Raw genomic sequence first — 140,906 nt, 5'->3', positions numbered from 1 at the left:
ACCAGCCAAGGCAACATAGGGAGATCCCATATCTCCAAAAAAAAAAAAAAAAAAAGCCAGGTACGGTGGCATGCACCTGCTGTCCCAGCCACTGGGGAGGCTAACAAGGGAGGATCACTTGAGCCTGGGAGGTTGAGGCTGCAGTGAGCTGTGATCGTGCCACTGCACTCCAGCCTGGGGGACAGAGCAAGACCCTACCAGAAAAAAAAAAAAAAAAAAATCTGTTCTCTTTATGAAGACAATGCTCTTGGCCAGGAGGGTCTTCTGGGGGGAATGAGAGGGAGAACAACCGAGTGCACAGCCCTTCAGAAGTGCTATGGGGTTTCCATTAACCTCTGCCGCAGGCTAGGGGTGGCAGGAGCTTACTGTGCCACATCAGGAAGCTGAGCCTGTGGTAGCATATCTGCCCCTCCTCCCTTTCACCAGTTCATGCTCTGGGCTTCTGGGGAACCAAATGATTTCACCCTGCAGGCCAGGACTCAGCAGAAAGTTCCAGAATGCCCTCAGGCCTGTGTCTGCCTCTGTCCCTTTTTTGATCTGACTCCCACGTGTAGCTTTGGGGAAATCTTGCTAATATACATTCATTCATTATTTAAAGGTTGCCGCTGTTCTTCAGGAAGGTTAAGCATGATTAAAAGATGGGATTTTTCCACAGGGCACAGCAGAAAAGCTAGGGCTCCCACATTTTTAAGCTGTTTTGGCCAAGCCTTGTTGCATAATTCAAAGTCTGTGATTTACTTAGATTTAATTAGCCAAAGGAGCAGCAGCTGCAGGTTCATTAGTTAGTATTTATTAAGCGCCCTCAGAGGGCTTTTTAGGCACTTAAGAGTGAAGTGGAGGATGGGTTTCGGACTTGCAAATTTCTTACACTTAAGTAGGAGGGGATTACAGATAGCTTCAGGAGGTAGGCATTTTTGTTCCTCAAAGAGAGCAAAGGGGTGGCATCAAAAGGCCTGAGCTCGTAGGGCAAATCCTACAAAGGGCCACAAGTCAGAGAGATGTCAGTCCCTCACAGGGTTATAGTGACAATTAGTGAGATAACAAGGTGGAGGCTGGTGGTGAATAAGAAGCTACACAGATGAGAGGTATCAGCCAGAGCAGGGAAGGGAAGTGACTGCTAACCTGAATTTCAAGAACTGGGAGAGGTGGGGAGGTCAGGCTCCTGAATTGGTGGGCCCAGTGCAAGAGGACAATGCAGTGTCCCATCATGAATTCCACGACGGTGACAGCAGAGCATTAAGCCATGTGGAGAGCCCCCACTGAGAGCAGGGCCCTGTGCCACTGCCCTGGCGGTGGATGACGGAGACCCCAGGGTTAAGGGGCTTTTGTGGTGCCTCTCAAATCTCACCCAGAGAGTGACTATCCTTGGCCTGTACTCCATCAACAGGAGGGAGGGAGGGAGCCGGCTCTGTGCATTTTGCAGGGGCAGGGACCGTTGGAGCAGGCCATTGGAGGAAGGAGTCTGGTGGCCCCAGGGCAAGTGGCCCCTGCACGCCTTCCAGCTCTGGGCGCAGAGTCTGCCTGCAGAGGCGCCTCTTCACAAGCAGGTCACGCTCTAGGCTTCCAGCTGCTAACCACAGGGGCTGTCCAGCTTGGGGGCATTTCCTCCCTCTGCTCCTGGCTTCCGCCCCAGTCCCATTCAGCTGATCATTCTCCGCTGGGCTAGAAAATCCAAAAATAGAAGAAAGCTACACTTTTTACCCCCTTGAGCCTCTTGTATCAAATGACACAGTCACTTTGCCTCAAACTTTTCATCAAAGCAGCCTTTGTAAGGTCCTGGGGCAGAAAGCAGGCCTTGGAAGACAGCCACCAGGAAGCCATGCAGAAAGTGCTGAGCAGGGGGACCCTTGGTGGAGGAGGTGGGGAGGGCAGGGTTTCAGGAGCTTCCCTCTGCCCCAGAAAGAGCCAGTGACAGACACTTGCTACCATGGGGCAGCTCTTCTCTGAGCACCAGCTCTAGCTTCAGGTCTTGGAAGTGCAAGAGCAGCAAATAGTGTGGCTGCACAGACCACCCATTGGCAGGGTTCAACAACCAGACCACAGAGCTCAGTCAGTGATTAAGGAGCAATGATTGATCAATCAAATAAACAGAAGGAGTGTAACAGACGATCTGAGAAAGGCTCTGTGAGCTAAAGCATTCTGTGACGGCTTCTTGAAAAGGAAGCTCACCCTTGCCGAACACCTAGGATGTATTGTACCCTGTCCAACACTCTCATGTCATCTATTTTATCCCATAGCCCTCCATGAAGGAGCACTGGTACGCACTAGATTAATCTGCCCAGGCTGCTCTAACAAAATACCACAGACTGGGTGGCTTCAGCAACAGATGCTCATTTGTCCACAGTTCTGGAAGTTGAAAGTCCAAGATCAAGGTGTTGGCAGGTTTGGTTTCCTCTGAGGCCTCTCTCGGCTTGCAGATGGCTGCTGCCTTCTCACTGCATCCCCACGTGGTCTTCCTCTCTGTGTGCATCCCTGGTGTCTCTCTGAATGTCCAAATTTCCTCTTCCAAGGACACCAGTCAGATTGGATTAAGCCCTCATTTTAACGCCATGACTTCTTTTTTTGATTTCAATAGTTTTTGGGGTACAGGTGGTTTTTGATTACATGGATAAGTTCTATAGTGGTGATCTCTGAGATTTTGGTGCACCCATCACCCGAGCAGTGTACACTGTACCCAGTATGTAGTCTAAAGCCCCTATCTCCAGATGAGGTCACATTCTGAGGTATCGGGGGTTAGGACTTCAACACGTGAATTTTGAGGGGAGATAATTCAGCCCATGCCGCCCACTTTGCAGATGAGAAATCAGACTCCGAGAGGTTCAGGAATTGCCCAAGCTTGCTCAGCCAGGAGGTACCAGAGACCAAGTGTGGCAAGGAGCTGAAAGATGATTGGAAGAAAACAAAGAACCGTGCTGCGTCTCATTCATTTAGGTTTGTGAACAAAGGTTCCAAGCTGGTTTGATAACATGGGAAGAGAACTGCTACTCCATTTCAGATGGCATTGTGTGGCCCCCTGTATATCTCTCTAGATATGTGTAGCTGGGGTAGTGGCTCCAGAGTTTTTCTGCTTATGAATCTACCCTTTTATTCTAACTGTTCCCATGTTTCTTTTTTGTTTGTTTTGTTCTGTTTTTTTGAGACAGGGTCTTGCTCTGTCACCGGTGCTGGAGTGCAGTGGCGCAATCTCAGCTCACTGCAGCCTTGCCCTCCTGTGTTCCCACACTTCCCTCACCAAGCGCTAAGGAGGAAAATGTCTTTGAGAAGGGACAGATGTAAGGCCTCACTCACTGGCCCACCTGACCCACACACCTGCCATTTCATGAGTGGCAGCAGATCTATACTCAAAGGCCTCGGTAACTCCCTCTGGATCCCACCCCATGTCCTCTCCTAGGTCCCCTAAGACGGGAGAGTCAGTCTGTAACTGGCAGCCTGGGGTCTTCCCTCTTCAATGTGCTATGCCTGGCTCTTTTTCTGAAGACCAGGTTGGTATGTCCACTCTGAGACAGGAGTAGGTATAAGAAAGAAGAGGGAGGTGGTGGGGTAAGAGAGAAACCCTATACAGTTCACTCTGGCTGACTTTCACTTCTGAGCAATCTCCATAGCCTCACATACACAAAGCCCATAATATTTGAGCTAGCCTGAGTGGGTTCCAAGAAAACAATGATTGGAAGACTCTGGAAGCACAGTAGTTGGTAGAAAGCTCACCTGCTCTCAGGTATCAGGCCAACTTCAAAAGAACTCCAGATGACTGCCCTTAAGCAAACTCTATGCACTGTGGGAGAATCCTTGTTCTCAAAACAGATCAGTTAGGAGACTGAGCATGGTGGCTCATGCCTGTAATCCCAGTACTTCGGGAGGCCAAGGCGGGCAGATCACTTGAGATCAGGAGTTCAAGACCAGCCTGACCAACATGGCAAAACCTCATCTCTACTAAAAATACAAAAATTGGCCTGGCATGGTGGCATGCGCCTGTAATCCCAGCTACTCGGGAGGCTGAGGCAAGAGAATTGTTTGAACCCAGTAGGTGGAGGTTGCAGTGAGCCGAGATCGTGCCACTGCACTCCAGCCTGGGTGACAGAGCAAGACTCCATCTCAAAAACAAAAACAAACAAACAAACAAACAAACAAACAAAAACAGATCAATTAGGGCCAGGGTCAGAAGCTCAGATGCCAGGAGGGCCCAGGTGGGCCAGATAAAAGTGGGAAGCTGGCCAGGCATAGCTGACTGGAAAGGAAGAACCCGTAAAGCAGGAAGCCTCTACTCCTTTTTCCCTCCTTCCCATCTTCACCATGTGGAGATACATGCCCCATGTCCAACTCAAGGGCAGCCAGAAATCCAGACTTTTATGTGATACCTGCTGATTTTCAAATGTTGGTTCAATTTTCTTTAGCCACTATACAGACCTAACAAAAGTCCATGGGGCCAACAGCTCACAATCTCTGAACTCGAAGTGTTATTTCCTTTATGATAAAGTCTCTGTTTCACTCAGAGACACGCTGGGGGATTTCGTTAAACAGAAGACACTCCTAGTACAAAAATAGAATGTGATTCACTCTCTAACAATGTTTAAGCACAGAAGCCGCAGTAAGGGATGCTTCTTCCCTTCACAAATTGCCTCACCTTGAGGTGTTTCAAGAGACAGATCTCTTAATGCATTTCAAATCAGGTTAGAGTGGCAAAAATCTAATTTTCATACAACTTCTTGAAGAAAGATGGCAATTTCACTAAAGCCTGGATCAAGATTAAGGAAGGCATGAAACAGATGCCTGGGAGCAGGAAAATGAGGCGGGAGAGGGTGGCGGGGTGGAGGGTGAAAAGAAGGTGAAGCTGCATGCCCAGGCTCAGTGTTTGCAAAGAGGCTGGCAACCGCGGTGTGAAGCCAGTCAGACAAAGAGCAGTGGGGCCTGGGGACCCGAGTGAGCAGAGAGGGGAGGAGAAGGAGGGAGCATCATTGGTTTCCATGGTGACAAAGGAACAGGGATGGGAAGAAAGAGTGAGGGGGATGTCAGAGAAGAGCTATGTTGTGCTGCTGCCTATAACAAAGTCTTCTTTACCCGGACACCCTTGTCTATGATTTCTTGGCCCCTCTGATACTTCCCCCATCCTGATTCTCTGCTCATTCCTGGCATGAATAAATTACTATGAAATTAAGGACATTTAGATCCTAAACATGGATGTGATGGATGAATGGGTACCTACTTACTGAGCCTCTGTCTCCAAAAGGCCTCTTGGATTCAAAATATTTTCTCCAACGTGCCTCCATAAAGCCCATGATTCCACCATTAGGGCAACATTGCTTATACTAAGGCTTTGCTCGTGTTCAATGATAAACCCTCATTAAGAGGGGGAATATCTGGGCTATCAATTTCTAGGGTCTCATAAGGAATTGATTTATCATATGTAACGACATGTATGTAACGATAAGTATTTAACGGGATCCCGGCTTCAGCCTAAGAATGTCCACTACTAGGGCTCAGGCCTACCTAGATATGCATGATAAACTGGTGGGGCAGACCCTAGACAGGACAGTTCATAGGATGATTCCAGTAACATCTGCTGCGTGTGTCCGGCATTTATTTCCCCTTGATTTTCTTTTGGGCCACTCCCTCTTCCTCAATGTTAGTCCATGAGGTTCAGGTTAACTGACGTCTAGTCAAGGGGTAGGCCCAGGACCCAGATCTGGCCAACCAGGGTATTCCATCTTCTGGCCAAAAGGACTGGTTAATATGTGGACACATGACCCAAGCCTCACCAATGAGTTTCAAACCTGGATGTTTTGCCGAAACTCTTGGAAAGATGAGCTCTTATTCCATTGGCTACTAAGCTGGTAGACTATGTGTCCAGAGATGCTGTTGGTCATCTTGTTCCACTTGGGGAAAGCCTACCTGAGAATAAAATCGATATGGAGAAAAGCGGAGCCAAGATATGGGAAGACAGATGGAGAAGGAGGGAGAGAGAAAGTGATTTCTTGATGACATGATTTGGGTCCCTGGATCGACCTGAGATAAGAGCTATCCCTAGACCTTTCAGCTTCCATTTTTGCTGTTAACTGATTTGAATTGGGTTTCTCTCACTCACAACCAAGAATTCTGAATCCTGCAAGGGCTTTCTCGTTATATGAGTTGGCACCTCGGCTCAGCAACAGCTAACATAGGAGATACCATGGCATCTGTGCCCAGCCTGTTCTATAAAGAAAGATGTATTCATGAACCTAACCAAGGGAGTCTGAGGGAGATGTAGAGAAGCAGAGCCGTTGGAACATATGTAAGCACGTGTGCCCGTCTGCAGGGAAGGGAGCCATTTCCCCACTTCTTGAGAGAAAACAGCCCTCCTCTAGCACCACGAAGGGCTTGATGATGGTGCCAAAGGAAGTGGCAGCAGGGCCTGGCTGAGAGGGGGTGCCCAGCGGGAAACTCCACAGACACAGCATATGCTGTGCGCTGCCAACATACAGAGCACTGCACTCGCAGGATGGTCCATGAAAGGTCTGGAAGCAGCCCAGGTGTCAATCAACCAGTGGGTAGGTAAATAAAATGTGGGATATCCATACAATATTTGGCAATAAAAAGGGATGAATTACTGATTCCTGCTATAACATGGATGAGCCTTGAATATATTATGCTAAGAAGCTAGTCACAAAGAGCCACATGTATGATTTCATTTACATGGAATGTCCAGAATAGGCAAGTCTATAGACAGAAAGTAGATTCATGGTTGCCTAGGGCTCGAGGAACAGAGGGATTTGGCAGTGACAACTAAAAGGTACAGGGTTTCTTTTGGGGTAAAGAGATGTTCCAAAATTGATTGTGCTAGTGGTTGGTTGTTCAGCTCTATGAACACAGTAAAAACCACTGAAGAATCATATACTTTAGAGGGTGAATTGCATGGTACGTGAATTATCTCAATAAAATTGTTACCAAAAAAAAAAACCAAGGTTCTTGAGATACCTGCCCAGTTTGTGTGTGATGGGGGTGAGGGTCAGGGATTGGCCTCCAGAAGGCAAGGGCATATCACATAGCTGCTGTCACTCTGGGAGGCAGTACTGCCCTCAGACCTGGACAAGAGGGACCTTGCTCTGGGCATGCACTTTAAGAGGCCTCTACTCTGGCTCTCCTCCAGCCTGACTCTTCTCTGTGGGGTAAGGAGTCTCCAGGACCCAGGGGCTGTCTCCACCCATGCTCACACCTCCTTCCTCTTTCCTAGACCATATTCTGGGTATACAGGACCCTGGAATTACTTGCCCAAAAGGCCTCAGATCTGTCTCTAGAAACTGCAGGCCATGGCCAGGCACAGTGGCTCATACCTTTAATCCCACCAATTTGGGAGACCGAGGCGGGCAGATCACCAGAGGTCAGGAGTTCGAGACCAGCCCGGCCAACATGGTGAAACCCCTCCGGGAGTGGTGGTGGGCCACTGTAGTCCCAGCTACTTGGGAGGCTGAGGCCAGATAATTGCTTGAACCCGGGAGGTGGAGGTTGCAGTGAGCCGAGATTGTGCCACTGCACTCCAGCCTGGGTGACAAGAGCGAGACTCTGTCACCAAAAAAAAAAAAAAAAAAGAAAACTGTAGGCCATAAAAGGTGTGATTGGAACTTGGATATGGAGTCTGGAATGCCCGTATCAGACTCCCCAAAGATTAAGGCAGAGCTCAGTGTGACAGGAGGAGGGCAGGCCATGGGCTGTGAGCTGCAGGCTCCGGGGTCAGGGATGGGGAAGGCCTGCAGCCAGCTGTCCCCACAACCACAATGTTTCAGCATGGCTATCTCAGGACAATGAGATTCTAATTCAAACTTGACCTTCCAGGTCATTATGAAGATTTGTCAAGATAGGGGGCTACAGCATTTGACAGTTTGCTATTAACAGATTATAGTTAAACATATGTCAACACAAGGTTTGTGGATCTCCTTTAGTCCTCTTGTCCTAGGTCCCCACAAATGTTAGGCACTGACTTGCTGGGAGGTGCTGTATTTAAGAGAGAAATCTATCAGAGCTTTTCTTCATAGCAAATCGTGGTGTGGGGTTTTCTCAGGTTGCATTTACGGATTTGGGAAACGTAATTCATAGACTCCTTGCTCCAGGCTTAAAAAAAAAATAGCTAACACATGGCTGCCTGCAACCTTGAAGTTTAATGATTTCTTTCAATGACATCTTCTCAGCTGAGCCCAAGGATTGAGGCGTGTGCTGAGGCTGGAGACTAGGGTAGTTCTATGAGCCATGCATGCTAGGGAATTCCATGTCAGTCTGGCTGTCTTTAGTTTATTTTTTTAAGGTATAATGTAATAGAGTCCATTTGGCAGGGAATTCCAGCAGAAGCGTATGAGAAACATCTCAAAGCAGGGCTGGGGGCAGGCCAGAGTATCCGTTCATCCTTCTTCTACATCTATCCTGAGTGTCCCCAAACCCCCCTGGTTAGGCAGCTGTGCAATGCCAAAAGGTGTCCAGCTGCAGGGACATGTGGGAGCTGAAATCCAGCCCACCCTCCCCTGGCCAAGCTACGCCCCTTGGCACTGGGCTGCATCAGTTGAGAAGAAGGGGAGCTTTTTTCTTAGTACAAAGGTGTCCTGTCCTCCCCACCCCATGGGCTCATGGTGCTGCATCTGCCCAAAAGAGGGTCTTTTTCTAAGGACACAAAGGCACCATGAATGAGCGTGCCCTGGCTGGTGAGGAGAGGGAAGCTAGCAAAGGAGGCCAGTGCTGTGTCTGGGTCCAACAGGACTCTCACTCTCCCTGGCCTTGGCTGACCCCACAATGCTCCCCTCCACTCTGATGGGTCTGTTGCAGACACCACCCTGCCCTTGAGAGGCACCCCATGGAGGAATGAGAAGTAGGTTCTTTCAAGAGCTCAAATCAGGTTGAACCAAAAAGAGAAGGAAGGCTCTGAGAGAAGAGTTTCGGTCTGGAGAGACAGCTGGCGGGCGTGGGGTTCAGATCAGTTTTACTTTTGCCTCCTCCCAAGAAAGGCCCTGAAGAAAGAAGGTCACCCCTCAGGGAGGTCAGCCCTCAGGAGAGCACCTTCCCTCCTGCAAATAAACCTTCAGAACTTGCAGGAACCCCTCACCCCATCGCCTTTCTTTCCTTTGCTCACTAATCCAGGAATGGGCCAGTACAAACTAAGAGGCAGGCACTCTTAAGGATATGAAGATTTTCCAAAGGATACGTATTTTGGTGTGGATCATTTAAAGAGACTCACGGGACCAAATCCTCAACTTCTGCTTGGCTGTCTTATACAGGTGACCTGTCTGAGCACATGCCAGTGGATGCTGCTGCTGTGGTTCTCCCTCCTGCCTCCCCTTTCTCCCATTTCCCCCCAAAAAGGGCATACCTCTTACCCATCCCACATCTTACCATGGTGCATTGACCAGGGAAAATGTCCAGTGCAGTGAAGGGAGAATCTAAATCCTGGTATCCATGCTGAGAAAATGAGCAGGAGCAACTCTAATGACCGAACAAATCAACTAGCTTTCAATTCCCTGCCTTTACTCAAAGTGAAGGAGAATCAATTCTAGCTGTCAGCTGATAGATTTTTAATGATCGGCCCATATGATTTTTGGCATATAACTCGAAAGGAATTTATACAGTTGAATGACACTGCTATCACCAAAGTCCTTGCATTCCTTTGTCCTTATGTGAAAAAGGTTTCTGAGCTGAGCATCAATTTTTAAAAAAGAAAAACAGGAATAGAATTAATGCTGAACTCTGACCCTTTCTAGCAATAACGATTATTCACCCATGAATATAGGAACTAACTGGGATGAGGAAGGAAGCTTCATTTCCTTAAAAGATGCATTTCAAATTAATTATTCTTTATGCTTTCTTGTTACCTATTACAATTTGTAAAGCATTTGTTTTGATTGTGTACTAGTCATCCTGGTACAAATGAAGACAAAATGTTCTTTAATACTGAGTATATGGTCACAGAAAAATTTAAAAGTAAATTCATCTTATACATATAGTTTTGTTGGGAAGAAGTATGATAGAGTGAAGGGTGATACATAAAAGACTTTGAACCGTAAAAATATATTCTGCTAAAATTCTGTACGGGAAGTAGAAGAGAAATATAAGTTCAAGGAGAAAAAAAGAAATGAAATTTGTTCAAATTGTTCATGTATTTTTAAAAGGGATGATGGTTGTATCCAATCACAATAGCATTACATTTAGAAACATTTTTCGGAGTACTGTGACAGTTTTATTTTAAAATGTCAAATATTTGCAATACACCAGAAAGTAGACTCTATATAACTATTTAAACTTATGAAAACAATTTAAATGTTTGCACCTAAAAATGTGCAAGGGGTACACAGATTTTCAAAATTCTTTTAGGAGTCTGCAAGGAAAATGTTTAGAGAACCAGGGTCACGGAGCTGGCGCTTCCCTGCAAGGGGAGTGTACTTAGACGTAAAACCAAGGGCTCTGGGGATGGGAGGGCACCCTCAAAGTTAGGGGGTAAACTCTCACTGGGGCTGGGTTGGTGGCAAAGGAGCCAAGGCGCTCCCTCTTCATCCTAGCAATACTTTCCTCTGGTCTTTTGTTTTCTTGTTTTATTTTCAGCGTTCCTCTAAAATCCCATTCTCTCCACTACAGATGCTCTGCCAGGTCAGGGTGCGTTCTGTTCTGCGTTTTTCCATCCTGCCTAAACGGTACCTTTCTTCAGGGAAGCCCTCCCAGCCGGCCGCGCCCCCACCCCACCCCGACCCCTGGCTCCCCGAGTCCAACACGGTTTTGCGTAGCTAGGCGCGCGCCGCTTCCTCCCGTTGACTGTGACTTTGGGCCAGTCCTCCCTCCCCAGCTGGCTCCTAAGTTTTCTCATCGGTGTCTGCAAGTCTGTTTCCTCGGCAGTGAGATGTCGATAATCAGAATGAAGTAAGATGAAACCTGGCACGGAGCTTGGCCTGCAGCCAGAACAGGGCACCTAGTTGCATTTAGCAAATGTTTGCTAATTGTGAGGCTAAATCGTCTCGCTTCTCAGTGATTAGAGAAGCCTGGGCTTCCCAGTGCCCAGGAAACCAAGGACAGTTCCCAAACCCTCAGGTATCCTTTGAGTAACTTGCCAACTTGGGGTGATGAAAACGCACTCCCCTCCTCCCGCCGCCGCTGGGTCGGGCTCTGAACGCACGAGCCTCGGAGCTATGAGGTCATACACGGGTCACGTGACCGCTGTCGCATCTGTCAACTGTGATACAATTACTAAGACTGTCCGGGCGCTTCTGACATTCAAACCTGCTCTCTCCTCCTCCTCCTCCCTCTCCGGTACGCCGGCCCTTTTCAGACCAAGGGACCGTCTCAAAAGTCTAGGCTCCAAATGCTACGACGTAAGAAAGGAGGAGAAAGAGGGAGGAAAAAAGTCGAAGACTGCACTTCTCGTTGCTGCCGTTTGAAAACTATGCTTAAGCCCCGTTATTTAAAATCCTTTCAGCCAAAGCAAGTTGGCATATGTATTAAGAGCCTTTTGAAAATCGTCATATTCTTTAACTCATTAATTCCTGTTCTAGGATGCTTGCATATGGAAATAGTCCAAACTAGAGCAAAGGTTTACAAAATTCACTCTCTTATTATTAAACTAACTATATATGATGAGAATGAATAAATCAGGTATAAAAGAACAATATGAAAGTCATTTAAAATGCTGATTTTTAAGAATTTTTCATGACATGGAACATGCACCCACCCAATGACAATAGCAAGTATTTGTCATGTGCCAAATGTTCTGCTAAATGCTTTATGTGGATTGACTCTTACAACCTTAAGAGACAGATCATCTAATTCATTCTTTCTTTCTTTCTTTCTTTTTGAGGCGGGGTCTTACTCTGTCCCACAGGCTAGAGTACAGTGGCGCAATCATGGCTCATACGGCCTCGACTTCCCTGGCTCAAGCAATTCTCCAACCCAGCTTCCCAAGTAGCTGGGACTACAGGCACTCGCCAACACGCCCTGCTATTTTTTAAATTTTTTGTAGAGATAGGGTCTCATTATGTTGCCTGGACTGGTCTCTAACTCCTAGATTCAAGCAATCTGCCCACCTCAGCCCCCCAAAGTGTTGGGGTTACAGATGTGAGCCACTGCACCCAGCATTCTTCTTCTTCTAAAAACTGGCCTAGACAAAAAAAAATTGCCTAAAGTTGAATAGCCAATAAAGTGTGAAAAATTGAGGGTTACAGTTTATCCAAAGGGATGAACTCTGATTTAGGTTAATTTGAGTCTAGAGCCCAGCCTCTTAGCCTCCACACTCTGAACTGTCTGCCACAATAGTAACTAGGAAGAAATAAGAATACAACACTGCATATACACCATCAGGCCAGTGATGTGTATATATGTGTATACATTTGCCACTACACACAATGTATGCAGAGGAAAAGGATGGGAAGACAGACTCCCACATTTTCACTATGGTATCTCTCAGTGGTACAATCACCAGTGATTTAGATTTTCTTTTAAATTTTCTATAATGTGTGTGTGTATTAATTTAATAATTAGATAAAATGTTATGTACAGGTCGATTTCACTAAAAAGCCAGGTGCTGATTACAGCAGTATTCATTGTAATGAAAACTTGAAAGTAGCTCACATATCAATTACTGTTGATACTCGGGTCACTATTGGATTTGTTAAGTGAGTTATAAAATATATATCTATTGCAATAGTTTGCAGCCATTGAAAATGAAGATTACAAAGACCAAGTGAAACCATTATGTGAAAAAATAAAAAATGCTAGGCATATTATGCATAATTATTTGAGGATATCATTGTAAAATCTGTAAGGAAAGAGGAAATGATAACTGCAACAGGATAGTAAAATTAAATTTGATTTAAAAATATTTTTTGAACTTCTATAACATTTTTCTATTTCTTGTTTAATAATAAAACTAGTTTCATTGATTTAAGGTTTAGTATCAAAATTAGCATGGAACACCTAGATGCCTCTTTTGCCTTTTAGAATATGCTTTCTGCTTCAACTCATTTTATGGCCCAAACATCCCAGTGCAAATAGGCATTTTCTCTCCCACGTTAATGACAGGACAGTTATGGCCAAGAAAAAGTGAGCAAGTTGCTTGATGTAAACTAGCAGATGAATGGCAACGCTGCACTAGAACCCTAGGCTTGCAAGCTCCCGCCTTAAGGCTCTGGCCTATAAACGCACAGTGATTCTCTCACATAGAGGGCTGCAAAGCCCTGCCTAGAGAATACAAACTGCTATTATTAAGACCCCAAACCCAAGATCCAAGTGTAGGTTCTCTCTAGTGGGTAAGCCTGGAGGCAGGAAACATGCCTATTAATGCTCTTGGTCTTCAGAATGGGAAGTCAAAGGCCTAAAGCATTCTCCTCCACTCTCCAAACTCATCCATCCACCCACTTCCCCCCAACCATACACACACAGCCACCCTTGTCCCCAAAAGCAGTCTCCCTGGTAACATGTTCTGCCCTTGGATGGAGACAGAGGCCAGTAGATTTGTAGTTTATCCTCTTCTTGCAGTTTAAGGTACAACCCTGCCCACAACCCCAGTAAGAGAAGCAAGGATCCCCGAGGCCAGAATGTGCCAAAGACCAGTTGCAAACCAGGCCGGTATCAGTGAAATAAGCCTGGAAAGAGAGATGAGAAGAGGTCAAGGGTCAGCGACAGCTGGTGAAGCCAGCACTGGGGTGGGGATTGGGGGCCTGGAGAGCCCCAGAAAAGTTGGTCATGGGCCCCTGGTCCCTCACTTAATAGATATGTGACTTGCCAGGGTCACACAGCAGCTGGAGAGAACGGGGAGTGAGCCCAATCTAAAGCCCAAAGGAATCCATCAAAGACAGGGCCACAATTCCACAAAGCCAGGCTCTATTCATTCATTCAAGATATACCCAGCACCCTTCTTGCTTACCATATCTTTCTGATTTTTATGGGGCCAGAGCCAATACCCTAGCCCTCACCCCACTCCCTAGTCCCTTGGTGGGGCTGATGAACCTCATGGCTCAAAGTGGGAAAAATCTGGGAAGTCACAGGTAAAGGGGTGGTCATCTCTTCAGGGCAACAAACCGAAACTCCAAAGCACATGAAACAAACCAATGGGCTGAGAGTCCAGGAGATGTCCCAGTCTGAGGATTCCACAGCACAGTGGGGAAAGTTTCTGGAAGGTAGAAGGAGGCAGGAAGAGGTGCCTCTCAACTCAAGTAGTCGAGAAATTTAAGCATGCTTTAAAGAACTAAGAGAAAACTGAAAGGTATGGAGGTGTGGTAATGGCATAAAAATTTAAAAGGGGGAGCTAAGCCTAGGTTTAGCAGTGCTGCTGGCAGGTGAGGGTCCCCAGTAAGGAGAAAGGGAGGTGAGAGTGCGTGGATAAGGTAATGCTTCCTCTGCTGGCCTGAAGGATTTCTGTATATAGTGCATGTGTTTGTTCCTGCCTTGGGGTGGGATTGTCATAATGTTAGCCATTTCTGCTACTAAAGACATAGGTGAAGCTAATGGTATTCTTTGCAAGGAAAAGGGATATCATCGTCCCCAGAAGCTATTTACAGGGGGCTTTCCAAAAAAAATGTTTTAAGTGTGCATTGGTTGGAGCTGGCCGATGACGGGGCATTGGCTTTCCTACTTCTGTGGAGTTGCTGAGAGTTATTTTGAGCAAGGAAGGGGAGAGGCAAGAGCAAGAACCGGCACACAGTAAAATGAGGCCGTGTCCCTTACATATTTTGGAGCTCCCAGTGGCTTCCCACTCTAGTTAGGATAAATCCAAATTCCTTAAATGCCACCCACAAGACCCACAAAAGCCTTATCTTTTCTCTTTCTCCTCCACACACTTAGCGAAGCCCCATTGGTCTCCTTCTTGCTCCTTAAACCAGCAGAGCTGTTTTTGCCTTGATGCCCCCATGGTTCAAGTGTTGCTGCGGTCTGCATGTCGGTGTCCCCCTAAAATTCATGTGTTGACACTTAATCCCCGATGTGATAGTGTTAAGAAGTGGGGCCTCTGGGAGGTGATTAGATTGGGAGGCCTCTGCTCCTCATGAATGAGATTAGTTGCCTTGATCCTGGACTTCCCAGCCTCCAGACTGTGAGCAATGAATTTGTCTTGTTTATAAATTGCCCAGTCTAAGGTATTTTCTTATAGCAGCCCAAACAATCCAAGACAGATGTGACACGCTTGCCGTTCCCTCTGCTTAGAATGAATGCCCTTCCTGTCTCCCCAGTTCCCTCCTCCCCTTCTTCTGTTTGTGTGGCTGGCTCCTTCCCTTCCTTTAGGTGCAAGGGAGATTTAGGAAGAGGCCTTCCTTGAGCCGGGGTCATGGAAGGCCATGCTGCCCATAACCCTTTACTTCTCCTTAACACTTTAACCAATCCCAAGTCATCACCTGCCCACTTGTTTAGGGTTCCTTCACAAACCTGACCCCTCCCGCTGTGCCCACCCCTCCCTGCTTTATCCACATTAGAATGTTCCTTTGTGAAGGCTGGGCCTTAACTGTCTTGTTCATTGCAAGGGATGCAGTGCCTGGCAGAGTGTCTGACACTTGGTAACTACTCAATAAGTATTTGTCAAATGAATGAATGAAGAAGAAGTCTACTGAATTGAATTTAACTGAATGAAAACCCAAGGTTCAATTTCCAAACAAGCAAAGACAAAAATCTTCAAACACTCCCTATCGTTCTCCTTCTACGGGTTGAACCCCAACGCATTTTGTTTCTACTCCCTCCCCTCCCCCTCCTTCCCTCTCTCCTTTCCTTTCTTCCTTCCTTCCAGCCTTTCCCTGGGCCCCTCAAGTCATATCCCTTGTACAGTCACCCACAGGCACCCCTTCTCTGTGGGCCTTCATTTTGACCAAGCCCTGAGGTCACAACACCCTGGGAAGGAGACATGAAGGATTTTCCAAGGACCCAGCTGTGGCCACGCACTTTTTGTCCTCTCTGTCCTGCTGGAAGCCAAAGTTCTTAAGCTTCTGTACAGCAAGTTTTTCATAAAATGAATGATGACAACCTAGTCTTTTCAGGCTTTCTGTTTGCAGTTGCAGGAGGCTTCTTAGCTGGTGATGACCCTGGACTGCTTCCTGGCTTAATCTGGGCTTCAGATTCGGACAAACATTTGGCTCTCAAGGTCACTTCATGCTCTAAACCTTCTATAATCTCCAGGACATCAATCCACTCAGGTTTGGTAGGAACTAGGGTGAGTCAAACATCACCCTGTACAGGCTCATCTGCCAGTGATGAAAGCATGTACTCAGTGCCCCCACTCCAAGGATGTGCTGGAGGGTGTGGGGAGCCAGGCCCAGGGCCTGCCTGGACTGATCCCCTTTTGCTGCATCAGCAATGGGAAGCAGAGTAACTCACCTCCCAATGAAAGGAGTTAAGAAAAGAACCTTTATCTGAGGAATACAAGTCCTTTTAATTATCAGGCCCAGAGAGACACTAAAACGAGACAGCAATCATGTCCTACTCCCCCGCTTTGAGCAATGTGTTCGTCTCTTGAAGCTGCTTGCTATCACCACAGGTAGCTATAGATCAACCTAATAGTGCCATACCAGACACTGTAACCCACGCTTTATAGCTTAACGATGTATAGCCAATCAAATCAATGTTATTTATGTAAACCAACGAGAATTCCTGACAAACAACTTTATATCAGCCCATACCCTATCCTCTGCTTTTGCCTTTAAAAATCCGCTTGTAACTTCAGCTAATCAGAGTGTATATTTAGGGCAACTTGAATCTATGCTCACAGATTGCAATCCTCAAACTTGACTCAAATAAACTCTCTACTTATATTAATTTTGTCTCTGCTTCTACCTTTTAGGCTGACATATTGCTGTTTTGTAAGGCAAGACCACTGGGTAAGCTGTGTGATTGTGCAGGAAAGCATGGGGCGCTAGGAAAGGTGAGGGTTTATCGTGCTTTAGGACCACCCATAGGAAGGTGGGGGTGGGAGGTGAGACTAGAGTCCTTTCCCAGTGCTGTCGGTACCAGGTGTGATTTCCAGAGATGAACTCGTGAATTGGAAGGGGTGTCTGGGTGGACTGGGGAGAGCATAGGATGGGGGCAAAGACTTCAGCAATGTCCCTGGGGAGCCTAGGAAGGGGCTGCAGTTGCTCCCTAGAGCTGAGGTTGGGGGTGTGTGGTTGGGCCCAGAGTTGATCTGCTGACCCACTTCTAGGGGCCCCATGAGTCCAGGGTGAGAGATGAAGCCCTGCAGCATTTCCTGTTGGTTCCCCTGCCTTCTCTGAGGTCCTGCCACACAAAGCATCCCCTTCATCTCTGGCTCTCCAGGCAGCTCAAGATCAGAACCAAATCCACACTCTCCCTTCACCAAGTTACTCTGCCTTCCATCCTCAGGAGACAGCTGGCCTCCTAGCATGTGGGGCAGGACCTCCCTGCTGCGTGTTCAGCTTCCCCCAGCTCTTCCCCAGCAGGGAGTGAGTCTACAGCAGTCCCATCACCATAAGCAAAGCCTCTGCATCCGTAGCAGACAGCTTCCCTTGCGCCTAGGGAGGAAGTGTTAATGAGGAGAGGTGTGGGGAAGGGTTGTGCCTGCCTGCCGTTGTAACAGTTTGCTCCTTTTGGCTCACGGGACCAAGGAGCTTACACGAGGAGCATGCCTTCTAGAGGGGAGGATGTTAATGCCAATAAAAGATACATATTAGTGTGTACCATTCACTCAACTAAGAGAATGCGCCCAGTGCAAACCTTTCTAAGGTAAAGACCTCTACAGGGCCGTAGCTGTCGGAGCTCAACAGGATGGTGACAGGTAGCCCATCCCAAAGGTCAAGTCTAGCCTTGATGGCCACACAGACATGAAGGCTAAGATGTGCCTCTCCCATGGCTGAGGCCCTCATGGAGGACACAGACCAGGCCCAGTCCCTCCAGAGCCTCCTGCCTCTGCACCCAGGTCCAAAGCAAAGCCCCTCCCATCTGTTTCCCATGGAGGGATGGGATTCAATAAACCCTCAGGCAAGCCCAGGAGTAACCAACCACTGGACTGAAGTGAGGCAGGGGGCATATCCTGCCTGAATTTCAGGCTGTTCCCATCCACAGTCTTTCCCTGGGAGCAATAGAGGATTTTCTTGTCCAGAAGGATCCTTGGAATATAATGTACCACCTTTCCCCTGACCACCATCTCATATCCTTGCCCATTTTTATGTCCAAATCTATGGACTAGGAAAGCAGAGAGGCTCTGGAGTCCTCCATCCATAACCCAGAGCCAGGCCTGGAGAGAAGAATGTAACAATGATCAACGCTTGTTCAGAACCTACTGTGTTAGGCACTAAAGTAACACAGCAGCAGGGGATGCAAAAAAGAGAAAAGACACGGTCTCTGTCCATAAGAACCTGTGTCTAAAAAGATGAGACACAGTAGATAAAGTTGCTAACAGTATAGAAAAGTAGCGCGTGAAAAGTCCTCAACGAGAGACACAGTCCCTACGTCCAGAGACTGCGAGAGGCCAAGGCTTTTGTGTTGCTGAAGGGACATGGTGAGGTAAAGGCTGGAACCCACGGGGTTGAGAGGGAGAAGGCTGGGGAGAAAGAGCTAATGTGTGGCAGCTCCAGGAGAGAGAAAAGTTGGAAAATATAGAGATGCTTAAATGCAACTTAGGGGGAAGTTTGTCCCATAGGTACAATGCAACACTCTCCTCAACTTCCCACAAAACCCTTTATAAAACCTATGACTGTCCATTTTTGGGAGAGGTGAATTGATGTTGGGGGCAGCTAACAGATTGAGGGTGGCTCAGGGGGCCAGAGCTAGGGTAGGCCGAGGGGGTTCAGACACTCCAGGATTACAGCAGGAAGTGGGGGCTGACTTCCCGGAAGGGGAAGGGCTGGGGGCTTGATCAGCTGGGAAGTGGGTGCTTTGCTGGGCCTGGAATGATGGTGAGGAGAGAGGGGGGAAATCTTGGAGCGTAGGGAGACTCTCATAAGAAAAAATTGTAAGATGATGTGAAACTAATAAAGCCTCAAGCCTGGACAAATGAAAAAATATATTGGGGTGGGGGAAGGGAGGAGGCATAGGACAGAAGTCACTGATTCTAATCTCTTCCACCTTTGTGTCGTGAAGTTCACCTGCCTCACGAAAGAGCGGGTAGGTTATTTATCACCTCTCACTCAGGCTGATAAATAGCCCCCGTGAGAGGTGCCCTACCTCCAGTCTCTCCCCCGCATTAATGTGTCCTCCACCTACAGCGACACTGGAATGATCTTTCTGAAAGTCCAGCTCTCATTGTTCCATTCACTCTTAAAGTCCCTCAATGACCTCCTTATCACTCACCCACCAGAATTAAGTCCAAACTCCTGAGTAGGCCAGGTGTGGTGACTCACGCCTGTAATTCTAACACTTTGAGAGGCCAAGACTGGAGGACCGTTTGAGCCCAGGAGGTCAAGACCAGCCTGGCCAACATAGTGAGACCCGTCTCTACAAAGAATAAAAAAAATTGGCCAGGTGCAGTGGTGCATGCCTGTAGTCCCAGCTACTCAGGACTGGGGACCAAGCCCCCAGCCCATCCCCTTCTGGGAATTTGGCTCCCACTTCCTGCTGTAACCTGCTGAGATGGGAGGATCGCTCGAGCCTAGGAGGTTGAGGTTGCAGTGAGCCAAGATCACACCACTGCACTTCAGTCTGGGCAACAGAGCAAGACCTCGTCTCAAAAAAAAACCCAAAAAATAACAAAAAACAAACAAACAAAACCCACAGAAACAAAAACAAACAAGAAAACCTCCAGAGCAACACCCTGTAATGAGGCCCATCTTTCCACCTTCATCCATGGTCTCTTCCTCCTCACCCCTCACATTCCATCACGCTGAACTACACACAGCTCCTGTAATGCACCCTGCGTTTTCACACCTCAGGGCCTTGGCACATGCTTTCCTTCCTTTGCCTGGAGCGCTTTCCCCAGCTCAACTGCCAAAGCCCAGGAACCCTTCTGTTACCCTCCCTTCCAGCCACTGTCTTCCCACAGGATTGCACATCAGCACTAGGCTGGCACTTGCTACATTGTATCATTATCATGATCATCATCTGTTTATGTGTCTATGACTCCTTAAAGAAAACAGCCAGATCATATTATTTTTTGCAGCCCAGCACCCAGCACAGTGCCTGGCTCATCACTGGCCTTTGGAAAATGTTCACTGAGGCTGGGCGCAGTGGCTTGCACCTGTAATCCCAGCACTTTGGGAGGCCAAGGCGGGCAGATCATGAGGTCAGGAGTTCGAGACCAGCCTGGCCAACATGGTGAAACCCTGTCTCTACTAAAACTACCAAAATTAGCCAGGTGTTGTGGCACGTGCCTGTAGTCCCAGCTACTCGGGAGGCTGAGGCAGAAGAATCACTTGAACCCAGGAGGCGGAGGTTGCAGTGAGCCGAGATTGTGCCACTGCACTCACTCCAGCCCGGGCGACACAGCTAGACTCCATCTCAAACAAAACAACAAACAAACAAACAAACAAACAAACAAACAAAAATGTTCATTTGAAACTCAAAAGGGCCCACATAGAAGACACCCTGTGGGGAGTCCGTTCAGTTGACAAAGACCCTTCTTTCTCTGGGAACTACCCCAGACACCAAATGGACCATAGGTAGACACCTGACCCCCGCTCGGCCAAATAGATTCCCTCCTGGGAAAATGGAATGGACTTCAAGAGAAGCAAGTTTGTTTCTGGAACTATAACATGTCAACTTTGGAATTGTGGGGCATGCATATTCCACCATTTAAACTGGGCAACAGAGAAAGTCACTCGTTAAAGAAAGAAAAATGGCCATATAGAGGATTTCAGATGGCTTTCTGAGTCCCAATTCCAGCCCTCTCCTGAGATCATGAAGGATTCCTGTTCTAGGTTCTGTGAGACACCCCAGCTTACTAGTAGCCTGTCCCCTACTTTGTGTTTGAGTTTCATGAAGTTTCTGTTCCTTACAGAGTCCTAACCACACAGGCCAACCTTTGCCCTCAGCAGAGTATCTTGGGATTTCTTTTCTTCAAAAAAAGTCTATTTTAATAAGTAAAGCAACATCAGGCATGGACTAGACCTTAAATCACACATACATACGCAGAACCTGCTATGTAATCTGCAGAGCCCAGTACAAAATGAAAATGTGAGATCTGGCCAGGCACTGTGGCTTACGCCTGTAATGCCAGCACTTTGGGAGGCCGAGGTGGGTGGATCACCTGAGGTCAGGAGTTCGAGACCTGCCTGGCCAATATAGTGAAACCCCGTCTCTACTAAAAATACAAAATTAGCTGGGTATAGTGGCACGCGCCTGTAATCCCAGCTATTCGGGAGGCTGAGGCAGGAGAATCACTTGAACCCAGGAGACGGAGGTTGCAGTGAGCCATGATCGCACCATTGCACTCCAGCCTGGGCAACAGGAGAGAAACTCCATCTCAAAAAAAAAAAAAAAAAAAAAAAAGAAAAGAAAAGAAAATGTGAGATCCTTTGTTCAAAAAGCAGGAAAGAAGTGCCATGAATGGCACTAAAAGATAAAGCTTTTTCCTTTCTTCTGTAGTTTTTTCTTGACTTTTCATAGTGTTTATTTGCTATTTAATGTCTTAAGCGAAGAAAATTTAAATTATTAGCATGAATTCTACCATTCAAAGTTTAAATTATTAGCATGAATTCTACCATTTACTTTTCTATTGTGCAATGCCTATATGCCAAGTCACCAAAATTATACTATCTGTATTTCTTGGCTTCTCCCAGAAGGTGCCTCATACTGGCCAGAAGAGATGCATCCAAGTTCCCCCAGGCACTGAGCTGTCCAAGGGAGGACCCGGCCAGGCACAGAGATACTTTGCAGGCCAAGTGCAGACATTTACAAGCTCCTGAGGGTCCTGCCCTAAGACTCTGGTGCAGCAAGCTCGGCAGTGGTTGGGTCCCCCTTCCCACTAGCCACCACTGTGGGCCTGGGCCAGGATCAGGGAAGATGAGCTGGCGTCTCTCCTTCCAGTGGGCTGGCTGCCCTATAGCGGATAGGTAACTCCTAGGGTCTTTAAACCTCTACACCAGGACGGGCTCAGTATCTGGTGTGTAAGAGACTCACCCCTTCCCCCAAGTTGTCTACTGAATATGCTATGGAGCTGCCAGTCTTGGGCAGAGATTTCTGGCCCTGAAACTCCACAGAGCATGAAACCCCATTCTGACCCTCCCTGCAGGTACACCAGGCCCCCGCCAGGGGCAGAGGGAAGCAATGCTTACTGGGTGAGGTGGAGGAAGGCTGGGCCTCAGGGCACCAGGGGACTGGGAATTGGTTGGCCAACAACCCATCCCAAGAAGGTGGGTAGGCTTTGGGAGTCAGTACCATGTGTGAGCCAAGGCTCCAAACCCCTGTCACATGCCCCAGTGTTCCATCAAGCATCCCTTACGAAGCATACATCCAAAGTGGAAATTAGGAATTTCAGGGCAGCAAATACAGATCACTAAACCCCAGGTGCTGGGCCCTTCTGAGCATGGGCCCCTGTGTGACTGTGCTGGTTGGATGCCCATGAAGTTGGTTCTGGACATGTGAGGAAGATCTCTAGACCTCATTAAATAACATAAGTTTGGGTACTGAAGCTGAAACAAAAGAAAAACACACTTCATATGCATATTAAACTAGAGCCAAGTCACCAAAATTATACAATCTGTATTTCTTGGCTCCTCCCAGAAGGTGCCTCACACTGGCCAGAAGAGATGCATCCAAGTTCCCCCAGGCACTGGGGGATCTTGGCCAGATCCACAGGCCAAGAACACTATTCACATCTCACACATTCACCACCTGAGGCCAAGCTGAAGAGCAGATGTCATCACTCCCCTTATCCCTGACTGCAGAATGGACCAGAAACTGTGGCATGTATGGATGAATTGGAATTTGAATTCTGAGCATTAATTTGGGCTTTATTTCAAAGTTAACACTTTAGCTATCCAAAGGGTATTTCATGAAGAAAAACAGAACAGTATCAGAGCATCAAAGAGGAGGAAACACTACTAGTTTCCTTTCCCCAAAAAACTTAAACTTTTATGGTTTAGTGGTTCAACACTAGCTTCACTTCCCAGAGGCTTATATAAAGAACTTTCTGTTGGTGTTAGCACCAAACAAGGCCATTCGTATTTCTGGCATCTTTTGCTTGGCTGAGAGATCCAGTCGGCTTTCCAAGGTATTTGAAACCTTTATTCTCTGATTGCCACTGTAGACCTCCACACCTCCAGCTGCATTCACAGCCAGGTATGCCTCTTGATCAATCTGGACCTCCACATGTTTTTGGGAAATTGTCATGTACTCGGGGATGGCTTTTTGTATAGCAGCCTCCACCAGGAGGAGGTCTTGTGGCCGGCAGCGTACAATCATCACAGGTTCCAGCAGTCGGAGCAGACCCTGGAGCACCAGTTTATCCAGCAGCCCCTGGTAGACCTCTGGGTCCTCCACAATCCTGCTGAGTCTCAGCTTTGCCTCACTGAGCAAATCTGAGATGAGGTCATTTCGGGCTTTCAGGACTTTCAGCCTCGCCTGATTCCTCATGGTGGACATCAGGATTTTCTTCTGCTGCTCTATCTGCTTCTCCTTTTTCTCATAATACTCCATAATCTTCAGTCGTTGGGTTTGCACGAGGCGTCCTTTCTCAATGTTAAACTCTTCCTCAGCCTTGGCATCGATTTCCTCTGCTTTCTCATTGGCTTCCTGCTCAATGAAAGCCATCATGTGCTTAATCTGCCTTTTCACATCGACATCACTCAGGGCCATGGCTGCTCTCAGAGGGGATGGCAGAGAGGGAGCTCGTACACCGTTTGGCTCCTTTGACTTAGGACAATTTCAGGAATGTCTCTGGAGCTCCACTTTCTCAGCTATACCAGTGAACAAGAGGATGAAAGAGAAAGTCAGAGGCTATAGAGGAGGATTGCAGAGACTGTATATATACCCCTCACTTCACAGATGAGGAAACTGAGGTCCAGAGAGGGAACACAATTTATCTAAGGTTATACTCTAGAAGAATAGAGACTTGAACCAGGATCTCCAGAATTCCATCCCTGCTACACTCACTATCATTGTTATCAAATAATAATGAGGCAGTTAGGGCAGAGCTAGTCCAGAAGTTCTCTACACAGCAGTGGCCTAAGACTCAGATAGCAAGCCAACAGAATGGAAACACCAAATTAATACATAAATGGAAAGCATATCCACATTTGGGGTCAGGAGGGTTGGGGAAAGTCTTAAGAAACTCATGGTCAGCCAGGATTTAATCCAGAAAGGAATTAATCCAGCCAGGATTTAATCCAGCCGGGATTGAATCCTTCCTGGAGGTAGGAGGGTTGTAAGAACCTTCAAACGATACAGAGAAAAAGGAGTACTACTAAGCGGAAAATGGCACCTTGGAGAGATGAGACTTGCTTTGTAACCTAACATGAGATTCATCCTAAAGAATGTTCCATGTGCACTTGAGAAGAATGTGTATTCTGCTGCTGTTGGGTGGAATGTTCTGCATATATGTCTGTAAAGTCCATTTGGTCCATAGCGTTGTTCAAGTTCTCTGTTTCTTTACTGATTTTCTGTCTGCATATTCTATCCATTATCTATTCACTTCCCAGAAGCTTTTATTTAAAAACTTTATGGCGGGGCGCAGTGGCTCACGCCTGTAATCCCAGCACTTTGGGAGGTTGAGACGGGTGGATCACGAGGTCAGGAGATCAAGACCATCCTGGCCAACATGGTGAAACCCCGTCTCTACTAAAATACAAAAAAATTAGCCAGGCATGGTGGCACGTGCCTGTAGTCCCAGCTACTCAGGAGGCTGAGGCAGGGGAATCGCTTGAACCCAGGAGGCAGAGGTTGCAGTGAGCTGAGATCACGCCACTGCACTTGAGCCTGATGACACAGCAAGACTCCATTTCAAAAACAACAACAACAACAACAACAACAAAACACTTTATATGCTTTATATAAGCCTAGACTTCCCCACTTCCCTAGAGCTTATATAAGGGAAGGGGAAGAGATTGAAGGTGGTCTTTTTACTAGAAGTGGTTTCCAAACCTGGATGTATATCTGAACCACTTGGAGGATCTTTAAGAAATATAGCTTTTAGTGTGGCGACTCATGCCTGTAATCCCAGCACTTTGGGAGGCCGAGGTGGGGGGGATCAACTGAGGTCAATAGTTCAAGACCAGCCTGGCCAACATGGTGAAATCCCATCTCTACTAAAAATACAAAAATTAGTTGGGTGTGGTGGCGGATGCCTGTAATCCCAGCTACTCAGGGGGCTGAGGCAGGGGAATCGCTTGAACCCAAGAGGTGGAGATTCCAGTGAGCTGAACTCACACTATTGCAGTCCAGCTTGGGTGACAAGAGTGAGACTCTGTCTCAAAAAAATAAATAAATAAAAAGAAAAAAGAAAAAAAGAAATACAGCTTTTAAGGCCCCAACCCTACACCTACTGAATCAGAATCTCTGCCAGTAAGGTCTGGGAAGCCGTATCTTTAAAAGGTTCCCTGGGATGCTCAAAAAGCCCAGGAAAATGATGTATGAACAAAATGAGAATATCGAAAAAGATATAGAAAATATGAAAAAGAACCAAACAAATTTTGGAGCTGAAGAATACAATAACTGAACTGAAAAAATTCACTACAGGAGTTCAACAGGAAAAGATCAGTGAGCTTGAAGATATAACATTTGAAATTATCCAGTCAAAGGAGCAAAAAGAAAAGAAGAATGAGAGAGAGTAAAGAAAGCCTAAGAGACTTACAGGACATCATCAAGCAGACCAATATATGCATTATGGGAGTCTCAAAAGAAGGCTGGGAAAAAAGGATAGAAAGTTTTTAAAGAAATAATGGCCAAAACTTCTCAAATCTGGGGAGGGAAATGTCTATCCAGATTGAAGAAGTCTAATGGACTCCAACTAAGATAAACCCAAAAAAGTCCTTATCAAGACACATTATAATCAAATTGTCAAAAGTCAAAGACAGAAAGAGAAAAGAGCCGTTACATATAAGGGAGCTTCTATAAGACTAACAGTGGATTTCTCAGTAGTTATCTTGTAGTACAGGAAAGAGTAAGATGATATATTCAAAGGGCTGAAAAAAAAAACCCTGCTAATCAAGAATACTATATTTGGAAAAACTGTCCTACAAAAAGGAAAGAAAAGTAAAGATTTTGCTAGATAAACAAAAGCTGAGGAAGTTCATCACCACTAGACCTACCTTACAAGATATACTAAATGGAATCTTTCTATTTGAAACAGAAGGCCACTAGACAGCATACGAAAGTGTAAAGCTCACTAGTAAAGATAGATATTGGCAAATACAGAATACTGTAATACTGTAATGGTGGTATGTAAATCACTTTTAATTCTGGTATGGAAGTTAAAAGGCAAAAGTATAAAAAGTAACTATAACTATAAAAATATGTTAATGGATACATAATACAAAAAGATGCAATTTGTGACATAAATAACAATGTTGGGGGGTAAAAAAAAGAGTTTTTGCTTGTGATTGAAGTTAATTCATCAACTTAAAGTAGACAGTTAAAATTATAACATGTTTCATGTTAGCCCACAGTTACTACAAAGAAAATACCTTTGGAAGTTACACAAAAGAAAATGTGAAAAGAATTGAAGTATGTTGCCACCAGGGTTTGGGGGCAGGTATGGGGGAGTCAAACACAAGGAAGATAGCAAGAGAGGAAAAGAGAGACAAAAAGCCGTGAGACAAAAAACAAAAAACAAAAAACAACAGTTAACAAATAGCAACAGTCAGTCTTTCTCTAGCAGTAATTACTTTAAATATAAATGGATTAAATGTTCCAATGAAAAGATATAAAGTGGCTGAATGGATTAACAAAAATAAACAAGATCTTACTATTTGCTGTCTACAAGAGACTAATTTTAGAAATTAAGGACACACATAGGCTGAGGGTGAAAGGATGGAAAAATATATTCCATGCAAAAGTAACAAGAGAGGGCAGGGGTGGCCATACTGATGTCAGACAAAATAGACTTTAAGTCAAGAACTGTCACAAGAGACAAAGACATTTTATAATGATAAAAGAGTCAATTCACCTGGAAGATAGAACACTTATAAATATATATGTACCCAACATCAGAGCACCCAAATATATGAAGCAAGCATTGACAGAACCAAAGGAAGAAATAGACAGCAATACAATAATAGTAGGAAATTTCAATACCCTACTGTCAAAATGGAGAGAATATCCAGACAGAAAATCAGTAAAGAAGCAGAGAACTTGAACAACACCATAGACCAAATGGACCTTACAGACATATATGCAGAGCCTTCCACCCAGCAGCAGCACAATACACATTCTTCTCAAGCACACATGGAACAGTCTTTAGGACAGATCACATGTTAGGTTATAAAACGAATCTCAATAAATTTAAGAAGATTGAAATCACACCAGGTATCTTTTCAACTGTATGGAATGAAACTGGAAATCAATAGCTGAAGGAAAATTAGAAAATTCACACATATGTGGAAATCAAGCAACACATTTTTGAACAACCAAGGGTTAAAGAATAAGTCAGGCCGGGTGCAGTGGCTCATGCCTATAATCCCAACACTTTGGGAGGCTGAAGCAGGAATCACTTGAACCTGGTAGTGCGAGGCTGTAATAAGCTAATGAGGTGCCAGTGCACTCCAGTCTGGGCAACAGAATGAGACCCTATCTCTAAAAAAAAATTTTTAAAGAATAAGTCAAAAAGAAAACTAGAACATATCTTGAGACCAAATGAAAATGAAACTACAACATACCAAAACTTCTGAGATGCAGCAAAAGCAATTCTAAGAGGAAACTTTATAGTAGTAACCTCTATATTAAAAAAAAAACTCTCAAATAAGTTACCTAACTTTACACCTCAAGGAACTAGAATACTTGTTTACTGAAAAGTATAAAACATTGCTGAAAGAAGTTAAAAACAAATAAATGGAAAGACATCCCATGTTCATATGTTGGAAGAACTAATATTGTTAAAATGTCCATGCTAACCAAAATGATCCACAGATTCTGTGCAATCCCTATCAAAATCCTGATGCTGTTTTTTGCAGAAATAGGGTGGGAGAATTCTAAAATTCATATGGAATCACAAAGGACCCCAAATAGCCAAAAACAATCTTGAGAAAGAACAACAAAGCTAGAGGTCTCACATTTCCTGACTTCAACATATACTACGAAGTTAAAGTAATTAAAACAGTATGGTACTGGCATAAAGCTAGATATATAGACCAATGGAAAAGAATGAAGAACCCAGAAATAAACCCCACATTTACAATCAAATGATCATCAATAAGGGTGCCAAGACTACATAATGGGGGAAAGATAGTCTCTTCAATAAATGGTGTTGGGAAAACTAGATATCCACATGCAAAAGAATGAAATTGGACCCTTATTTTAAGCATACACAAAAATCAACTAAAAATTGATTGAAGACTTAAATATAAGGCCTGAAACGATAAAATTCCTAGAAAGAAACAAACGGGAAAAGCTTCATAACACTGGTCTTGCCTATGATTTCTTGGATATGACACAGAAAGCACAGACAACAAAAGCAAAAATAGACAAATGAGATTGCATAGAATTTAAAAGCATCTGTGCAGCAAATCAAACAATCCACAGAGTGAAAAGGTCACCAATGGAGTGGGAAAAATATCTGCAAACCGTATATCTCATAAGAAGTTAATATCCAGAATACATAAGGAACTTTTACAACTCAAAGCAAAAGCAACAACAACAACAAACTTGATTTTAAAATGGGCAAAACACCTGAGTAGACATTTCTCTAAAGAAGACATACAAAGGCCAACAGGCAGAGGAAAACATCATGTGCTCAACATCAATCATCAAGGAAATGCAAAGCAAAAGCACAATGAGATATCACTTTACTCCTGACAGGATGGTCATTATTTTAAAAAAAAAAAGAAGAAAGAAAAAGAAAATAACAAGTGTTGGCAAGGATGTGCAGAAACTGGAACTCCTGTGCACTGGGTTGGTGGGAATGTAAAATGATGCAGCTGCTATGGAACACAGTATGGTGGTTATTCAACAAGTTAAAAATGGAATTACCATGTAATCCAGCAATCCCACTTCTGTTCGAAAGAACTGAAAATAGAATCTTGAAGAAATGTTTGCACACCAATGTTCAGGGAAGCATTATTCAAAATAGCCAAGAGGTAGAAACAATCTACATGCTTACTGATGGATGGATAAAAACAATGTGGTGTATACATAAAATGGAATATTATAAAGCCTTAAAAAGGAAGAAAATCCTGTCATGTGTTACAATATAGATGGACTTTGAGGACATAATTCTAAGTAAAATAAGCACATGATAGAAGATTAAATACTGCATGATTCCACTTATGGGATATCTAAAGTAGTCAAACTCATGGAACCAGGAAATATTAACAGAATGACAGTTTCCAGGGGTAGGGGTAGGGGAAATGGGGTTCTGTTCAATGGGTGTAGTTTTCGTGATGCAAGATGAAAAAGTTCTAGAGACCTGCTGTACAGTAACGTACATACAGTTAACAGTACTGTACCATACTCTTAAACATTTGTTACACACACACACACAACACACACACACACACACACAAATGCTATCCCAGAAACCCATACCACTTCCCAAGCTTGGTGGAAAAACCACCCAGTGTTTGTGACAAAGACCAAGCCCTTGGGTTCAATCTTACAAAATGTCATTGGGAGTCAGAAAGAAAATTTATTTGGCCCATCCACTCCTCATTACTTTAGGATGTACTTTTTAAAAAAACCTGCATTTTGTAACTACAGCAAAAGCATTTTCTGCTCCTAAATAAGACAAGTCAACAGTGTGTGTGTGTGTGTGTGTGTGTGTGTGTGTGTGTGTGTGTGTGTGTGTGTGTGTGTGTTTTAAGGCTCCCCGGGTAACCGTGATGCTGACCAGCTTTAGGAACCACTGTCAATGAAAGCAGACATAGTACAAGGTCCAGGAAGCCCCAGTTTATGTGTATATAGGAAGAAATATATCAGGTGAAGCCTTACCAGTCCCCTGCCAGGGGCCTGCCTTTGCTCTGGCGTTGGGAGTCTGCACACAGAATGTGGAACTTGGAATGCACGCTGGAACCTGGCACTGTTGCTTCCTTCTTTGTACAGATGACCCTTGCAGTCTGACCAGGCAGCTTGAATCCAAAGAGCCAGGCTGTCACTGGGGAAGGCTGGCCAAGTCTGCCAAGAGGAGGCTAAAAGGGATTTCCTTGGCACCCGGGGCCATGACGGGGGTTATCCTTGCACTCTCAGAATCTCAGTTAAGTTGGCACATGGTAGCCTTTAGCTCTGGGGCGGGCTCACCTTAACAGGTATGCATGGTGACCCAGGCAGCCAGTTTGCTAATTTACTAATGAAAAATACAGCTGTCATGTTGGCGGATCATGGTCTCCTTTCCCTCTATGTGAGTTGCACGTGAAGCCAAATCTGAAGGTTGTTTAATAAGAAACCAGCACAAGCAAAATTCACCAGATGGTCTTTAAGAGAGCCACACCCACAACGGGGGATGCTGTGTTCCAGCTCATGAGGGAGGGCATCCTCTTCATGCCCAGACAGGGCCTCATGGGCATCACCAGCTTCCACGGCGTCGGCGTGGGCTCTGCAGTCAGACTGACGGAATTCAGATCCTGGTTCTGCACTTACCATTTGTATGACTTTGGCAAAGCAGTATACCCCTCAAGCCCTCAGTTTCTTCATCTGTATAATAAAAATAATAGCAGCCACATCATTGGATTATTGTAAGGATTAAATGAAAGAAGTGAGACGTTTAACACAATGCTAGGCATGGTTAATCTTCATGTCTGGTAGTTATTATTACCATCATGACCACTACTACTATTATTATTGTCCTCGTCTCCTCTGATTTAGGCCTCACTCTTCATCATAGTTGTTCTATGTGTACAGGATACCTATGAATGATTAGGTTTCCACTCACTAAAGTGGAAACATATTCTAGTCTTGCCTGTTTGTAATAAACTTAGCAGCCCTGCCTGGAGTTGGTGACCCTCCTCTCCACAACACTTCATGGTACCTTTGCCCACAGTCTCAGGTGACCAGTCATATCCTTTGTGATGGTGGTGGAAGTTCCTGAATCCCAGGGCTCTGAACTGGGGATGAGGTGGAAGTCATCTCACAGCCTGTCACACATCCTTGTGCCTGAATCTGCATCCTGAGTTCTTGTGTACCCTCCCTGCACTCCCACTTCTAAATAGCTCATTAGTGCTGGGACATGAAGGCAGCTGCAGGGCAGGGCAGGGTTAAAAGGCAGGGATTGAGCAAGTCCCTCTGCAGGAAAGCGTGTGCCCATGTAATGTGTCTAGCAGATGTAACTTCTCGTCTGTCTGGGATGGAGATTATGAGCCCACATGGGCCTGTGACTTGAGCAAAACAACAAAACAAACCAAGAAATGTGAAACGCACATGCCTGTCCTTATACGAGGGCTCAGACACTTCTACCCTGCTGAAGCAGGCGGATGCTCTAAGTGGCACCCACTCCGCCTTTGCTGGGGACAGCAGAAAGGGCCCTCCAAGCCAGACTCGGCTCTCGTGAACCCTTCACGACTGGGGCCTCCCCCCTAAAATGGCCTCAGTCCCACTTAACAGCTTTGGCTCACGCTGTTGTCTTGGCTATAATGTTTCCCTCCACTTAATAAATCCTGCCCATATATTCAGGCCCAGTTTAAGTCCCACCACTCCTTGATCTCTGGACTCCTCCTCCAAATGACAGCATGGTCTGTTTTCCAGATACAATTCAGAGCTGGATTCGGTGTTTGTTTTTCCAGTTATTTTTGCTTCCTCTAGGAAACTTCTTTGAAAATGAGACTCTCCTTCCCCAGCAGGGGCTGGGTGCAGATAGGTGTTCCTTTAACGTGGATTGATTGGATTAAGGGCTTGGGGATGGAAGGGAGGCTTTTTTTTTTCTTTTTTGCCTTTTTCAAAATTGTGAAATACAAAATGCAGTCAGACGAGTACATGAAACGGCAATGTCTGGCTTAATGAATATTACGAGGCAAATATCCTGTAACCACCATCGAGATCAAGAGAACATTACCAGCATCCCAGAAGCCTCTCCATATGACCTTTGGGAAGCAGACATTTCCAAACTGGTGATTGTATATTCGTGGGCGTGGGAAAGGTCTTTATTTCATTTTTAGAAATGGGTCTCACCATTTTGCTGAGGCTGATACCAAATTCTTGGGCTCAAGCAATCCTCCCACCTTGGCCTCCCAAAGTGCTGGGATTATGGCCATGGGCTACCATGCCTGGCCTGGGAAGGATCTTTAGAGGAAGTGTGAGCTGGGAAATCTCTTCTCGGGCCCTTGCCCACATGAGCTTGTGAGTATCTTGGGGAAGTACCAAATCCACAGCACCATGAGAGGGAGGAGGCAGCCGCAGGGAGTGCTTGGTGGGCAAAATGTGTCTGTCAACCTGGAGCCCTGCCCAGACCCTGAAGCAACTGTTCTTCATTCCAGCTGGGATTTGTAAGCAAATCTGAGGTCAGATGTGTCTGGGTGTGTGCTTCCTACCCCTAGCCAAAAGGGAAGCAGGACCAAACGTGGGCCTCCAGACACTTAGAGATTGCAGACTGAGGAAGGAGGAGAAGGGGCTTTCCAGAGCTTGGAGCACAGGGCAACTTACAGGGCCCAGGAAGTGGGTGAGAAAATGTAGAGGAGTAATGACTCCTTTGGGGGATTTTAAATATTGAGTATGTGGGAAGTGGGGCATCCCCTCTTCTGTCTTTCTTTCTTCTCTTTTTCTTTTTCTTTGAGACAGAGTCTCACTGTGTCGCCCAGACTGGAGTGCAGTGGTGCGATCTTGGCTTACTGCAACCTCTGCCTCCTGGGTTCAAGCGATTCTCCTGCCTCAGCCTCCCGAGTAGTTGGGACTACAGGTGCGTGCCACCACACCCGGCTAATTTTTTGTATTTTTAGTAGAGGCGGAGTTTCACCGTGTTAGCCAGGATGGTCTCGATCTCCTGACCTCGTGATCCACCCGCCTCAGCCTCCCAAAGTGCTGGGATTACAGGTGTGAGCCACCACGCCAGGCCCTGTCTTTCAAAAAGTATTTTTTGGCTGGGTGAGGTGGCTTATGCCTGTAATCCCAACACTTTGGGAGGCAGAGGTAGAGGATTGCTTGAGCCCAGGAGTTCAACACCAGCCTGGGCATCACAGTGGGACCACATCTCTACAATTTTTTTTTTTTTTTAATTAGCCAGGAATGATGGTGTGTGCCTGTGGTCCTAGCTACATGGGAGGCTGAAGTGGGAGGATTGCTTGAGAGGTCGAGGTTGCAGTGAACCAAGATCGTGCCATTGCACTCCAGCCTGGGCGACAGACCGAGACTCTGTCTCCAAAAAAAAAAAAAAAGGATAATGGCAGAACGTGCAGGTTTGTTACACAGGTATACGTGTGTCATGGTGGTTTGCTGCACTTATTGACCCATCCTCTAAGTTTCCTCCCCTAACCCCCACCCCCCAAAAAGCCCTGGTGTGTGACGTTCCCCTCCCTGTGTCCATGTGTTCTCAATGTTCAACTCCCACTTATGAGTGAGAACATGCAGTGCTTGGTTTTCTATTCCTGCATTACTTTGCTGAGGATGATGGCTTCCAGCTTCATCCATGTCCCTGCAAAGGACATGATCTCATTCCTTTTTATGGCTGCATAGTATTCCATGGTGTGTATGTACTACATTTTCTTTATCCAATCTATCACTGATGGGCATTTGGGTTGGTTCCAAGTCTTTGCTTTATAATTAGTGGTGCAATAAACATACATGTGCATGTGTCTTTATAGTAGAATGATTTATAATCTTTTGGGTATATACCCAGTAATTGGATTGCTGGGTCAAATGCTATTTCTGGTTCTAGATCCTTGAGGAATTGCCACACTGTCTTCTTACAATGGTTGAACTAATTGACATTCCCACCAACAGTGTAAAAGTGTTCCTATTTCTCTACGGCCTCACCAGCATCTATTGTTTCCTGACTTGTTAATAACTGCCATTCTGATTGGCATGAGATGGTATCTCATTGTGGTTTTGATTTGCATTTCTTTGAAGATCAGTGATATTCAGCTTTTTTTCATATGTTCATTGGCCATGTAAATGTCTTCTTTTGAGAAATGTCTGTTCATATCCTTTGCCCATTTTTTGATGGTTTTTTTTTAATTGTAAATATGTTTAAGTTCCTTGTAAATTCTGGATATTAGACCTTTGTCAGATGAGTAGATTGAAAAAATTTTCTCCCATTCTGTAGGTTGCCTGTTCACTCTGAGGATAGTTTCTTTTGCTGTGCAGAAGCTCTTTAGTTTAATTAGATCCCATTTGTGAATTTTGGCTTTTGTTGCAATTGCTTTTGGCATTTTTGTCATGAAGTCTTTGCCCATTCCTATGTCCTAAATTGTATTGCCTAGGTTTTCTTCTCGGGTTTTTACGGTTTGGGGTTTTACATTTAAGTCTTTAATCCATCTCAAGTTAATTTTTACATAAGGTGTAAGGAAGGGGTCCAGTTTCAGTTTTCTGCATATGGCTAGTCAGTTTTCCCAGCATCACTTACTGAATAGGAGATCCTTTCCCCATCGCTTGTTTTTGTCAGGTTTTTCGAAGATCAGATGGTTGTAGATGTGTGATGTTATTTCTGAGGTCTCTGCTCCATTGGCCTATATGTCTCTTTTGGTACCAGTACCATGCTGTTTTGGTTACTGTAGCCTTGTAGTATAGTTTGAAGTCAGGTAGCGTGATGCCTCCAGCTTGGTTCTTTGTGCTTAGGATTATCTTGGCTATATGGGGTCTTCTTTGATTCCATATAAAATTTAAAATAGTTTTTTTTAAATTCTGTGAAGAATGTCAATGGTAGTTTAATGGGAATAGCACTGAATCTATAAATTACTTAGGGCAGTATGGCCATTTTCATGATATTCATTCTTCCTATCCATGAGAATGGAATGTTTTTCCATTTGTTTGTGTCCTCTCTTGTTCCTTGAGCAGTGGTTTGTAGTTTTCCTTGAAGAGGTCCTTCACATCCCTTGTTAGCTGTTTTCCTAGGTATTTTATTCTCTTTGTAGCGACTGTGAATGGGAATTCATTCATGATTTGGCTCTCTGCTTGCCTATTGTTAGTGTAAAGGAATACTTGTGTTTTTGCACATTGATTTTGTATCCTGAGACTTTGCTGAAGTTGCTTATCAATTCGAGAAGTTTTTGGGCTGAGATGATGGGGTTTTGTAAATATAAAATCATGTCGTCTGCAAACAGCAACTTGACTTCCTCTCTTCCTATTTGAATACACTTTATAATGTATTGTTGACCTGAAGATGTTTAAACCAGGTAGGGGATGGTTTGAGACCTTCCATGGGTAACAACAGAACACCAATAGGGAGGGACGGAAATGAAGATACATGAAAGAACATAAGGCAATTTCGGAAAACTCAGACAAGAAAATGAGGTTTCAGGGCACGTCAACATAGTACCTTAACTTGGAGGCAAGTCACCTGGAACATGTAGAAAGTTGGTAGTATTTATTAAGCAGAATTTATCCAAATAGACAAAAATCAATCAACATCTTTATGGAGACCCAACTTTAAGCAATGCCTTGTGGTTTCAGAGAGGGCCCTGGTTTAAAATAGGAGAAAAGCATCTGGCACTCAAAATGGGATGGGATAAGGGGCAGGAAAGGACACAGCCAGAGTGACTGCAGACTTCAGCCGAGGTAGCAGCCCTGTGGGCAAGGGGCCAGTCAGGGAGGGAGTAGTAAGGATGGGCGCTGAGAGATGGACCGTCATCATAAGCAGAAAGAAAGACACTGGATGGGGAGAACACTGCAGGCAAAGGCCTGCTGGTGGAAAGGGGTCTGAGGTCTGGGTGTGGAGAGCAGGTGGGTTTGGCAGTAGCCAAGAGACTTGCAGAGGACAATGTCTAGAAAGACACTGGAGTGCGAATGGGAAAGGGTGGAAATGTCCGCCTGAGAGTTGGGGCATTATGCAAAAGAGCCCATCAAAGGCTTCTTAGCAGGGCTCTACCTTCGCCAAACCTGGGCTCAGGAAGATCAGCCTGGGGGTGGTGGGGGCAGGAGTCTTGGACTATATGCCAAAAGCCAGAGGGAGCCTGTACACAGTGAGGGCCAGGACACAAGACAAGGCATCGCGATTGGAAGGAAGAGATGTGGCCCACGAGCTGTTGGGTGTCAGGTCTGAGGACTCGGCCTCTGGCCACACAGAACAGAGCAGCTCAGCTTGGGGTGAGGTTGTAAGAAAGAAGGGACAGGACACAAGACAAGGCATCGCGATTGGAAGGAAGAGATGTGGCCCACGAGCTGTTGGGTGTCAGGTCTGAGGACTCGGCCTCTGGCCACACAGAACAGAGCAGCTCAGCTTGGGGTGAGGTTGTAAGAAAGCAGGGACAGGCACCCTGCTCCCTGGCGAGCAAGCTTGGGAGAGAAGGCAAGGGCGAGAGAGTTCATTTGGTCTGGAAGTAACAGGAGACACCTGGAGAGAAAATCAGAAGGGCCTGAAAAGCTTCATCTCTGCTTTAGTTGCTGACGAGTAAGGAGCCACATAGAGTTTTATTCCAAGAACTCCACTCACACTGGCAAAGCAGGCTTTGGTCGGGACTGGAGAAAGCTAAGCCTACAGGCAGGGGAAGAAACCTTTCTCCCAAAATAATTTACATGAAGAATTCACAACTGAATTTCTCCTTCTAAAACATCTGCAGACAGGTTACTTCAAAGCAGTCAGGTTCTCCCCAAGAGTCATTTGCTTCAAAGCTGCATATCTAGAAGTTTCCAGTGGCAGTTTCTCCAAAAAAAAAAAAAGCCCTTCATTTCCATCCCTGTCTAAAGGGGCAAATACTTCCCCGGTCTGTTGCCTTAGAAAATGTGGATTAGGATGTCATAAGATCTGATTTTTTAGAGAAGTTGGAAATCCTATTTTAAAAGTGAAACCTTTTTTGTTTTATTGTGGTAAAATGTGCATAACAAATTTTGCCATTTAACCATTTTTAAGTGTACATTATTTATTATTATTATTATTTTGAGACAGAGTTTCACTCTTGTTGCCCAGGCTGGAGTGCGGTGGTGTGATCTTGGCTCACTACAACCTCCACCTCCTGGGTTCAAGTAATTCTTGTGCCTCAGCCTCCCGAATAGCTGGGACTACAGGCGTGCATCACCACGCCTGGCTAATTATGTATTTTTAGTAGAGACAGGTTTTCACCATGTTGGGCAGACTGGTCTTGAACTCCTGACCTGCAGTGATCCACCTGCCTCAGCCTCCCAAAGTGCTGGGATTACAGGTGTGAACCACCACACCCTGCCTTTTTAAGTCTACATTTATGTAGCATTAAGAATATTCACATGGTTTTGCAACTATCACCACCATCTATCTCCAGAACTTTTTCGTCTTCCCAAATTTAAACTCTGTATCCATTAAACACTAATCCCACATACTCTTCCCCAAGTAACTGTTGGCAACCACCATTCTACTTCCTGTCTCTGTGAATTTGAGTACTCCAGGTACCTCATATAAATAGAATCATAATATTTGTCCTTCCTTGGCTGGCTTATTTCACTTAGTATGATGTCTTCAGGATTCCCCATGTTGTAGCACAGGTCAGAATTTCCTTCCTTTTTATGGCTGGATATTTCATTGTGTGTATATACCACATTTTGTCTATTCATCCATTCATAGAGACTTGGGGTGCTCTCCTTTCTTGGCTGTTGTGAATAATGCTGCTATGAACATGGGTATATAAATATCTGTTCAAAGACCTGCTTTCACTTCTTTGGGGTATATGCCTAGAAGTCGAATTGCTGGATCATATAGTAGTTCTAAGCTCAGTGTTTTGAAGAACATCTGCACCATTTTCCCCAGCAGCCACACTATTTTACAGTTCACAGCGATGCACATGGGTTCCAATGTTTCCACATCTTTGCCAGTACTTGCTGTTTTCTGGTTTTGTTTTTGTTTTTTTTCTTTCTTTTGTGTCTTGGCTCTGTTGCCCAGGTTGGAGTGTAGTGGCATGATCATAGCTCACTGCAGCCTCAAACTCCTGGCTCAAGCAATCTTCCCACTTCAGCCTCCTGAGTAGCTGGGACTACAGGTGCACACCATCGTGTCTAATTTTTATTTATTTATTTATTTTTGAGACAGAGTCTCGCTCTGTCGCCCAGGCTGGAGTGCAGTGGCGTGATCTCGGCTCACTGCAAGCTCTGCCTACCGGGTTCACGCCATTCTCCTGACTCAGCCTCCCGAGTGGCTGAGACTACAGGCACCCGCCACCACGCCCGGCTAATTTTTTGTATTTTTAGTAGAGAGAGGGTTTCACCATGTTAGCCAGGATGGTCTTGATCTCCTGACCTCGTGATCCGCCCACCTTGGCCTCCCAAAGTGCTGGGATTACAGGCGGGAGCCACCGCGCCCGGCTAGTCCAACTAATTTTTAAATTTTTTTGTGGAGGGAGGAGTCTCACTTTGTTGCCCAGGCTGGTCTTGAACTTTTGGCCTCAAGTGATCCTCCCCTTCAGCCTCCCAAAGTGCTGGGATTACAGGTGTGAGCCACCACGCCTGGTCCTGGGTTTGTTGTTGTTGTTGTTTTTTGTTTTTAAATAATAGCCATCCTAATGGATATGAAATTACCCATTGTGGTACCATTGTGGTTTTGTTTTGCATTTCCCTAATGATAAGTTATATTAAGCATCTTTTCATGCGCTTATTGGCCATTTGCTTATCTTCTTTGGAAACTGTCTACTCAAGTTCTTTGCCCATTTTTAAAATCAGGTTTTTTGTTGTTGTTGTTGAATTATAGAGGTTCTTTATCCCTCTGTGGTCCTGAGCACTCACCTCCAGCCCAAGCCAGTGCACTCAGCCAGCAGAGACCTGCATTGGGTGTCTCCAAGTGTGAACCGTGACCCTTTGGTGGACTATGAAATCCTTTAGTGGATCATCACTGAATAAAAAGAAATGAAACCAAATAGAATCAAAAATCCAGAATTCATTACAGGTGGTAAGGTTAAGTATTGTTATATCAAACCTTTTGTTATATGTATAGATATATGTGCACACACACAAACATAATATATGTATGTGTATGTATTCCAGTTTACAATGAAAAATGTATTTGTTACTGCAATTTGCAGGACAAAATATTTGAGAAACACTGCACTACAAGTTAAATAAATTCACCCTTCTTAGAAAGCAGTGAAGCAACCATCAGTTGTTACTTAAGAAGATCTTGGAAGGTCTCATGTACCCACTCAATCCACTTGTCAAAGTATTCACCCCCTGAAATAGCCCTCTTTGAAGGTGGGAACAGGGTGGTGGCAGTGATCTGAGAGTCTGGCTGCATGGCATATGAGCAGTTTATATGGCTAATAGTTAGTGGGCATGCCCCACATGCTGGGTAGACATGGGACATCACAGGATGGTGACTCCTCCAGGGCAGGACTCCCTTCTCCCACCTCATGAGGGTGGAAACCAGGCTGCCCCTGGAACAGGAGGTCTCCCTCTGCCTTGGAGGCTCCGTGGGCAGCCGCTTGGTGTCACAAGATGCATCCAGGACTGGGCATCAGAGGTTCAGACTCCAGTCCTGATGCCACTCGTAGGTTGGGCAATCTGGATAAAGGCTGACAATCTGCCTCAATTCACCTAGAGACACAAAACTACTTCTGTAAAACCAGGATGTTGATGAGGAGTTCTGTTGTCCTCACAGTGGAGCTGAGAAGGCCGAACAGTGGAAGAAGCAAACAAGTTTTGTAAAGTGAGAGAGAAATATCAGATGCTGTCTTTCACAAAGCCCATGGGTTTGTCTTTCCCTGCCCATGGGTTCCCAGAGCCCCTCATTCTGCCCTTCCTAGAACCATACTCCTAGAGCTGCCTATGGAGAAGTTGGCCCAGGCTGGAGGTCAGAGCCCCAGGCAGCCTCCAGAGGGGCCAAGGGTAGGTATGAAGTCAGCAAGGAGCCCTGGGAAATAGCCCTTCAGAGGCAGCTGGCTGCCCAAGCCTCCAACCTGTAAGTCGTGGGTAGGGACAGCCCCAAGAGGGAGGGCAGGAACACCAGAAGCAGGGTCTACTAGTCCTCAGCCTTGAGTTACACATTCAGATGCCCAACACTGCTTTGATACTGACTTAATTCTCACCATGACAAGTCCTGGCTGGCCTCACGTTTGCTGTTAGACACAGCTCAACCTATAATGCAGGGAAGGTACTGGTTTGCAAGGAAAAGACTGTACCCATTCAGTGCTGTCCCTCACCATGCCTAGGGGCTTCCTCAGTGATCTTCTTGGGAAGAGGACTATTTCTGACCCACTCTGCACTCATCTCAACACTGCCCACAGAGTCTAGTACATAGCAGTAGCTTAATAATGATTTGGCTGGGTGTGGTGGCTCACGCCTGTAATCCCAGTGCTTTGGAAGGCCAAGGCAGGAGGATTGCTTGAGGCCAGGAGTTTGAGACCAGCCTGGGAAACATAGCAAGACCCCATCTCTACAAAAAATTTTAAAAATGAGCTAGGCATGATGGTGTGCACCTATGGTCTCAGCTACTCAGGAAGCTGAGGCGGGAGGATCACTAGAGCCCAGGCGTTTGAGGCTGCAGTGAGCCGTGATTGTGCCACTGCACTCCAGCCTGGGTAACAGAGTGACATCTGTCTTTAATGATGATGATGATGATGATAATAATAATAATAATAATTTATTGAACCCATGGATGAATGATTTGGGTGGTGAGGAAGTAGTTTCCCCAATAGACTCTCAACAATCTAGGGAATTTGCAACCTTCCTCGAGTTGAAGGAGATGGGGGTACAAAGATGATGAACGTCAGGGTGATGCAGTGGCCTGATCAGGGCACTCAGGGAGCTCAGGGTAGGAAATGTTTTCGAACTAGAAAGAAATTATTTCAGTATAATTATAACCTATCCTGTTACATTGTTGCAAAGGGGGTTGAAGGATATCCCTGACTGTAAGGCATCTGCTGGAAATTCCCACCTTTAACTGAAGGTCTCAGGATCACTCAGTTCAGGCCACAACTGCACATCTCCAGAATGCAGCTCAGTCTCCTACCACCTACATACAGAGCCCTCTCCTCTTCCAGCCCCAGGATTCCCTGGTCCCTACAGCATGTGAGACACCAGGATGGCGCCAGGAGAGAAGCACTGGGCTGAACAGAAGCTGAGAAGAGGTTCAGGCCTGTGCACAGTAAAGGGATGACGGTGGTGGGTGGGGTGGTCATGCCCCCAATTCTGCCACTATCTCACGGTAGGTCAGGCATCCACCCCTCAGGAACCAAGAACCATCATCCTCCTCCCTTCTCCAGTATTCATTTCAGAGGTCAAACAGTTTGTCATTTAGGTCTTCAAACACAAAGGTTCTCATTATTACCCGCTTTCCCTGGCCACCTGCCCTGCACTCTCCTCAAGTGTTATTATATACGATATAATTATCAGTATGGTTGGATTTAAGTCTTTTATCTTGCTATTTGTTTTCCATTGTAACCAGCTATTCTTTCTTCCTTTTTTCCTCTTTTCCTGATGTATTAGTTTGTTCTCACACTGCTAATAAAGACATAACCAGGACTGGGTAATATATAAAGGAAAGAGGTTTCATTGACTCACAGTTTAGCATGTCTGGGGAGGCCTTACAATCATGGCAGAAAGCAAAGGGGAAGCAAGACACGTCTTACATGGCAGCAGGCAAGAGAAAGCTTGTACAGGGGAACTCCCTTTTGTAAACCCATCAGATCTCATGAGACTTATTCACTAGCACAAGAACAGCACAGGAAAAACCCAAGCCCATGATTCAATTACTTCCCACCGGGCCCCTCCCATGGCAGGTGGGAATTATGGGAGCTACAATTCAAGATGAGATTTGGTGAGGACACAGCCAAACCATATTACCTGACTTTTTTTCTCTTGGTTGGTGAATACATTTTTTGAAATTGAGGTGAATTTAAAGTAATATTTCAGTAGCATTTATTACATTCACAAGGTTGTACAACCATTGCCTCTATCTAGTTTCAAAACACTTTTATCACTCCAAAAGGAAACCTCATATTCATTAAGCAGTTGCTCCTCATTTTCCCTTCAAACCCTACCATCCCCAGCCCATAGCAACCACCAACTTACATTCTGTCTATGAATTTACCTGTTCTGGATATTTCATGTAAATGGAAACATACAACATATAGCATTTTGTGTCTGGCTACTTTCACTTAGCATAACGTTTTTGAGATTCATCCACATTGTAGCAGCTGTCAGTACTTCATTACTTTTTATGGCTCAATAACATTCCACTGTATCCATATACCACAATTTATCCATTCACCAGTTGATAAACATTTGAGCTGTCTTCACTTTTTGGCTACTGGGAATAGTGCCACTGTGAACATGGTATGCACATGTATTTATTTGAGGACCTGTTTTCAATTCTTTTGGATATATACCTAGCTCTAGAATTGCTGGGTCATACTGTAATTCTATAATTAACTTTTTCAAAGACCTTCGAACTGTTTTCCAGAGGTTGAACCATTTTACATTCCCACCAGCAATCTAAAGGGTTCCAATTTCTTCACATCTTCACCAACACTTATTTTCCTTCCCCGACCCCTAATTGTAGCCATCCTAGTGGGTGTAAAGGGGTACCTCATTGAGGTTTTTATTTACATTTACCTAATGACTAACTACTAATGGTGTTGAATACCTTTTCATGTGCTTGTTGGTGATTTATATCTTGTTTGGAGAAATGTCTGTTCAAGTCTTTTGCGCCTTTAAAAAAATAAATTATTTGTCATTTTATTGTTGAATGATAAGAGAACTTTATACATTCTGGATGCTAGAGTCTTATGAGCTATTTAATTTATAAGTATTTTCTCTCATTCTGTATGCTGTCTTTTCACTTTCTTGATAATGTCCTTTGATGCAGAAAAGTTTTGTAATTTTTATGAAGTCCAGTTTTGGTTTTACTTTTGTTGATATGCTTCTGACATCATATATAAGAAACTGTTGATCTAGCCCTAGGTTTTCTCCTAAAAGTTTATGGTCTTAGCTCATGTCTTTTGGTTGTCAATTCATTTTGAGTAAATGTTTGTATATGTTGAGAGGGAAAGATCCAGATTCATTCTTTTGCTTGTGGATATCTAGTTTGTCTCATCACCATTTATTGAAGAGACTACCGTTTTCCTAAGACCATTGAATGATCTTGGCACCCTCCTGACTTCCTTTCTGATTTTTTTTTTTTTTTGGTATTCCACTTTGTCTTTACTGTTGGCTTATTAAAAATACCTCTTTGCTTTATTTATGTATTTATTTATTTATAGTGATTGCTCTAGGTTTTACAACATGCATCTTTAAGTTTTCTTAGTCTACCTTTGTTATAGTTTGAATGTATGTGTCCTTCCAAAATTTATGTTGGAACTTAAACGCCAAGGTGATAGTATTAAGAGGTGGAAACTGTGGGAGGTAATTTGGAAGGGGAGAGCCCTCATGGATGGGATTAGTGCCCTTATAAAAGGGCTTAAGAGTTTTTTGTTGTTTGTTTTAACCCCCTTTTCCCTTCTACCATGTGAGGTCATAGTGTTTGTTCCTTTCCCTCTGGAGCATGCAGCAACAAAATGCCATCTTGGAAGCAGAGAGTGAGCCCTCACCAGATGCCAAATCTGCCGATTCCTTGATCTTAGACTTCCCAGCCTCTAGAACTATGAGAAATGAATTTTTATTATTTATGAATGACCCAGTCTATGGTAGATTGCTATGACAGCAGGAAGAGACTAAGACAACCTTCAGATAATACTATATCATTTAATGTGCAATGTAAGGATTTTATAAGAATATAGTTCTATTTCTGTTTTTCTATCCCTTTTGTTATTATTGTTATAGGTTTTATTTCTACATGTTATAAACCATGTAATATACTGCTATTAGTTTTGCTTTAGATGGTCAATTGTGTTTTTTATTTTTAATTATATATATATATCTAACGTCATATATCTAACATTATATTATATATCTAACGTTATATTATATACCTAACATATTATATATCTAACATTATGTATAATGTTATATCATATATAGTGTGTGCATGTATGTGTAGATAGATAGAGAGAGAGATAGATAGATAGATAGATAGATAGATAGATAGATAGATAGATATAATGGTTTGGGGTTTTTTTTTTTTTTTTTTTTTTTTGAGACATGGTCTGGCTCTATCACTCAGACTGGAGTGCAGTGGCAAGATCTCAGCTCATGCAGCCTTGACCTCCTGGGCTCAAGTGATCTTTCCACCTCAGCCACCTGAGTAGCTGGGACTATAGGAGTGTGCCACCACACCCAGCTATATTTTTGTATTTTTTGTAGAGATGGGGTTTTGCCATTTGCCTAGGCTGGTCTTAAACTCTCGAGCTCAAGCAATATACCTGCCTCAGCCTCCAAAAGTTCTGGGATTACAGGTGTGAGCCACCATACCCGGCCAAGGTCAATTATGTTTTAAAGGAATTTTGTAACAGAGAAAGAAATGTCTCATATTTACCCATATATTTACCATTTCTGGTGCTCTTCATTTCTTTGTGTAGGTCAGTGGTTTCATGTGGTACCATGTTTTTTCTGCCTCAGGAACTTTATTTCGTATTTCTTGTATTGAAGATCTTCTGGTTTAAAAAAAACTTTAAGCCTTTTGTTGTCTGACAAACATTTATTTTACCTTCAATTTTACAGAATATTTCTGGTGGATATAGAATTCTAGATTGACAGTGCTTTCTTTTTCTTTTATCACTTTAAAGACGCGATTTCATTAAGTTCTAGTTTGCATTATTTCTGAAGAGAAGTCTGCAATTATATCTGTCTTTGTTCCCTGTATAAAATGTGTCTTTTTTTCTCTTTCTGCTTTTAATTTTTTTCTACTTATTACTGGTTTTCAGTGATTTAATTACAAAGTGCCTCGCTTGATATGGTTTGCTTTGTTTTTCTCCTACTTTGGATTTGTTGGGCTTCTTGGAGCTATACGTTTACAATTTTCATGAGATTTGGAACTTCGTTTTTGGCCTTCAAATCATCACCCTTAATCCTTTTTGAGGACTCCAGTTTTTAATATCATCTTAAGGTGATTGAGGCTCTGTGTTTCTGTGTTTCTTTTGTTTCCTTTCTCTCTGCTTTAATTGGGACAGTTTCTATTGCTATGTCTTCAGTGTCACAGATATTTCATTCCACAATGTCTAACCTACTGTTAAGTTCAGCCACTGAATTATTCATTACAGGTGTTGTATTTTTTAGCTCCAGAAGTTCCATTTGGTTATTTTCTATATCTTCCAGTTTTTTCTTCACTATGTTCATGTTTTCCTTTAAATCCTTGTTTTATTTTAATTTTTTAAGTCCTTGTCTGCTAACGTTATTATCTCTGTCATTTTTGGGTTTGTTTCTATTAAATGATTTTTCTCCTGATTTTGGGTTCTATTTCCCTACTTATTTGCATATCTAGTATTTTTAACATTCTGAATTTAATGTTGTTAAATGTCTGTATTTTGTTGTTTTAAAAATGGTAAAATTTGTTTTGTCTGGCAGTTACGGCAGTAGCGGATGAACTTCCTCTTTTTGAGGCTGCTTTCTAAACCTTGTTGGAGGAAGTCTAGAGTTACCTCACTTTTCGGCTTAGTTAGCCCTTCTACTAATGCCTTACCCTTTTGGGATTTCTACTGAATTCCCTGGACAGTCAGCAAGGTTTCTTCACATTGGCGAGTTGAAACTCAAACATTGCCCAGTGAGCCCTGGGAACCAATCAGCTCACAGCTCCGCGGTAGTTCTTTGCATCGCACTGTGAAGTTTCACCTTATGCATGTGCAGCTTAGTATTCAGCAACAGATTCACAGGGATTCCAGGAGCCTGTTTTGCTGTTATATTTTCTCCTTTCTGATACTCTGCCTTGAAAAGTCTGCTCAACTATCTCCTCAACTCAGCAAGACCACTATGCTCTGCTTGGGTTCCCCCTCATTGTGCTGCAATTTAGACAGCATTTTTCAGCAGAAAGTTAGAGTGATAGGGTTTGCCCCATTTGTTCCCTACTTTCAGGAATCACGGTGCTGTGCTACATGCTGTTCAATGTCTGAAAAGAGAGGTTTCACATATTCTGTTCAATTTTAAAGTTGCTCACATTAGAAAGGTACAGCCAATACCAGCTATTTGGGTATGGTAGAGGTGGAAATCTCTACTCCCTCTACATGAAGCACATTAATAAAGTGATCTGCTTCTCCAGTCTCTTCTCAGGAGCCTGGGTTGCAAGCAACAGAAGCTGTTTGTGGCTGATTAAACAGAAAGAAATCTTAAAAGGATCACAGGCAGGTCACAGGATTTAGAAAGGCTAGAGAAGCTGCTCAAGATAGAAACACTGTCCGACACATGACTCAGGAACTAATTTGATGAGAAAACCACTTTCAATACCATTGCTTTCACCAAACCCTAGACAACTCATGTGTACAGTTGTCACTTCTGAACCAGGAACTCAATTATACCACAACCAACACCACTGCCTGCCCTGATGTGCCACTTCCTGGGTCAGGAACTGAATTGTGTACCCACCACTAAAGCTGCAGCCTCCAGAGACAATGTGCCCTGTATTTAACTCTAGCTACACTAGCTTTTAAGTCTGACAAGGAAAGCAAGAGTCTGTAATTTCAGCTTCTATAAGGAAGGGATATTCTTTTCTTCCCACCAAGGCTCACCATGTAGAAGATTCTTCAAACTCAAAATGTGGTTCTGTTGTCCAGTGGCCAAAACATCCACTATGGAAGAACAACTCTGTGTGAGTCTTGGGATGGTTTTCTGGCACTCTTGGTTCTGAAACATAAAATAAAATCATTAATTTCATTTTTGGAGGAGGGATCTGTGATCTAGCCTCCTTTGGAGCCTATGAGAGGAGACCACTCCTAAATCATGAGTATTCCATACCAGCAACCTCTAAGGAAGTGTCCTTTCCTATAGTTCAGCAATGGGTGGTGATGCCATCAGTTACAATGACTAGTCTCCCGACCTTAGGTTGCAGCAGAAAACAGTTAGAAATGAAAATGGCAAAACATTAAGAGCACTTGAGCCGAAGTTCTCAGAGGCTGGGCCATTCTTCTGAGTTTCTGGTATGTAATCAACTAGAAAAAGAGATCTATGTACATTCTAACTGGGAATGAAAACCAGGCAAACCAATCCTACTGGATTTATTTATCAGTGTGATCATTAGGAACCAGTGACCTTTAAGAAATTGCTGTGGTGTTTAAGTCATTAATACCTACACTGGAGTGCAAAGAGAAGAGGGTGCCAATGGGAGGTTTTAGTGGCAGGGAGAAAAATAGGGATAGGGATAGGTAGGGCATGTGGCAGGATGCTGCAGGGAAGGCCAACAGGCACCCTGGGGAGTGAAGAGGCTGCAGTGTGAGGATTCTGGGCATTGTGGTGGGAAGAAGCATAACATAACAGCAGGGCAGCACCAGCGTTAAAGAATGCCCATCATTTTATCTCCTTACCAGTGACTTCTAAGAAGATGGTTCACAGAGGGAGAAGAATACAGGCCAAAATTAGGGATTCAGTCAGTATGGACTCCTGTATTGACAATCCACCTGAAATTTGGAACAAATCACAGATTAGATTTGGAGCCATCTCATCTTCCTCTCCTCTTAACATTTGCCTCTCTCCTAAACTTCTTTTTTTTTTTTTTGAGACAGAGTCTTGCTCTGGCGCCCAGCCTGGAGTGCAGTGGCACCATCTCAGCTCATTGCAACCTCTGCCTCCCGTTTCAAGTGATTCTCCTGCCTCAGCCTCCCGAGTAGCTGGGATTACAGGCACCCGCCACCACGCCTGGCTAATTTTTGTATTTTTAGCGGAGATGGGGTTTCACCATGTTGGCCAGGCTGGTCTCAAACTCCTGACCTCAACTGATCCTCCCATCTCGGCCTCCCAAAGTGCTGGGATTACAGGTATAAGCCACTTTGCCTGGCCTCTCCTAAAATTCTTTATTTCCAGTGTAGCCAGGGGAAGGCCTAGGAACGTTGACCCTTAGGCAATAATGTAGATGTATATTGCTGGTTGCCTCCTCAGCATGCATTCCCCCAAACTTGTCACCCACTGTGCAGAAACCATAGAACCTGGGTAGGCGTGAAACCCCAGCCCCTGTGGGGGCAGGGCTTATATGCCCAATTAGGATAGTCCCAACTCCTTGCCATAGTGATGGTTTTAGGGATGGACAGTAGCCCAGGCCTAAGGCAACAGTCACCTGACAGTTTACTACCCACCATGACTGGTTCAGGGATGAACTAAGTTGAGCTAATCAGAAGAAGTTCAAGACTTTGTTCATTGAGTGGGTCAAGAGAAGCTCTCTTTCCTTCTGGAAAACATGGTATATGGAAGGTGATGCCTGGACTTGGTGCAACCATTTTGCTTCCAGGAAAGAAGGTATGCTGAGTAGAAAGTTGACCCATAGAGAAGAAGAAAAACTGAGAGATGTGCAGAAAAAAAAAAAAAAGAGTTCTGATCAATTCATGCCTGAAGCTTGGACTGCTTCTGGATTTTTCCATAACAGAAGTCCATACACTTCCCTCATTGCTGAAGCTGGTTCGAGTTGAATTTTCTATGACTTGCAACCTAAAGCATCCTAGCCACAACACCAAATGATCCCTTGGAGTCCATTTTTCCATTTCCCAAGCAGACATGAGGGAACACACAAAATGATGCAAATGAATGTGTTTTAGAACATACTGTCCTCTAGAGTTCTAATCTCAGCTTGATTTAGACAGTCAGTTGCGTGGTTAGGAAACAATCGGAGATGGAAGGGCTCAAAAAGCAAGGAAGAAGTCCAAAGAAGAAGTGGGAAGATAACAACAGAGGACATTAAAAAGAAAAAAAAAAAAAGTAGATGAAATCATAATGTAGATGCCTCAGAGTTATCGTAAAAACCTTGTTCTCTCTCGCCTCCTCTGTCATCCCCACATCCCCACACTGCTACCAAGCCCTGTGGATTCCATCATCCAAATCTCCCTGAAACCCACTGTCTCCTCTTCATGTTCACTGCCATGCTTGGGTCAGACTGTTGTGATCTGTCTCCTCCTGGCTCTTTCTGCCTTCACCCTTATCCTTTCCAAATCCATTTTCTATGAGTCTCAGAGTGACCTTCCCAAATGACAGGTCCAAGCTTGTCATTTTTTTACTCAAAAACTTTTGATACCTTGTCAATGTGGAATATGTCAAATGCATTAGCTTTGAAGACAGATGATTTTGAAACCTAGCTCTGCCACTTACCAGCTGTGTGATTTGGGGCAAGCTTCTTAATCTCATCATCTAATGTGAACTATAGCTATAATAGGATTCCTTTGGTTACCAGTTACAGAAAACTAACCCCTACTTACTGGGCAAAAAAAAAGGGGAAGATTTATTAACTCAAATGACCAATCAGAGAACAGTTGTGCAACAGGATCTCGGGGGTGATGCAAATTAGTAACTCACAGATGGCCTGTTTCCTCTCTGCCCTTTGTGATGGGGGAGTAGTGGTGGTGGTGGTGGTGGTGGTGGTGTTCTCTCTCTCTCTTTGCTTCTCTCTGCACTTTAGCTATATTTCCTGGGACTGGCTACTTTGTGAATGGCTGAAACAAATGACCTACAGCTTCCAGGCTCACATCGCTCAGTTTAGTTAGCAAAAGAGGAGAAACTCCTGCTGTGAATCCCAAATTCAAAATTCTCAGGCAAGGCCTGGTGGCTCATGCCTATAATCCCAGCTTCTTGGGAGGCTGAGGTGAGAGAATTGCTTGAGCCTGGGAGGTTGAGGCTATAGTGAGCTGAGACTGCACCACTGCATTCCAGCCTGGGCGACAGAGTGAGACTCTGTCTCAAAAAAAACCCAAAAAAAAAAATTCAGGAAAGAGTTCTAATTGTCTCATCTTGAATCAGGTGTCCACCTAGGGATCAACAGGTACCAGGGGCAGGATGTATAAGAAGACGGCAGCTTCCATTTAAACCACAAGATTACAGAGATTACATTATAAAAACATTTAGTAGAAGCAAATGGTGCTGTTCTGGATAGACAAACCAATAGATACTCTCTACAAAGTTTACAAGGTTGTTTAGGGGATGAAATAAGATGTCCTATATCAATGAGCACCAAATACCCGGGACCATAACTGGATACAGTAAACAGCAGATGCTCTAGAAATTTGTGTTTATTCCCTTCATTACATCCTCGCTCCCAGAATCACTGCTTGCCTAGACAGTGCCTTCATCTTTTGCTACATAGACCAAGGTTCCCCTCTGAGTGGATGCACCCCTATGGGCTCAGGGTTTGACAAACAGAAGTCACATTTGTGATAAGAAAAAAGTGCCCTTCTTGAATGAACACAGCCTTGAGCTGGGACCATGCCTTTGTAGTAAGCGTGTGGGTCAGATTTCTTCCTCAGTGGCCCCATTGGCCCTGGCCTTTGGCCTTTGTACAGTGGAGACTGCCCAACCCACGCCAGACCCTGCATTCTTCATATGGCTTTCAGAAGCTCCTGGACTGCCTGCATTATATGGTTCCCAATTAAATACAAACCAGTTCCCCAGCACCACTAATCATGCACTCTGTCCACCTTACATGCCTCACCATTCCCAGGAAGTTGTGTGCTGTTCCTTCTTGCTTTGATGCAGGGCTCTTGGCCTTTCCCAGGCATTCTTACCTTACTCCCATTAGATTCTTAAGCCCCAGGTCAATGACATCACTTCTGCAAATCCTTCCTCAGCACACCTGGACCTATGTACTAATTGCCTCCTCTGCACCTCCAGAAGCCTATTCTCTATTCTCTAGCACAGCACTGCTCACACTATAGAGTGCTTTCCTGTTTGCTAATAAGTTCCTTGAATGCTTTAGCTAGAAGTGACTGTGGCTTTCCAGCTCTTTGTCCCCAGCCCAGGAATAAAATCTGGCATCTAACAGACCTCAATAAATGCTTGTTAATTGAAATATGGAATGAACTAAGTAGGGGAGGAAGGAGGGAGTACAGGAAAAAGAGTAAGAGAAGGCTAATTAGGAATTTCACTGTTCTCAGCCAGATGCAGTGACCTGTAAGCCCAGAACTTTGGGAGGCTGAGGCAGGCGGATCACTTTGAACTCAGGAGTTTGAGACTAGCCTGGGCAACGTGGCAAAACCCCGCTCTGCAAAAAAATACAAAAATTAGCTAGGCATGATGGCACATGCCTGTAATCCCAGCTACTTGGAGGCTGAGGCTGGAGAATCACTTGAACCAGGGAGGCAGAGGTTGCAGTGAGCCAAGATCATGCCTTTGCACTCCAGCCTGAGCGACAGAGTGACAGAGAGACAGAGCAAGACCCTGTCTCAAAAAAAAAAAAAGAAAGAAAGAAAAAGAAAAAGAAATTTCACTGTTCTCACACAGACCTGTGTCTGTTTCAACATTTGCACAAATAAAAGGAGAGAAGCAAGCAGACAGCCTATGGGACGCTCAGAAACAAAGTGCTTTCTATCTCCAATCCCTGAAATTTGAGAGCTTTTTCTGTAACTTTTTTTTTTTTTTTTTTTTTTTTTTTTACCACTTGGACATTATCTTCTTTGCTCATGGGAAAGTGAGGTTTCTGTTGCGGTCTGATTGGTGCTTCCAGCTAAGGCATTCATGGGCTGACAGGGGGGCATTCTGGATAGCCCCCCTCCCCATCCCACATACACACCAAATGGGATCAGCTCCAGAGCTCTAAGTATTCCTGGCAGTCAGTTTTGGCAACTCTGTGGGCCAAAAGAATGAGGTCACTGTCACCAGTGAAGTCACCACTGCATGATTCATCGGACATCAGTTCCCCACTGGGAGTGCTATGACATTCCCAGAGCTTCTCCTACTCTTAGCTCACATTTATAGATGAGAAAACGGAGGCCCAGAGAAGGGAAGTGACATGCTCAAGGTAACACTGCTAACCAGGGTCAGAGCTAGGACCAAACTCAGCTCTCCTGGCTGAGTGCTCTCCTTTTCAAGCTCCTTGATAGACCCTCCTTTCAGGACACGAGTCCCTGCAAATGCTGCCTGAACAAATGGTCCTGCAAGCCAAGAATGGGGCAGGCCCTGCTCTCTTTCTCTCTAAGAGCAAGTAGCAGAGGCCGGTCTTGAACCAGGAACTGACCTTAAGGCACTTTTCTGCCTTCCTCAACCTGTTATTCAGTCCATACAAAATATCTTCCAGATTCATTGCATCTAAAGCAGCTAGCAATGCGCATACCTAGTCGCAGACACGCAGGGCCAAAGGGTGGGTCCTGGGGAGAGGCTCAATGAGAATCTGCAAGGAACTTACAGTGATTTCCGAAGCCTTCCTGGGAGAGTAGAAATCAGATTCGGAGTTTGAGAGTTCAGGCCTCCTGGATAGTGAGGAACGGGAATACAACAGTGAGCATTTCCCCAAGTGTGCTCCAAGTCCTTGAGTACTGGGAGCAGCTGGAAGCCTTTGGGACAACTGCTTCACCTTTCTAGGTCTCAGTTTTCTTCCCTACAACCTAAGGGTGATGGTCCAGTTGACCTCCGCGCTGCCTCTCAATGCTGCATTTTTCTAACGCTGTGAATCGATGAAAGGAAGCGATTACCTCTAGTCAGCAAGTTGAGGGGAGGGGTGCGGTGTCAGCGCAGAGTGCACCCCCGCCCCAATGCCCAGTGTTCAATGCCACATTCTTGGCCAGTGAACAGGACCTGGCCAGATGGGTGTGTTCCGGCATCGCCAGGCAGAGGGGCAGGGGTTGCCGCCTCGAGCACAGGCCAAGTTTCAGAGCACTAGTGTGTATCAGTTCTCCGGGATTACAACGGAATACCTTTGAGGAACACTGGGGACCGAAAGGCGACCTCGGAGAATGTGGCCTCCAGGGGGAGCCCAGGTACATTTGCCGGGTCCGGAGCCGACGGGGTATCCCTTTTCTGGCTGGTGTGTGTGTGGAGGGGCGTGCTTCAGTGGTTCAACACGCTGTATCTCCCTTAGTCACCGGTTTCATAGTAAATGATTAAAGCTCGTGCTACGGAAGGCGTGGGGTGGTGGTGGTGGGGGGGACCACGCAATAAGCCAGGGTTCCTGCTTTCCAGCTCAAGGACCGCCACCACCCCACGCGCCTTAAATTTTTTTTTTTTTTTTTTTTTACCCTTTTGGTCTCTCTTCCTTGATTTCTAGTTCCGTTGTGCACTTAGAGGCCGAGAGGATGGCTCTGGCCTTCCGGGTGGAGGTGAAATATACATGTATAATTTGGCATGACTATTGCGTCATCGTGGAAGTCGTCGTGGTTCCCCGAGAGGCCTCCACGTCTTCTGCCAGCATCGGGGCCTTTGGACGCTTCCGGGCGCTGCGGGCACTTGCGCGAGGAGCCCTCGGCTCCCCAGGCGACTCCCCTCCTCTCCTCCTCCCCTCCGCGGTCCTCGGCTCCTCCTCCTCCTGCGCGCCCCTCCGCGCGGCCCTCGCAGGGAGTGGGGCTCGGGTGCGCCGGCAGGGCCGCGCGGCGGCAGCGGGCGGGGGCGCGTGGCGCGGGCCGCGCTCGGGGAGGCGCCTGGGCCCGCCCTCCTCCGGGGCGCCGCGGGAGGGGCCCGGGTTGGCGCGGGGCGGGGAGAGCCGCCTGGCCCCTCCCCTCCGCCGCCCTCCCCAAAGTTGCCGTCTCCCCCGGGGCCGGCCGGTCTTATGATCCGGCGGATCCTCCTGGGGAGGCCGGGCCGGGGAGAGGGCGCGGGCGCCGAGTGGCGGGGGCAGCGGGCGGGCGCGGCGACCGGGGCCGGGGCGGGGATCCGGGCGGCGACCGCGGAGGCGGCAGCGCCCCGGGCCCGCCGCCCCCTCCCCTCCTGCGAGGGGAGCCGCTGCATGGGGCCGGGGGGGCGGCCCTGCGGCGCGGAGCGGCGGCGACGGCGGCGGACCCCCCAGGCGGGCTGGGGCTGAGCCCGGGGCCGGGGCGGGGGCTCCGGGGGTACCATGCCCGGAGGCCGGCCGGCAGCAGCATGGCTCACGGGCCCGGCGCGCTGATGCTCAAGTGCGTGGTGGTCGGCGACGGGGCGGTGGGCAAGACGTGCCTACTCATGAGCTATGCCAACGACGCCTTCCCGGAGGAGTACGTGCCCACCGTCTTCGACCACTACGCAGGTAAGCCTCGGAACTGCTGACTAAGGGGCCGCTCCCCGGGCCGGGAACTTTGGAGCAACTTTGGCGGAGCCCCCTCGCCGCCTCCCCAGAGCGCGCTCCTCTCCCCTCCCCCGCCGCGCCCTCTGCCAGGCGGCCGGCCCCACCCCCGAAGCTTCGCTCCTGGCAACCCCTCGCCCGCTGATCCACCCCCTCTCCCACCCGCCCCCTACGCGGCTCCTGCTCCCCGCACTTCCTACCCCTCGGCGCCCTGGGCCGTCCTCCTTGACCTTCCCACATCCCCTTTCCTACTGCCCCAAGGCCCCGGGGGAAATATTCGAGGGGACCGAGCGAGACGTGGCTACGGGACTTAGGAGAAGGGGGTGGACGGCTGGGGACCACATCACACCCCGGCCCCTTGCCGGTTCACACTGAGCTGGGTGCACGGGAAAAGGGGGTGACATCTCGCGGGGAGAGCCCCCACGCCTCTAGCTGGGTTGGGAGAGGAGGGTCCGGGTGGGGAGTGAAATTGCCCCAGAGCCCAGGTCACTGTGAGCTTCTTTCCCCGCCCCCACTTCTGTCCTTGCAGTCAGCGTCACCGTGGGGGGCAAGCAGTACCTCCTAGGACTCTATGACACGGCCGGACAGGTGAGTGTCTTGGCCTCTGGCCGACGCCCCCCTCCTGTTCCCCAGTTCTTTGTGGCTGCGAAGGGCCTTTGGAAACCGAGGTGTCTAGGTGGGAGGGTGTGTCTGCGAGGGGCTCCCCCTGGATTAGGTCTTTATTTCTTGTAACAAGTCAGCAAATTAGGAAAACAAACAAAACAAACAGACCCGGATAAGCCCCCCCCCATGTGAACCCCTGGGCTGTGAAAGTTTTTGCCTGTGTGGGTCGTTCTGTGTGGCGCCTGGTGTGTGGGTCCCAACTCCTGTTGCAAAGTGGCAGCAGCCAATCATGAAGCGCCCTTATTTTTAGTTGCAGATGACCAGGTCTCCCCCCCACAGCCTCTGTCTGGTCCCTCATTGGTGAGTGGTCTGCCTGCCCAAGGAGCCTGATTGGTAGGAAATGGCATCATCTAATATGATGGGAAGGCATTTGGTCCTGGTTATGTTTATTACAACATCATTGCTCTCTGGGACTCCAGTCCCTGAAAACGTAATTTGTGGTGTTACCAAAGGACCACAGGGAAAAAAGAAAAGAAACAACAACCATCTAGCCACTCCCTGGGGTGGGGAGGAAGAGTTAGGAGTTCAGAGTGAATCTTGGAGAAGGAGGGGTTCCCCCCGGCCCTACTTCAGAAGGGCCAGGTGACTTTGTCTGGGTTTTCTTTGGGAGAGATTGATTGTGCAGAAAGAAGATGCACACTTTGCCCTGCAGCCTCTGGCCAGGGTTTGCACATCAGAGGAGGCCAGGCTGTGCTTCTAAAGGGCTACGGTCTTCTCTCTGTCTCCCTGTCCCAGCTTCAGCCTCTTCCCAAACCCACTTTTGCTCTGGGGATAAGTTGTGTGTGATGAATTTTGTAGAATCCAGCACTATGATTAGAGTTGAAGACTCTGGCAGAAGTTTCCACATGTCATACAGACTTACATCCTTGAGAACACAGGAGCAGCTGAAAGTCTTAGAGAATGTCTTTGGGGGAAGTCCAGTAGTAGAATTTCCTTATCTGCAAAATGGGGTTTAAAAAAATAAGATGATCCCCTGGTGCAGATATTGTATGGCAAATGTTTAGCATTGAACCTGGCACACACTAGGTGCTCAATAAAGGGAGTGATGTACTTTGAAGCTTGTCTAGATTTGGATTTCAGAACTGTGATTAGAGTTTGGGTTGGATTCTGAAACATGCCTTATTGAGGGGGAGTGCCTTGATGTGACCTCTGGTTTCTAAACTGTTAGAGGAACTTCTGAAGATAGAGAACTGCTGGCAGTTCAAGGTCCCTGAGACCACCCCCTTTCACCAAAATGGCCCAGGTCAGTACAGCCAGTTCTCAGCTCTCCTGGGCCCCCATTGGTTGCCTGCCCTGTAGTCGTTATTCCTTCTACCTTCATTGGAGGATGTGGAGGGCAAGGGGCAGAGCTTGCTCAATCAACTAAGACTGACTTTTAAGTCGTATTATTGATAAACAAGAGGTTGACCTTATTGGTTGAAAAGAGGAAGCTTTTAAAAAATCGCCTCTAATTTGAACTTCTCACTACCTTCCTTTCTCTTATCTCCTTTACTTGTGACCATGATAATTTTTGACCGCACTCCCTGTTCAACAGGATGTGTGTAGTCAGAGCTGTTCTGAGCATGTTTAAACCCTGCTAGTATTTACTGAGTTTTTTCCTACATATGGGGCCAGAGGCAGCCACATGCAAATATTACTTTATTTAGTCCATAAAACAACCCCATGAGATAGGTGGTATTCCATCTTTGCGGTGAGGAAACAGGCTCAGAGAAGCTAGGTTGCTTGCCTGAGGTCACACAGCTACTGAGGGGTGTTGCTAGGATTGGGACAGGGGTCTGAATCTGCTCCAGTTTGAAGTAGTTATACACACAGGACACCATGGGAATGCTGAGATGCCACGGGGTTGATTGGATTGTTTGTGCATCCATAGTTGTGGTACCTGTAATCTTCACAGCCATTCTCTGAGTGGGTGTTGGATGGCACCTCTACAGAGGAGAGAACTTAGATCCAGAGTCACTTGAAGTTGACCCCACTTACAAAACCAGGGCTTTCCATATATTGCCGTAATTACTCTTTTTAGTGGAGGATCATAAGATATAGACCAAGCAGGATGAACATATTAGTAAGGCTCAAATACTACTGTTTTCACCCAATGCTGGACACCATTGGTGGGGCCTAGATGTGTGTTAGGCCCCATTGGTGTTTTTCCCAGTGTCCAGACTTTTGTTTTTGCATCAAAGCTAGTAATATTTTGTCTCCCAGCATTTGAGGGTTTATTACTAATAAGCAACTTAGCAATGATGAGACCAAATGGCAAGTGCCTGCTGTGTGCCTGGTACTATGTCCAGGTACTTTTGCACCTGGGGAGTGCAAAGGAATGAATTTAAAATGGGTATCTACCACAGCTGATGTCAGCAAAGGGAGAAATGTCTGTCTCGGGTCTCTGTTCATGTGTTACATAGGAGATTTCTACATTGTACTTGGTCATTAAGACCTCAGGCTTCTAGGAATCCATATCAGATTTGTCTTACAATAATAACAATGATAAATAAACATGTAAATAAAAAGTAAATAAAAAACATTAAGGGTTTATATATATATATGTATCCGTATACACAGATACATATATATATATATACACAAATCCTTAAGCCTAGTGGGCAGCAGAAAAAGGTCCATGGGCTTTGGAACAAAACAGGCCTGGGCTCAGATCTCCACCTTAGCTAGTCATGTGATTCTAGCTAAATTATTTACCTATGTGATCTAGTAAAAACGTGGATAATTAGAATCTGCATTACAAGGTCATAAGCTGGCTTAAACTCTTTAACATATTTAAAAGCAGCTGATACTTTGTGCATAGTGGGTGAGTGACAAATAGTACAGGAAATTATTATATTCCACTATGGGGAGTTTTGTGGGGAGAAAGGTTCACAGAGTGGAAGAGAACAGTATATTGTGCCTGGAGTTGATAGAAATTCCACTAGAATGCCAGATCCTAGAACCTTTTCAACCAAGGTGTGCAACAGCTTTGCGCATTGTAATTCCCATAGTCCCTATTGTGGGATCCATGGTTCCAAGCCCAGTGCTCCCTGCCGTAAATGCCCTGTTGTATCAGATGGTTTTCTGTCTTAAGCAGAGCCCGTATCCCCATTGATAGAAGAGAAATAGCTTAGAGTTCCATGCAGAATTTGACAGACAAGTAGGGTATGTAGGCTTCAGTTGGTTCTACTTTCAGAGGGTTAAGATGGAATGAGGCAGCTCATGGCACTACAGGGCAGTTGCCTTCTCTCCAAAATGTTCACTCATGCATGTGGGCACTCATTGTATTTGAATAACAGCAACAGTGCCTCCCTCAGTTTGGAACCTCTAGTCCACTTGCTCACTCATGGTCCCTGCCTTAACCCCAGTCAAGTTCAAAGCCATAGGCATCATTTGTCCGATTGACATATTAGGGCACGTACCAGTCAAAGGGTGATTGTTGTAGATGACCTTTGGCCTTCTAGAGCAGGCTGCTTTCCACTTGACCTCTGCTGCTATTAGCAGACAAAGAGAGAGAATGGGAGAGAGAGTGTATTGGACTTCAGTCCCCATCATGTGCACTGCCTGGGGACATCCCAGCACACTCAGAGCACCACTGCCAAAGGGAACACTTCCCCTCTGTTGGCCAAGCCCATGGGTGGTCCAGGAGCAGCTGTCACATTTTGACTGCCAAGCATTTTGGAGTGGAAGTTGACCGAGGCATCTTCCTTCTCACTAGGGGCCTTGCGTGTGTTTTGGGGGTGAGGGGTTGGCTTCCTGCCTGGGCCTCTGTGGAGCTTCTCCTTTCTTGCCCAGCCTTCAGGACTTCAGTGTAGGCTCTGCAGCAACCCCATTGTCTGCTCAAGGAGGGACTGGAGAGATGGGATTTTTCCCTCCTGCTACTGCACTGCTTGGAGCGATGGGAAGTGGAAAGAGCTCTCCCTCTCTGTCCAGACAGGCCAGTGGGGAGCTGCCTGGCAAGCTGCTCTCTAGCTGTGGGCTCCAGGCTGATCTCTTAATCCTTGGCAGGAAGGCAGAACTTGATACCCTGTAGAGGGAAGGACTGAAGCCCAGTTTATTCAGGTCCCAGAATATCCACACTCAGGAGGATGTGTGTTGGGGGTGAATTTGGGATCCCTAGAGTTCCAGATTTAGCCACTGTCTCAGTGTGTGGAAGTCAATTTGTGTGCTTTGGGATGTATTGTTTCTATGTCTGTTAACTTAAACACACAAGTTCAGGGAAGCGTCCATGACAGCTATAAATATCTTTTACGCTGGTGTCCCTTGGTGTTGCTTTTTCAATGACAAGTGAGATTTGTTTTACACTTGATATAACCCAGCAGCTGTGGCTGCCCTGCATGCCCTCTGGGTGCCCACAAGGCACTTCCCCTACAGAAGGGAATCTCCACCGGAGGCGGGCTTGGCATGCCCCACCTTCTGCATTTTAGCAGAAGGGCCTGGCATGATGAGAAAGGGGAAGGAGAAAGGGCCATGGGATCGCCACTCACCAGGCTCCTCCTACCTCCAGGCAAGTCATCCTCACAACACCCTTCAAGGTAGACTTCTCCCAGATGAGGAAATTGGGAACAAGTGGGCTTATGGGAACCAGACAGAGATGTGATTAGGAAAAAGGTTTTCTACTTTGGAGAAGGCCTGCAGGGAACATTAGTAGGGTTTAGGAAATGCCACTCACAACATCAGACTCTGGGTCCTTGTAGCCCCGTGTTCCATCCTTGCTCAGCCCGGTGAGCAGAGCCTGGGAGGAGCCCCAGGGTTCCTTCCAGGCATCAGCTGCAACAGGTGAGATGCTGGCACTGAGCATCCTGGTTTCCCTTAGTAACCTACTGTAGATTTGTCATCTGTGCATTTTGCTAACCTTTTTAGAAGCTATTTATATCTCTAGCCCGCACCGCATCACACGGGAATGCTGGTTTCCTCCTCTGCGTTGGGAAGGTGGATAGCCTTTGTTGACTCCAAAGCCTTTGCTGTGTTCGCTCCAAAGTCTGAATGCCCTGTGTTCCCCTCCTTGGGACTCTGATGTGGGTTTGGGTTATGCCAGCTTAGACTGTGGGCTGGCAGGCAGGGACTTTAGGGTGGGGGCAGTCCCCACCAGCTCTGGTTGGTCTACAATTATGCCTCATAATCGGGCACATAATCTGTGCCCCATCCCCATCCTGGACCTTTGATCTGTTTGGCTTCTCCACTTCCGTCATGATTCTCCTGAGGTTTGGTGACATTCCCACGCTTTGAACGACAGCTTCCCCGCGGGTATCTCAGGCATGAGTGTTACAGGTGTGCTGAGATGCCAAGCTCTCATCTCTGAGGGGCCGGGGGAGTGACAGCCTAAGGGGGTTGAGCATGTATTGTCAGTTGCTGTGGGTGCTGTGATGTGAAAAAGGTGGGAAGCATTGCTTTAAGCCCCTCGGGGTCAGAGGCCCCATGGAGAATTGGGCTTTTGCGGTTTTGTTGTGCAGTTTGGGGTTTCAAGAGATGAGATCTAATGGTATGAAAACAAAGCCAACAAAGTAGCTCTCCACGGGGGTGTCCGTTTCCAGAAAGAGCACATGTGTTGGCAGCTGTGGGTGCTACAGAGGCCTCAGACACAGCAGCAATGCTTCAGGAGGAGAGGGACGCAGTTACAAAGAAACAAGATGGAAGACCATGTGTGGCTCTTAAAAATTAAAATTCCTGATTCTCAGCTGTATTTCCTTTCTCTCTGACAGGCTTGGCTTTGCCCTAATTTGGCACACTTGGGTCAGAGAGCAGCTTTCCTTGCCCTCAGCAATTTGTCATTCCTCTTTTGGTTTCTGAGCACAGCTGCTTTGCATGTACGGAGGCCGGGCTGTCTGAGCTCTCAGGGGTCCCCCGGCTCCCTGGGTAGAACGCTCTCCTGCCCAGTGCCTGCCAGGACCTCCTGGATGCGTTCTTGCTCTCTTCAAGAACAGTGTCTTTCTCTACCATGTTGCAGTGCTCAGCCCGGTGCCTGGTACCTTGTAGGCATGCAACAAATACATCTTAAGGCGATTCATGGCCAGGCAGGGTGGCATGTTCTTGTCTGTAATCTCAGTACTTTGGGAGGCCGAGGCTGGAGGATCATTTGAGGTCAGGAGTTCAAGACCAGCCTGGACAACACAGCAAAACCCCCACTTCTACTAAAAAAATTTTTTTTAATTAGCCAGATGTGGTAATGCATGCCTCTGTAGTCCCAGCTACTCAGGAGGCTGAGGTGGGAGGATCACTTGAGTGCAGGAATTCAAAGCTGCAGTGAGCTATAATACAAGGCTTCATTGCACTCCAGCCTAGGCAATAGAGTGAGACCGTGTTTATTTAAAAAAAAAAAAAAAAAGAATTGATTCTCATTTGACTGTCAGCTTGTTTCTGCTAAAAGGTTAACCAAGGACTAAAGTCATAGCTGCTAAATAATAGCATCAGCACAACCCCTTTCCCAGGAAAGCTTCACTAATACAGTAGAAGTCTTTAAGGTTCAAACGAGAAACAGGCACATAGGTATGGGGCAGGCCACCAGTTTTGTCTTTACGCAGGCCCAGGGGCCTTAGTGATCACCAGTGGGGCTGTCTGTCCCCCAACACTCTGTCTCAGACTCCGGCCGTTGCATGTTTCCTGAGACCTCTTGCTCCCAGATCCCCTGAGGAGGAGACAGGTTGGCAGTGGAAAGAGTGTGGGTTTTGGAGCCTCCAGATGAACTTCGAATCCTAGCTCTACCTCTTTGTAGCTGTGAGACATCGTCCAGCCGGCTCACTTCTGTGAGCCTCTCTTCCTTCTGTGTGAAGTGTGGAGATAATTTATACCCTGCAGCATAGCTGTAAGGATTAGAAATGATGTATGTCGTTACCCTGTAGGGCTTGGTGCTGAGAGTGCGGGCCCAGGCTAGCTTTGGGGGCTTCACACTGGCTCAGTTCGGTTGGTGTTGATTCAATGCCTGGTGTGTGTTCCCACCTTCCACAGGAGAAGGTGGGGGATCGGGCCACAGAAAGGTCCACTACACAACTGGGCAAGTTCATCGTGTGAAATTGAGTGCTGCAGGGTCCCACACAGGAAGAGGTGACAGGGAGGAGCTTTTTGGAAGATCTAGGCTTGCAGGAAGAGATGGGGGCCAGTAGAGTACTGGTTGCCAGTGTGGACCCCCACACTGGACTGCCAGGGCCCAACTTCAGCTCTGCCACTTCCCAGCAAGGGGCTTAACCTTTGGAAACCTGTTTCCTTATCTGTCAAATGGAGATTATGATAGTACCTCCTTGTGGGGTTGTTAGATATGTTGGAGCTTCCCAGCTCCTAGATAAGGGATTTCCTCAGCCCTCAGGGCAGCTGGGTAGGGCCTGGGACAAGCCATGGCTCAGGATGTCCTAGCTTGAGCAGTCTCACCTCAGGCATGCAGCAGTGGCTCCTCTACCCCACCCGATGTGTGCTGAACACATCATCTCATTTTCTCTGTGTGCCATGAGGTGAAGATTTGGGAAGCATTGACCTAAATGAGTTCCAGCAGGCAGAGGGGTGTGGAGAGTTCATATTCTGAGTGGGAAGAATAGTGTAGGGAGGAACGGCAGAGGGGGTGACCCCAAAGCATCTTTTTATGGACCCCAGATCCCTGCTATCAGTGTCAACATGTGGAGCAGGGTTGATAACTAAATTATGGAGTTTTTCACCTGGTGACTGACAACTTGGTAATTAAAGAGATATTAATCTGGTGCTGTGTTGCTGGTTGATTTTAATAGAAAGAAAAGAATGTGGGGGAAGGGGTCTTTATTGCTGTCTCTGTTCCTTTTTGAGTGAATGGTGAGAGCACTGAAGCAGCCGCCTCTCCACATCCCTAGATTTTCCTGCTCTACTCAGGCTCAGGGTAGACTGAGGGGCTTAAAAGTGGCAGGCTCATCATCAAATGACATTTTTACAGCACATAAAGCATGTTGCACCTGGTACCGCCTTGAGTTCCCTCACCTGCTCTGTGAGTAAAGGAAGCCAGTGGTGGCTGTCTCATTTTGCACGTCTGGGGAGGTTAAATGACTCGCTCCAGGCCACACGGTTGGTAAAAGGCAAAGCCAAGATCACCAGGCAGGCTGTCGGACTTTAAGCCCTGGATTCTTGATGTTAAGTCACTCTCCCTAATCATCTGGCGCATGTTAAATGCCTCTTTTATCACATGCACTGTTGTTCAGCATTTCATGTAAAAGGTACATTCCAAGCGTATCGCTTTTCTAGATAGAAGAGTTGGTGGAACATTGTGTATAGATGGAACACGTAGGGACTGCTGCTAAAACGGCTCCTACAAAAACTTCTGCCCCATGTGACGTTACGGGTGTTTTGTCACTTTGTCCCTAAACCACCATGCTTCCTCAAAAAGGAGCAGGCCCGAGGTGGCGCTGATGGCCCCATTGCTCAAGTATGTGTGGAAGAAGCTCGTGCCATTTGCCTAAAGCTGTGGCCCCTTCCCAGAAGAGAGGGACAGGGAAATGCTGTTTGGGGGGCTGCCAGGCAGGCCAGCTTTAGCCTGCAAATGACAGGTGTCGTTTCTGTCCCATGGGGGCTACCTCAGGCCTTTCCTTTCTCCCTTCAAGGATTTTCTTATTCAGGGGAAGCCTACCTCTGCAAATCTGTTTGTCCCTCTTTCATCTGAATAGTCTCTAAATATGGTGCAAAACTTCCTCTGCCACCTGCTGCTCATATTGTTTGCCCTCTTGGGCCATCCCCATTGCCACCACCTCTGCATGGGCTCCCAAATCCTGCCTGGCTGCTTCCTGTGGTGGCTGGCAAGCCTAGAAGAGAACATTCATCCAGTCAGTCAACATACATTTCCTGAGCACCAGATCTGGGCCAGGGGCAGGTGTCAGAAGATCTGTCAGGCACAGGCCTGGCCCCCAGAGGCACAGTGTTTTGAAGGGTAGGTCCACCATGAGTGGTGGGAGGGCAGTGGGGCCTATTTATTGGGGGCACAGAGGAGGAAGGCTTATCCTTCCAAGGAGGTGAAATGCTAGTAAGAGTTAAGTTGAGTAAGGTTGTTTCCACGAAAGTTGTTTTTTAGCTGGAGAAAGTGATCAGTTTGGATTCTTACACGTACTAGATGCTCAGCGAGGCCTTGAATGGTGGCACTGGTTCTCAAAGTGTGATCCTCAAACCAACATGGATTTCCTGGGAACTTGTTAGACATCCAAATTCTTAGGCTCTACCCCAAATCCTCTGAATGAAAAACTAAGAAATCTCTTTTATAAAAGCCCTTCAGGTGATTGTGATGCAGGCTAAACTTTCAGAGTCACTGAATTAATGACTGTGCACTTCTGTACCTGCACTTTGCAACCTGTCTCCACCCGCTGCCCCCTCCCTCCCTACCACATCCACCGCTGTCTTACATACACACTGTCCCTGGAGTCCAGAGAACATGAGTTATTTTATTCTTTTTTTAATTTTTTCAATTTTAAAAAAAATGTTGTGGGTGTATAGTAGGTGTAAACATTTGTGGGGCACATGAAATGTTTAGATACAGGCATGCAATGTGAAATAAGCACATCATGGAGAATAGGGTATCCATCCCCTCAAGCAGTTATTCTTTGTGCTACAAACAATCCAATTACAGTCTTTGAGTTATTTTTAAATGTACAGTTGCATTATTATTGACTATAGTCACCCTGTTGTGCCATCAAATAGTGTCATGTTTTTTTCTAACTTTTTTTTTTTTTTGAGACAGAGTCTCGCTCTATCGCCCAGGCTGGAGTGCAGTGGCACGGTCTCGGCTCACTCAACCTCCACCTCCTGGGTTCAAGCAATTCTCCTGTCTCAGCCTCCCAAGTAGCTGGGACTACAGGTGCCTGCCACCATGCCCAGCTAATTTTGGTATTTTTAGTAGAGACAGGGTTTCACCATATTGGCCAGGCTGGTCCCGAACTTCTGACCTTGTGATCCGCCCACTTCAGCCTCCCAAAGTGCTGGGATTACAGGCGTGAGCCACCGTGCCTGGCCCTAACTATTTTTTTGTACCCATTAACCATCCCTACCTCCCGCCAAACCCCCAGCTACACATCCCAGCCTCTGGTACCCATCCTTCTACTCCCTATGTCCATGAGTTCAATTGTTTTGATTTTTAAGATCCTACAAATAAGTGAGAATACATGATGTTTGTCTTTCTGTTGCTGGCTTATTTTACTTAATGATCTCCAGTTCTATCCATGTTGTTGCAAATGACAGGATCTCATTGTGTGTGTGTGTGTTTTTTTTTAATTTATAAATTTTTAAACCCCCAGCCCCACAAAACACACCCCCATATACCCTCATTTCTAGTTCTTTACACATGGTTGAGATTATCCGTAATTACTGGAATGAATTGAATGATTCAGCCATGGGTGCTCCCTATCCAGTTCACCTGGTGGAGAAGGGCCGCAGTGCTATCAGGAGAAAAAAAATGGAAGCAGAATTTTGTGGGGTGCCTTGGCTCCATTAGTGTGCTATGTGGCCTAGGGCTGTGCGCCCAGTAGGCTCTGCAGGTATTTCTTGATGAGGCCTAAACACCAAGCTATTTCTCTCCCGCATATTAAGGGGCTCGATAGACAGGACGCCTGGACAGGGCTCTGTTCATTGTGGCTGAGGTTAGCACTCCTCTGGGTGGTGACAGACCCTGTCCCTGAGAAGGATGGCAGCTTGGTTTGTGCTAAATTAGTTCCAAAGCATCAGATGGGCAATGACGTCCTTTCTGTGTTAACATTCCCCAGGCGGGTCACAAGGAGTGGCTGAAGGGAGAGGAAGGGCTGTGTTACTCAAACACCCATCTTGCCAGTAATTACTTCTTTCCTGGCTGACCTCTGCTTTCTATGCAAGTGTCCTCCCCTCCCTTTATTCTCCTGCCCCTGCTCTTTTACATTTTTTTCTTTCTTTCTTTCTTTTTTTTTTTTCAAATTTGTTCCAATCTAGAAAACCCATCCTCTTTCAAATGGCATAATGGTTGGGATTATAAATGAGTTGGCTCAAAATGTGCCCCCTCTAGGAGCTGCCACTGAGAGAGCATTTAATTTTGAGCATCCAGTTCAATTAAAATTCCATTTAATCCAGCTTACTTTTCACAGAGTTGTCTTCCCCAGTGAGCTGATTACCCGGAGGTGTTTCCACCAGCCTCCTTGGCCCTGGAGGAATGGGGAAGGGACTGGACACGAGGAGGGACAGAGCAGGCAGATGGGGGCTCTGCTTCCTTCGGACAGGGACTTCGTCCAACAGGCGAGAGCTTTGGGTATTCATCCACTGCAGAAAGTGAGAAGTCCACCTGAGGCTGAGGCACCCCATGACCTCCTCACCTCTGACTCCGGCCCTCTAGTGGTGGAGTCCCTCCTTAGAATTTCCACTAAGTGAATTGTCTCCAGGCTGCACTGTAGCATTTGGTTTTATTCATGTGTAAATCTTTGCTCCCCATGCAGATTGTAAACTCTTCCCCTTGCCGTCCCTGCAGGACTGCACGTAGCACATAGCACTTTGCACAAGTGTTGGGGGCCCCAGTAGGAACTAGGTGTGTGTTAAATTTAGGGGAGTCTGGTGGTAAGATTATTATGGAAAGAACCTTTCCCATCACTTTATATCATATCCGTATTGGCTTTCCTATCAGCTCATTTGAGAGGAAATTCTGACCTGTCTGGACATTATTGAGTGGCTTTAAAGCAGGTTATAGGTGGCGATTTGAATACATTGACCATTTAAGCAAAGTGGGACTCATTTCTGGACTCACAGAGCTCATTAGCAGACAGGCTGCCAGGTCTGTTTGGATGAAATACTGGCTATGGGCATGTACTGTTCTCCAGCAAGTCTAGACCTGTAGGAGTCCTTCACTGGGCTTTATGTCAGGTGTGCTTCCAGAGTGGCCTGTGGCCCTCTGTGATAAGTCGGTAGGAGGGGGACATGGTGAGGATGCTGACCTGCTCACTTGTGTCTTGACTGGGAGACCAGAATGCCTCCTGTTGTCGGAACAAGGTAGTATGGAAGTAGCATCTAGGCAAGCTGGTGTTAAGACGCAAGTAATTACTCAGAGAAATTGCTGGTGTGTCAAACTGCTTGATATGTAAGTTTCCTCCTCTTTCCTTTGTTTTATTTTTTAAGGCATAATTCAGAGAACACTTTCATCACCCCAGAACGAAACCCCATACCCACCGACAGTCACTCCCCACCACTCCTCCTCCCCCGTCTCCTGGCAACCACTAATCTGTCTTTCTGTTTCTATGGATTTACCTATTCTGGACATTTCATATTAATGGAATCCTGCAATGTTTGCCCTTTGTGTCTGGCTTCTTTCACTTAGCATAACGTCTTCTAAGGTTCATCCATGTTGTAGAAGGTATCAACATTCCATTCCTTTTTATGGCTCTGTGATCTTTCTCTTTCCATTTTATTCCTGCCCCCGCTCTTTTTCAGTCGTTCTTCCATGGCCATTCTTTCCCAGGCTCTGGGGACTATTTTCAGGGTTTCAAGGTAAAAAGTGAAGTTCTGCTAGTTGTGCACTTGTGGTGCTGCCTTCACCCCTGGCTCAGGTAGAGGCGAGGGCTGATCTCTTCTCTACCCTTCTGATATTCTTTTTCTTAAAAAATTTTTTTAATTTTTTTTTTGTTCCTTTTAATGCTTGGGTCTGAACCTTCCAGTGTTCTTGTTTTCTCTGTGCCTCTGTTCATATACTCTCCCACCCCAACCACACCCTAATAGCTTTATTTATCAAACATATAAATATCCATTAAACATAAGAGTGAGGTGAGGAACACAAAATTCCATCCGATCGGGTTCTTCCCCCGTAGGAGTTTACAGTCCAGTTGGAAGATGAATAGAGCTGGCCAGAATGCAAGTAGAAAATGGGATGTGCATATAAATCATGAAATGTGAGTGAGGAGTGTTAGAAAGGTGCCCAACTACCCGGCTGTTTGACCTGAGCTTCCTAGATAGGCAAGGTTTCTGTGGGGCCATTTAGATTCAGAAACAATTTTATTGGGGCTTTCAAGGACCATCAGGTACATGGGTCTGATTTATGTTAACTCGTAAGAGATCAGCCTATAAATGAGGTTGCCAAAGAGTTAATCTACCATGTAGCCCCAGTGGAAAAATGGACAAGACATAAACCAATAGCTCACAAGAGAAGAAAAACAAATAGCCAATGAAAAACACTCTGTAAAGACATGTGAATAAAAACTTTGTTTTTCAACCTATCAAGTTGAAAAGGAGAAAGGAAAGTAAATACTCTCTGCCCCATTTTTGGGAATGAAAACTGAAACAACCAGTTTGGAGGTTAATTTGCCAAAGACTCTTTGGTTTGCAGTGATCTGATTTTATGAATTTATGCCTAGAAAACATTCAGTGTACCCAAAGATTTACATAAAATGATATTCTTCACAATGTTATTTATAATAGTGATAAATTATAAACACATTGATGCATAGTAAAAAGGGAGTTGCTAAATCACAGAATGATTTATATTAGAATAATCACAGCCATTAAAAACTGCCTTCAACAAATATTTAAAGAAATGTGAAAAGGCTAATGATGTGTTAAGTGTGAAAAAGCAGGAATCAAAACCATATATATATGTATAGTATGATTAAAACTTTAAAGAAAATGCACATGTATAATATGCAGAGGAAAAATCAGAACAAAATAGTCAAAATGTTAAAGTGGTTGGTTCTAGGTGGTGACCATGAATAATTTTAGAAATTTACTTCTTTATACTTTATTGTGTTCCCTAATTTTTTTTAAAAAACTCATTTTTATCAAACTTCTATATGCAGATGGTTTAAAGAGTCAGCAGTTCTGGAAGGAGTTATTATGAAGAAATAAAATATTCCTCTTTACTTCTCCTGCAGAAAAGACATTTCCCACTACCCTGAGACAACCACTTTCAACTCTGCTGTTTATTTTGAAAACAAATATTCTCTGTTGAATTCACATGATGACTGATGAGGCCTTAGCTCCCTTTCACACATATCTTCCACTTCCTATCCACCTTTCCGTAGGAGCTATATTGTAATTTCAGTTTGACCACTGATCAGTGTTTATATTTTTATGACTATTCACAGCTGAGCCATGTAGTGTACTATGATTATATATTTTTTCTTGTACCACTTTCTGTTTCTCAAGTGAACAATTATCATGTTGCTTCTCTTACTTGGTTTTCACTGTATGTCTCAGCTATTTCCTGCAAAATTCACCCTCCCATGCAGCAAGACATATCAAGTATTCTGTCAGTTTCTTCTTTTGCAGCCATCCCTCCTGCATCTTCTAACCTGCTGTAGCTGGGCTGGTGCCTCTTGCCTGCTGCACAGCTGTTATCCTGGGATTTCCCTTCATGTTTATTAGGATTCTCTTTGCCTCTATCTCTTGTATTAGATCCCTGTTTCCAGGATTTCAGGTCTTACTGGTTTATTTCCTCACTTTGGTGGAATGTATATTTTATTATTTTCCTGAGAAAAGAGTCATTGTAGGCAACTTCTGGGATACCTAGTATGTTTGAAAATGTTTTTATTCCTTCATACCGGACTGATACTTTGAAAATAGATTATATTTTTCCCCCTTTGGAATTTTTAAGGCATTGTCCCATTGTCTTTCAGCTTCTATTTAAGTTGTTTAGAAGTCCCCTGCCAACCTGATCCCTGATCCATTGTCAGGAACCCATTTTTCCTCTCTGAAACTTAGGATCTGCCATTTTAACCTCCTGAAATTTCACAATCATAGGCTTTGGGGTAGGGCCTGGCTGGGTACCCACAATCTGGAAACTCATATCTTCCAGTTCTAACAAATTTTCCTGGATTATTTCTTTGGTTTATTTAGTTTCAGTCAGTCTCTTTTGTTACCCTGGAACTTCCACTATTTAGATGCTGGAGTTGCTGGAATGATCCTCTAATTATCTTACATTTCCTTTCTGTCTTTTTTCTTTATTTTGGGGAGAAATAGAAACTTCCTCAAGTTTATCATCTACCCCTTCTATTCTGTTTTTGAAATGTGATTCTATTTTTAAAATGCCTTTTCCTGTTGTCTGGATGTTCTTTTTTTCTTTAGCATCTTCTAAGTGGTTTAAGTTTTGTTTTGTTTTGTTTGAGACAGGCTCTCACTCTGTTGCCCAGGCTGGAGTGCAGTGGTGTGATCTAGGCTCACTGCAAGCTCCACCTCCCAGGTTCAAGTGATCCTCCCACCTCAGCTTCCTGAGTAGTTGGGACTATAGGTGCATGCCACCACTTCTGGCTAGTTTTTTGTTTGTTTGTTTCTTTGGTTTCTTTGTTGTTGTTGTTGTTGTTGTTGTTGTTTGGTAGAGAGGAAGTTTTGCCATGTTGTCCAAGCTGGTCTTGAACTCCTGTGCTCAAGTGATCCACCTGCCTCGGCCTCTCAAAGTTTTGGAATTATAGGCATGAGCCACTGTACCTGTCTAGTTTGTTTTTTGATGGTATATCATCTCTGATGTCTCTGAGGATATTAATGATAGTATTTCAAAGTTTTTGTCTCTCTGTGTAATCTCTAATTTTCATCTCTTTCAGGTAGTTCCTCAAATGTCTATCTGTGTTTACAAGAGTGGCATTGAGCACATGAGAAAGCATGTATGGGCAGGGCTGGTTGACTCTGAGCTTCCCTGTCGGTCAGGGTTTCTCAGCTTCAGTACTGTTGACATTGAAGGCTGGATTGTTTGTTGTGGGGGGGCTGTCTTGTGCACTGTAGGTTGTTTAGCAGAATCCCCAGCCTTTTCCCCCTAGATGCCAGCAGCATCCCTCCTCCATTGATGGCAATCAGAAATGTCTCCAGATATTGCCAGATGTTCTCCTGGGGCAACACCAGTCCTCACTTACCCCACCCCCAGTTGAGAACCACTGTTGCAGGGTGATCTGTTGGGGCCTTTTTATTGGGGAACCTGTAGGGTTAGTAGGTATTGGTCTTCCCCCTTGGGCTAGTCGTATAAACCAGGAAAGAATCTTCTACTCTTCTGCCTGAGGGATTCATCCTGGGAGGCGAGTGAAAGAAGCAGAGTGTTGGAGGGGGGTCTCAATTTTCTTTGTACCGTGGCCTGTGTGCTTCGACTGGTCCTGGTGTCTCCCATTCGGGAAGCCTAGTTCTGCCCTTACCAGAGAATAAGTATCATCTGCCTTTCACCAGGATTGGGGAGCATTTATCATGATAGGGAAGGGGAAAAGGTATTAAAAAGCAAACTCGTTCCACCCTCTTGCTTGTGGCTCCGCGTTCAGTCCAGCTGCAGAAGCAGGCGCTCTTCTGGTTCCCATACCTTCAGACCCTCAGGGAGGTCTGCTGTGCAGTCCGGTGTTTAACTGGCACCTCATTGCTCGCTCCGAATTTGGCTCCATGGGCCTGTTAAGTAAGTTCCATTTGTTTTTTTGCCTTTTAGCTTCTAAATTTTGTTGTTGTTATTTCTTTTCCTATTTCTTTTGTCCTTGTGGCTTTATGTTTTTTAAAACAATTACTGTACATGTTAGAGGATTTTGGAGAGGTCAAAGATAAATGCATATGTTCAGTTGGCTGGGACTTAACTGAAGTCTTCTCTTTTTTTATAGTTAGAAACATAAATATGAAGAACAAAGTTATAGTGGTGGATATTCTGTTCAGGGCCAGGCTCCTGATGAATTAATAAAGAAGTTGCTTGGCATACAGGCTTTGCAGCAAAGTGAGTTGGATTTCTGGGAGGAGATTTCTGTTTCATCTGGATCCTAGGGTCACGTGATCACGTTTTCCTTCCATACGAGAGCATGGGTTTCCAGTGGCCAGGATCTGTTGTGTCCACTAGCTCCAGCATCCGCTGTCTTACTGTTGGACAGAGGTAGATAGTCACTAATATTCTCATTATGCAATTTCTACTTTGCTAGACTTTGCGTAGAGTCTATATAGACCATGACTTTTCAGTTAACATATTTTTCAGATAGGCCAAAACATACTCCATTAGATTATAGCTTTCTTTAGTTACATTGCAGTCACCTTGATTAGATTTGGGTGTTTTCAAGTGTCTCAGTCATCTGAATATAAACCGTATTACAGATGACTAATAACAATTACAAATTGATTTTCATTAACTTAATTTTCAAAATGTAGCCCTATCTCAAATGCATAGAGTGTCCTACTATAGACCCCATAAACACACACACACACACACACACGCACACACACAAAACCTGTATATAGACATATATCTCTCTAATATATTAGTATATATATGTATATACAGGTATGTGTGTGTGCGCACGTTTATATGTCTGTGTGTGTGTGTGTATATATATACACCTTTGATATATATGTGTGTGTATATATATATACCTTTGATACAGGTATCAAAGACATTGGCCAGGCAGGAAAGAGTACGGTGAGGGGAGGGTCTGGACAGTTTTCCTAAGTGAGTAGCTGGTATATGTGTATAGTTTGGGGTGGGAAGGGGGCCCAGGCAAGACAGAGTATTCCAGGCCAAGAAAAGAGCACAGAAAGAGTCATGTGGGAGAAGCTGGGGTGGATGGGGAGGTGTGGGAGCAGCCTATGTTCATTTTGGCTACAGAGTAGTCGTTCATCGGAGAAGCCATTAAATCTAAGGTGGGAAGAGGAGTTTGATGACTGCATAGCCAACCTTGAACTCTGAGCTACATAGTTTGGACTTCTAAAGGGCACAGTCTTCTGAAGATGGGTGCCTTGATGGAGAGATTAACAGAGAACATCCAGTAATACCTATTTTTCCATGTAGCCTTTTCTATTTGTCAAGGGCAGATGTATTCTCTCCACTCTGAATCCCTGTGGCACTTAGCATCAATGGCTCTTGGCTCTTGTATTCATCTGTGCCTACATTTGAGGCTTCCTTGGACCCATTTATCCCATTTAGCCCTAACAATGACATTAAGAGGTAGGTCATACTGTCTACCCCTCCCTCTGCACCGCATTTTTTTAGTGGATGAGGAAATAGGGTCAGAGATAGGGAAATGACTTGAACAAGATTACATACATGGCCAGTGAGAGGCCACCCTGGACCTCGGGCCAGGCCTTCTGACTCCAGATCTGCATTCCGCTGTTCTCATGACATCCCCTTGCTGCCAGTGTCTCACTGGTTGCTTAACTAAGCCAGTGGCTCTTTGAAGGGAGACTCACACGATTTAATTTTCCAGGCAGCATATAACACAGGCCCAAACGATGGAGCACAGGCTCTGACAAGACTCACTTATCGGCAGCACAGGGTGGGGATAAGAACAGGGACCTAGCCGGTTCCTATGCAATTTCACCAGACTGTAGGGTCCATACCTCTAAGTTTGAAACTCCCTCATCCCCACTGCTGCCAGCCCAACTGCTCCAGTGATAGTTTTCCACCACTTCACCGAGAGCCTGGGCTCAGCTGCTGCCCTCACTGCCCTGGAGAAAGAGAGGAATGACACCACCTGTCCCGTTGCTGACTCTAAGGCTTTTATGAGAATACACAAAAGAGAATAGATACTTGAAACCACTGGAATGACAGTTTATCTGGTGATTTTCTTATAAAGTTCTATTGTTACTAGTTTCCTCCTCTATCTGTACTGTTGCTTCTCTTTGATTTTGTCTCACTGGCTCTTGCTTTGCTTCAGAAATGGCACGCCTCCCTAGCCAGGTCCTTTAGAGTAGGAAATCAAGAAGTTGAGCTGCTAGATTGTCTGAACTTCTTGGAACTCAGAGGATGCTAGTGTAGACATGTGTGCATTATTGTACAGGGAGCCACTGAAACCTGCCTGCTGTGTGCAAAGTGGGCCGAGAGGACTCCGTGGCCACATCAAAGCCCGTGTGCATTTGACTCTTTTCCCTTCCCAGCCTTTGATTTTTTTTGAAAAATGTATTTGAGATATATCAGTTTAGCTATTTTCTCAGTATTTTAATAAAATACCTGAGTTTAGTCCTTGCCTGCCATGTAAACCTACACACCTATTTAAACCAGCAAAATTTCTCAGTGCGTTTGTGCTGAAGTTAATTTCACATTCAGTTCTCATTTTCTCCGTATTTATTACTCTGCCCCAAATCTGCTGAAACTGAATGGAAAAGGAACACTATTCGGTGGACATGGTTATAAATTAGCAGCCAGCACATGTGTTAAGTGCCTTTCATACCTTAGCTCATTTCTTTTCCCAGTGTTTAAGAGGAGGCTCCATTAGTAGTCCATTTTATAAATAAAAGAAACAGAAAAGGTAAGTAACTTGTGCCCAGGGCCACACACCTAGGAAGCCTGACTCAGAGACTCAGGAGGTCTGTGTCTGAAACCCCATGATAGACTACCTGGTTGAAACAAAGAGGGGTTGTGTGGGAGAGGGTCCTACACTCGTGGTTAGGAGAATTGCATTCCTGCTTCACTCCTACCCACCTCTCCCTGTGACTCTGGACAGGTGGTGAGCTTCTTTGATCCTATTTCCTCATCAGTGAGGTGGCAGCTGACCTATCTCCTAGGCTGATGGTGAAGAGTCAGTGGGTAGCCTGGGTTGCTGTGAAAGCATGAGCAGGCACTCTTCTGGGCTGTAAAGTTACATAGGCTGTAGTAATGTCATGAGGCTATTTGTTTTGTGATAGGCCGGGAAGAGCCCCCACGCGGAACCGTCTGTAGTATAAAAGGGCCAGAGCTGGTGGGAAGAAGATAAAGGGAAGTAATACAGAACAGGCAGGGGAGGGGAGGGCATCAAACCCGTGCAAGGAGGATAAGCTGTGCTCAGTGGTGATGGATGCATATTGTGAAGAATTGATGTCAACACATCAACTCGGCCTCCAGGGACTTCTTGCAGGGTAATTCTGCAAGAATTTTCTGAATTTTCAAAGAAATCTAGGTGAGTGTGCATGTGTGCATACACACGCATGTGTGTGTGGGTACCTGTAAGGCAAGATCATACCTTTGCACACTTGTGGACCTGTGTGTATTTCTTTCCTCTTTTTTTCTCTTTTTCTTAATGGAGACAGGGTCTCCCTATGTTGCCCAGGCTGGTCTCAAACTGGGCTCAAGGGATCCTCCTGCCTTGGCTTCCCAAAGTGCTAGGATTATAGGCGTGGGCCACCACGCCCAGCCCCTGTGTGTATTTTTTTTAAATTGAGGTGAAATTTACACGACATAAATTTAACCATTTTTAAGTATATAATCAGGCTGGATGCGGTAGCTCATGCCTATAATCCTAGCACTTTGGGAGGCCAAGGCAGGAGGATTGCTTGAGCTCAGGAGTTCAAGACCAGCCTAGGCAACACAGTGAGACCCCCATCTCTACAAAAAATAAAAAATTGGCCAGATGTGGTAGCACGTACCTGTAGTCCCAGCTACTTGGAAGACTGAGGCAGGAAGATTGCTTAAGCCCAGGAGTTTGACTCTGTAGTGAGCCACGATCGCACCACTGCACACCAGCCTGGGTGACAGAATGAGATCCTGTCTCCTGTCTCTAAAAGAAAAATTAAAAAATAAAGTATACAATCCAGTGGCATTTAGTACATTCACAGTGTTGTACAACCACCAGCTCTGCCAGTTCCAAAACATTTTCATCTCCTCCTCAGAAATTGTGTGTGTTTTTGAAAGGGCCTGTTCTGTGCAAGCATGTCTGTGAGAGCATCCTGATTTCGCCTGCCTGGAAGCCATCCTCGTCCTCAGATGGCAGATTGCACTGTATGCGTTTGTTTGGCCAGCAGAGTGGGGCTCAAGTATTCACATTCCACATGGGTTTGTTGGTCATGGCTTAACTCCTCTGTGCACTCTGGCTGCCTCATCTGGACATAGAGGAAGGCAGCACTGCAGCCTTCATCTGAGTGTAGTTACCAGGGTCTTCTCTTTGCTGCTTGGCTGCGTGTTGCCTTTGTCTATTAAAAGGATGTGTGTAAGTACGTATGTCAACTGGGGACTTCAGCCTCTGTAGGCCAAGTGTTGAAAAGGGTGAGAGGGCTGCTCTGGTAGAAGCCCAGGTGCTCAGACCTGGGATGTCTGTACACCTCCCTCTCCATAGCTAGTCCTGGAGATAAGTAAGAGCGGGTTCTGGGACTGAGCTGTCGCATACACCCTGGTGGTGATAACAGCAAACACAGCAATGGCCTATGTAGAGGGAGCCCTGAATAATCTCCATGAGCTGCAGAGATAGGGCCAGTGAGTGGCAAATCCTTTTATAGTGTGGAGGAGAGGAGGTGGGGAGCAGCTGCAGGAGAAGGTGGGGAGCAGCTGCAGAAGGAGAAGGTGGAGCAGGAGCTACGTTGGACAAGCCAGTGAATACTTTGCTCTGATTGGACAACCCAGATCATGTGCCCACCAAAAACCAGCGACTTAGTGGGAGGGGCAGGAGTGGGGAATGAAACTCAATGATTGGCTTAATCCAACCAGGGACTCTCTATATAGCTAAGTATGGGGCCAGGGTCCCCAGGGGCATGTGTCTGAGTGTAGAAGGGGTGGTGGGTCCTGCACTGAATCAGAGTTTTCGAAAGAAGGAGGAAGTAGGAGAAGAATGCTGGATAGACAGTCAACTGTATTCTCCATACCTAGATAAGACAAATGTCAAGACAATGCAGAAAAAGTTGTGGTGAAAAGCAGCAGGAACTAAAATGCTTAAAGCATCACTCAGTCTGAGGCTCTCCTATTAAGAGCTCACATTCAGGGAGGTGGGTTGGACCCATTGGTGTGCCACAGAAAAATGGCCCTGCTCACAGGAGGCAATTTGATATCTGGCCGAAAGTGACATCAGCAGCCTGAGAAATTAACCTGTTACTGGAGAGAATTCAGGTATTTGATCCACTTTCTCAAGCTTTGTAGCTGGTGAAGAAGGTGCAGCTAGCACTGTGCAAGCTACCTGCACAATGACTGCAGCTGACTTTTCTCACTTCACCTTCCCATGAGCTACCGTCATTGATTCAGCGGGAACGTAATAAGCTGCTACCATGAGCCAGGCCTTGAGCAATAGTCCCCTGCCCTCAGGGAGTCCTGATGCAGAAGGGGAAGATGCAGATCAGAAAAGAGGCAATCGTATTACAGTATAAACAAACAGGATGACAGGAGAAGCTTGTGGTGCCACAGAAGTGTGGAGCATGGTGATGCTTAAGCTGAATTGGGGGTTCAGAGAAGATCTGCTGGATGAAGTGATTTCCAGACTCAAGCCTGGAAGATGAGTAGGAGCTCCCAGGTGAAGAAATACGGAGAGAGAGAAGAAACAGGGAAACTCGCTGGGCAGGTGACTGCTTTAGTGTGTGTGTTTGTGTTAGGGGTTGATCCTGAGAACTTTCAGGTTTCTGGCTTGTGCACCCTGATTGAGTGGTAATATCTTCTAGTGAGATGGTGAACACAGGAGGAGTTGCAGTTTTGATTGGGAAGAAATGAATTTAGTTCAGAAATGTTGAATTTGAGATGCTTCTGGTTCAGCTAAAAGGAGGTACATAGTAATAAGCTAGTTCTGGAACTCAGAGGCAGAGACCTCCTCTGACCACCTGCTTGACATCTCAGCTTAACACGTCCCAAACTGTCCTCTTGAGTTCTCTCCCTATGGTGCTTCTCTACCCTACCCTCAGTTTTCCTCGTCCCTCTAAAAGATGCCATATCATCTAGATATATCCAGAATATATCTAGAATCCACCATTTCTCTAGCTGTCAACTGCTGTCCCTTAGTCTAAGCTTCCATCTTCTCTCAGCTGAATTACTATAATAACCTCTCCCCTTATAAGCCTGACTGCCTAATTCATTCTCCTCAAAGTAGCCTGGATTATCGTTTTCAAATTTTGTGACTTTTTTGCGGGGGCGGGGGGCTCACCTTTTAATGACTTTCCATTGCAGGTGGGCCCTGGTGGTCCAAGCTGACTCCCTCTCCAGCCCCACCTGTAACCCTGGCCTTTCCCTGTGGTCTTCAGTATGTCAGGGCTTTTCTGCCTTGGGACGTTTGCGTACATTGTCTTGTTGTCTGTCTCCTTAAGGGGTCCCTCAGGTCTCAGGTTGAACATCACCCCTGCAGAGAGGTCTTTCTTGCCTGCGCAGACTGAAACTCATCTTCCTGGTTATTCTTTCTCCCAGAACCTGGCTCTTTTCCTTCATAGCACCTGTCCCAATTTGCATTTATAGTCATTTTTGTCCCAATTTGTTCAATGCCTGATTTGATACCTCAATTTTATCAGACCCATCTCCCATTTTTATAACAAATACTTCCTTTTTACTTATCCTCAAATGAAATCTATAGATAATATAACCTCCCTATACATGTAATTTTAAATCAGTATAACATCCTGGCAGTGATATAAAGGAGAAATAAAAAGGAAAGTAATTCATCATAAAACAATTTATTTCAGTGTTAAATTCCTAAACTCCCAAGGCTGACTACTCCAGAAATCATAATGAAGTAATCAGGCCTGCACCTATTAGGTAAAATGACCATGAATGCAACAGTTACAAATATTGGCTAACATAGTTATTTTTTATTAGTGACTCAGATACTAACAGCAATGTAGCCAGTGGCATGTGGTTTTCTGTGATGGTAAGTAACTCCTATGATGTTTGTTTTTTCTTTTTCTTCTTTTTTTTTTTTCTTTGAGACAGGGTCTCGTTCTGTCACCCAGGCTGGAGTGCAGTGGCATGATCTCAGCTCACTGCAGCCTCAGTCTCCCAGGCTCAAGTGATCCTCCCACCTCAGCCTGCCAAGTAGCTGGGACTATAGGCACACACCATCACACCTGGCTCATTTTTTATTTTTGTAGAGATGGCGTTTTGCCATGTTGCCCACACTGGTCTTGAACTCCTGGACTCAAGCAATCCACCTGTCTCAGCCTCGCAGAGTGCTGTGATTACAGGCATAAGCCACTGCACCCAGCCTCCTGTGATGTTTCAAACAAAATAAAGTTCAATCTTTCTCCTTCAATGTGGACTGAAATTACCTTCCTAGAAAATTCATTAAAGTCTGAGGGCCGTGGCTCATGCCTATAATCCCAACATTTTAGGGGGCTGAGGCACGATAATTGCTTGAGCCCAGGAGTTCGATACTAGCCCAGGCAACAGAGCAAGACCCCTGTCTCTACAAAAATAAAATAAAATAAAAAAATTTCTGACTAGCTGGGCATGGTGGCACATGCCTGTAGTATCAACTACTCGGGAGGCTGAGGTGGAGGCTAGAGCCCAGGAGGTCAAGGCTGTAGCAATCTGTGATCATGCTACTGCACTCCAGCCTGGGTGACGGAGTAAAACCCTGCTCAAAAAAGAAAAAGTTTAAAATATGCACTAAAGTTATGCCAAAAAACTTTATTTTTTTATATATGCAGCAGAATCAGGTCCTAGATTCATGCGATTATAAAAGGTGTTCCATGGTGAGCAGGTCTATGCAAACCTACCTTCAAAGGCCGAGGGAGCTGAGAGGCTGAAGAAAGAGACTGACAAATCCAGTTTCTCAGAAAGAAATATTTAATAGAGACTTAGAAACAGAAATGATATCTAGGTAGGCCAAGAGATGGTGGATTCTCACAACCAACCTCCAGAAAGTATCCTTTATATAGCAAGCTTTTAGGGTAAAGACACAGGAAGCTCATCATCCCTGACTTCCTTTAGAAACTCATGACCACGGGGAGGTTGTGAGGGCTTATCTGTGCTACTGGAACACCTTGAATTGTAGGCGTCAAACATTGGTCATCATGGCAGTTTTACTTCCAGATGGATCACTCTTGCTATGCAACAGGCTGTTTTCCCACAAAAGAGTTTTTCATGTTTATGAATGTCTAGCAGTACACTCACTAGTCATGCGGGCCTGGAGCTGGTTTTCCTCATACAGGTCATTGTGGCACCACGGCTCCCACCCTTAAATGCTAGCAGAGTTTCCCCATTCATTTTGACAATTGACAGCACCTCCCAAATGTCCGAAATGCCCCCCAGACATAGGGTGGTACTGCCCTAGCTGAGAGCCCTGTGCCTACTCCTCTGCTATACTCTACACAGAATGAGGGCAGGGTCTGTGTTGTGTTCACTCGTCTATACACAGCACTCAGCACCTACTTGCCAGATATTTGTGGAGTGAATGAATGAATATTCTATCAACATGAAATTTGTGCCAAAAAGTTAGGAAAGGAGTATACCACATGGAAATGTGACCAGACATTTACCTTCTTTCAGCATGCTTTAGGCCAGCTGACCTCTGTTTTAGTGCAAGAGACTTGTAATTATAGCTCCAGACAATATGGAATTTCAGCTCTAAATCCTTTACAACTGGGGAAGTCACCTCACCATGCACAGAAGAAATAGCACTGGCTCCGAAGTTGTGGTTTGTCTTTTTTTGGAAAGTCAGGCTTGTCTGCCGAAGAGCTCGAAACACTTGACCAGCTCTCTCATTTATCTTAACATGTGTATGCTATATTTATTCTCCCTTCACAGATGGGGAAGTGAAGCTTGCCTGAGGGCTGTATTTAGCTAAGTCTTGATCCTCTGCCTTGTGGTGGTCAGCTTAGATAAAATGGAATCCTAAAACTTGATTTTTATCCCGTAGTGTGAACCTCCTCCCACGTTAAATCTGCTAGTAGGGCTGCTCACAAGGGTAAGAAGTGTTAGTTTGAGTGTTTTTCATCATGTGACGTGGCGGTCTTCTAGTTCAGGGCCCTGCTTTTAGAGATGAGGAAGTGCCAGTTCATCACAACACAGTTAGATAATGACAAGGCCAGTCCTCTAGCTGGTTTCTTTATGCTCCACCAGATGTAAATTTTCTCTCCGTTTCCTCCAGCCAACCTAAACAGGAGTTACAATCAGTCAGGTGGCCAAAAGGAAAGCACAATGGAAAAGAAGCCCAAGATCTGGTTCTCTAGCTCCTAAATAATTGGTATATTAATTAGGAGGCTGACTTATTATAAATCAAAATATATGAAGATGACAGTAGCTGAAAATAAGAAGCTAAACCTTTAATTTCAAGAATTCTTTTACTAAGTGCTAATCAGGCCAGTGACATATAAATACCATTTCACAACTGAACTGAAAATTAAAAAAGAAAAGAAAACACCAGATGTTTGCAAAGTTTTTGAAAAACAGTGACCTCTTAAGAATTTATAGCACCTAAAAAAACCTTTCTCTTCCCCAAAATTTTCTTTAGTCCAAGAGTGCTGGGAGGTAGTAGGAAGTGGTAGGCAAATTCAGTAAAGTCATCACTGGTGAGTTTTGAACCAAACTTACCAAAGTGTTTTCAAAAAGGACCCAACCCAGCTTCCTTGAAAAACAGAGTTATTTTTAAAGAGGTAAAAACTGATATTTTCATTTCACAAAGTTAAATATAAAATGAACTCAAAAGTGTCAAAATGACTACACAATAGAAATGAGGTTTCAGGCCAGGCGTGGTGGCTCACGCCTGTAATCCCAGCACTTTGGGAGGCCAAGGGAGGCGGATCACGGGGTCAAGAGATTGAGACCCTCCTGGCTAACACAGTGAACACCCGTTTCTACTAAAAATACAAAAAATTAGCCAGGCATGGTGGCAGGCACCTGTAATCCCAGCTACTCAGGAGGCAGAGGCATGAGAATTGCTTGAACCCGGGAGGCAGAGGTGGCAGTGAGCCGAGATTGTGCTATTGCACTCTAGTCTGGGCTATAAGAGTGAGACTTCATCTCAAAAAAAAAAAAAAAAAAAAAAAAGAAATGAGGTTTCATAGGCTACTCTGACCAAGCATTACCATAGACATGTTGTGATATATAAGTTAGATGTAGGAGAAAACAGTTGCATTCTCAGAAGCTGGCTTCATGACATGTGTCCTCTGGACTTCTGTGTAGCACCCTTTGAAGGGTGGAGGGTTTCAAGAGCCCGATGCCTGTTTTGGACTTCTCGCTAGAAACAGATGTTGTAGATGAAGATTACTACTGTGTGCCTTGGAAGTGACACAGAGAATTGCTACTGCACAGACCACAAAGCCACCACTTTTCAGGGATATTCTTACTTAGTTGTCATACGTTTTATGTCTCTCTTCACGTAGTCAGAAGCTGCTTTAGATTTGGGAAGGCTGGGGCTTATCTGTTACCCCTTGTTCTAGGTTGTTTCTCATTCTAGGTTGTTACAGAGGAAAACTCTAGTAGGTTTTGATAAATGACTATTTCCTACATCAAAGTACTATCCTGCATTATTTGGGATTGTAATACATTCCTATAGTACTTTATGGTCTTCAAAGCATTTGTCACTGATAAGTCTCCCGTTTTTCAGACAGAGAAACTAAGGCCCTAAGGAATAAGGGACTGGACTAAAGTCGCATTCCTAGCATGTTGGATACGTTCAAGTTCTCTCCATTCTGTAAGGACCAACTCAAGTGCCTCTTCCAAGAAGTCTTTTCTTAGTGTCCCCTCATTACTACTTTTTATATTTACCACATTCTAACTTGTAATATCATGTTCACATACATCTTATCTACCTTACCATGAACTTCCTAAGAGCGAAAGCTGTTATGCATTTGTGTTTATCTCCTCACCTATCAGAATTGTACTTCTTGGGTGCTAACCTGATGCACGTTCCCACACCAGCCTGCAGTTTCCTCTTCTAGGCTGTGGCTTGGAGGTCTGCAAGGCGCTGGAGTGGTGTCCAGGCACAGTGTGGGCACTGCTGCACATTCAAGTGCATTGCCTTATTTTTAACATATAGATACTTAATGAGAGAGCTTTGTAAATGTTTATAAGGTGTTTTACAAATAGATGTTATTTGAATCTCATCCTTCCCTCCTTTATTTATTGCAGTTAGCACTGTTCTGGGCACATAGTAGGTGCTTAGTAATGTTTGTTAAGCATTTCTATATTCACTTGCTCCAGCTTACACTTTTATTCCCTCCTAATGTTGTATATGACTGTCTTTTTATATGTTTATATCTTGAATTCCCAACTAAACTGCAAGCTCCAGAGGGCTATAGTCTCAATAAATCTTTGCTGATTGCTTTTAAATAATACATGATAGCATACCAGCTAACAAAGCATGGCACAAGGTAAGTCGTCCAATGTGAGTGTTTTTATTTAAGAAACGTTTTGGATATGTACTTTAAAATAGACATACACATCCCAAAAACATATATTTTAAACAGAGATCACTAAGGTAGGAGGGAACACCCAGGTCCACATGAAGGGGACAAAGAATAGTGCAGAAGTAAGGCTCGTGGGCACTGCTGGCTGAGCTGCACACAGAAAGGGGTCTCCAGCTGATGGCCATTGGCTACATTTCTCTGTGGCATTGGAAGAGCTTTTGTTTCCTCTCAGAGCACATTTCTTTCGTTTTTTGTTTGCAGATTCTTGTCAGGTGGTAAGTGTGTGTGTGTGTTTTTTTTTTTTTTTTTTTTTTTTTTTTAGACAGGGTCTCACTCTGTCACCCAGGCATGTTCATGGCTCACTGCAGGCCCAACCTCTTGAGCTCAAGTGATCCACCCACCTCAGCCTCCTGAGTAGCTGGGACTGCAGGCATGTGCCACCATGCCCAGCTAATTTTTGCATTTTTAGTAGAGACAGGATTTCACCACATTGGGAAGACTGGTCTTGAACTCCTGGACTCAAGCAATCTTCCCACCTCGGCCTCCCAAAGTGCTGGGATTACAGGTGTGAGCCACCGCACCTGGCCGTGTGTGATATTTTTAAAGTAAGGTTGTCATTATCACATATCGAGGACTCTTCAACTAGGGACAGCCTGAACACTAAGCTGCCAGAACACACTTAAAAACTTGATACTTCTGGTACTTAGCCAATTGGTAAGAAGCTAAAGAGTCTGCCATGCAGTCCAACAGCCATGCTGACTAAACTCACCAGTTCTTTCATTGTTTTGATGTTGAACAGCTGTCTTTAATACACTTTTCTGTACTCCTGAGAATGTTCTAGTTACCATGCTGAAATGTTTAAATACCTACATTTTAAAATTAGAACTAAAATATAATTGGTTTGTTAATTAGGAGGACACTGGAGAGTTGGCTGTGAGAAGTTGTGACTTTGATAAGTCGATCTTTTAAAAGTAAGGGCAGTTGCTCTACATTTGACTTCTTTGTGTTCTCAAATTTAAAATATATGGCTGAAGATGAAAGATTCTGCACACCTCCACTTCTTCATTCCCAAATCCCACATTTCATATTAAATTCACACAGGACACTATGTGATGCATATAAACCATTTTATATGATGCAGGGTACAGTATGCACAGGGGATAATTTATTTTCTAAATTTGCTATTATTAGACTTCTAATTACTCAGCTGGATAGAAGCAGAAAGGTCTCATTCTTGTACTAACTGCCGATTTTTTTTTTTTTTTTGAGACGGAGTTTAGCTCTGTTGCCCAGGCTGTAGTGCAGTGGTACAATCTCTGCTCACTGCAGCCTCCACCTCCTGGGTTCAAGTGATTCTCCTGCCTCAACCTTCTGAATAGCTGGGATTACAGGTGTGCACCACCACGGCCAGATAATTTTTGTATTTTTAGTAGAGATGGTGTTTCACCACATTGGCCAGGCTGATCTTGGACTCCTGACCTCAAGAATCCCACCTTGGCCTCCCAAAGTGCTGGGATTACAGGTGTGGGCCATCATGCCCGGCCACTAACTGCCAATTATTTAGCCAGAGATGACAGGCAGAAGGAATTCATTTTAGATTGTTCAGACTTAAGAAGTAACATTTCTTTCCAAGGAGGTCTAAACATATGTGTGTGTTTTATTTTTTAATAGCCCCAGTTCTTCACATTTTAATTAATCAAACAAAACCTGCAATTTAAGAAATATCTAGAAATGATTGGTCCAATTGTCCTCCTTTGTGCCCACGTCTCTCATGGAGGAAAGTCAGGATTCACTGTGGTTATGAAAGGAATCTGTACAATATATTTACCTTCTGTAAAATATTTGGATTAATATTGTTAAGCATCTCTAGGGAACATGGCATTCAATTAGTTTTTATTTCTTGTCATCTCTCACTAGAGAAAGAGCGCACACTTCTGTTTCCCGGAGGAGGTAAACTTGCTTGAAAAGTAAAATTTCCATTAAAATCTCTAATTTGGCTTTCTTAAATATAAATCTATTTTTGTTACATTTTAAATAGTCTTAAGGCTAAGTGACTAATTAGTACAGTAGTAATATATCATTTTCTTTTATTCATCTGAAAATTATACTGTCTCGAGAGACCTGAGTTTTGTGTGTTTTGATTTTATTTCTTACTAAAAGACTTCTCTGTGATTGGAGGGAGCTGCAAAGCTGAGGCAAGTGTGGGACTCAGGGGACCCTGCGTGGATTTGCAGAGGAATAAGAGACTTGGTTTCCCATGGGATAGAGAATTTATGTTTAAGCATTGAAAGAGTTCTTCGATGTGCGAGGTGTTATGCGGAGTGCTTTAGTTGCATTATTTCATTTATTCCTCATAATCCTATGGGATAGTATCCCCATTCCTATTTCTGTGAAAATTGGAAATCTAAATATGGATGAGGAGTGCTTTTTAATGAGAACACCCCCATTTCCCGGCCATGACAACTGCAGGTTTGCTCAGAAGTGTGGAGTTGCCGGGTGGGATGCTAAGATGACATACTCTTTCTTTTTTTTTTTCTTTTGTGGACTTGCAGTTTGAAACAGGCAGTAGAGCCCAGAAAGTACATACAAGGCACTCAATTGTACAGTTTAACACAAGCTGATTTTTAAAAAGTTAAATTTTCAAGAAGTCTTCCTCTAGTAACTGTCTGGGGGTATAACGTGTTTCATACCCACCCTATTTGATCTCTTCATTGTGAATTTCTTAACACCAGAGCACTGCTTTAATCAAAACCATTTAGAGGCGTTCACTTTAAAAAATAAAAGTTGCAGAAGATTGGGGGTGGCATTTCCCCTGTCGTCCTGTGATAGCCAACACCTGAGAAATCTTTTAATGCCCACAGCTCTAGATTATAGGTGTGCCCTTCAAAAGCATCACAGAAAAACAAAAGGGTTACCCACCAGTCAAGGGTTTGAGACATTAACATGCTTTAGTTGAAAGCTATATTATGAAAAATGTCAGAAAAATGCATGAAAGGAAAATTGTTCCATGAGGGAAATACTACTGCTGAAACTCCAAGTGGAAGATGATGTTTTTAAGATTCCCTTAGTTCCACATTTGTGTAGTTCTGTAGTGAAACGAGTCATTTAAGAGGGGAGGTGGCCCGGGCTAAAAATAAAGTTTCTTTGAAACCAGATGAGAGTCTAGCTATGCCAGAAATGGAATCCGGACTCTGTTCATTCTCGAGAATGTAAATAAGTAGAATTTTGTGTCACATAAAATAGTCTATGCAAAAAAGGATATTCACTGCCTTTTGTGATACAGACTAAAATAACCATCAGGAGTATAGCTGTTCTGGGGACTCTGAAGCAACAGTGTAAAATGATATGGTAGTCTAATGTATTCTGATTTAGAAAGATGTCCAAGACAAAGAAAGTGCAGAACAACAAGTACTGCATGATTTCATTTTATGTACAGATGTATGAATATGTGCAGTTACTGGTATATTCATGCATAGAAAAAGAACTGGAAGAATAAACATGAAAATATTAAGTAGAGGGAATGAAAGTTGGAGAGTAAAGGAGGATTTTGGTGGGTTTACTGTATATGTTTCTCTTTAAATTTTCTCACACACACACACACAATTAATAAAACTATAGAAACAAGGAAAGCAAAGCTTGAAGGTCTCAGTGAAGCTGTATAGTGGTTAAGAGTATAGACTCTGAAGTAAAAACTGCCAGGATTTGAATCTCAGCTCCTTGACTTACTGGCTACACATCCTTACGCAAGTAATTTAACTTCTGTGCTTCAGTTTACTCAAATGAAAGTCAGGATTAAGGGTACTTGTGTCATATTGTTGTTACAAGGATTAAATAAGTAATCCATGAGAGAGCATATAGACTAGTGCCTGACACATAGTAAATATTTAGTATGTATTATTATAAATTATAATACTTAGGCAATGTCTAGCTATATTCAATTCTTTGTGCAAACTTTTTAGTTAAAAATGTTTTTAGTGACAGCGTTAGTGATCATAATGTATTTTTCCAAAGTTTTCATTGTCATTGTTAATGATATTGTCATTTTTTTTTTTTACCTCATGGGTGTTCAGAACTTCACAAAGAAGAATAACAAAAACAGAGTTATCTGATTTTACTTAGAGTGCCATACATTCCACTAGTGGAGTACTCCTGAATTTGCATCTTTGACCATGTAATCTAATGTACATATTACTAGTAAACGATAGAAATGTAAATACATAATGAGGCTTTTCTTTGTTCCTCAGGAAGACTATGACCGTCTGAGGCCTTTATCTTACCCAATGACCGATGTCTTCCTTATATGCTTCTCGGTGGTAAATCCAGCCTCATTTCAAAATGTGAAAGAGGAGTGGGTACCGGAACTTAAGGAATACGCACCAAATGTACCCTTTTTATTAATAGGAACTCAGGTACGTCTGGTTTGATTTTCTGCATTTTAGAATAAGCTCTTTGGCCTGTCGTAGAGGCTGCTCTCAGACAAACAGTCCCAAAGCTGAGCAAATGATGTAAGTGTTTAATCTCAGCTGCAAGTTAATGAGTTCTATCATATTTTTGGAAAAAATTGTGCCAAAAGAAAGCAATTATATTCCTGGTTTTTTAAAATTAAGTTCTTTTGTTTAATCTTTTTTTGGTATGTGGGAATTAAGTGGGATTACATGCTTTGATTTTTCTTTAAAGATTTGTAATATTATGGGACATTATTGACCTTTCTTAATTAGATTGATCTCCGAGATGACCCCAAAACTTTAGCAAGACTGAATGATATGAAAGAAAAACCTATATGTGTGGAACAAGGACAGAAACTAGCAAAAGAGGTAATGGAACACTTACAGAATTTAAGCATGAATGTAAAAGATGCTAAGATAACAATAGAAGCTAATTTTATTGTGTATTTACTGTGTGCCAGGCGGAGTGCTTTACATGCATTATCTCATTTAATCCTTGCATGAACTCAGTGAGGTAGGTCTGTTTCCCCTGTTACACAGAAGAGACAGTGGAGGCTTGGAGATGTCAGATAATTCGCCCAAGATCCTGCAGGTAATAAATGGCAGAGTTGGGTTTCAGTCCAAAGCCTGACTCCTGGGCCGAGGCTCTTACACCTTTGCTACATTGCCAGTGATATTTTCCTAAAAAGTCACATATGGAAAAAAGCATCGGAAACTCGTGTCACTACTTTCAACCCTTCTTCATTACTTAAACAGTTGCACTGTGCCAAATCAGCTCTGTCTTAAGACTCATTGAGTTAGACAGTGGAGCCACCTAGGATGACAGTTTAAATTTGTGGTTAAAACCAAAAAATGATGACTAGGTTTGAAAAGAAATGTGTTGAAATTTCTCCAATCTTTTTATGAAAAGAGGATAGAAAATACAAAAATTCTAAAAATATATATAACAGTGTTGCATGCAATACCTTGTAGCTTATCTTCCTTCGTGCCCCAAAGCTAGGTTTACTTTTTCCCCTTTTTTCCCATTTGGCCTTAACATTATTGGATTCTATTTTTTAAATGTTGTGATTTCAATAGGACTTTTGTGGAAACAGAATCCATATATGGTCTTTTTTTTTTTTTTTTTTTTGAGATGGAGTCCCACTCTGTGGCCCAGGTTGGAGTGCAGTGACGGGATCTCAGCTCACTGCAAGCTCTGCCTCCCGTGTTCATGCCATTCTCCTGCCTCAGCCTCCCAAGTAGCTGGGACTACAGGTGCCCGCCACCACACCCGGCTATTTTTTTTTTTTTTTTTTTTTTTGCATTTTTAGTGGAGATGGGGTTTTACCATGTTAGCCAGGATGGTCTCGATCTCCTGGCCTCATGATCTGCCTGCCTCATCCTCCCAAAGTGCTAGGATTACAGGCATGAGCCACCGCGCCCGGCCCATATATAGTCTTTTAAAATGTAGTATCAGGAGGCAAAAGAAAGCAAGAAAACTTTCTGGAGGACAGTTTTTCCTAAAGCAAAAAATAAATGGCTTTACTAACAAATCACTTCAGAAATTCCATGTATTCAGTTTTGTAATCTTGGGGAGAGAAGGAATTTCTAAATGTCATAAAGATAAAAGCCATAAATGAAAATATTAATGATTTAACTGCATAAAAACTTAATACCACATCAAATGCCAGAAATAAAATGAAAAGTCATATAACCTGAGATGGATGGCAGAAAAATGGGTTAACATCCTTAGTATACAGGAACCTCTTGCATATGAGTTAATCAGAAGAAGCCACAGATTCCAATAGAAAAATGGGCTAACAATGAAAAATTCACCCCCCAAAATGCAGATTGCCATTGAAGATAGGAAATATGTTCAAACTTATTCGCAGTCAAATGTAAGCTCAATTTGCACCTATAGAATTGGCAAAAAATGAGAAATTAATTATAATACCCGTGTAGTAAAATGGACACTCTGTTGTACTATTGGTCATTGAATCAAAGCAGTCTTGACAGTATGCAAAATCCTTAAAATCATGGACACTTTTGATCAAGCAATTCCATATGTAAGAATTTATCCTAAGCAAATCATTAGGATGTTGGTCAAAGGGTACAGTGTTAGGAGGAATACATTTTTTGAGATAACACTGCACAACATGGTAACTACAGTTAATAATGGTGGTGCTGGGCACGGTGGCTCACACCTGTAATCCCCGCACCTTGGAAGGCTGAGGTGGGCGGATCGTTTGAGCCCATGAATTCGAGACCAGCCTGGGCAAGATGGTGAAACCCCATCTCTACCAAAAAAAAAAGAAAAAAAAAAATTAGCTGAGCATGGTGGTGCATACCTGTAGTCCCAGCTACTTGGGGGGCTGAGGAAGGAGGATCACTTGAGCCCAGGAGGTGGAGGTTGCAGTGAGCCGAGATAGTGCCACTGCACTCCAGCCTGGATGACAGAGTGAGACCCTGTCTCAAAATAAATAAATAAATAAATAATGGTGGACTGCATATTTCAAAATTGCTGAAAGAGTAAATTTTAAATGTTCTCACCACACAAAATGATAAGTATTTAAGGTGATAGATGTTAATTATGTTGATTTAATCATTTCACTTGTGTGTGTATATGTATATAGAGAAAATATTGCTTTGTACCTTATATAAAATTATAATTTGTCCATTTATAATATTTAATAATAAAAGTAAATTATTAGGGACATACTTAGAGCTACAAAGATGCTGAATTGTTTATAATGGCAAAAATTCCCTGCATCTATTAAAACTTCATACTATCTGTTAAGATTTCATATTTATTATGTAGCTAAAGGGAAAAAAGTAGTTGCAAAACAGTACGATCTCATTTCTAGACTCATCAGCATTTGGCACAGTTGCGTCCTTCCTGAAACTTTCTTCAGTTGGACTCTCTTGGTTTTTCTCCCCTCTCATTGGACTCTGCTCCATCTCTTTACCTCCTTGGTCCCTGGTTGGAGGGCCCCAGTGATGAGCACTCAGCTTTGTGGATGTCTTCTTCTATAGCTACACTCCCTAGGCCTAAATGAGCTTCTGTCAGTCTTGTAGCTTGCACAGTCTACAACCAAAGATTCCTAGATTTCCATCTCCAGCCTGGACCTCTTTCCTAAATTCTCAATTTGGTTATCCAGCTGTTTACTCAACAAGTCCATCTACGTGGCTGAGTATCTCAAAATTAACATGTCTAAGATATGATTCTTCTTTTACCTTCCAAGCCTGTCCTCCCAGTTACTCAGGTCAGAAGCCCTCAGCTGGGTGCAGTGGCTCACACCTGTAATCCCAGCACTTTGGGAGCCTGAGGCGGGCAGAATCACCTGAGGTTGGGAGTTGGAGACCACCCTGACCAACATGGAGAAACCCCATCTCTACTAATACAAAATTAGCTGGGCGTGGTGGCACATGCCTGTAATCCCAGCTAGTCAGGAAGCTGAGGCAGAACCGCTTGAACCCAGAAGGCAGAGGTTGTGATGAGCCAAGATCGAACCATTGTACTCCAGCCTGGGCAACAAGAGTGAAACTGTCTCAAAAAAAAAAAAAAAAAAAAAAGCCCTGAAGTCATACTTGACCTTGCTCTTTCTCTCATACCACACATCTAGCCTTCGGCACAACATACCTTCAGAACATATCCAGAATCCAGACACTTTTTTCTGACTCTTCCCTCTATCACCTGGTTCAGACCTCCTCCATCTCTGGCCTGCTTTACTGGAATAGCTTCCAACTCACCTTTCTGCTTCTGTCTATGCCCCATGGTCATCTGTTCTCAACACAGCAGCCAGAGTAAGTCTTAAAAATGTAAGCGCAATCATGTCAGTGCTCTGCTCAGAATCCTCCAGTGGGTCCCCAGCTCAGATTAAACGCCAAAGTCCGCACAGTGGCCTATAAGCCTCTGTTCCCTCTCTGCCTTACTCATTGTTCCCCAGGCCTCCTGGTCTCCTTTGCTGTTCCCTCAAAGTTCTACCTGAGAACCTTTGTACTTTTGTTGTTCCCTCTGCCTGGAATGTTCTTCCCTATGGACACGATTCATTCTTTCACTCTTTTCAGGTCTCTGCTCAAATACCACATCTTCAGTGTGATCCTGTTCCTTGACTGCTCCAGGCATGCTCCTGCATCAGGATCTATCTGCCTGGAGCTCTTCCCCTAGGTATCCCTCACTGCTCAAACTTCCCCATTGAGAAGCCTCCCCGGACCCCCACTACCATTGTCCTCAGCACTCCCCGCCTCCCTCACTCTGCTTTTTTCCCACAGCATTTGCAACCATCTGCTCTGTATTTCCTCCCCTGTGCCTCTTACCCAGCAGATGTCAGCACATGTGGACGCCACACAGCAGGGACTCTGCTCTTTCGTTCAGTTCACTGACATATCCCCAGGACCTAAACAGTGCTTGACATATAGTAGATACCCAGTAAATATGTGGTGAGTGAAATAATTTTTCATAGAAAGTCTGGAAGGACATATACTAGTATTTTAAAATCCCCTCTGGGGTTATGAACATGGATGATGAATGTATTCTTTTTGCATAGCTGTATTTTATAATTTTCTTTATAATGATGTGTTTATGTCATGCCAATTGTATAAACATGATTTTATATATTTGTGATTTTTTTTCTCCCTCCCAGATAGGAGCATGCTGCTATGTGGAATGTTCAGCTTTAACCCAGAAGGGATTGAAGACTGTTTTTGATGAGGCTATCATAGCCATTTTAACTCCAAAGAAACACACTGTAAAAAAAAGAATAGGATCAAGATGTATAAACTGTTGTTTAATTACGTGAGAAACATCTTCAGTGGCCAAGGAAACTGTCCATTTCTCTCAGAAAGCAAATGAAATGCTACAGCTATACCCAGACCTTTTATAGGTAATGAAGCAGTTCAAAACGTGAAAGAAAACAAAACCTGTCCTCAGAATTCTATAAAGTGTATTAAGAATGTTCTTTAAAGGTTTAAGAAGCAGTAAGCAGCATCTGAAGCCACAATCTATTATAAATACTTTATTTCAACTAGAAGGTACAATCTCTCAGGGGTTTCATAGTTTAAAAAGCTACAATCACATCATGTTGTAACTACATAAAAAACAGAGCTGTAAATGGAACTGCTTGGCTTTGACCATACACATTTCTGCACAGCCCTTACAGAATCTGCACAAAGAAATATCTCCCTTTGCTCCAGTTAATTGTTCTTGTATGTAAGTTGCTTTCTATTCCAGTATATCCAGAGTGGTGAAATAACAAGGCCAGCCACGTAGCCAAAGGTCGCTCCAAGCGTACAGGAGATGGGCCATACCTGAGGAGAGAATGTATGAGATCAAAAAAGAACAAATGTTTTATTATTACTTGAGCACAAGTGTAACCTAAATATTTCTATATTAAAGCTTAATGTGCTTTCTTAAAGAATGCCAAAAGTGTAATAAGGTCATAACTGCATTTATCATGAACACTAAAAATGTACACATTTTAGTTAATGTGCATTAAACTGTAACAAGGCTTCTGGCAATTGTAGATTTAGTTTGACGCTCCCCAAAGTGCATGAGACACATGCTAAAATTACAAATTAAAATTTTGGGTCAGACTTTGCCATAATGATGTACTCAATTTAGCTCTCTGAACTAGTTGGTAATTTTTTTTTTTTAATTCCCACTTTGGCTGTGTACATCAAATGAAATGAGAAGTGTGTATGCTGACCAAACCACAAGAAACTTTCTTTAAGTTGTGTTAAAGAGAAAAGACCTAGAATCCAAGCATGTTACATGAAAATTGTAACAGAGCAGCTGCTTCCACCTTTCAGATATAGATGTTGGAACCACAGCAGAAGTTATAGAGCGACAACTTATATACACACCTAGAATGTAAGTTAAACAAAATACCAGCTTCCAGAGACCCCTTTTCTCCAGCCATATTACATCAGGCTAGAACTAATTAATGTTGATTTATTTCATCTACAAGCAGTTGGTCCCTAAGTGAAAGGCTCTGCTTAAAAAAAAAAAAAAAAAAAAAAGTTGGAGAAAAATTTTCATGTTCTTCTGTGAAGCTTATTTGGTACACTGGAGCCATTTCTAATCTTTCTCTGGGGGGAACAGGCCACAGAACTGTGTTAGAGGTGAACCATCTTAATTACTAGTTCTATTACCTAATTCAGCTTCCTTGTTTGGTCTGCTGTGGATCTGCCTTATTGCATATGCCATGCATCAGATAATGGTGTTAGACAAAGCTTCATTGTGAACAACCTAATGCATTTTAGAGAAACAATCTCATCTACACATTTTTTCTAGCCTTTCCTACATTTAAACTTGCTGTTGCCTAAATTATAATTTTTTAAATGTCTTTGGTGGCTTCTGTTAATTCACATGACTTGAGCTTATAGCTATGTCTACTGCACAGATTGGGTAATGGAACACTAAACTTTTATACTTGAAAATGACAGCCTTAAATGCTCATATCAGTCACAAATCTAGGATGTACTGTCTTGTTGTATGTGAGCTTTGTAGAGATTTTTAAAAATATAAGCATCACCTTCCCATTGAAGAGTGGAGAGAGTCTACTGGATGACTGGCCAGGAACTTTCTCTCTGAATCGGACATTTGGATGTCTTCTTTCTTCCAAGAAATGGTGGTTCACATTAAAGTATCATGGCCTTATGTATGCTCAAATGGAATCTTATGTAACTTTCTTATTTAATTTTGGTCTGCTATTTTTAGATAAAATTGAAAGGAATTGTATAAATCAATCAACATATTAGCTAAGTTGTCCAACACATGGTATAAACGAATTACAACAGTAAACTATTATACATTTCCAACTTGCCTTTGGGGATTTATGAGGATTTTTTTTGGGGGGGGAGGGGGCTCCAATTCATATCTCTGAAACCCTTCACACTTGGTTTACTAATTCAAAGTTAAAAGTCTAGAATTTGCCCTGCCCTAACAGAAACAGATTAGGAATTTGTCGACACAAACTGGTGTCACCTGTTTCTTGACTGGGATTTGGTTTCCTCATTATAAATATGGGAGGTAGAACAGAGATCTCCAACGTCTCTCCCATTTATCACAATAATTTTCTTATTCACAGTAATCATTGTTGGATGTTACCTTTTCAGTTTCACATTCTCAAGATGGTAAAAATCATGTATATAGATTATCAGAATTCTAAGCAAAGATGACTGTCACATCTGAAGCTGAGGTGCCTTAGGTACTCTACTGACCTTGATGGGTTTGGAGTTCCCCATTGCTTATCAAGAGCTTTTTAATTGCTTTGGTTCTTTAGTCTTTCTTTTTGCAAAAATCCTTCCTGTCACTTTAACTAAAAACCAAAGATTTGTTTTCTATTGATAAGCAGACTAGAGAAAAACTGCCTTATTTTCAGAAGCATGTCTTCATTCAAAGCTTAGGCTTCAACAGAAATTCAGACTAATCACTGAAATGACTATTTCAAACTAGTGAAATATCTGGGAAATAAACTGCTTCAAAAATATTTTACTGACATGAATTTTGCTAGTGAATACAAATACACTGCCTCAAATAAGGCCACGTATGAATGAACTTACAAGATATTTGAGTTAATCAGTGTTTGCATATAGAGAATTAGTTCTAAAGTTCTTAAAAATAAATCTAGGGGCTCCCTGAAATTTTATTTAATACTTTGCTAACTTACACTCTTGTTTTATCTCCACAGGTACATTTTAGGTTAGCTCATGGTGAATTCTATTTACAATAAGTGGAGCTTGGATTAATGGGTTTTGTTATGAATTATCTTAGTGACTTTAGACACTGTTTCCATTTGATTTTTAACTATTTAAAATACCAAATTAAATACCAGTTTGTTGGTTGTTACTTTTAAATGATTGTTACTTTAACAGTGTCCCTTCTTAACACATGGGGTTACAAATAAAATACTATGCATAGTTTACTATCTACGTAAAGCACTGAACTTTTTACCTTAGTAGTTTTTATTTATTACCCTATGTAAACATTTAGGATAATACTCTTTCCTCTATTTATGCTGAGAGTCTACTAATCATTGGCAAAGTATGAGTCCCTATACTCTGTTAAAAAAAGCTCACTGTTAAAGTATAGGGAGAATAGTAATCCCTCATGAATCCCAGCTAGATTCCAATTTGGGTTACTAAATTGTATTTTAATCATTTTGTAATTTCAGTATGGCTCTTTGTTCTCAAACACATACATACCACCACGCACATTCTTTAAACAGCTGCCACGCCTCACCTCCAACAGAATGCCAAAAATGAAATGTTAAAAAAAAATTTGTCTAATGAAGGGTTACGGCTTGGAACACTTGGTTATTCATGTTATGTAAATCAAGAAGTGCATGCCATCAGCAAATTAAAATGTGGACTGGCTTTGAAGACTGTTAATGATGGGTCAGGCTTTGTACTTACAAGAGTACCTCCTTGGCTTTCCTGAAATAAGCATTTCTTCATCGTAACCCTGTCATTTTTTTTAAAAGAGAATTTCTTTAAGGGCAGTTTTCATGATTTTTGAAGATCAAAATAGATTATCAAAATAGGGAACAGCAAAAGGAGGGAGGCTGCCCACTAAGAACTATTCCTCAAGCAACTTTCCTACTGATTTTCTTATAATTATTCCAAAAATGTTTAAACTACACTATGGCAACAGAATTCATTTGTAAATCCTAGCTTAATCAGGTATTTTCATAATTAGATCCTAAGGTTTTCCTTTAAAACTATTTCCTTATCTCACATACAGACAAGTTTCTATTCAACGTTCTTCATGCCACAAATAGGATTTTTAAAAAAAGTGATATCTATTAAATACATAATTCAGCTGCACTGCTATAAAGATTTCTCCAAATTATGGTAATCTGAGATGGCTTTATATAATTATTTTGTTTAAAGAAAATAGGAAACTTAGAACAAAGACATTCATGTAAAGGAAGTCATTCACAAGTGTTTGCCACCAAAATGACAAGGGCCCAAGCACTGGAGGCCAGCCTGGGCAAGATAGTGAGAGTTTTTTTATAAATTTACATTTTTTTAGCCAGTAAATAGAAGAAACAACCTATGGTGTATAATCAAATATATTACAACTCAAATGGGTAAAATTATTAAAATTACCAACAAGAAGAAAAATCTAATTAAAAAATAAGTGGTACATCAGATGTTAAGTGACCTTAGCCAGCTCATTTTAACATCTGAGCCTCAGTTTCCCCTACAGAACAGGGACAGAAGTACCTACTATACTTAAAATGCAGGGCTGAAGTAATCTCTTAAAATTTGTCATGAAAGCTATAAAGTACCACGTACCAGTATTCTGTATATTACATGTTTTAACTTGAAAAAATTAAACTTACACAAACAGTATTTCTTTGGTCACTGACACTACTATGTAATAAGTAGAACCGGCAGTTTAGAACGAATAGTTCATGAGTAATATACTGTGTGGTAGGAAGTGGTAGGAACTATTCTTTACCCTTGCAAAGCAATCGTCTTTTATTTTTTTGAGACGGAGTCTCGCTCTGTCGCCCAGGCTGGAGTGCAGTGGCACAATCTCGGCTCACTGCAAGCTCCGCCTCCCAGGTTCACGCTATTCTCCTGCCTCAGCCTCCCGAGTAGCTAGGACTACAGGTGCCTGCCACCACATCCAGCTAATTTTTTTGTATTTTTAGTAGAGTCAGGGTTTCAATGTGTTAGCCAGGATGGTCTCGATCTCCTGACCTCGTGATCCGCCTGCCTCAGCCTCCCAAAGTGCTGGGATTACAGGCGTGAGCCACCGCGCCCAGCCATAAAGCAATCATCTTTAATACATGCTGTTCTTCATGTGAAATGTCTGTTACAAGAGCAAATTCAGGAGCTGTACAACATACTGGCATTACGTTAACCATCTGTATCCTTACCTCAGAAGGAGGAATGATTCCCTGCTGCTAGCTGTCATTTTTCATAAATTTGAAGAAACAAAATTTTAAGTACAGATAGTGGTTTTAAACTAATCATTGGTAGGCATTTGTGTTAATTTTTAAAGGCTCATATGAATGACTCCATTCATTCGAAACTATTTGTTGAGCCCCTACCTTAACCCAGCAGTTAAAGGTGTAAACTAAGATTAAATTATTTAATTTTGGATATATTTTAGTATAAATTCTTAAAAATGTGTTCCAATATAATAAATATTACTTACAATTTTGGGGGAGATTTACACTGTCACAGATAACATGGAGAAACTGACCTATCTGCAAATCAGAACACCTACAGACATTTAGAACAACTCACAACCATTAGGATTACTGTCTCTCTCAAGATAAAAAGGAAGATAAAATCCAGTTCTCAATCTCTCATGAGCTACTTTTCAATATGTTTCTTTTGTTAATTGTGCTTATCACAAATTTGCATTTGCATGACTGAGAGAGTTCATCTTTCAAAGCCTGCTGACCTACTGGTTATAAATAATCATTTATATTCTCCTCCAAAATTGGTCTTGAACAGTATGTTTTTCCAGATATTCCTAAAGTAAATGTTATTGTTTGATACAGGAATAGATGCACAAATCAATCTACTCATTGGGATACATTTCTCTAGTTAAAAATCTACACTCATCCATGTATACACTCTCCTGTGACTAAGAATACTACTTTAGGAAGAGTTATTTGCGAAGGGGTGTGTAGTTCCTGGTCTGGAATTCTTGTCAAAATGACACTAAAAGGTCCTGGTCACAACTCATGCAAACGAGTTAACTTGGCCAGCATTATTCTCTCTCACATGAAAGTCCTGTTAGCAGAGCATTATCAACATGATTACCCTACGATGAACACGCCTTTTCAATCCAAAACCATTTCATGCCAGTTAAATGTTAACACATTTTTCTCATGCTTGAAACATACAAACCATATTCATATAAATGAGTATTTTATTTTGGTCTAAAACACAGTATCATCCCTTTGGTAATGGAAATACCAATTAACGTAAAAACCTGCAGCTCTTCAATCAATCAAATCCATAATCTTAGTTTTAATCTCCCTCCAGCATTTTGCAGTAATTCATGTAGTTATAATCCTATGATTCCTAGTTTCAACTTATGAAAGAATTATCTGTGGCATCTGTGACTTTAGGAAATGAATATACATATTTCACAAATACTAAATTTCTAACGTGGTAAAACTGAAAAAAAAAAACCCAAAAAATTTTTAAATACAACAATGCCTCATTTATCTGGTGTCTGATGGGAATAAGTACAAATATTTTAAAACAACTTTCAATTGTTTCAAAGACAATCTCAGGTGTCTAAAATTCAAAATCTCCGAATTCAGTTATTTAAAATACTTTATATCAATTTTCCTTTTTACCTTCATAAGAAATAAGCATCCTAGCAGAGACTTGATTATTTGGTTCAAATCTTTTTAAAGATTGTAGCACTGAAGTCCATAGTTTAAAGGCATGTATGGATTTGTTAGGGACAAAAGCATTGCATATTAGCTTTAAATATTCTCCTACAAATAAATTACGGCCTAAAATACAGACACCACCACAATGGTCAAGGCATTTAATGAAAACAATGTGGGGAAAGAAGTGAAATATAATAAGTACTTTAGCTATTCCAAAGAGACCTAAGCTATGACCATTTTTTAAAAAGAAAAGCCATGTTTTAGTCTCCAGCAATGAAAAGAATCATGGTGTAGTAGGGCTCTCATGTGAATCTTAAGTCTCCCTCTTCCCACCTGAGTAATGCTAAGCAAGATGTGTACTCCTCCCCTCTCACACTTGGACTTTCTAGTGTATAAAATTGGAGTAAAACCTACCTTGCACTACGGTTGTCAGGATTAAGTTACTCATTTCACAGTACCAAGCCCCCTGCAGGGTACATGGAGAGATCTATAAGTGCTACGTTTTCTTTCTACTGTCATCTGAAATGTCAGACAGGATTGAAAATTATGTGAAATCCAAATACCCTAAATTGGCATAACTAAATACCAGAGAAACAGATAAATTAACAGTCCACTCTACCAACTGAAAGACTGCTGGGCAGAAAAAATAAAACAACAAACTGAGACAATTAACATATTCTCTAATATATGAGAACTCAAATAAATAATGGAATTTGCATTTTTTGAAGGCTAAAAATATAGTCATTAAACTATGTCTTTTCTAGGTCACAAATGCCTGTAACATTAATTAAGTAATAACCATGTGTCAGGTGCTGAGCTAGGTATTTTAGAGGGATTTTATTATTTCATCCTCACTAGCAAGTGACAAAGCCAGGATTTCAACCCAGTAATCTGATGCCAGAACTCCTAATCATCATGTTACCTGCCTACCCATGAATAAAACATGTGAGTTTAAAAACCTCATGGTCAATTTCCTGTGCTCAGAATAACCAACAATATTTCTTAACCTTCCACTAATTTTTTATAACATGAAATACTAGCCATGTTTTGATAAGACATTTTCCAGATGAAAAACCTCATAGCTACATATTCTATGAAATAGTTACAGCATATTAAATCTAAATCACAGTTCAAATCTAAATTATTAAATAATTAAATTCCAGTCCTGGGTGTATTTAAGTATCTGTTGTACTTACTTACACAGAACATATGCTATGCATACAGTAATAACAACAAATACTTATTGATTAGCTATTTAGTTACAGCAGATAAAGAATCAAATTATAAAATACAAAGGTTTTCTGTAGTCCAAATATTTATTTTGTCAGCAACTATAAGCTTTCTCTAGAAGTTGAAAAAGCCTATCTGGATTATGGGAAATTCAAATATTTGTTTTCTTGCTGAGATTTTAAGGCAAATAAGGTAGAGGCAAGAAGATGACTTTCAAATATTAAAACAACAACAAAGATGACCAACAGTATAGTGGGTAGCTACCCTACCATATTCTCTTTAACCACATCCCCTTGCTGCCTTCTACAAAAGAAAGGCTTCCTCCAACTATAAAGATGCCTAATCTTTCATCGCTTGCCATTATTTAAAATCACTTAAGATTTATATTAAGTTAAAAAACTTTTTCATTGAGATCACATATTTTCAGTGGGCCTTTCCAGTCATTTAATGAAGAAATTATTTTAAACATAAAAATATGCTTGAAACAGCTCATTACAGAATCCACATCACTATAATCTTATGCTTGGTCTCAGGAATGTTATACAATGATTTGAGTTCAAAGTAAAGAAAACTGAATTAAAACATGTAGTAGATTTTGTGGGGTTTTGTGTGTGTGTGCATGTGTGTGTTTTTAAAGGTACAATTGCTTAACCAGATATTCCTGTTTCTCTGACAGGAATATAATTAAAACCAGAACACAATCCAGAAAAGCTTGCTTTACCACAAACAGATCAAATCGGTATTGGGCTACAAGGAACACAGAACAAGAATCTCTTAATACATGTTCTATTTTAGATAATAAAGTGTATACTGTATTGTCTTCTCATGAAATTTTGCTCTAACAACATCTCCACTTTTAGAAAATGCCATATTCCCTTATCTGATTTATTGCTTCTCTGGGAGATGCTGTTCTGTGGAGTTAGAATTATTAAAAAATAACAATAACAAAAAAACAACCTTGTTTGCTGGAAATAAAAAGTGAAAAAAAAACCTCATTTCTTTAGTTTATTAGTAAATAACTGCTAAAAGGGCAAGGAGCAGATGAGTGCTATATGAATAAAAGATTTTTAATTATACATCAATTCTATCATTCCCTCAACAATACATTTCATAATTTAAAAGGTTTACAGTGAATACGTGGGTCATTAACTTGGAATATTCTAAAAACAACCCAATAGTAAAGATAATTACACGGCCAGTAATATTCCAGCTGAATGAAACACTCTTAATGGAAACCAACACTTGTTATGTATTTAAATTAGATTTAAAATTAAATTAATTTCCAGCTAGCTAGAAAATCTTTTTAAAAAGTCAGTAATTCAAATGGAAACTTTACATTAATTTAAAAAGTAATACCATCAATTTGGATCTAGTTCATCCTTATTGTTAACAAGCACTGAGGGAGAAAAATGGGTCATCAGCTAAAAGCTTGAACAATCCCAAAATGGGTGGCTGAACTGTAAATAATTAAGATATATATTTTCTAAGCAAACCTAAACACATATTTTATAAAGCACATATATTCATTCCTCTTAGTTCAGTTTCTACTTCTGCACTGTCTTGTAAACAGAAAAGACTTAAATTATGTGTAATATATCAAACCTTTACACCCTAATGTATTGCATCATATACAAAATGATATGTTTATTATATCTTACCAACTCATTAAAGCTGATGTCCCATAGTACTTTATTTATCAATACTTTCTATTTAGATTTAATTGCATTACTTGATAGCAATGAATCTACACAGTTTCAAACAATTTTCTGTGTATACTTTTCAATGATTTCGATTGTCCTCCAATTTAGAAATCACTGACACTCTGTTGAATGACATCAAGTATGGATGACTTCTATAAGATGTCAACTTAAGAAACCTTTACTAGCACCAAAAACTTGAGATGGGAATCTGTGACGATACACACACCAAACCTCCAAGGATTTCTCTAATATAGTGATGAAGAGTTAAAACAGGGAAGGGCAAACCTATCAGACTTATTAAACATGAAACAACAATTTGACTTTCGGGGAGACACGACATCTAACTGAAAGCACAAAGAATAGAGCTAAATGTAGGCAGTTATGTGCAAGGCACACAATCTGGATCCCACATTTGGCAAATGAGGTATGTATCAAAGATTTAATTCATCAATTCATTAGGTAGGACTTTACCCTACAGAGAAAATTGGACAAATATGCAAAGATGTATAAGTATGATAATGACCATATTTGATAATAAAATATTAATAATAGTAAAATAGGAAATGACCTAAATTGTTCTTTAATAAAAAACTGGTACAATATTTTACACAAATAATCGAATATTACATATATGTAAGTTTTCATTGACATAGAATGAGCTCCATAATATACTGCTGAGGGGAAAAACAAGATTAAAAATAACATGAATATTATAGTTACAGGCATGGAGAGAGACAGCTGCAAAAATTATCACCAAAAGCAAATGGAGGTTTCCTCTGGGTGGTTGGGGAGGAAAGTAATTTTTACTTTCTTCCTTAGAATTACTAATATTGCTTAAATTTTCTAAATAAATATACATTATCTTTGTGATCAGAAAAAAATTATCTTCATGTTGGAAAAAGAAAGCACATTTATTTTTTAATATCATAATTCTTTTTGGGAGTAATTACTCTGTGAACCTAATTAGAAAAATTCAAGAAGCTATAGATTCAAAGATTTTATCACAGCAGTGTTTATTATCACAAAATACTGGCAATAATCTAAATGATCAATAGTGAATTTGTTAAATAAGTTATAAAGTATATAATGGCATACTACAAAGTCATTAATATGAAGATAAAGATACAGTCATCACTGTAAGTTCAGTGACCTTGGGAATGTTACATACCCTCTAGGTGTCAGTTTCCTCATCTGTAAAATGGGTATAAAAAGAGCACTTACCTCACAGTGCTTTACCTAGCATATCAGCTTTATCTTATTGTGATACAAGACAAAAAATCTGATGTTTGAGAGCTTTCTTGATAACACAGGCCGCTGCTGCAAAAATTACCTTGCTATCTGCTTCTAAAAATTTCAAGATGAACATTCAATTTGGCCATCAATCAAGTTCAGAAAATATGAATATAAGACCACAAGGGCAATAAATATCAAAGTTGAATAGGACATTTCTGCAGCTATTAACCTAGTTTTTAAAAATTCCTATACTGGCTGGGCTCGGTGGCACACACCTGTAGTTCCAGCCACTTGGGAGGCTGAAGCAGGAAGATCGTTTAGGCCCAAGCATTAGAGGACAGCCTGGGCAAGAGAGTGAGAACCTGTCTTTTTTAAAAACAATAAACAAACCGCCTATATACAATCACAAAATAAGCTTGTTTATTCATCTACACATGTGCAAAAAATAGTGCTAGAAGATAAAACCAGGGCTACCTAGACACCTGTGGCACTGGACAGTCCCCATTAAGAAGCTGCCCAGATTACAGTGACTGATAGAAGTAGTATCCCTACTTAATTGAACAACAAAACAATTTACATATACACACTAGTTTGCTTCACCAGTTTTACTATCAGTGTACAAACATTTATTTTGTTGCTTTAAGTAACTGAAACCAACCTGCCATGGTCTTTCCCAATCCAGTGGAATAGGAAGTGCTCCAAGCCATGCTCCTACAAAGCTAGAAATTGTAGTGATCTGGAGACTATTCTCCCATATGGATGTAACTCTGTGAAACACAAATTGGTACATCGTTGGTGGTATATACATGAGCTGCTGGAGAATCCAACAAGCACTAGCACACATTATCAGTATACATATATTTCCTGCTAATTTAAAATGAAAATCTCAAAATGACACATACATATTTACCATGAACTATTAATAGTTAATTGGTAAGAAGATGTAAATGTTTTCCATTGGAAAGGTAATATACAGACGCAGTAGGAGTCAAACCATGTTAAAGAGCATTTGTAGAAACAGCTAAGTTTTCCACCCCATCATCAACTCCTGGTTCCTTTCCCCACAGGCAACTGCTATTATGCTAAATTATTACATATTCTTCCAGAAATATTTTATACAGGCACAAATACATAATTTTGTTTTGAAGGATATATGTACATTTGCATAAATACACATGTACATATGTATATTTCTTCAAAACAAAACTCAGATGCATCATGTTATAAACCAAGTTTTGCTTGTTTTTCCTTGGTAACAGCTGTAACAGCATTCCATTGTATGGATGGTGCATCATTTATTCAACCAGTCTTTCTTTTTTTTTTTTCAGACGGAGTCTCACTCTGTGTCCAGGCTGGAGTGCAATGGAGCGATCTCGGCTCACTGCAACCTCCACCTCCCGGGTTCAAGCGATTCTCCTGCCTCAGACTCCTGAGTAGCTGGGATTACAGGTGTGCGCCACCATGCCCAGCTAATTTTTGTACTTTTAGTAGAGATGGGGTTTCACTGTGTTGGCCAGGCTGTTCTCGAACTCCTAACCTTGTGATCCACCCACCTCGGCCTCCCAAAGTGTTGGGATTATAGGCATGAGCCACTGCACCCGGCCTCAACTAGTCTTTCTTACAGCACACTTCATTTATACAAACCAATTCAATTTACTTGGCAAGAAACAGGCAGAGAACAAGAACAAAGTATTTCAAAAGATCTGGTGATTCTGCCTACCGTTCCTATTTACTAAGTGCACATCTGAGAGTGTAAAGGTGGAAAGACTTAATTCTGCCATTCTCTTAGTAGGTGTTAGTTTCAGCCTGGCCCTCATAGGGTGAACACTTCATCATGCAGAATAGGAGTCTGGTTACAGTCAGGTAAAAGCCCACTGCAATGCAATAAGTGGGGTCCAAATATTAAATTGTTTAAATTGCAAGGTGAAGTTACTGTGAAGTTATTGAAAAGTAGCCTCTTCTAGATAGTATGGGGGAAAACATTTGTTTTGTTAGATTATTTATTTAACTAGAAACAGGCCAATTATTACACGCAAAATGTACACTGAATTTTAAAAGTCCCAAATGATGACAAGTCAGTTCACAAACCAATCCCTCTATCATCCTCCATCTCATACTCCCCAACTACACAAGATAAGAGCCTTAGCTTGTTTCCATTGAGAAGCAGGGCTAAGAACGGGCTGGAGCCAATCACATATATCCAAATTTGTACTATTTGCAGGGCTTTATTATTCTTTTTTATTTCATATAACACCTATAAATATAAGTCAGCTTTTTCAACTAGCATTCAGTAGAACAGAGATGTGTTCCAATGTTGGAAGGAAAAACTGGCCAAGTTCAATGTAAAGGGAATTGTACTGTTTTAGCAATTTAAAGGATTTTCTAGGCCAATTTTTGACTACATGTGGCTGACAATGATGACTAAGCTTCAACTTAACACACACCTCCTCTATACTGTAATACATAAAGTGATGTGCCTGGAAACATAAGGTGTGGTAGAGGTTGAGAGCAGAGATTACTTTCTGTTGGGAAGAATTCACTTTTTCTATTTTATGGAACAGGAGGAAGTTCAGCTGGATTGGAAAGAACAGGTAGCATCAGGTCTTAAACTGGAGGACTGGAGAAAGAGCTGCACTGCAGACAAGAGAACACAAGTCAGATTGCTAGAGGCGACGTGGAAGAACGAGAAATAAGGCTGGAAAAGTAGGGCAGAGTTAGGATTTTTTTTTTTTTTTTTGAGACGGAGTTTCGCTCTTGTTGCCCAGGCCGGATTGTAATAGAGTGATCTCGGATCACTGCAACCTCCACCTCCCGGGTTCAAGCCATTCTTCTGTCTCAGACTCCTGAGTAGCTGGGATTACAGGTGTGTGCCATCACACCAGGCTAATTTTTGTATTTTTAGTAGAGACGGGGTTTCACCATGTTGGCCAGGCTGGTCTCGAACTCCTGACCTTGTGATCCGCCGGCCTCAGCCTCCCAAAGTGCTGGGATTACAGGTGTGAGCCACTGCGCCTGGCCCTGACCGTTTTTGTTTGTTTGTTTGTTTTTGTTTTTGAGATGGAGTTTCGCTCTTGTTGCCCAGGCTGGAATGCAATGGCGCAACCTGGGCTCACTGCAACGTCCGCCTCCCAGATTCAAGGGATCCTCCTGCCTCAGCCTCCCGAATAGCTGGGATTGATTATAGGTGGCTAATTTTTTGTATTTTTTTTTAGTAGAGATGGGGTTTTACCATTTTGGTCAGGCTGGTCTCCACAGTTAGGATTTTTAAAAATAGCTTTATTGAGTAGAGTCAAAAATTATCCTAGAAAATCCTTTCTAGCCATACAATTTACTAATTTCAAGTATACAAATCAATGGTTTTTAGTATATTCACAGAGTCGTGCAGCCATCACCACTGTAAGTTTTAGAACATTTTCATCATCCCCAGACTCTTTAACCATTACCAATCACTCTCCATTTCTCCTTCCTCCCAGCCCTAGGCAACCACTAAGCTACTTTCTGTCTCTCTGGATTTGCCTATTCTGGACATTTCATATAAATGGAATCATAAAGCGTGTGTGACTGGCTTCTTTTTCCTAGCATAATGTTTTCAAGGTTCATCCATGTTGCAGCATGTATCAATATTTCATTCCTTTTTATGGCTCAATCATATTCCCTTCAAGGGATATTCCATATTTTATCTATTCAACAGCTGATGGATATTTGGGTTGCTTCTACTTTTTGGTTATTATGAATAATGTTGCTATGAACATTTATGCACAAGTTTCTGTGTGAGCATATGTTTTCATCTCTCTTGGGATTACACCTAGGAGTGGAATTGTTAGGTCCTATGGAAACTCTTATATTTAATCACTTGAGGAACTAACTACCAGACCCTTCCAAAATGGTTGAACCATTTTATATTCCCACCAGCAGTGTATGAGGATTCCAATTTTTCCACACCCTCCTGACACTTGTCATTATCTTTTTTTTATTACAGTCATCGTAACTGGTGTGAAATGGTATCATGGTGATAGATTTAGGGTTAGGATTTTAGAAAATTCTTAAATGTCAAACTAAGGAACCATGAAGGTTTTCAATCAAGGCAACTTTACGATCAGAGATGTTTCAATAAGATTTATGTGGCTGGGTGCGGTGGCTCTCGCCTGAAATCCCAACACTTCAGGACGCAGAGGTGGGCGGATCACAAGGTCAGGAGTTCGAGACCAGCCTGGCCAACATGATGAAACCCTGTCTCTACTAAAAATACAAAAAATTAGCTGGGCGCAGCGTCAGGCACCTGTAATCCCAGCTACTGGGGAGGCTGAGAATGGAGAATCGCTTGAACCCGGGAGGCAGAGGTTGTCGTGAGCCAAGACCATGCCATTACACTCCAGCCTGGCGACAGAGCGAGACCCCATCTCAAAAAAAAAAAAAAAAAAAGATTGATGTATGTATCTTTCCAACCTCTAAGCTCTAAGTTCCTTCGGCTAAGAGGCAAGATCCATGCCTTCACATTTTTCACGGTTCCAGCACACTTGTGGCCATCTTATGTTTATTAAAATAAAAAGTATGATCATCCAAGAGGTTGCCCTCTATTTTGTGGTAGCCAAGTGTTTATGATCCTACATATAATAAATGTAGAAAAAATGGAACTGACACCTATTTTTAAAAATAGAAAAACTCTGTAGCTTGTTTTTAAAGTAAAAATTTCATATTTATCAAAATAATATATGTGACATCTTTAAAGTAAAGGAGTACAATTAAACTAATAATAAAAATAGTAGTCTCCTCTTCCATCCCTCCCCACTCCTGATGTCTGCTCCAAGACAGATATTTTCAACTCTTTTTGCTGTTTCTTCTATTTACCTCAAATTTAAAAAAAAACATAAATTAAGTATAGATTTTTCAAGATTAACTTACTTTCTGCCTTCTTCTACGGGAAAAGATTTAGCACCTTTTATCTACAAGCTGCCTACCTCCACATACACATTTCTCCCTGACTCATGTCCCTTCTACAATGGTAACATCTCCTCCTTTCAACCGAATCAATAGTAATGTCTACGTTATGATGATTATAAAACTGCTAATCACAGTGAACCACACAGTAAACCACAATTATACATTTCTTTTCTCATAGTAAATATAATCTTTAATTGTCCATGGATGTTAAGAACTGCCTCTTTTTCCCTGCTCTGTTTGCTTACGTACCTGTCATTAAGTAATTTTCACATATTCCAAAGAAGCTAAGTAGTACCTCTAAATGCTTGATTTCTTCTCCCCGCTCCTTCCATCTTTTTGGAGCCACCTAGGACTGCTGCACAACTGCTGTGCTGTGGGGTCCCTTCACGAGCATCTTGTGAATTCCCTTTGCCTCTCTCAGTTCTTTTGGATCTGCTCTTTCCTAAATTCCAAGACTTCCTCCATCTATGTTCCTTTTTCTTTTCTTTTTAAGCACCTCTTTCAATAGATTCCTGAGAAAGGAATTTTCTTTTTCAGCACCTCCTTCCATAGATTCCTGAGAAAGGGTACATGGAAAATAGATTCTTAGAGATGTTTTAAGTCTGAAAATGATTTTACTGTAATTTTTGGGAATCATTCTGCCTCAGAATTTGTGGGGGGTTTTTTGTTGTTTTTTTTTGAGATGAAGTCTCACTTTGTCGTCCAGGCTGCAGTGCAGTGGCACGATCTTGGCTTACTGCAACGTCTGCCTCCTGGGCTCAAGCGATTCTCCTGCCTCAGCCTGCCGAGTAGCTGGGATTACAGGCGCCTGCCACCATGCCCAGCTATTTTTGTATTTTTAGTAGAGATGGGGTTTCACCTTGTTGGCCAGGCTGGTCTCGAACTCCTGACATCAAGTGATCTGCCCACCTCGGCCTCCCAAAGTGCTGGGATTATAGGCGTGAGCCACAGCGCCTGGCCCTGCCTCAAAATTTGGAAGGCACTGCTTCAGTGTTTTCTGATTCCCACTTGAGAAGTTCAGTGCCATTCTGGTTTCCCGTCCTCTGTAGGTATCATGTTTCTCTCATTCTTTCCCGTCCTCTGTAGGTATCATGTTTCTCTCATTCTCTAAAAACTTTTAGAATGATCTCTTTATTGCTGGTTATCAAAAATTTCACAAAAATGTTTTTTAAAGTGTTTTTTCATCCACTATGCTGAAAATATATGGGCCTTCTTAATCTAAAATCTCAGGTATTCTGGTTCTTAAAATTGTCTTCTACTTAAAGACCTTGTTTGATCAGATCACTTAAGAATTTTTCCCTTACTCTTGCTAGGAATACTATTATTTTGAACTAATTTCTGCTTTTATCTTTTAATTCATCTTGCAATCTTTACCTTTTTGTTTGACTAGGGAATCTTTTCAAGTTTTGTCTCTACTTCCGTTGAGTATTTTTATTCCCCAAAAGTTTTCTTGTTCTCTGAATATGCATTTTGACTGCCTCCTGTTCACCTTTTATGGTAAACTTAAAAAAAAAAAAAGTAAGTTTTTAAGTTATCTTCTGTCTTTATATACTGCCTCTATTTCCCCTGAGTTTCTTTTTTGTTGTTTTCATTTCTGGATTTTATTTGAGGTATTCCTCAAATATCTGGTGATTCTTTACTTCTCATTCTACTTAAAACACCATGTATGTAATGTCCAGACTAGGCAAATCTACAGAGATAGAAAATATATTAGTGTAAGCTTCTCTAACCCACGGCCCATAGGCCACATGTGGCCCAGGATGGCTTTGAATGTGGCCCAACACAAATTCATAAACTTTCTTAAAACATTATGAGATTTTTTTCTTACTTTTTTTTTTTTTTTTTTAGCTCATCAGCTATCGTGAGTGTTAATGTATTGCATGTGTGGCTCAAGACAATTCTTTCCTTCCAACGCCGCCCAGAGAAGCCCAAAGATTGGACACTCCTGTAGTGGCTGCCTGGGCCATGGAGAGAAGAGTGGGAATAGGGGATGACTGCTAATAGTTATAGCTTCTTTTTGATGTGGTGAAATGTCCCAAAATTAGATTGTGGCAATGGCTGTACAACTGTGCCTATACTAAAAACCACTGAATTATACACTTTGAGTGAATTCTATGGTATACGGTTATATCTCAATAATACTATTTTTAAACAACAGCAACGACAAAATGAAACATTAAAACAGCTGACTGGATGCTTATAATTCAAGCACGGGGATGCACAGAACTAGGGACGGGGTAGGAACCTGACTTTCCTTTAGAGAATCTCAAAATGTCAGTACCATTTTCCCTTGAAAGAAATATTTCAATATTCTGCCTAGATGGTATAAGCCTGGCTCCCAGTACTTTGGGCCAACCAGGGGAAAGGGGCTAGGTGTAAGGTGGGGACTCATGGTTTGAGATGTAGGATTTCATTTAAAACTTATTCCCCAAAGAGGTTGTACCCAACAGGCTCAGTATCTGGGGACAGCCAGAATAGCTGGCGATATGAAGGGTACAATTATATTTTCTTCACTTCTCCTCCCTGCACTGTTCAACTTCCATTGCTTGTATTAGTTTTTATTTACATTGTTCCACAACTCCAATTCATTCAATTATTTTCTTGATATAGTGAGTCCCTTTGATGTACAAACTGGAGAATCCCTTCATTTGTGAAAACTGTCTTCTATCATATCTTTGAATCATTTTTTGTTGGGTATTTTAGAGGCACTAACTAGTCTTATGTTTGCATCCCTTTCGTTTCTCCTCTATATTTATCACATCTTCTCTAAATGCTTTATTCTTCCCAACCCCCTCCCTACCCTGCATTCATTTTGATTAGCTCAAACCTTTCTTCCATGCTAAAACCTGACTTTTTAATTTGTCTGTTTCTTGATATTTTTAATTTATGTCCTGTAATAGTGACCTTTGCATTCTCAATTTATTTCACTAATTCTGCAATCTTCTTCTCCACGTCATTTTGTTTCATGATCTCATCTTTGCTCTTAATTTATTCAATTCATATCCTTAGTACTATTTTTCATGGTAAACTGTGTGGAGGTTTTTTTGTTTATTTTTGCTTCTAGGGTAGCACTTTCTTTCAGGCCAGATTCTTCATCTTCTGCATGCCCTTTTTCCTTCTTCTATAGTGCATTTTTAGGGTTGTCATGCCGTTTCTTTTCTCTTGCTCACACTTCACATGGGCACACATCCTATCTTAACTAGCCCCAATTTTCCCTGTCTTGAAGCTGCCTTTTGAGGACTGGATGTTATTTTCTACTGAGTTTTCTGTAACATGAGGCAGGAAAGAGAATGAAGGTAGGGAGGCTGGGTAAGATAAATGCTATCTCTGTGATTCAGTTAGTAATATCCCACTGAAATTTAATAAATGGTGGTTCTATAATTGAGACTTAAAAATTCATGGCCAAGGCTTACGCCTCCTCTTAGAAATCAGATGAAGCTACTATAGTGCACAGTCTGCCCCCTTAGCAGATCCCTGTAGGTAGCAGCTCTGGTAGATTGATAAGAGGTAAAGAGGCCTGATGGGGAGTCAGGGAAACCTACACTCTATTAGTAGGAATATGTATGGGGGTATATACATATTCTTCAAATTAGGACTTTAGTTTGACAGTGTCTGTTAACTTCCTTTGATCTAGGAATGTTACTCAAGTAATCTAGTCTACAAAAACCTTTGCACAAGTATACAAAATTATATGGTACAAAGATATACCTAACAACATTATTTATTATCATGAAAATTTGATAATAAACCTTAATAGGAAATTAGTTAAATAAATCATGGTACATGGAATACTTGTAATGATGATTAATTGCTCAACATTCATCTCAACCCTGATGATGAGACTAATTAATTAAATATTGATGATCCCATTCTGCTTCCCAATGATTAGGAAAACTCAAGGAAGAGAAACTGCTGCCATCCCACTACCAGCCTGAGGATAATAACAAGGAGAATCAGTAAGAAGCACAACCATACCATGACTATCTGTATCTAGAACCATCCAATTTCCGTTATGTGACATAATCAGTTTCCTTATTATTCAAACCAATATAAGCTGAAGTTTTATGTTACTTATAGAGATACAGTAGCTAAGAATACTATGTAAGAAGAGGTAGATTATACACACACACAGATAACGATGTTCCCACATTAGTGGGAAAAAAGTTATAAAGCCATGACTAGTTTAACTATTTTGTTTTAAAATTATATATATATAATTAATACAAAATTCGAAGAACATATAAAATCTGCTAGTAGTTGTTCATTGCTTCCATGATAGCATTACTAGGATCTTCAACTTTCTATATTTTTCTGTTTGAATTTTTACTACAAACATTTATATACATTATTTTGTAATAAGATAAAAAGAATAAAATAGGTAAATTCCTTTCTATTAACTAATTTCTAGCATCACTGACATTGATGCACTCTCATTTTATAAGTTTCCATAATAAAGCTATTTGAATTCTACAGTTATTGGCTAATTTTTTCAAAGTTAAGGAATATATGCACAGTCAATAGGGCTCAGAATAAATAAATGGCTCCCCTGTGAACAAACTTAAAAAGTGACTAAAGCAATGTTACAGACCAACCTTCACGACACTGTGCTCCAACTATTTGTCCAAATTATTTGACTCCACTGGAATTCATTACATCAAATATTAATTGAAGTAAACAGGCCATTTTGAGTGCCTACTACGTGCCAGACACTGTATCAGACACCTGAGGGTAGTTCATAGTAAACACTCATGGTTTAAATACACTGTCATCAAAATAGTGTTTGTTTAAATAGATTTAATTTTTTGAACTGCTAGTCTCTTCATCTAAAAAAGAGACACTGTACAACTCCTCCTAGTGGCTAAAGGTATTTTACAAAATTCTAATATAAATGTTTTCCTTCCCCACTGAATATTAAAACAAATGCCTCTTTGCCACTAAATTTTTTGCCCACATTTATACTAAATTACCTACTTTTTATATGAGTAAATCTTTGGTCACTCACTATATTTTCACTCTTAGTGTCCACAGTGGTTGCTTCAATATAAAATCTATTTCAATACAAAGATGACAAAAAGAGGCCTATTATCTTTGTCTACACAAATAGGCCTTATTGAATGTTTTCACCTCGGCTAGATCACTACTCTTGGTAAGATTTTTGTTTAGTACTATTCAGGAATCTATTTAGTTCACCAAAAGTGATCAGGTTCTAACTTAAACATTCAAATAACAGCATAAAAGAACTGATATGTCAAAAAACAAGTTTCAATGAACTATATGGGTGTATAGTAGTCAGATTATTACTTTCCTTTATAAGAAAGTCTTCAAATGAAAAAAACAAAATAATTTTAATGCCAATGCAATAACTGAATTAAATTAGTACAAACTGAGTATATTATTTAATAAGTATACCAATAAGAAGCTGGCAGAATATTTTAAGAAACCAAATGACCTTGTCTACTTCCAAGTTTCTTTATAATAGTATTCTTTTGTTTTGTTTTCCTGGAGTAACTTAACATTTACTGCAAGGAGAAATCCTGTTAAATAGGGTCTTTTAGTTATGTATAAAATCCCAATAGTATCAGAATTGATCCTTAACTTGTAGGATGTAGTTCCTATACAGTTCACAAGCTCAAAGCTTTGGTGTTCTCTGTCTTCACATGACTATCATCTATTCAACATAAGTTTTCTACAAACATGCAAATAAATACATTAAAAACTAGTATATAAACTTATTTCACTTAAAAATATTATACAATATTTATATTGATTCAACACTAATTGAGATGTCATGCCAATTCAAAATTAGCCTGTTCACACTGAACATCTGAATTATTCACATTTTAATAATACTAAAAGGGCTGTCTTTAAGTTAAAAAAAAATACACACAAAACTCTACTGTGTTTTACATATTAAAATACAGGATGAATGATAAAAATATTTAAAGCTCTAAAATCTTCAGTTGACACTTCAAGGTATTTTAAATACTTTTTATTAATTAGAACTACAGCATAAGAACTTCAAATTGAAATTTTAATTTCTGTTCTAAATTATTATTGAGTAGGAAAAAGCATGTATTATTCATGTATTTTGTACAATCTCCTTGAATAATAATAGAATTCTTTGAAATTAAAGTTGTGATTCAGGAAGTCCTAGCTAGAGCAATCAGATGAGAGAAAAAAATAAAGGGCATCCAAATTGGAAAGAAAGAAGTCAAATTATCCTTGTTTGCAGATGATATAATCGTGTATTTGGAAAAACCTAAAGACTACCAAAAACTATTAGAACTGATAAACAAATTGAATAAAGTTGCAGGATACAAAATCAACATACAAAAATCAGTAGCATTTCTATATGCCAACAGCAAATAATCTGAAAAAGAAATAAAAAAGGAATCCCATTTATAACAGCTACAAATAAAATTAAATATCTATGAATTAACTTCACCAAAGAAGTGAAATATATCTACAATGAAAACTATAAAACACTGATGAAAGAAATTGAAGAGGACACAAAAAATGGAAAGATATTTCATGTTCATGAACTGGAAGAATCAATATTGTTAAAATGTCCATACTACCCAAAGCAATCCACAGATTCAATGCAATCCCTATCAAAATACCAATACTATTCTTCACATAAATAGAAGAAACAATCCTAAAATTTATATGGAACCACAAAGACCCAGAATAGCCAAAGCTATCCTGAGCAAAAAGAACAAAACTGGAGGAATCACATTACTTGACTCAAACTATACTACAGAGCTACTGTAACCAAAACAGGAAGGTACTGGCATAAAAACAGGCACATAGACCAATAGAACAAATAGAGAACCCAGAAGTAAATCCATACATCTACAGTGAGCTCATTTCATCAGAGATGCCAAGAACATACACCGGGGAAAGAGCAGTCTCTTCCATAAGTGGTGGCAGGAAAACTGGATATCCATACGCGGAAGAATGAAACTAGACCCCTAACTCTCGCCATATACAAAAATCAAACCAAGATGGATTAAAGACTTAAATTTAAGACCACAAACTATGAAACTACTAAAAGGAAACATTGGGGAAACTTTCCAGGACACTGGATTGGGCTAAGATTTCTTGAATAATACCCCACAAGCACAGGCAACCAAAGCATAAATGGACAAATGGAATCACATCAAGTTAAAAAGCTTCCGTACAGCAAAAGAAACAATCAAGAAAGTGAAGAGACAACCCACAGAATGGAAGAAAATATTTCCAATCTATCTATCTAACAAAGGGTTAATAACCAGACTATATAGGGAGCTCAAACAACTCTACAGGGAAAAAAAAACCCTAATAATCCAATTTAAAAATGGGCAAAAGATCTGAATAGACATTTCTCAAAAAAAGACATACAAGTGGTAAACAGGTATATGAAAAGGTGCTCAATATCACTGGTCGGCAGAGAAATGCAAATCAATACTACAATGAGATTATCATCTCACCCCAGTTAAAATGGCTTTTATCCAAAAGGCAGGCAATAACAAATGCTGGCGAGGATGCGGAGAAAGGGAACTCTCACATACTGTTGGTGGGAATGTAAATCAGTACAACCATTATGGAGATCAGTTCTCAAAAAAACAAAAACAGATCTACCATATGATCCAGCAATCACATTGCTAGGTATATACCCAAAAGAAAGGAAATCAGTATATTGAAGAGATAGCTGGACTCCCATGTTTATTGCATCACTAATCACAATAGCCAAGATTTGGAAGCAACCTAAGTGTCCATCAACAGACTAATGGATTAAAAAAAAAAGTGATACATACATGCAGTGGAGTACCACTTGGCCATTAAAAAAAGAATGAGCTCCTGCCATTTGCAACAAGGTGGACAGAACTGGAGGTCATTATGTTAAATGAAATAAGCCAGGCACAGAAAAGCAAACTTCGCATGTTCTCACTTATTTGTGGGAGTCAAAAAAACAATTGAACTCATGGAGATAGAGAGTAGAAGGATGGTTACCACAGGCTGGGAAGGGTAGTAGTGGGGGTGGGGGGTGCAGAGAATGTGATTAATGGGCACGAAAAAGATAGAATGAGTAAGATCTAGTATTTGATAGCAAAACAGGGTGACTATAGTCAATAATAATTTAACTGTACATTTAAAAATAACTAAGAGTGTAATTGGATTGCTTGTACAACCATACATACAAAAGATAAATGCTTGATGTGAATACCCTGATGTGATTATTATGCATTGTGTCTGTATCAAAATATCTCATGTACTCCAGAAATGTATATATCTACTATGTAGACACAAAAAAAAAATTAAAAAATAAAGTTGTGATTCAATATGAATAATGCTAACTACATGTTGGAGCAATTTCAATATAACTAGTAATTTTTTGTGAATATTTATATTATCACTGCAAAACCATAGATCTTTGAGTTTTTAAATATTTTTGCTTAAAAGTGAACATTTAAGAAGGCAAACTCTAATGCTCAATGAGTTAATCTAATTATTTCCTAGCTTATTCAAAATTTGACATGCTTTCTATAGTAAAATTTGGAAGTATAATAAAAGTACTAAGAAGAAGTGAACTAACTCTAGTGTATGGTGGAAACATAAAGACTTAGATTCTTCTCTTATGTCAAAGTTCAAATTAACTTCACATTAAATTAAATGAAAAAACCAGCCCTCCTCCACAGTTATCTATGCACTGTGCTCCTTGGTCTGTCACCTAAACTAGGAAGAAATACTGAGACAAACTGCAGTAAGGATTGAAAGTATGATATATAAAATGCTCCCTGACATTTTTTAATCCATTCAACAAACAGTTCTTGAGAACCTATTATTTGATTTCATTCATTTCACTCAGTTCTGACACAGCCCTGCAAAGTACATATTAGTTTTATTCTAATCATATTACATATGTGAAGTTAAGTAGCTCGTCTAAGATCACTTGGCCGCTAAGTAGTAAAAACAGGGCAAGAACCTGTTTTCTGATCCTCAATTACTGGAGTCGTCTAACTTCTACACCATCTAATGATCTAGATTCCAATACCAGCTCTACTACTTCCTGGCTACAGAACTGGGGCAAATCACTTAACCTGTCAGCTTTCCAGGTTCTTCATCTAGAAAATGGTGAAAGTGAGTATCTCACTAGATTGCTCTGAGAAACTCTATAATGAAAATGCTTTAAAAGTTATTAAAATATTTTTGCATTGCTATTTCATGTCATGTGCTATGTGATATTATATAAAATGTTTTACATTACAAATTGATAATTTTTAGCCATAGTCCTCTGGAGACTAGGCTGTTCTCCAGTATGTTGGAAATTTTAGGACAACTTTTGCAGTCTACTGAAGTTTAGGTGACATCAGAGAAATCTAGCAATTTCCTGACATAGGCCTACTTTCCATAAGCAAGAAGAAAGTTAAGTACTGGCAAACTCTAACTCATTATAACTTTTATTTTGACTAGGTAGTACATTAATGTGGTTCAAATTTCAAAAGATAGCAAAGGATATTCAGTGGAAAGTCTCCTTACTTTGTCCTCTAGCTTCTCAGATCCCCTCGAAAGAGACAACAGGTTTTATCAGTTTCTCACATGTCCTTCCAGAAATATACGTGTATCTGTGCCCTCTGACAACTTTTGACATAAATGGTAGCATCCTGTACACATTTTTTCACCTTGCTTTTTTCAACTAACTTATCAGTAAATAAAGAGTTTTGTTTTGGGGTTTTTTTCTGTTTTTATGTGTTTAGTTTTTACAAATGCATAGTACTTCACAGTGTGGGTTAAATTTATCCTAACCCTATCCCTTATTAAAGGATATTTAGGTAATTTTCAATGCTGAAATGAGTAATCTTATATATTCAACATTTTGTAAGTGTGCAAGTATACCTACTGGATAAAATCCAAGAAGTAGAATTGCTGGGTCGAAGAAGTGTATTTGTAATTTTTACAGATAGTACCAAACTGCACTTTATAGAGTTTGAACACTGGAGCTTGCTTCTCAAACCCTTAACACTACCATGTGACCCAGCAATCCCGCTCCAAGGCATACCCAAGATAAATAAACACATATGTCCATAAAAAAACCTATACACAAATGTTTGATGCAGCTTATTCACAACAACCAAAATGCAAAATGTGGAAAGAACCTAGATGTCCATCAACTGATAAATGGGTAAACAAAATTTGATATATATCCATACAATGGAATATTATTCAGCCATAAAAAGGAATGAAGTACTGAAGCATGCTACAACATAGATAAACCTTGAAAACATTATGCTAAGTAAAAAAAGGCAGTCACAAAAGATCACATAAGACCCAATTTATAACAAATTTCCAGGATAGGCAAATCTATAGAGACAGTAAGTAGATTAGTGGTTGCAAAAAACCACTGAATTGTATATTTTAAATAGGTGATGTGTATGGTATGTGAATTGTATCTCAATACTGTTTTAAAAAATACCCACCTCCCAGCTACCTCAGTTTACTACGTGTCATGAGCCACACATACGCGCATCTGGTGTTAATTTTCCCTCAGATTTCCAACAACCATCTCATCACTTCGCAATAACTCACAATAGGCAACCCTTCTCATGTCTATTTCCAGAAGCAAACCTTTACCAAGGAAACCTTTTCCAAGGAAAAGTGCTATGTTTATTGTAATATATGGGTGCAGGCATACCTTTTAGATACTGCAGATTTGGTTCCAGACCACCAGAATAAAGCAAATTGTATAATAAAGTGAGTCATATGTATTTTCTGGTTTCCCAGTGCATATAAAAGTTATATTTCTACTGTATCATATTCTATTAAGTGGGCAATAGCATTATGTTTTTTAAATGCATATTTAAAATAAATACTTTATTACTAAGAAATGTTAATAATTATCTGAGCCTTCAGCAAGTTGTAATCTTTTTGCTGGTGGAAGATGTGGCCTTGATGTTGACGGCTGCTGACTGATCAGGGTGGTGGTTGGGGAGGCTGTGGAAATTTCTTTTCTTTTTTTTTTTAAGACTGAGTCTCGCTCTATCGCCCAGGCTGGAGTGCAGTGGCACAATCTCGGCTCGCTGCAACCTATGCCTCCTGGGTTCAAGCGATTCTTGTGCCTCAGCCTCCCAAGTAGCTGGGATTACAGGTGCCTACCAGCACGCCCAGCTAATTTTTCTTGTATTTTTAGTAGAGACAGAGTTTCACCATGTTGGCCAGGCTGGTCTCAAACTCCTGACCTCAAGTGATCTGCCTGTCTCAGCCTCCCAAAGTGCTGGGATTACAGGCATGAGCCACTGCGCCCAGCCGGCAATTTCTTAAAGTGAAATTTTAACCATGAAGTTGGTTGCATCAATTGACTCTTCCTTCCAGAAAAGATTGATCTGTAGCGTGCCAAGCTGTTTGACAGCATTTTACCCAGAGTAGACCTTCTTTCAAAATTGGAGTCAACCCTCTCAAACCCTGCCATTGCTTTGCTTTATTAACTAAGTTTACGCAATATCCTAAATCCTTTGTTGTCATTTCAACAATATTCATGGCATCTTCATCAGTAGATTCCATCTCAGGAGACCATTTTCTTTCTCATCCAGAAGTAATTCCTCATCTGTTCCAGTTTTATCATAATGTTGTAGCAATTCAGTCACATCTTCAGGCTCCTGTTCTAATTCTAGTTCTCTGGCTATTTCCACCACATCTGCAGTGGTTTCCTCCACTGAAGTCCTGAACCTCTCAACATCATTCAAGAGGAATGGAATCAGCTTCTCATCAATGTTGATATTTTTATCTCCTCCCTTGAATCACAAATGTCCTCAACGGCATCCGTCTGGAATGGTCCTTTCCAGAAGGTTTTCAATTTACTTTTTCCAAATCCATCAGAGGAATCACTATCTATGGCAGCTATAGCTTTACAAAATGTGTTTCTTAAGTAATAAGACTTGAAAATCAAAATTACTCCTTGATCCATGGGCTACAGAATGGATCTTGTGTTGTAGGCATGAAAAAAACATTAACATTCTTGTATATCTCCAACAGAGCTCTTGGGTGACTAGGCACATTGTCAATGAGCAGCAATATTTTGAAAGGATTTTTTTTTTCTGAGCAGTAGGTCTCAAAAGTGAGCTTAAAATATTCAGTAAACCATGTTATAAACAGATGTGCTGTCATCCAGACTTTGTTGTTCCATTGACAGTATATAGGCAAAGTAGATTTAGCATAATTCTTAAGGGCCCTAGGATTTGCAAAACGGTAAATTAGCATTGACTTCAACTAAAGTCTCTGGCTGCACTGGCCCCTAACAAGAGAGTCAGCCTGTCAAGCATTGAAGGTGGCCACTGACTTCTCCTCTCTAACTTTAAAAGTCCTAGATGGCATCTTCTTTCAATAGAAGGCTGTTTTGTCTACATTAAAAATCTGTTATTTAGCCACCTTCACCAACAATCTTAGCTAGATCTTCTGGATAACTTGCTCCAGCTTCTACCTCAGCACTTGTTGCTTCACCTTGCACTTTTATGTGATGGCGATGGCCTCTTTCCTTAAGCCTCATGAATCAACCACTGCTAGTTTCAAACTTTTCTTCTGTAACTTTCTCACCTCTCTCAGCCTTCACAGAACTGAAGAGAGTGAGAGGCTTACTCTGGATTAGGATTTGGCTTAGAATGTTGTACCTGGTTTGATCTTTCGTCCAGACCATAAAACTTTCTCCCCATCAGCAGTAAGGCTGTTCCACTTTCTTGTCACTCATGTGTTTACTAGAGTAGACTTTAAATTTCCTTTAAGAACTTTTCCTTTGCATTCACAACTTGGCTATTTGGCACAAGGGGCTTCACTTTTAGTCTTTCTCAGTTCTTGACAACCTAACTTTTTCATTAAGCTTAATCACTTCTAGCTTTTGATTTAAAGTGAGAGACAAGTAAACTTTTTCCTTTCACTTGAACACTTAAGAGACCATAGTATGGTTATTAACTGGCCTAAATTTGATATTGTTGTATCTCAGGGAATAGGGAGGGGAGAGAGAGGGAGGGTGGGGAAGGGAGAGAGAGAGAGAGAACACGTTGGTAGGTGAAGCAGTCAGAACATGTACAACATTTATTAAGATCGTCATCTTATATGGGTATGAGCCATGGTGCCCCAAAACAATTACAAAAAGTAACAGCAAAGACCACAGATCACCATAATAGATATAATAATAATAATGAAAAAGCTTGAAATATTGTGAGAGTTTCCAATGAAGAGAACACATGCTGTTGGAAAAATGGCGCTGATACATTTGCTTGATGCAGGGTTGCCACAAACCTTCAATTTATAAAAAACAGTATCTGATCTGAGCAATATCTGAGAAGTACAATAAAGTGAGGAACGATAAAATGAGGCATGCCTGTATTTTGTAACCATTTTACACGTGTAAAACTGTGCTACCATTTTTATTAAGTTCCCATCTTCTCTCTACATGTCACTGACGAATTGTTTTAGTGTTATGACCTAACCCCATCTTTCCCATAAGCTCTGTGGTTTTTACTGCCCATTTTGTACAGCATAGTGATTTTTAGGAACACACAGGCCACATTATAGCAGAACTAATTGTAAAATCACATGACAGTATTTCCCCCAAATACACCCATTATTAGACATAGACTTGAAAACTGGAGAAATCACTAATCCAAAGTAATAAGATTTCAATCCAATTTCACTATTTAAAAATTTCAAACTAAAAGGCTAAAAGCAATTAATACCATTTGGGATATTATGGTAATAATGTAGAAAATGCTTTCAGTTGTTACACTTCTGTTTTCTAGAGACTTTATGAATATTAGAAGACGGTTCCAAGGGAAAACAGTACTGATTCCTTTTTTTTTTTGAGACAGAGTCTCACTATGTTGCCCAGGCTGGAGTCCAGTGGTGCGATCTCGGCTCACTGCAACCTCCACCTCCTGGGTTCAAGCAATTCTCCTGCCTCAGCTTCCCAAGTAGCTGGGACTACAGGCACCCGCCACCACACCCAGCTAATTTTTGTATTTTTAGTAGAGATGGGGTTTCACCATGTTGGCCAGGCTGGTCTTGAACTCCTGACCTCAGGTGATCCACCCGCCTTGGCCTCCCAAAGTGCTGAGATTACAGGTGTGAGCCACCACACTCGTCCCAAACAGTACTGATTTCAAAGGGAATAAGTCAGTAATTTATGAAGCCAAGCTACTCAGCATGCATCTTTTGCTCTCATTGGGCTGTTACCTTTCAAATCACACAAAAATACCCTCTTCATTTCAGTTTCAATGCTTTTATCCATTCTCCTTGCACGAGGTGCCTTTCTCTTCCTTCTTGGTCTCACCAAATCATATACTCTTGACTTAAGTCCATCATAGATCATTCCCATCTCCCCCTCCATTCTTTACTGATGCTCTGTCCCTTTGAGTTCCTACAGCACTTATTGCTGGATTTACACATTTGTAATCTGATGTTATTTGCTCATTTTTATCCCTTGAACAGATAAGCTCCTCAGCAAAAGAATCCTCCTAATAAGGCCGGGTGTGGTGGCTCATACCTGTAATCCCAGCACTTTGGGAGGCGAGGCGGGCGGATCATGAGGTCGAGATCAAGATCATCCTGGCCAACGTGGTGAAACCCCGTCTCTACTAAAAATACAAAAATTAGCTGGGCATGGTGGCATGCACCTGTAGTCCCAGCTACTTGGGAGGCTGAGGCAGGAGAATCACTTGAACCTGGGAGGTGGAGGTTGCAGTGAGCCGAAATCATGCCACTGCACTCCAGCCTGGCGACAGAGCGAGGTTCCATCTCAAAAAAAAAAAAAAAAAGATTCCTCCTAATACTTCAGAAACCACACACAGCTTAGCATAACACAATAACGCAGAGCACAGACTAAGTGCTCAAGAAGTTCTTGCTGCTGGGTGATAAACAGGAAAGAATCAAATAACCTTCTGGCTTTCTTAGCTAGATCTCCACTATTTCTGGTGCATATCATTTAAATGACTTTCAAGAAGCTAAAATTTTAACTTAGCCATGCTGAAAATATATACGGCCGCCAAGGAAATGAAATCTCATAAAACTTGCGCTCTGGTATCTTATCACGAAAAAGGCTAAACAAGAAATTATCATTGTTACACAACACATTTTTAGATTGTGGACCCCACTTCTACCTTATAAAATGTATGTAAGCAATTTTATTTACAGCAGTCTTATCACAGCGCCAAATTATCCCAGAACCATGGTTTTCAAGGCTTTCTTTTAATAGTAGAATTTTTTTAAAATTTCTTCTTCTTCTTTTTTTTTTTAAACAAACAAAAGGCTAGGTGGAATTCTACCATACAGAAAAAAGGAGAGCTGATCTTGCTAATGTGGAGGGAGGGGCTTGTAGTTCTGCCTGCCCTGTCCCCAGTCCCTAATTGCAGTGACCCCTTAAGGCATCTCTGAGCACCATCAGCAATGAGAAGCAGTCAGAATAATCAGCAAACTGCCATGCATAGAAAAATACTTCATTAATTATTTTTTAATTTCAATATCATTATAATATAAAATTAAAACTTACCCATTTCTACTGAACACTCTTAGCCATGCTTTGAGGTTTGGTCCTAACAAACATAAGCAAGGCACAGTAGTAAAAGTAGACAAAATAACTGCAAATAAAAATGTTTCCAATGCCAACCTAGAAAAAAAAAAGATTACTTTTTTAAAAAGTGTTAAAGGTACACATACACATACATAATCTTTATTATATAAATAAAATATGAAATATCTTCCTATGCTTTACTTTGAAAGGTAACATGAATGCCACCAAAACGATGACTATAAATAATTTTACCACCAACATGTAGCTTTAAAAAACAATCTAGCAAGTATTTTGCTTTAATGATAGATTTCAGAAGTGTTAAAGACCCTAGGATCCATGCTGAGACTTTCATTGCAAACACAAACAAACAAACAAAATCCATTTCTAGATAGTTAGCTTTCTCCTCAATAGTCTCTGGAACTTTCTCTACAACTAGTGGTTCAATACACTATTGAACCACTGTTGAACCACTATTGAATACTAGTTGTAGTGGTTCTCTACAACTAGTGGTTAACATATATTGGAAACACCTGGAGAGCTGGATAAACTAAAGATTGGTGGGGGCTCTACCCCTAGAGTTTCTGACTGAAGCTTGAGTATTTGCATTTTGATAAAATGCTGATGCTGCTGGTTTGAAAACCACATTTTGAGAACCACTGTGCCAGACACATTCATTCTGCTTTAAAATGGATTAGACAGGAACCACCATTTTCCATTACAAAGGTCTTGTTCTCTCCCATCTAGAAAAGAATAACCTGTCAGTTTAGTGTGTGTACGTAAAACTATGTATAAATATATATATAAAAAATGGTATACTTAGCAACACAAATATATGTGTGTGTATATGTATCTCATCACTCATTTCACCATGATCATTAATCACTGCTAAACTGAAGCTTCTCAAACTATGATAAACATTATGTAAGAAACATTCATGAATTTTGTTTCTAAGAATTTGAAATTTGTCAGTTCAGAAAAAGTGTTAAATTTTACCTTTAAACTATAAACACCAGCTTATTCAGTATTTGAATACAGGAATCTATTGACTTTTGTTAAGAAAAACTCCATTCAAGTACTTTAGAATCACATTTATAAGAACTGATATGCTAATTATAACTTACACATATAATCATAGTAAGTTCTTTCAGAGGTTCTAAGGGCCAAATACTTATTGGTATAGTATAGTTTCTCTACTCTCCCTTCTCTCAACATGCAATTGGATACTAGAAGGCTAGGTAACAAGAGTATTTAATAAATTAAGTTATTCTGCTGTTTTTTTTAAAAAAGAATAACACTGCTAATGATGTTGGTGCCCTTACTTGATCTATTAATGATGCACATCATGGTTTTTCTCTAGTTGCTAAGAATTAGCACACAGTTTGGTAAATGAATGTTTTAAAATATAAATTTAGGGTAAAAATTTCAAACTTACTCTATCAGTGGTGCTCCATACAGAACAAAAATTACATGAAAGGAGAAACAAGACATAAGAAAGTAGATACAGCATTTCAAAAATCTGGTTACCTAAAAGAGAAATGAATAACCTGAAGATTCAAGATAATGCCTAAAGGACAATAAATTCTTCCATTTTATCTACAAACACAACTTGTTCCCATAATGTGTAAAACAGTTCAAATGTTCTTGGGTATACTCAAATCAGATCACATGTCCTGTACCGTCACATACACAGCCTTCGATACAGACTAAAAAAGCCTAAAAGGCAAATACCACCTTCTGCCCATATTCTACCCATCCAACCTACATGAGTCGAAAAGAGGTTCTGTTTCCATGCTAATATAGAGCTATGTCATTAATCAATATTTATCAAATACTGATTGACATCAGAGAGCTAGGATACAAAAAATAGAGTATTATGCGATGATAGAGGAAATATCTGCAGAAAATAACAATTTTTTTCATTTTAAAACAAAATTCCTGGGAAAACTGCACTGAAAAAGCAAAATACTAAATAATTCTTGAAATCACACTCATATTACACAACCCGTATGAAAAAAGACCTGAACATCTACAAAGAAACATGAGATCTTCTTGATTTGGAGCTTAAGAATATATAAACCTAACACATACATTCAGCTTTTCCAATCATTGGCAGTAAATGACCTAACAGAGCTTATACATGGTAGAAAATAATGTTAAGTGTGGACATTATTAGTAATAGCCAAGTGAATATCTACTGCAGTGAATATTCTGGAAAATTGATTCTAATATCTGAAAATTGTTTAGTCAAGGAAGGCCATGTTGGAAACAAGCATTACCACAGGCTTATATTGCAATTTCTGAAAATCCCACTAAGTGGCTTTCAGAAATGCAAAAATAATAAAAATAAACTGCAATGTCTTATTGAGTAAGGTTTAAAGATAGACTGTCACATGTATTTATTTTCAATGGTGACATAAAACAATGACTATATAGGCTCACAATATTATAATACGCTCTGAAGAAGTCATAATTCCATAATTAATGCAAGGCAAGAATCAATCAAACATTGTGGGCAGCCTTCCAGCAAGTAACAGCCTACCAATCTGGGGGGAAAAATACCAGGTTCCCTTTACTCACTATAAATAAACTAATGAAGACTTGATGAATACTTTATTCTTCCATTAAAAGAAACACTAGCTCCATCCAAAAATCAGTTATTGAGACATAAGCCTTACCTTGTGTGATAATGAACTTCTTTTAGAGGATGTATTTGGTTTCACTACTAAATATAGTACTAGATTGACAGCAGTTACAAAACCAGAACAGATGCACAACCATGTCACGTGTGTTTCCAATATTGAGAAGTTCTCCAAGAAGAGTGATGGAATGAAGACACTTAGGATAATTGAAAATATGCATAAAAGATGGGTATACAGTAGTCTCTTGATATCGTTATCTTTCATGGTGTTTTCTTGGATGGCTAGCTAATAAAAAACAAGAAAAGAAGAGCATATGCAATAACGACTTTTTCCATTGTCTTAAATGTTTTGACCCCTAAAAATAAGTCATAAAGTCAATTTTCTATGACCAATGTATTTGTTTCAAAACACAGAAATGCAGACGTGTAGATGCACATACAGACTTAGCTTTCTATTCTACCTTTGATTTTCTTCATATGGTACAAACATCTCTCAGAGCCTAAAAAGAACAAATTTACTAATTTCTTAAATATTGTGACTGGTTTCTGCAAAAGGGTCATGTCCTAGGACCAATAAAGCAATTCATTTAAACTTTTTTGGCCAATATCACAGAGATGAAATCAACTGTGTGGATTAAATTATCTACTGCCTGTTGCAATTATAACCAAAGTTTATTTATGCGGTTTCTAGAATGCATAGGTTATAATTCCAACAACCCCACAAATATACTTAGGCTGAATTGTTGGTATTTTTTTTTACTCTTGTCTAACATTACAGTAGTTCACATCTTCTAGCAAATGCCAAATGACACCAAGTGCACATTCCAATACTCAAATGGTGGCCAGTGGAATCAAGAGTTCGAAGAACACCACACTAAACCAAGGGATCCCAATGCTTCAGAAATACCAAGATGACAACGTCTGTTACAGGTGTTAAATTCCAACCAAAAGTAGAGCACGAACGGAAGGAGGAAAAAAAAATTACCGTCTCTAAAATACACGTATTTAAATTACCTGAGAGCTGACTAATTGTACTGTTAAACAAGGACTTTATTAATTTAAAGTAACAGTCAATATGTTACATTATGGAGAATATTCCAGAAAATAGAAATATCTCAGAAAAAAAATACTATACACACACACACGCACACGCGCGCGCGCGTGGGCGGAGGGGCGCCCACTAGTGAGAAAAGCAGAAAGGCGAACCTGGGCCTGATCCTAATAGCTCTCATTTAATTCACCCAATGCTTTTCAAAGGCAGATATTTTACTGATAAGGAAACACGGCAAACAGGTGAGGTGGTCCAAGGTCCCATGCGCTACAGCCATCTCTCTGGTATAAGGAAATACACTAGGCATGAAAAGCAAACGGATGGCAAGAAGGGACAAAGGTAAAGTTTCCCATAGATTCTATCTTAAGCTGATTGAGGGAGGGCAAGGGGATCAGGAATCCATTCTCTCAACAGATAGCCCTTCAGCGATTTTTCTGAGCCACCCTCGGAATCGCAGCTGCCAGCAGCAGATGTGGATGTAATACAGTGAGCAGGACCCAAACTCAAATGTTTGCTGAATGAATGAAGGAACCAGAGTAGGCAAAGAGGGAACCAGCACCGGTTAGGCCCTGGCGTGCCCCCAGGACGCCTGCAGAAGTGCCACGGGCATGACCCGGCCCACCTCGCTACGCACCGCAGCGGAGAGAAGGCTCTTCCGAGCGGCCCCCAGAGGAGCCTTCGCGGGCATCGCCGCACCTTCACCGGCAGCCCCACCCCAACCCGGGTCCCACGGGATTCTGCCCGAGCCTACGCCGGCGCAAGCGTGGGCAGCGAGGAACCAGCTGAGAGGCAGGATCAAAGAGCATGGGAGTTGAAGACAAGGGAAAACTGGGGGACAGAGGCGAAAACTCGGATCCGAAAGGGGGTCTGTCCATCAGGGCACGCCGGAAGAGTGGCGCTCGAGCTGACGGCGAGCGCCGGCGGGCCGGGGCGCCAAGGCTCAGGACTGCTTCGGCAATTCGCGGGGGTAGCTTGCACCTCGTGAGGCGAGAGCGCCGAGGGCGTCCAGCGGGGCTTACCTAACTCTCCCTCCCGCGGAAGGGAAGCGGGGAACTACTGCCTCCTACCATCAGGTACGACGGGCGGCCCAGGCCCACGCGCAGGCGCAGGGCTGTAGGGCGGAGACCCACGGCCTAACAGCCAATCGCAGAAAGGGAGGGGCGGGCAAAAGGGGCAGCGGCTTTCCAGGTTTGGGGTAGGCGGGAGCATGGGCTTAGAAGCCGGAAGTGGGTTGACGTAGCCCGGAAGGGGAATACTTCCAAGTTGTAGTGTTGATGTTTTCAGCCTGCTGCTGCTGCTGCTGTTGCGGCTAGGGGAACCGTCGTGGGGAAGGATGGTGTGCGAAAAATGTGAGTTAAGGGGCCGCTTCTGCGGGAGGAGGAGGCTGGGAGAACCTAACTGAGCTCTCCCGGGAACTTTGCCTTCTCTTTGTTTTTTCTTCGCCCACAGGTCTCAGATTCTATCCGCTGTCTTTCTACCCTACCCTTTGACCATTTTTGCACCTCCCAACGACCATACAGTCCTATATATTTTGTACTCAGAATGGTCTCAGTTCTGCACCTCCTTGTCTATTTCTGTTGCCTTCCCCCAGCCCCAGATCTCATCAGCTCTCCTGCCATATAAAAATGTGCAATTAAACCCCAACGACACCTTTCTGTCTTGGCAATTCTTGATCTTTCCTTTCTATTCATGTAACAAATATTGTACTCCTGCCAAATGCTAGACACTAGAACCAAAGACTAAGGACTTTGCCTTATTCATTCTCATTAGTCATTATGCCAGGATATGGCTTAGAGTAAGCCCAGAAGATGCTTGAATTGAAAATCAACGTAAGTGCAAATTATTATTTCCCTAACTTAAAACCTTTAATAAATTCTGAGTGTGCAGAGAATAATTTGGGGATTCTATATTTGGAACCTGGCGTTCAGGACCCTCCACACTAAGGCCCCAACTTATTTTTCCAGCTTCATCTTCACTGAGCCTTATCCTGTTCACATTTTGACCAAACAAAATACTCTTTGTGCCCATGTGTACTCTAAGCTTTCTATTCCTTTCCTCAGAATGTGTCCTTTATCTAGTTTGCCTTCATCCTCTTTACTCCTTTTTGTTCACAGTCCTATTGCCACATATTCAAATCCTCTCTCTTGCCTTCTCCCCAAACTTTCTTTTCTTGGATTTCCTTAGCTAGGATTATTTCTTCCTGCATGGAATTTCTTCTAGTACTTTAGCTCTCAATTATTATACTTTTTATTTTTTCAGCTTACATTTTGGTTGAATGGTTCTTTTTGGGGGGAAGGTCTCTGATCCCTCTGATAATCTGATGAAAACTATAGACTCTTGCCAGGAAAAAAAATGAATATATAAAAGGTTTGTGTACAACTCCTCCTTGTTCGCATATCTCTTAAGATCCACCTGTGGAACCCAGGTTACAGATTGCTGTTAAAGAAATTAGTATACTATAATCTCTTTAAAATTGTGTCTGATTCATCACTTTATTTTTCTCAGCACTTTGTATAGTTTATACATGATAGATGCTTAGTATATATTTATGGAACAAATAGACTTACCAGATTTGTTTAAAATATAAACCAACAGTGAAAGCTTATTATAAGTCATCTTATTATCCTACACATTTTACTGAGGGTCAGTCATTCATTGGCCACAGTTAATATGAGTCTCAGTTGACTGGCTGCTCTCCCAGCATTAACAGGCTCCTACGGTAATACCATTGATAGTTGATACCATTGTGAACCTTAGGCACAATGTAATGCACTTATTAAATAATAAATTTTAATTTTCCTTTTACTATCTTGTTCTAACAGGTGAAAAGAAACTTGGTACTGTTATCACTCCAGATACATGGAAAGATGGTGCTAGGAATACCACAGGTATTTCTTCTTTTAGAAAATAGGAATTTAACCGAATACTTACTGTGAATAATACCTTAGTTTTTACATTATTTGTACAATGAAATGTTATGTGTTCAAAGTATTTTATTAAACATTAAAGAATACTGGGTCCTCAAGTGATTTAATATCTTCTATTTAGTTCTCAGTTACTTGTACGGGTTCCTAATATCAGGAGATAGCAAAATTATCAAATGATTGTCAAGTGATGGCAATATCATAGTATTTGATTATCAGAGTATTTGATTTGATTCAGCTTATTTAGAGTCTGTATTTAATTTCTGCACTCTTCTGAGGAGAAATTTTTTTAATCTTCTGATTTTTATATTCTTGAATAAATGCTTTAACCCATTTTACCTTCATTATCATTAATTACTTATGATGAAGTATTTATCTTCATTATTATTAAATACATATAGTAAAGTATGTTTTCAATGGGTAGAAAAATAAACATTTTCATTATATTCAAGGTCTATGACACTGACGTAGTGGCTTCTAGATTTTATGCTATATAGAGTAAATATAGACCCATTCCTAAAGTACTCCCTTGAGTCTGAGAAATAAAATGATTGTATTTTATACAAATTTTTACTGTTTCCCTAATAAATGTTTTCTTTTTAAGCAGTATCTTAATAACCTATTAAATGAGGATTTAAAAATTAGATATAGGCTACTATTCTGGTAGAAAGTCAAGGAATGAACTTCTTAATATTATATGTTAAATGTATAGAAATAACCCACTAAAATATCTTTTATTCTGATACAGAAAGTGGTGGAAGAAAGCTGAATGAAAATAAAGCTTTGACTTCAAAAAAAGCAAGGTTGGTAAGAGGATCCATCGATGGGTCACATAAATTTCCTTCTTTTAGTATTAAGTCTGCTGGAGTGAATTTGATGTGCATCATTCCATTTGCAATAAAACAGAGTTAGGTGATTCCTAGCACCCAGAACCAAGCTATCTGTTATAATCCTGCTGGTTTTACCTTATTCCTCCTCACTGTATCAATATATAAAGATATTAGTGTTATTCTCTTACAGTTTCACCAGAAAACATGACTTTTATTTTATCTCCTTCTTAATTATCTTATGAATCAGAGACAGCAGGGAAATGTGGAAAGATCATAAGCTTTGGAGTCAGACCTAAATTTGAATCTAGACTCACTGTCTAGCCTTATGACCTTAAGCAAGTTAAGCATGTTTCTTGACCTTTCTAAACTTTACTTTTTCCTGAGAATTGGGTAAAAAGTATCCCATCTTAAAAACAAGTGTTTGATACCACACTTTATTATATCCAGCTTAAAAATTCGGCTGGGTAAGGTGACTCACACCTGTAATCCTAGCACTTTGGGAAGCCAAGGCAGACAGATTACTTGAGCCCAGGAGTTTGAGAGCAGCCTGGGCAACATGTGAAACCCTGTCCTACAAAAGATAGAAAAATTAACTGGGTGTGGCAGCACGCGCCTGTAGTCCCAGCTACTCAGGAGGCTGACGTGGGAGGATCACTTGAGCCCAGGGAGGTCAAGGCTGCAGTGAGCCAGGATCGCACTACTGATCTCCAGCCTGGGTGACAGAGTGAGAGTCTCTTTCAGAAAAAAAATTTCGTGAACGCTTTCATCTGTCATCTGATTTCTTAGCTCCAGAAGTTTTCCAAAGTCTTACCTAGACACTTTTTCAGTGTCCTTAAGTTCCTTTCCCTCCTTCAGCCACTCTAGTCATGTGTTATCCCCACAACAGCCCTGAAACTGTTCTTGTCGAGATCACAAGCGACCTTTTAGAGTGACTTCAATCTACTGGCTTTAAATTCAAGCTATATGTTATATATATATAATATTATATATATATATAATATTATATATATATAATATTATATATATATATAATATTATATATATATAATATTATATATATATAATATTATATATATATATATATATATATATATATATATATATATATAACTCCCAAATTTATAACTCTGGCCTGACTTCTCTGAGCTCTAAACATATATCTAGCAGCTTATCTGACATACCTCATTTAATGTCTAACAGGCCACTTCTTTTTCCTTCCGTCTTCTCATCATAGTAGCACCACTCTCTAATCCAGTTGTTCAAGCCTAAAAGCTAGAATTCCTCACTGAGTCCTCCCTTTCCCCTACTTCCCCTATCCATCAGCAAGTTCTTTGGATCTACCTCCAAAACGTAAAATGTAACCTGAAACCACCTGCTTCTGTACATCTCACTGCTATTACCCTGTTCCAAACCACTGTTATTTCTTACTTGGAACTGTAATAACTATTGAACTATCTTCCTGCTTCTCTAGTTTCCCCCAGTTGTCTCATAGTAACGAGAGTGATCCTTTACAAAGTTCCTTTGCTTAAAATCCGCCACTGGTTTTCTTTTTCACATAGAATAAAATCTAAGCCCCCTACCATGTTCTAACAAGGTCCTCCTTAATATGACCCCTCCCACCTCTCTGGCTTCGTATTGTACCACACTGCTCCTCATTCATCATATGCCGTCCTTATTAGTTCTGCCAAGCCCACTCTCATCCAAAGAGATTTGTACTTGCTGCTGTCTCCTAGGAGTCTTCCGTTAGAGCTTACGTATCTGCCTCCTTCTTCTTGTTTGGGTCTCAGCTTCAGAGAAGTTTCCCTAATCACCATCTAAACTAATCTCTTCTTTCCTTTTCCTCATCTCTGCCTTAGTATCCTGTTAGAATTTTCTCTATAATACTACTGTTTGAAAACCTTGCTTGTTTTATTAGATTGTCTGTTTCCTTACTTACTGTTTACCTCTTCTCACTAGAATATTATCTGATGAGGGCAAGGGCTTTGCCTATCATGTTCATCTTTGGTATTTAAAACAGTAAATACCATGTAATAGTAAGCACTCAGCATATATTTGCTGAATGAATAAATACCTGTTTTCTGATGTCATTCCAAGGATTAGAAATAACAACAATAAAGCCTTAACTACATACAGTGCCTGGCACATAATAGTATCTTTAATGCAGATTCACACTATATATTATTGACTGACTTATTGATGTCTTTGAGAACCATTGTGTTTTTATTGACTCAGCTATTATTTGTACAGATTTTATGCTTTTATATACTTCCAGTTCCTTTATGCTCTCAAACTTACTCTGATATCATTAAAAAGTAGCTGTAACTCTTGGGTACTCTCTTACTTTGGAAGATGTACTACAGTATTGCTTTGAATCTATGGTACTGTTATTTATAAGATTCATTGTTACTTTAAGAAAAAACTCTGCTAGTTTTAAGATTTCCAAGGTTAGGCCGGGTGCGGTGGCTCACGCCTGTAATCCCAGCACTTTGGGAGGCCGAGGCAGGCAGATCACAAGGTCAGGAGATCGAGACCATCCTGGCTAACATGGTGAAACCCCGTCTCTACTAAAAATACAAAAAAATTAGCCGGGCGTGGTGGCGGGCACCTGTAATCCCAGCTACTCGGGAGGCTGAGGCAGGAGAATGGCGTGAACCCACGAGGCCGAGCTTGCAGTGAGCCGAGATTGCGCCACTGCATTCCAGCCTGGGCGACAGAGCGAGACTCCGTCTCAAAAAAAAAAAAAAGAAGATTTCCAAGGTTACAATGTGTATTTTTGAATAATAAAATATGGTTTTAAGGAAAAATAGCCTCTGGAAATACATGTCCAAACAAATTGAACGTATTGAAAGGAAGAAGAGTACCTATCTTTTGTGGGGAGTAAAGTGATATTCTCAGCTGGGTGCGGTGGTTCACGCCTGTGATCCCAGCACTTTGGGAGGCCAACGCAGGCGGATCTCCTGAGGTTGGGAGTTCGAGACCAGCCTGACCAACATGGAGAAACCCCATCTCTACTAAAAAAACAAAATTAGCCGGGCGTGGTAGGGCATGCCTGTAATCCCAGCTACTTGGGAGGCTGAGACAGGAGAATCGCTTGAACCCGGGAGGCAGAGGTTGCAGTGAGCCAAGATTGCGCCATTGCACTCCAGCCTGGGTGATAGAGTGAGATTCAGTCTCAAAGAAAAAAAAGTGATATTCTCTGTGTTTGGAAAAATTAATCTTTGTAAATGGGCTGCTGTGCTATATCCAAGAGAAGACACCAGGTCTAGGACGGTGCTTCGTATCTAGTATATGAGGATCATTACAAAAACTCATTTTGTAAAAATGTTAGGGAAGCACATTTAAATCAGAGTATTATTGCCATTTTAGGGAAAAGTATTTCTTCTTTTCACTCCTGTCACTATAAGATGGCATTTTTATATAGTGGAAGCCCTTTTATCTAAAAGGATTGAGTCAGTTAATTAAAAATGTCAGCTAATGTAAGCAGTCATTAAAAGATACACATACTTTATTTTAAATTAAAGCACATAACTGTAGATGCATTAATCATTTGGTATTGAAACAAAGGCTTTTGATCATAAATCGACTGATAAGTGCTTTACATGATTGTCGTCACAAAAATCACAATCAGAATATGTTCAGTATCTTTAAACTAGAGCAAAAATTGATGCTTGAGGCGTGGAGTTCCTTTCCTAGTGATTTTCCCCCAGTTTTCAACAGTTGTCTTACCCATACCTAATTCAATAGCAATTCAGATGATTCCTAGTCATCCTAAAATAGTCACTTAGATTTTATGGAATCAGCCACTCTTTTTGCACCCATATTTCATCTGTTTCCATAATATTTATGTCACACAAATAGAATGACAGATACGATTGATATGAACACGTCAAGAATAAATACTGTACAACTGATTCTTTATAAATATATATCTCACATGGATGGAGCAGAGCAGAGATGTACAGGCATATCAGACAGTAGCCATCTGGAATAGGCTAAACCCATCAATTGTAGAGGTTGATGGAGGGATGGAGAGCATGGATTAATCCTGTGTGTTGCGTAAGTGGGGTTATTTAAGAGTGTTTCTAGTGTAATATACAATTTTCTCTCTTTAAAAAAAATTTCTAGATTTGATCCATATGGAAAGAATAAGTTCTCCACTTGTAGAATTTGTAAAAGTTCTGTGCACCAACCAGGTTCTCATTACTGCCAGGGCTGTGCCTACAAAAAAGGTAAGTTTCTTTTAATACCGTTTTCTATTCATAAAACCTACTTCATTTGCTGCTAATTTGGTTAACAGAAAAGATGTAGCCTGTCATAAATTCTGTTAGCCAAACACTCTCTTTATCCTAAGGCAAAATAGAACCTAAAACCTGTTTATAATTAAAAGTATATATATATATTTTTTCTTTTCTTTTCTTTTCTTTTCTTTTCTTTTCTTTTCTTTTCTTTCCTGATGCTGTTAAATTATGTTTTAAGCTTCAGGATTGACTTAAACCAAACAGTTGGTATTATGATTTGATTGATCACATATCTTCTTTTGTTTCAGGCATCTGTGCGATGTGTGGAAAAAAGGTTTTGGATACCAAAAACTACAAGCAAACATCTGTCTAGATGTATTGATGGAATTTCTGGCTTTCTAAATGATTTTACTTTCTGCCTTGAATTTTCAAGGCATAGATGTCAACTTACAGAATAACATGTTTTAAGATAATTAAGTTTAAACCAGAGAATTTGATTGTTATTCATTTTGCTCTCATGTTCTAAACAGCAACAGTGTAACTAGTCTTTTGCTGTAAATGGTTATTTTCCTTATAAGAATTTTAAGAACTAAGTGGCAAATTCCATGAAAATATTTCTCATTTCTGTATGCACTTTTATTTAACATTATTCATATAATTCTCCCCCCCCACACTTTATTTATAGATACTGCAAAAGTGAGAAGGAGTTAATAGATATTTTGCTCTGAATTTGGCATCCAGAGTTAACATTTCTCCCCTCACTCCCTTACTGGTGTCATAGTTATTAGAATCAGCAGCCTCTTAACTAATTGCGGTTTCATAGGATATATAAATGTTTCAAGCCATTATTGCTGAATGGTTCTTTAGTTATTAACCTAGACCCAAATCAAAGACCAGTTGGATTTATGATATTTTTTATTTGTTCTTGCATCCAAAGTGCCAGTTTCTTTAATATGTGACCAAGAACACAAGGAGCATCCATATGGCCAAATAAATACACTGAATTTTAGAAAAACATATTACTTTGAATTCAAATTGTCGTGAAAACCAGAACAGTGTTTGTCCATGTTGCATGTAATGAAAATAAATCCCTGCTCTGAGAAAAGCTCTTTGAAGCAAAAACCAAACTTTTTTTTTTTTTACTTCCTGTCTTGCCCCCTAAAAGAAATAAATAAAGCAAACATCTTGACTCTCCCTTTTTAAAATTTGTTTGTTTGTTTTTTTTTTTTTTGGATACAAGAGCTCACTCTGTTGCCCAGGGTGGAGTGCAGAGGTATCATCAAGCTCTCTGCAGCCTCCATCTGCTGGGCTCAAGCAGTTCTTCCCCCTCAGCCTCCTAAGTAGCTGGGGACTGCAGGCGTGTGCCACTGTGCTCAGCTAGTTTTTATTTTTAGTAGAGATGAGGACTCACTATGTTGCCCAAGCTGTTCTCGAACTTCTGATCTCAAGCAATCCTCTGGCCTCAGCCTTCCGAAGTGCTGGGATACAGGTGTGAGCCACAGAACTTGGCCTCTCTCTCTTTTTTTTTTTTTTTAACACTACAGGTTTCAAATGAATACTTCTCTTATGTTGCCTTCAGAGGTTCAGGACTTCTGCTTTTAAAACCTGCAGCCTACCATGGGAAACCAAAAAAGCATTCCCTATTTCCAACTGCAGTATGTATAAATACATATCACTACAAAATGTATAGAAAGTGTGATGAGATACATGAATGGCATTTTTATTGGTCATAACATTTTGATGAAAAGCATTTAAAGTTTTAACTTTATAAGGCTTTTCAAAATGTGTTTTTCTGAGATACATTGTTATTTATTCATATCCAGAAAAATTACAAGGATAATACAGAATATAATAAATAATTTCTCTGAGAGCAGGAAGTATCCTCTCATGCTTAATCAGTTTGGGGTTTTTAATTATAACACAGGAAACTCATAACAGGACCTGGTCAGAGAGCATCCCAGATCCATTAAAGATTGGATTCATTGACTTGGAGAAAAGTACATTTCTCAGGGATCAGCTAGAATCTGGACTTGCCTAACTCACATTTCATTTTTTTTGTTCTTGTTTTTTTTTATATAATTTCAACTTTTATTTTAGATGTAGGGGGTACATGTGCAGGTGAGTTATATGGGTATATTTTGTGATGCTGAGGTTTGGGTTCAAATGATCCTGTCACCCAGGTAGTGAGCATAGAGTCCAACAGGTGGTTTTTCACCCCTTCCCTCCCCTCTTCCCTCCAGTAGTCCCCTATGTCCTCATTTTTATGTCCATGTGTACCCATTGCTTAGTTCCCACTGATAAGTGAGAACATGTGGTCTTTGGTTTTCTGTTCCTGTGTATATTCACTATAATGACCTCCAGCTGCATCCATGTTGCTGCAAAAGACATGATTTTCGTTCTTTTTTATGGCTGCATAGTATTCTGTGGTGTATATGTACCAATTTTCTTTATCCAGTCCACTATTGATGAGCATCTAGGTTGATTCTGTGTCTTTGCTGTTGTGAATAGTGCTGTGATGAATATGTGAGTGTATGTGTCTTTTTGGTAGAACAATTTATTTTCATTTGGATTTATATCCAGTCATGGGATTGCTGGTTCAAATGGTAGTTCTGTTTTAACTTCTTTGAGAAATCTCCAAACTGCTTTCACAGTGGCTGAACTAATTTGCATTTCCATCAGTGTAGGCGCATTCTACACTGCACTGGCTTCTACAGTGTTGAAGCATTCCCTTTTTCCCACAGCCTCACCAGCATCTGTTATTTTTTTGACTTTTTGATAATAGCCATTCTGACTGGTGTGAGATTGTAACTCATTGTGGTTTTGATTTGCATTTATCTGATTAGTAATGTTGAGCATTTTTTCATGTTTGTTAACCGCTTGTATGTTGTCTTTTGAGAAGTGTCTGTTCACGTCTTTTGGCATTTTTTTAATGGGTTTTTGTTTGTGTGTGTGTATTTTTGTTTGTTTTTGTTTTGAGATGGAGTTTCACTGTTGTCACCCAGGCTAGAGTGCAATGGCACCATCTCAGCTCACTGCAACCTCCACCTCCCGGGTTCAAGCGATTCTCCTGCCCCAGCCTCCTGAGTTGCTGGGATTACAGGTGCCTGCCACCACGCGTGGCTAATTTTGGTACTTTTAGTAGAGACAGGGTTTCACCATGTTGGCCAGCCTGTTCTCGAATTCCTGACCTCAGGTAATCCACCCATCTCAGCCTCCCAAAGTGCTGGGATTACAGGAGTGAGCCACCACACCTGGCCACGAGTTACTTGGTTTTCGTTTTCTGAATTGTTTTAGTTCCTTATAGATTTTGGACATTAGACCTTTTTCAGATGCACAGTTTGTGAATATTTTCTCCCATTCTGTAGGTTGTCTGTTTACTGTATTGATAGTTCCTTTTGCGGTGCAGAAGCTCTTTAGTTTAATTAGGTCAATTTTTGTTTTTGTTGCAATTGCTATTGAGGACTTAGCCGTAAGTTCTTTCCCATAGCTGATGTCCAGATGTTATTTCATAGGTTTTCTTCTAGGACTCTTATAGCGTGAAGTCTTACATTTAAATCTTTTTTTTTTTTTTTTTTTTTCCCAAAGACACAGTCTCCCTCTGTTGCCCAGGCTGGAGTACAGTGGTGCAATCTTGGCTCACCACAACCTCCACCTCCCAGGCTCAAGCGATTCTCATGCCTCAGCCTCCCAACCTAGCTGTGATTACAGGCACATGCCACCACGCCTGGCTAATTTTTCTATTTTTAGTAGGAATGGGGTTTCACCATGTTGGCCAGGCTGGTCTTGAACTCCGAGCCTCAAGTGATCCACCCACCTCAGTCTCCCAAAGTGCTGGGATTACAGGCATGAGCCACTGCACCCAGCCCCTTATATTTAAATCTTTAATCTATCTTGAGGTAATTTTTATATATGGTGAAAGATAGGGGTCCAGTTTGAGTCTTCTGCATATGGCTAGACAGCTATTCCAGCACCATTTATTGAATTAGGGAATCCTTTCTGTGTTGCTTATTTTTGTTAACTTTGTCAAAGGTCAGATGGCTGTAGGTGTGTAGCTTTATTTCTGTCTGTTCCATTCCATTGGTCTATGGGTCTGTTTTTATATCTGTACCATGCTGTTTTGGTTACTGTAGCTTCCTTATAGTATAGTTTAACTCAGGTAATGTGATACCTCAGCTTTGTTTTATTTGCTTAGGATTGATTTTTTGGTTCCATATGAATTTTAGAATGGATTTTTCTTTTTTTTTTTTTTTGAGACGGAGTCTTGCTGTGTCTCCCAGGCTCTGAGTGCAGCGGTGCAATCTCAGCTCACTGCACCCTCTGCCTCCTGAGTTCAAGCAATTCTCCTGCCTCAGCCTCCCGAATAGCTGGGATTACAGGAGCCCGCCAACCATGCCCAGCTAATTTATGTAATTTTAGTAGAGATGAGGTTTCATCATCTTAGCCAGGCTGGTTTTGAACTCCTGACCTTGTGATCCACCCGCCTCAGCCTCCCAAAGTGCTGGGATTACAGGCGTGAGCCACTGGACCCAGCAGGATTTTTCTAATTCTGTGAAAAATGATGTTTGTAGTTTGATAGGAATAGCATTGAATCTGTGGATTGCTTTGGGCAGTATGGCCATTTTAATGATATTGATTCTTCTAGCTCATGAGCTTGGAATGTTTTTCCATTTGTTTGTGTCATCTCTGATTTCTTTCAGCGTGTTCTGTAGTTCTTGTCCAGCTCACATTTTATCTTCATACTTTGAGTAGCCTCCTTCCATGAATGGATCATCCAGTGGCCACACTTAGGTTCTCCTATGAAGATTTTTCTTGTATTGTACCTCAGAACCATCTCCATATTCTCTAAATAATAATAATGATGGTCATAAATTGAATAGAAGTCTTTACTAGATGAGGAGGAAAACCCTAAAACAAAACATGAACATAAAATATTTTTAAAAGGAAGACATACAAACAGACCCTATAACAAAATAAGATGACAGAATTAAGGCCTTATGCCACAGCCAGAGTTGAAAAATAAAAAGCAGAAAAAAAGTTTAAAAACAAGGAATTAAAGCCAAACCTAACTTTTATCAAAATAAATGTAAAAGTGATGAAAGAATCTGTTAAGATATCAGATTGTAATATAAAAGATACTAGAAACAAATGCCAATACAACACTTAAGCACATTTTATATATTCATCCATTAGAATATATAGCTGTCAGAATGATAGAAGAATTACATATGTGTGCAGAAGTTTATGTATCCATATGGAAAACACAGGAAGCTAATAGTACTGTTTTTCTCTGGAGTGGGTGTAAAGGTAGAGACTTAACTCTTTGCATCCTTATGGCAGCCTTCGAATACCTTTTAACTCCCAGTTCCCTTACCTGGGGGTGTGTATCCTAGAATCCTTGACCCATTAGAAAGTATATTGTAGAAATCATACTCTTTACCCTTTAATACTACACATGTACTTCATAAGAACAAGCATGCTGTCTTACCCAAGTACAGCTATCAAGTTCAGAAATTCAACATTGCCATAATACTTTACAGTCCATATTTCAATTTCATTTGCTGTTTTATTGGTAATTTTTTTCAGCTCCATGATCCAGCCTAGGATCATATGTTGTATTGCCATAACCCTCTAATCTGGAGTAGTTCCTCAACTTTTCTTTGTTTTTTATAATAGTAATATATTTGAAAAATTCAGGACAGCTAAAGGATAGAGTATCCTTCTATTTGGGTTTTTCTGATGTTTCCTCATGGTTAGATTCGGGTAGTGCAGTGAGGGTTGAAATGCTGTAAGTGATATGTATTGCAGGTATACATCCAGATGCACAGAATGCCCATTTGCCCCTTATTGGTGATGCTAATTTTGATCACTTGGGTAAGATGTCCAGTTTCTCCAGTGTATCGTTATTGTTTTTCCTTTTGCAATTAGTGGGTAATTCATGAGGAGAAACTTTGAGACCTTGTTGACAATTCTGTTCCTCATCAAATCTACCCCTCCTAGGTTTAGCATCCTTTGACGATTCTTGTCTGAATAAATTTTTACTAGGATGTTTCCAAAATTGTGATTGTTCTAACTCCATTATTATTTCTGTATTAATTAGTCGTCATTCTACTGTAAGGAAGAGGTTTCCCTTTATCATCAACTTCGAGTAAGTACTTTTTTCTGAGCCATTTGAATATTCCTTACTAGATGTGGTGCCTCTTTACCCCAATTACTTAAGTTT

At 41.9% G+C, this 140,906-nt stretch overlaps 4 protein-coding genes across 18 annotated transcripts; 2 read left to right on the top strand and 2 right to left on the bottom strand.

Moving 5' to 3' along the window:
• Window positions 1-22,787: 22,787 nt before the first annotated feature.
• Window positions 22,788-53,167, bottom strand: ATP6V1E2 (ATPase H+ transporting V1 subunit E2). Of its 8 annotated transcripts, none has more exons than XM_055108014.2 (5): window positions 53,040-53,167; window positions 52,211-52,274; window positions 47,421-47,513; window positions 44,459-46,743; window positions 22,788-23,753 (listed from the first exon to the last, which is right to left on the bottom strand). In XM_055108014.2, exon 5 carries the CDS (start codon window positions 23,650-23,652, stop codon window positions 22,972-22,974), a length of 681 nt encoding a protein of 226 aa, XP_054963989.1. In that variant the 5' UTR covers window positions 23,653-23,753; window positions 44,459-46,743; window positions 47,421-47,513; window positions 52,211-52,274; window positions 53,040-53,167; the 3' UTR covers window positions 22,788-22,971. The 8 variants fall into 8 exon arrangements, with proteins under 8 accessions (XP_054963989.1, XP_057157300.1, XP_057157299.1 ...); XM_057301317.2 differs by having other exon boundaries at window positions 46,629-46,743; XM_057301316.2 differs by lacking the exon at window positions 53,040-53,167 and adding an exon at window positions 38,767-38,872 and having other exon boundaries at window positions 46,629-46,743; window positions 52,139-52,698.
• RHOQ (ras homolog family member Q) lies at window positions 53,146-93,818 on the top strand. Of its 2 annotated transcripts, XM_063594973.1 has the most exons (6): window positions 53,438-54,019; window positions 54,585-54,643; window positions 86,815-86,979; window positions 87,289-87,384; window positions 91,319-91,434; window positions 91,638-93,818. In XM_063594973.1, coding segments are annotated over exons 1-6 (579 nt in total). In that variant the 5' UTR covers window positions 53,438-53,877; the 3' UTR covers window positions 91,639-93,818. The 2 variants fall into 2 exon arrangements, with proteins under 2 accessions (XP_003822708.4, XP_063451043.1); XM_003822660.5 differs by lacking the exon at window positions 91,319-91,434 and having other exon boundaries at window positions 53,146-54,019.
• Window positions 91,995-127,832, bottom strand: PIGF (phosphatidylinositol glycan anchor biosynthesis class F). Of its 7 annotated transcripts, none has more exons than XR_010109296.1 (8): window positions 127,714-127,809; window positions 125,681-125,929; window positions 124,438-124,529; window positions 122,985-123,101; window positions 103,188-103,296; window positions 98,781-98,885; window positions 95,410-95,458; window positions 91,995-92,301 (listed from the first exon to the last, which is right to left on the bottom strand). XR_010109296.1 is itself a non-coding variant. In XM_063594976.1 (8 exons), the coding sequence occupies exons 2-7, from the start codon at window positions 125,906-125,908 to the stop codon at window positions 95,448-95,450; spliced, it is 609 nt and encodes a 202-aa protein (XP_063451046.1). In that variant the 5' UTR covers window positions 125,909-125,929; window positions 127,714-127,809; the 3' UTR covers window positions 91,995-92,301; window positions 95,410-95,447. The 7 variants fall into 7 exon arrangements, 6 of the variants coding, with proteins under 6 accessions (XP_063451046.1, XP_054963987.1, XP_014199303.1 ...); XM_063594976.1 differs by having other exon boundaries at window positions 98,781-98,832; XM_055108012.1 differs by lacking the exon at window positions 95,410-95,458 and having other exon boundaries at window positions 98,781-98,832; window positions 127,714-127,832.
• A 28-nt stretch (window positions 127,833-127,860) lies between these two features.
• Window positions 127,861-135,891, top strand: CRIPT (CXXC repeat containing interactor of PDZ3 domain). The gene is made up of 5 exons (XM_003822662.5): window positions 127,861-128,043; window positions 129,517-129,582; window positions 130,367-130,421; window positions 134,574-134,677; window positions 134,995-135,891. The coding sequence occupies exons 1-5, from the start codon at window positions 128,028-128,030 to the stop codon at window positions 135,057-135,059; spliced, it is 306 nt and encodes a 101-aa protein (XP_003822710.1). The 5' UTR covers window positions 127,861-128,027; the 3' UTR covers window positions 135,060-135,891.
• Window positions 135,892-140,906: the final 5,015 nt, after the last annotated feature.

This window comes from Pan paniscus, chromosome 12 (genome assembly GCF_029289425.2).
Source record: "Pan paniscus chromosome 12, NHGRI_mPanPan1-v2.0_pri, whole genome shotgun sequence".
NCBI lineage: Eukaryota > Metazoa > Chordata > Mammalia > Primates > Hominidae > Pan > Pan paniscus.
This window is presented reverse-complemented; position numbering and strand designations above follow the sequence as displayed.

What these genes read in the sequence shown, in the direction of transcription:
- ATP6V1E2 (XM_055108014.2), bottom strand. Translation starts at nt 23,652, where the DNA reads ATGGCCCTGAGTGATGTCGATGTGAAAAGGCAGATTAAGCACATGATG.
- RHOQ (XM_003822660.5), top strand. Translation starts at nt 53,146, where the DNA reads ATGACTATTGCGTCATCGTGGAAGTCGTCGTGGTTCCCCGAGAGGCCT. An exon ending in TCTATGACACGGCCGGACAG is followed by an intron (nt 54,644 to 86,814) that starts GTGAGTGTCTTG and finishes TTTGTTCCTCAG; the next exon opens with GAAGACTATGACCGTCTGAG. An exon ending in TTTTATTAATAGGAACTCAG is followed by an intron (nt 86,980 to 87,288) that starts GTACGTCTGGTT and finishes TTTCTTAATTAG; the next exon opens with ATTGATCTCCGAGATGACCC.
- PIGF (XM_055108012.1), bottom strand. Translation starts at nt 125,908, where the DNA reads ATGAAAGATAACGATATCAAGAGACTACTGTATACCCATCTTTTATGC. An exon ending in AGAGTGTTCAGTAGAAATGG is followed by an intron (nt 103,297 to 122,984) that starts GTAAGTTTTAAT and finishes TGTGTTTCACAG; the next exon opens with AGTTACATCCATATGGGAGA. An exon ending in ATTGGGAAAGACCATGGCAG is followed by an intron (nt 98,833 to 103,187) that starts GTTGGTTTCAGT and finishes TGTACCCTGCAG; the next exon opens with GGGGCTTGGTACTGTGAAAT.
- CRIPT (XM_003822662.5), top strand. An exon ending in TTGACTTCAAAAAAAGCAAG is followed by an intron (nt 130,422 to 134,573) that starts GTTGGTAAGAGG and finishes AAAAATTTCTAG; the next exon opens with ATTTGATCCATATGGAAAGA. An exon ending in GGGCTGTGCCTACAAAAAAG is followed by an intron (nt 134,678 to 134,994) that starts GTAAGTTTCTTT and finishes CTTTTGTTTCAG; the next exon opens with GCATCTGTGCGATGTGTGGA.